General features: G+C 51.1%; 3 protein-coding genes across 7 annotated transcripts; all 3 read right to left on the minus strand.

Moving 5' to 3' along the window:
- Positions 1–10325: 10325 nt before the first annotated feature.
- Positions 10326–44549, minus strand: NOTCH3 (notch receptor 3). 2 transcript variants are annotated; one of them, XM_079918842.1, is made up of 33 exons: positions 44392–44549; positions 41675–41753; positions 38222–38364; positions 37803–38141; positions 37588–37710; positions 37277–37510; positions 36269–36424; positions 35995–36180; positions 35254–35367; positions 34897–35010; positions 34101–34334; positions 33870–33980; positions 33190–33382; positions 32963–33114; positions 32628–32741; positions 32022–32177; positions 30898–31123; positions 30290–30491; positions 29930–30083; positions 29366–29550; positions 28667–28799; positions 28324–28581; positions 28124–28242; positions 27111–27676; positions 25359–25691; positions 23278–23432; positions 22958–23180; positions 21951–22035; positions 19112–19274; positions 17684–17988; positions 17271–17418; positions 14075–14172; positions 10326–13267 (listed from the first exon to the last, which is right to left on the minus strand). In XM_079918842.1, exons 1-33 carry the CDS (start codon positions 44504–44506, stop codon positions 12221–12223), a joined length of 6963 nt encoding a protein of 2320 aa, XP_079774968.1. In that variant the 5' UTR covers positions 44507–44549; the 3' UTR covers positions 10326–12220. The 2 variants fall into 2 exon arrangements, with proteins under 2 accessions (XP_079774968.1, XP_079774967.1); XM_079918841.1 differs by having other exon boundaries at positions 17684–18036.
- Positions 44550–53281: 8732 nt separating this feature from the next.
- Positions 53282–56564, minus strand: EPHX3 (epoxide hydrolase 3). Its single transcript, XM_079918877.1, has 7 exons — positions 56290–56564; positions 56028–56113; positions 55500–55657; positions 55265–55393; positions 54248–54351; positions 54034–54170; positions 53282–53940 (listed from the first exon to the last, which is right to left on the minus strand). Exons 1-7 carry the CDS (start codon positions 56530–56532, stop codon positions 53715–53717), a joined length of 1083 nt encoding a protein of 360 aa, XP_079775003.1. The 5' UTR covers positions 56533–56564; the 3' UTR covers positions 53282–53714.
- Positions 56565–58817: 2253 nt separating this feature from the next.
- BRD4 (bromodomain containing 4) lies at positions 58818–113103 on the minus strand. 4 transcript variants are annotated; one of them, XM_079918852.1, is made up of 20 exons: positions 103109–113101; positions 94091–94409; positions 90226–90363; positions 88955–89090; positions 87039–87328; positions 85994–86359; positions 84981–85109; positions 79184–79393; positions 78235–78434; positions 77594–77928; positions 76373–76483; positions 67108–67160; positions 66610–66973; positions 65392–65985; positions 63181–63293; positions 62919–63081; positions 62655–62785; positions 62305–62510; positions 61982–62222; positions 58818–61642 (listed from the first exon to the last, which is right to left on the minus strand). In XM_079918852.1, the coding sequence occupies exons 1-20, from the start codon at positions 103216–103218 to the stop codon at positions 61574–61576; spliced, it is 4278 nt and encodes a 1425-aa protein (XP_079774978.1). In that variant the 5' UTR covers positions 103219–113101; the 3' UTR covers positions 58818–61573. The 4 variants fall into 4 exon arrangements, with proteins under 4 accessions (XP_079774978.1, XP_079774979.1, XP_079774977.1 ...); XM_079918853.1 differs by having other exon boundaries at positions 77594–77889; positions 103109–113095; XM_079918851.1 differs by having other exon boundaries at positions 62919–63293; positions 103109–113103.
- Positions 113104–142126: the final 29023 nt, after the last annotated feature.

The raw sequence follows: 142126 nt of genomic DNA on the forward strand, positions 1-142126 counted from the left end.
GTACATATATACAGTATTATTAACTATAATACCATGATGTACATTAAATCCCCAGACCTTAACCTTAAAATGGGAAGTTTGTACCCTTTGACCAATATCTCCCCCATTTTCCCCTCCCTCAACCCCTGGTAACCACTACTCTACTCTATGTTCTCTGAGTTCAGCTTTCTTAGATTCCACATATAAGTGAGATGATGCAGTATTTGTCTTTCTATGTCTGATTTATTTCACTTAGCATAAATGACCTCAAGGTCCATACCTGTTGTTACACATAGCAAGATTTCCTTCTTTCTCATGACTCAATAATATTCCAATATGTATATATACCATATTATATATATATATATAATACACACATGTATATAATATTATATATATTTCTTCTTTGTCCATTGCCTGACACTTAAGTTGTTTCCAGACCCTGGCTATTGTGAACAGTGCTGCAATGAACATGGGAGTCTGAGCTGAGCACTTTAACATCATGAGTTAAATTTCATGACTATACATGAGTACAGTCTCATGATTTTGCACGCCCACCTACTCTACACCAACAACCCCTGTCATAGTTGAAGTTCCCCCAGAAGCAGACAAGGATTTGATAGGACGTAAGCTTCTCTGAGGGGAGGTGATCTCAGAACACACAAGTAGGAGAGTGGAGAAATGAGGAAGGAAAGGAAAGGAAGCTCATGAAGCACGAGTCATCAAGCAAGTTACCCCTGTGTCAACTGGGGTTCATTCCCACTGGAAACCACTGGGGGCAGCAGAGAGCATTCACCACAGAGGGGAGAGGGAGCTGATGTATGTATACACCCACTCCAGTCAGTCAGTGTTCAGGGAGGACCCTGGGGGCATTCATTCCCCAGTGCTCCCAGCCTGCTGAACAAGTGAATAGAGTAAGCTTTTGTGGCCAGAGAAAGCCTTCAGGCAAATAGATGTTGGCTGGCTGTTGGAATGAGACTGGCTGTTCCACTGACTGTTGGAATTGAGACTGAAGTGGTCAGAGCAAGGAGATATGGACAGAAGGCTGACAATATCTGCTACACCTGGTTTCTCCCCTTCGTCTCTGACTACTCCTCAATCTCTTTCTTCTCTCCAACTCTAACACTGGAACGGGAGTCCAGGACCCCAATCTTTTTTTTTTTTTTTTTTTGCGGTATGCAGGCCTCTCACTGTTGTGGCCTCTCCCGCTGTGGAGCACAGGCTCCGGATGCGCAGGCTCAGCAGCCATGGCTCACGGGCCCAGCTGCTCCGCGGCATGTGGGATCCTCCCGGACCGGAGCATGAACCCACGTCCCCTGCATCGCCAGGCGGACTCCCAACCACTGCGCAACAAGGGAAGCCCTCCAGGACCCCACTCTTGACTCTCTTCTCTCTCCCTAGGTGATTAGTATAATCATATGGTGTTAAATGCCATTCCTGTGCCAATGCTCCCTGAAGATATATCCCAGATCAGTCATTCCCTCTGAACTCCAAACCCATAAATCCAACAACCAAAATCAATCCATGTCAGGGAAGCAGACTAAATGTCCGTTGACAGAGGCATGGATAAAGAAGATGTGGTACATATATACAATGGAATATTACTCAGCCATTGAAAAGAATGAAATAATGCCATTTGCAGCAACATGGATGGACCAAGAGATTGTCATACTGAGTGAAGTAAGTCAGACAGAGAAAGACAAATATCATATGATATTGCTTATATGTAGAACCTAAAAAGAAACAATACAAATGAACTTATTTACAAAACAGAAACAGACTCACAGACTTAGAAAACGAATTTACGATTACCAAGGGGGAAGGGTGGGGGGGAAGGGATAGTTAGGGAGTGTGGGATTATGTACACACTGTTATATTTAAAATGGATAACCAATAAGGACCTCCTGTATAGCACAGGGAACTCTACTCAATATTCTGTAACAACCTAAATGGGAAAAGAATTTAAAAAAGAATAGATACAAGTATATGTATAACTGAATCTCTTTGCTGTACACCTGAAACTATCACAACATTGTTAATCAACTATACTCCAAGTGGTGGGAGGGATAGATGAAAAGAGAATGACAAAATATTGATAATTATTACAGCTGAATAATGGGAAAATAATTCTTTCTCCTTCTGTGTACATTTGAAAATTTTTTCCCAATAAAAAGTTTTAAAAGAAAAAAAAACTATACTCCAATATAAAATAAAAAGTTTGAAAAAAAATCAATCCATGTCAGAGTGATGACCTCCAAAAATTCTCTCCTCCATAAAGCAATGAGAAAACTGGAAATGGATAGTGGTAGTGATGGCATAATCTTGTGAATAGACTACAATCCACTGAATGGTACACTTTAAATTTGTGAATTTTATAGTATGTGAATTATATGTCAATTCAAAAATCAATCAATGTGGGGAATTTCCTGGCGGACCAGCGGTTACAACTCCGTGCTTCCACTGCAGGGGGTCACGGGTTCAATCCCTGATCGGGATGCTAAGATCCTACATGCTGCACGGTGCGGCCAAAAAAAAAAAAAAATCAATCAATGTAATCCACCGTATTACCAAACTAAAGAAGAAAAAATATATATTGACACGGAAAACCACTTGACAAAATGCAGCACTGTTAACACACTAGAAATAGGAGAGGACTTCCACAACTTGATACACTTCTTCTACCCAAAACCTACAGCTAACGCTTTACTGAATGGTGAAAGATTAAATGTTTTTCCCCAAAGATGAAAAACAAGACAACGATGTCTCCTTTCACCACTTCTGTTCAATATCGTATTAAGGTTGTGCCTCATACAATAAGACAAGTTCCCAGGTATGATACAAAAGCACAGTCCATAAAAGAAAAAACACTTTGATTGGACTACTAAAACTAGAAACTTCTGCTCTGTGAAAGATATGGTTAAAAGAGTGAAAAGTTAAGCCATGGAGTGGGATAAAATATCTGCAAATATCTGACAAAGGATTTCTATCTAGAACATGTAAAGAACTCCCAAAAATCAACGGTAAGAAAACAAAGCAATTTTTTTGAAGTATAGTTGATTTACAATGCTGTGGCAATCTCTGCTGTACAGCAAAGTGACTGAGTTATACACATATGGACATTCTTTTTTTATATTCTTTTCCATTATGGTTTATCACAGGATATTGAATATAGTTCCCTGTGCTATACAGTAGGACCTGGCTGTTTATCCATCCTATATATAATAGTTTGCATCTGCTAATCCCACACTCCCAGTCCTTCCCTCCCCCATCCTCCACCTGCTTGGCAACCACAAGTCTGTTCCCTATGTCTGTCGATGGACATTTAGGTTGTTTTCATGTTTTGGCTATTGTGAATACTGCTGCCATGAACAGAGGGGTGCATGTATCTTTTTTAATTATAGCAAAACAACTTTTAAAAATGGACAAAACACACTGGAACGGACATTTCACCAAAGAGGATATACAGATGGCAAATAAACACATGAAAATATGATTAAATCATTAGCCATTAGGGAAATGCATAGAAAACCCACAATGACATATCTCTGTGCATCTAGTAGAATGTCAAAAGATAAAAACAAACAACAGTAACAACAACAAAAATAACCTGACAATACCAGTGCCAGTGAGGATGTGAACAACTGGAAGTTTCAGACATTGCTGGGGGAAATGCAAAACTGTATAGCCTCTCCTGAAAACCATTTGTCAGCTTCTTATAAAGTTAAAATATCTTCACCATATGACCCAGCAGTTCCACTCCTAGATATTTTTCCTAGGAAATGAAACACATGTCCACACATGCACACAAAATGTTTATGACAGCTCTATTCATCCAAAACCCAGAAACGATGCAGACGTCCTTCAATAAGTAAATGGTTAAACAAACTGTGATATATCCTTATGGTGGAATACGACTCAGCTATGAAAAGGAGAAACTACTAGAACATGAATCCCAAAGATTATTAAAGATTATTCAGCTGAGTGAAAGAAGCAAATCTCAAAAGATTACATAGTGTATGACTCAATTTATATGACTTTTTTTGGGAAAAGGCAAAACTAAAGTGATGGAGAATAATAGATCAATGGTTGCCAGGGGGTAGAACTGATGAGAAGGTGTGACTACAAAAGGGCAGCATGAAGACGTTTCTTTTTATTTTATATTGGAGCATAGTTGATTAACAATGTTCTGTTAGTTTCAGGTGTACAGCAAAGTTATACATATACATGTATCTATTCTTTTTCAAATTCTTTTCCCATTTAGGTTATTACAGAATATTGAGCAGCGTTCCCTGTGCTATACAGTAGGTCCTTGTTGGTTATCTATTTTATTTTATTTTATTATTTTTTTTAGGTCACATCGCAGTTATGCACAGGAGGACTTTATATTTTTAAATTACTTTATTTATTTATTTTTGGCTGCATTGCATCTTCGTTGCTGCGCATGGGCTTTCTCTAGTTGCGGTGAGCGGGGGCTACTCTTCATTGTGGTGCACAGGCTTCTCATTGCTGTGGCTTCTCTTTGTTGCGAAGCACGGGCTCTAGGTGTGTGGGCTTCAGTAGTTGTGGCACGTCGGCTCAGTAGTTGTGGCACATGGGCTTAGTTGCTCCACGGCATGTGGGATCTTCCTGAACCAAGGCTCGAACCCATGTCCCCTGCATTGGCAGGCAGATTCTTAGCCACTGTGCCAGCAGGGAAGTCCCTGTTTATCTATTTTAAATATAGCAGTGTGTACATGTCAATCCCAAACTCCCAGTCTATCCCTACTCCCAAACTTTTCCTCCGGTAACCATAAGTTCATTCTCTAAATCTGTGAGTCTGTTTCTGTTTTGTAAATAAGTTCATTTGTATCATTTTTTTAGATTCTGCATATAAGCAATATCATATGATTTTTGTCTTTCTCTGTCTTACTTACTTTACTCAGTATGATAATCTCCAGATCCATCCATGTTGCTGCAAGTGACATTTTTCATTCTTTTTAATGGCTGAGTAATATTCCACTGCATATATGTACCACATCTTCTTTTACCATTCATCTGTCGATGGACATTTAGCTTGTTTCCATGTCTTGGCTATTGTAAACAGCACTGCAGTGAACATTGGGGTGCATGTATCCTTTTGAACCATGTTTGTCTCCAGATATATGCCCAGGAGTGGAATTACTGGATCATATGGTAGCTCTATTTTTAGTTTTTTAAGGAACCTCCATACTGCTCTCCATTGTGACTTTACCAATTTACATTTCCACCAACAGTGTAGAAGGGTTTCCTTTTCTCCACACCTCCACCAGAATTTATTGTTTGTGGATTTTTTGATGATGGCCATTCTGACTGATGTGAGGTGATACTTCATTGTAGTTTTGATTTGCATTTCTCTAATAATTAGAGTTGTTGAGCATCTTTTCATGTGCCTCTTGGCCATCTGTATGTCATGAAGATGTTTCTTGGATTGATGAAAGCTATTCTATTCTCTATCCTGGGTGTGATGGTGGTTACACAAACCTATACATGTGTTAAAACTCACAGATCTGTACACACTCACACAAAGTCAATGGTACAATATTTTTAATTTGAAAAATTAAAAAATTTTAAATGGGCAAAATATTTGAACAGATACTTCACCAAAGAAGATGTGAATCGCAAATGAGCACATGAAGAGACATATTCATTTGCAAATTAAATGCAAATTAAAAGCACAGTGAGATACCACTATATCACTAGAATTAAATTAAGCTAAAAGGACTGACAATACCAAGTACTAACAAAGATGTGGAACAACTGGAATTCTCATACATTGCCAGTAGGTATGCAAAATCATGCAGCCACTTGGCAAAAAACTTTAAAAGTTAACAAACACTTACCATGAAACTTAGCCATCTCACTCCTAAAAAAACCTGAGAAAAATGAAAACGTGTGTCCACACAACTTGTATGAATGTTCATTGCAACGTTATTTAAACACCGAAAACTAAAAATTACCAAAATGTCCCTAAACTGACAAATAGATAAACAAACTGTGGCATATCTATAACACACGACAGGCATACCATCGTCAGCAGTAAAAACGACTACACATAATAAATGATATGCCTAGGGCTTCCCTGGTGGCGCAGTGGTTAAGAATCTGCCTACCAATGCAGGGGACACGGGTTCGAGCCCTGGTCCGGGAAGATCCCACATGCCACGGAGCAACTAAGCCCGTGTGCTACAACTACTGAGCCCGTGTGCCACAACTACTGAAGCCCGTGTACCTAGAGCTCCATAAAAAGAGAAGCCACCACAATGAGAAGTCCGCGCACCACAACGAAGAGTAGCCCCCACTCGCCACAACTAGAGAAAAGCCCATGCGCAACAACGAAGATCCAATGCAGCCAATAATTAATTAATTTAACAAAATGATTGATATGCCTAATAATGTGAGTCAATCTCAAAAGCACAATGCTAACTTAAAAAACAGAAAAAGCCTGACTCAAAAGCCTACACGCTGCACAATTCCATTTATATGAAACTCTAGAAAAGGAAAGACTGTAGTTACAGTGACAGACAGCAGATCCACAACTGCCAGAGCCAGAGGTGCAGAAGGGCACTGACTACAAAGGGGAATGATGAAACATGATTGTGTAGTGGTTATATGACTGTGTGCACTTGTCAAGACCCATCAAACTTTACACTTAAAGTGGGTTCACTTTATTATATGTGAGTTATTCCTCATAAAGCTGAACAAAAAATGAACAAATAGATAGCTAAAAGATGATAGATAGATAAATTGATATATGACAGCTAAAAGATGATAGATGATAGATAGATAGATACACAGATACATAGATACATGGATAACTGATAGATGATAGATACATACATACATACATAGATAATTGATAGATGGTAGATAGGAAGATAGATAGATAGATACATATGTAGATACACAGATACACAGATAATTGTTAGGTGATGGATAGCTAAAAGATAGATAGATATATACATAGATAGATAGATAGATAACTGATAGATGATAGATACATAGATAATTGATAGATGATAGATAGCTAAAAGATAGTTGGATACATAGATATACAGATACATAGATAATTGATAGATGATAGGTAGGAAGATAGATAGATAGATAGACAGATAGATAACAGATAGATGAAGCTTGGGCAGGGTGTAGACGAGTCATACTGCAGTACATTGGGACTTGCAATGGTGGAGAGCCTTTACCCCCCTAGGCCAAAAGGGCCAAGGAGAGGGAACAATTATTCAGATTAACAGAGGGCAGCTGGATGGAGAGCACCAAAGCCACCCTGCAGGCAAGGAACCAGGGAAATAAATACATTCTACCCTCTAATCTCCCACCTGTGCCTCTCACTGGCCAAACCCAAGTGGAAGCAAGAGGATGCTTGAGTCCACTGATGCTCTCCACTCAGGTCATCCTCCCAGTGCACAGAGCAGAGTGGAGAAGTGTGAGGATATATCTGGAGGGGCAAACAGCAGACACACAGCTGTATTATCATTGTCTTCTTGGTCAAGAAGTCACCTAGGGGCTTCCCTGGTGGTGCAGTGTTTGAGAGTCCGCCTGCCGATGCAGGGGACACGGGTTCGTGTCCCGGTCCGGGAAGATCCCACATGCCGCGGAGCGGCTGGGCCCGTGAGCCATGGCCGCTGAGCCTGCGCGTCTGGAGCCTGTGCTCCGCAACAGGAGAGGCCAAAACAGTGAGAGGCCCGCGTACCGCAAAAAAAAAAAAAAAAAGAAGTCACCTAGGATGTGAATCCAAATGTCCCCAAATCTTGTGGGTCAATGAAGTCACATGCACATGAATCTGAATCCCACTAGTACATTTTTCTCAACCACTGATGCAGGCTTCCTGTTCCCCCACCTGACACCCCTCCCCCAACCATTCCAGGGAGCCTCCAGAGTGGAAGAGTCTCACATGTGCTTACAAAAAAGTTGGCTCCACCAGGTATGAAAGTGGGTTCACCCCGTGAGACACACATCTCCAACGCCCTGCTTCCATAGAGCCAGGGTCGCAGGATAAAGTGGACAAAGTGGGTGGGAAGAACGACTTTCTCCTCTTTTGTGTAGCACTCAGGAAGAAGGATCTCCAAACTTGCTTGCACCCCCAACAAATATCTCCGGTTTTCCTCCAAGAGTCTACTCATGCACGCAGCTAAGATGAACTTCTCTTGGGCCAAGGATTCAAGTGCAAAGAACTTATCTGAGAGATCATTCCAGAAATATCCAATAGGATCATTCCAAAAAGGAATATTCCAGAAAGTTCCCATGAGGAAGAGTAAGTTGCTACCATGGGCAACTGGGGCTCAATCCTGACGGACACCCGCTGAGAGTCTGTGGAACACACCTCAGAATTGCCCCCACAGAGGGGTGAGGGAGCTGGGGTATTTATCCACCAACTCCCATCCATCCCTCATTTTTTTTTTTTTTTTTTTGGCCACGCTGCACAGCATGCGGGATCTTAGTTCCCCGACCAGGGATTGAACCAGTGCCCCTTGCAGTGGAAGCACGGAGTCTTAACCACTGGACCACCAGGGAAGCCCCCATCCCTCATTTTTGAGGGTTGTTCCTGGCCCACACAAGAGAAGTTCTGGTGTTTGCAGTCAGATGCTATCAAGCATGTACTGCAATGGTAAGACCCAAAGGGACAAGGGGGGCACCCCTAACATCCCCTAACTAGCCTGAAATTCCATAAGAGCAAGGAGTGAGCTCATATAATTCACCATTCTACTCCCAACAGTTTGTCCAGGATTTGGCATGCAGTAAGTGCCCAATAAGCATATAGAGGATAAATGAATGAACATAAAATGAACTTGAGACGATAAAAGAGACTGTCCCAGGAGTTTGGGATTAAATATACACACTCACTACTATATATAAATAGAGGGAATTCTCTGGTGGTCGGTGGTTAGGACGCGCCACTCTCACTGCCGAGGGTGTGGGTTCAATCTCCGGTCGGGAAACTAAGATCCCGCAAGCCGCATGGCACGGCCAAAAAAAATTAAAAATAAAAATAAAATAAATAAAATAGATAATAAACAAGGACCTACTGTATAGCACAGGGACTTATTATACTCAATATCTTGTAATAACCTATAATGAAAGAGAATGTAAAAAAAAGAATATATATGTATACATATGTATATAAAATAACTGAATCACTTTATTGAAACTAACACAACATTGTAAGTCAATTATATTTCAATAAATTTTTTTTTAAAAAGAGATTGTTCCATCTCCGAAGACTTGGCCAAAAGAGAGGAGGTGGAGTGAATATTTATTAGTTGTTTCCACAGAATTCCTGCTTCTGCAAACCTGACATTTACCCCACGCCCCAGTTCCAGAGCAGAAACTCATTGCTTTAAGAAATCAGCACATTCTATAACCCATTGCCATAGTGATTGGTTAGAGCAGTAGTGCTCAAAAGCAATTGTTCATTGCTTGGCAACTGGCAATATCTGGAAATATTTTTGGTTGTCACACTGGAGAAGGGGGCGCTACTGGCATCTAGTGGGTGGAGGCCAGGGATGCTGTTAAACATCCTACAAAGCACAGGACAGCCTTCCAGAGCAAAGAATGATCTGGCCCCCAATGTCAACAGTACCAACGTTGAGGAACACTAGGTTAGAGGATAAATATGCGACCCATTTGAAGCCAATACAAGATCAACCCCAAGACTAGAAGCTTCTCAGTTCTCTGGAATGTGCAAGATGGTCTATGATCCTTGCACCTATTTTGCTAATACAGAAGGAGGGCTGAAGCTGTGGGAGTGGGAAGAGAAGTTGGGTTGAGTACCACATGCAGCCTGAGAATGAAACTGATGCCCAGAGAAAAATCTGTAGAGATGAGGAACTCAGCCCTTGTTGACCTCATTTGAGCCACTAGCTCAAATATCCCCTGAAGCTGGTCTTTTTTAGTTATATGAATTTATAAATTGGTTTTTGTTTGTTTAAGCCAGCTGGGTAGATTTTTTGTGTCGCTTGCAACCAAGAGCAGTCCAACTGATGGGGTGAACCAGTGAACATTAAATTCCTCCTTTCCTGGAGGACCTCAGTGTAAACACAACCTTGTCTTGGGGCACAATTATTTGCAAGACATAGAAACTCATTCAAGCTGGTATACAGAAAGGAGTATTTATTATACAGTGCAGCATTGTCTCCAAACCCCAAGGGAGCATGAAGTAGAGGTGAGATCCATGCAGAACCAGCATTAGGCACTTAGAAAGCGGTTAATAAATACCTATCGATGTCAGTGGAATAAAGGCTCAATTAACTGGAATTGATACTCCATTTGGAAATGAGGTACTCCCTCCAACCCTCTGGAGCCATTTGAACGCTCATCTCTGATTCTCCCTGCATAGCTCCCGTCTTCTGCTGTTTTATCATCAGTACCCACCACCCCAAACTGGCCATCGATATTTCTCCATCTGCCTTGGCCGCAGAAGCTCCACCAACTGATAGCTTTCTTAGCATCCGCATTTTAAAAACAGTCTCAAGCAAAGGAATCCGGTTCAAATTAAGACAGGTGGCCACCCCTAGTCCAATCAGTGGAATCATCCAACAAAAGAGGAAGCAAAAGTGGCTGGCAAGCAAGCCAAAGGGCTTGACCCCAAGATGAGAGCCCAGCTTTTTACCAACCACGGCTCTTGGCCTCCTTAGTCAATAGAAATTGATCAGAGGCCAGACAAGAAATTCAGGCAAGGCTTTATTGGGACCCCTGCTGCAGCAGCCGGGAGCGAGAACGAACAGATTCCTCCAGTGCTTGCTTGCTCCCCAAGGGTGGAGGTATGGGGTGAGGGCGGGTCCAAGGGTGGAGCCAGAAGGGTGGCTTTGGTGGTCTGCCCACCCCTTTGGTGGTGGTGTGTGCAGGGGGCATGCGCAGGACCCTGCTTTTGCTCCCGACACCCTGCTTTTGCTCCCAGCTCTTCAGAAGTGGCAGTTGGGTGTTTTTTTTTTGGTCTTTTGGTATCTTGTTGGCCATAATTTGCCCCAACTGCACATGCCCATAGTTATTTTTAGTCCCTTAGAGTTCCTTTGTCTTTTGTTGCTCCAGTAGATGTTCGTCCAGGTGCAAGCACTGCAGCAAAGGGTCCCAGGTCCCAGCCTGTCTCAAAAGTTAGCGCTGAAGAGACAGAAACCCCACACTACCACCCCCCGCCCCCGAAACTTACCTAGACACAGACAATGACATTGAGTGCTAACTATTCCTTTATTAGGTGGTGAGGGGAAAGGGGGCTGTACAATGCAAGGCCTGGGAATTTAGCTACACAAGGACTGTGACCAGAAGCTATATTACAAAAATAGCCTACAAATACTTCTATTCTGCCCTGGGGCTGGGCCAGGGGAGTACCAGGAGGAGGTACCACGCAGGCAGCTCCTTTCCTCCCTGCAGGCCCATATTTACAGGGAGACAAAGTAAAATGCACATGTCTCCCCTGGTCCTCATATTCCCACCGGCCACCCCACCCCCCAGTTCCCAAAGGGAGGCGGCCCACACTCTGTGAGGGGGGGCTTGGGGACAGGCTCTCCAGGCCAGAAGGGCACTTCCCCCAGCAAAGCTATAGAATAAGTTGCATCTGGAATGCAGTGAAGTGAGGGAGGTGGGGTGGGGAGAAGGCTCCCAAGTCTCACCCGACCCCTAGCCCCAGAGGGTTCGCCCAAGGGTGCCTACTTGGTACACACCAGGGTCGTGTACTTGGTACACAGGATCCCGGTCATGCCTGTGTACTTGGTACACAGAATCCAGCTTGGCCGAATGGGCCCACAGACTCAGCCCCACGGGGGCACTGGGGGGTTTGCAGGGGGCAGGGAGCGTCTCCATATATATATTTTGTAAAAAATAATAATAATAATGTTTGTTTAAATGAATTTGTTTCTATACAAAATGTAAAAAAAAATAATAATAATAATCCACCTGTGTCAGAACATGAGTGAGAGAGGCCAGAGGAGGCAAGAAAGCAGGAGAGAATTGGAGGGGCGGTGGCCCCAGGAAGAGGGGAGAGGCAGGAGCATGTCCCAGACTCACCACAAGACCCAAAGGGTGGGGGTCAGCCTGCACCCCTTATAAATAAAGGAAGACTGAAGCCCTAGGCTTGTGACCTGTCTTGGTCACGCTGCAAGGAGGGTGGGGTGCAGGAGAAGAGATTAGAGAGAATGAAATGACTAAAAGGGGAGACAGAGAGGAAGCAGGATGGGGTGTCTCTACAGCCTCCCCAAATCTAGGAACTGTGCAGCCCTCAGGCCAACACTTGCCTCTTGGGGGTGACTTCAGGCTGGGACCCTAGCTGGGTCTGGGACTGAGCAAGAGGGCCAGGGACCGACAGGGGGAGCGGCTGGGCAGACAGTGTCCCAGCGGCCGTGGCCCCGGTGGCAGTGGCCGGGCTGGGCGTGGAGTCGGACCAGTCCGAGAGTGAGGGAGGTGAGGGGCTGGCCCAGTGCTCGGGGGACTCTGGGGATGGGGTCAGGTAAGGGTGCTCGCTGGGGACCCGCAGGAAGCGGGCCTTTGGGGGGCTGCTGTGGGCCCCGGCCGCGGGGAACTCATCGCCATGTCCTGGGGCTGCCAGGTACGGTGGGGGCCGCTCCTGGGGGGACACGGGGTTCCCGGGGTTCAGCAGCTGGGGTCCCGGGGCCAGCGGCAGCAGGAAAGAGGGACCTGGGGGGGCAGGTGGGGGCAGCCGGGCCCAGTCGAGGGGGACGGCCACGGGGTTCAGCAGGCCCAGGCTGAGCACACAGCCCCCGGGGGGCTGGCGCCCGAGACCTGCCCGGCCTGCGCCACCGAGCTGTGCCAGAGACACGGCTGTGGCCGCGGCAGCCGCGTAGGGCCCCTCGAGGGGGAAGCCGCCAGGGGACGCGGGGGGGCCACCAAAGGGCCGTGGGGAGTCCAGCGAGTCCACCGGCGAGAGCGTGACCGAGCTCTCGGCCAAGGGCCCCGGGCAGGCCAGGGTCAGCTTCTTGCCCCGCCCCCGGGTGCCCTGAGGCCCCAGCCCCGCCTTCCCAGGAGGCCTCCGGCTCTTCTTGCCCCCGGACTGTGCCACCTTGAGGCCTGGGAGGAAGGCCCCGGGCGGACAGAGCAAGGGCCCCAGGCCGTGGGGGCCAGGGGGGCTACGGGGCCCACTGGGCTGGTCTAGCAAGCGCACGATGTCCTGGTGCAGCCGCTCCTGGGCCACATCCCGGGGCAGCCTGTCCAGGTGGTCTGTGATCTCACGGTTGGCAAAGTGGTCCAGCAGCAGCTTGGCAGCCTCAAAGCTGCCCTCCCTGGCGGCCAGGAACAGCGGAGTCTCCTCCTGTGGCGGCCCAGAACCCACAAGATGTCAGGGTCACAAGAGTCAGGATTAACTGCTGGCTAACATCACAGAGGCCTCCTCTCTCTGGGGGAACCTGAGTTCTAAGAGTTCATACTCTCCAGCCAGATTCGGTCGGAATCTCAGCTCTGCTGGGGAAAATTGGGCAAGTTCTTTCCTTTAAGCCACATTCATCCAGCACCCACTAAGCTTCAGGCCGCAAAAGCCAGGACCGGGGTGAGGAGAGTGAAGCACTCGCCTTAGACATAAAATTTAAGGGGGCATCAAAATAAATGATATTTTAATGAAAAATTTTTAAATTAAGATTAATGCAAAAAGAATCCATAATGAATATAATTTTGGAAATTTTAAATAAGGATGGAATCCAACCCCGCACCCCTTTGAGCCTCACTCTTTCATCTGTAAAATGAGACTAATACCACCTTGCAAGGGTTTTTAAACAACAATCATAACATCTACCTTTTATTGAGGATGTGCTAAGGCACTTTCTAAAAGCTTTAGCTCACTGAATCCTCGAAAGACGCAATGAGGTGGCTACCGTTGCTTCCCCATTTCGAGGATGAGAACAGAGGTTCAAAAGAGTTAAGCAACTTGCCCAAGGTCACCCAGCAACTGCTATACACTTCCTCCTCTGATCCACTATTGAAACCCCTTGGGCCCAAATCCCACACCTGAAAGCTGGCTGCCGGCAGGGTGAATGCCCCCACTAGCCTACCCCAACCTGCTCTCTGCCACCTGTGGAAGCTGTGCCGGGGCTGACTCCCAGGTGGGCCAAGGGCTGGGGCTCACCTTGCTATCTTGCATGTCTTTGTTAGCTCCATTTTTGAGCAGGGCCAAGGTGGCCTCGACGTTGTTGACAGCTGCAGCCCAGTGTAAGGCTGATTTTCCTGCGGGGGGAAGTGAGGGAAGGTCAGGGTCAGGACCAGGCTCATTTGCTGGCCCCCCCAACAGCAGGGGGACAGAAAATGTCTAGAATATGGCCTGGGATGGGGGGAGGGTAGGCCTGCCACGAGTATCTGAGTAACTGTGTTTGGGTCCATGTGCGTGCACACCTGTAGATGTAACTCTCCGTATACGGGGGGTACTACGTGGACCTCACTCAGTGGTACCTAGAGCTGTGCTGTCCAGTGCAATAGCCACCAGTCACATGCGGTTCTTTCATTTATGTAAATTAAAATTACAAAAAAAAAAAAAAAAAATGGAGTTCCCTGGTGGTCTAGTGGTTAGGATTCCGGGCTTTCACTGCTGTGGCCTGGGTTCAGTCCCTGGTCGGGAAACAGATCCCACATGCTGCACAGGGCAGCCAAAAGGAAAAAAACAGTAAAATAAGTTAAATTAAATTGGTACCAAGACCATTTAACGGGGAAAGGATAGCTTTCTCAACAAATGGTACTGGTACAACTGTTATCTCCACGTGCAAAACAATAAAGTTGGACCCCTACTGCACACCATATACAAAAAAATAATTCAAAATGAGTCAAAGACTTAAATGTAAAAGCTTAAACTATAAAACATTTAGAAAAAAACATAGGAGTAAATCTTCATGACCTTGAATTAGGTAAGAGATTCTTAGATATGACACCCAAAACACAAGCAACAATAACAAAAACGACAAAAATAGATAAATTGGACATCATCAAGATGAAAACTTTTGTGCTTGTAAGGACACCATCTAGAAAGTAAAAAGAAAACCTACAAATATATTAAACCTACCCTATGTTTGATAAGAGACATACCTAGACTATATGAAGAACTTCTACAACTCAATAATAAAAACACGAGTAACCCAATTTAAAAATGGGCAAAGAATCTGAATAGACATTTCTCCAAAGAAGATACACAAATGGACAATAAGCATGTGAAGAGATGCTCAACATCATTAGCCATCAGGGAAATGCAAATCAAACCACAATGAGATACTAAATCACATCCACTAGGAAGACTAGAACAAAAAGACAGATAATAGCAAGTGTTGGTGAGGATGTGGAAATACTGGAACCTTCATACACTGTTGGTAGGAATGTAAAACAGGGCAGCCACTGTGGAAAACAGTCTGGCAGTTCCTTAAAAGGTTAAACAGAGTTACCATGTGACCCAGCAATTCTGCTCCTACGGATATACCCAAGAGAGATGAAAACATATGTCCACACAAAAAATGATACAGGACTGTCCATAGCAGCATTATTCATAACAGCCAAAAATCAGAAACAACCCAAATGTCCATCGGTGGATGAATGGATAAACAAAATGTGGTATATCCATATAACAGAATATTATTTATTCATTAAAAAACAAAAAAGAAATAATACGGATACACGCTACAACATTTGTAAACCTCAAAAACATCGTGCTAAGTGAAAGAAGCCAGTCAAAAGAGACCACATATTGTATGATTCCATTTATATGAAATAACCAATCCATATAGAGAGAAAGTACATTAGCGGTTGCCTAAGGGCCGGGAAGATGAGGGGGATTGAGGGGTGATGGCTAAGAGGTGAGGGCTTCTTTTTCAGGTGATGAAAACATTTTAAATTTTATTATGATGATATTTGTACAACTATGTGGTTATACTAAAAATTATTGGATTTTGTACTTGAAATGGATGAATTGCATGGCATCTGAATTATATGTCAGTACAGCTGGGGTTTTTTTAAGTAGGCAAAACAAAGGTTAAAACATTAAATGAAATAAAACATTTAGTTCTTTGCTCACTCCAGCCACATTTCAAGTGCTTGACAGCACATGCCAGTGGCTACCATATTGAACAGAACAGACAAAGAATATTTCCATCATCACAGAAAGTTCTATTGGACAGTGCTCTTCTAAAGCCGTATTTCCCGACCAGGGGTGATTTTCCTGTAAGGGGCATTTGGCAATGTCTGGAGATATTTTTGGTTGTCACAACTGAGAGGTGGGGTGCTATTGGCATCAGTGGGTGGAAGCCAGGGATGCTACTGAACATCCTACACTGGATAAAGAAGATGTGGTCCATATATACAGTGGAATATTACTCAGCCACAAAAAAAGAACGAAATAATGCCATCTGTAGCAACATGGATGGACCTAGAGATTGTCATACCGAGTGAAGTAAGTCAGGCAGAGAAAGACAAATATCATATGATGTCGCTTATAGGTGGGATCTTAAAAAATGGTACAAATGAACTTATATACAAAACAGGAATAGAGCCACAGATGTAGAAAACAAACTTATGGTTACCAGGGGGACAAGGGGGGAGGGATAAGTTAGGAGATTGGGATTGACACATACATACTATCATAATAAAATAGATAACTAATAAGGACCTCCTGTAGAGCACAGGGAACTCTACTCAATGCTCTGTAATGGCCTAGATGGGAAAGAATCTAAAACAGAGTGGATATACATATATGTATAACTGATTCAGTTTGCTGTACACCTGAAACTAACACAACATTGTAAATCGACTATCCTCCAATAAAAATTTTAAAATAAAAAAAAATTTTTTAATAAATAAATTTAAAAAAACATCCTTCACTACACAGGACGGCCCCCACCACAAAGAATGATCCAACCCCACATGTCAAGGTTGCTGAGATTGAGAACACCTGCTCCAAAGGATGTTTCTAAGAGTCCAAGGGCAGGTCACTGTTGGGCAAGCAAGCCACCTCCAGGGACGGAGCGGCCCTCACCTATAGATCTGGCTGATTTGCAAATTTATTACACCAGTTGTCCAGCAGATGGCACCAGAGTAAGTTCTTCTAACAAAGCAGATGGAAGGGAAGGGTCTTGGGAAGGGCACCTTTCCCTGAACCACTGCCACACAGTATGGGCTAATGGGCGCCATTTTTTTTTTTTAATGCATGAGTGTAGGTCCATGTTGAAACCCTGTTATGAGTACACGAGTTTCATTGACTGGGTGTCAGTGTGGGTGTGCGTTCACACCAACAGTCAGGGCCCAGATGACACCCTCTCAGCCCCCACCCACCACTACCCCCCACAGCCTACCGAGTTCATCCACAGCATTGACATCAGCATGGCTGGCGATGAGCTCTTCCACCATGCCCTCCACTGCCAGGCGGGCCGCCAGGATCAGTGCTGTGGAGCCATCTGCCATGCGGGCATCCAGGTCTGTGGAGCGGTTCCGGATGAGAATCTAAGGGAGATGGGGCACAGCAGGAGGAGTCATGGCAAGAACAAAGGGACGAGAAGCACCTCTAAGCCCTCTGAGGACCCCAACCAATACACCCCATGGAACTGATGAGGTGCAGGGAATAGCTTCTTGCCAGAAACTGTACTCCCGTATATCCCCATCTTACAAATGAGAAAGATGAGCTCTGAAAGGCAGAACCAGGGCTTGAACCCAAGTCGGTCTGATGCCTGTCCCAGCTCTGAAGTCCAAAGAGGCGAGCCCATCTCACCTGGAAAACGCCCTGGGCATCAGCAGTGACGGCTGTGTGCAGGGGGGTGCGGCCTGAGTGGTCCTGGGCATTGGTGTCTGCCCCCGCATCCAGCAGCCGCTTGGCCGCGTCAGCCCGGGCATAGCGGGCAGCCAGGTGCAGGGCCGTCTCACCCGTGCGGTCGGTCCGAGCCCCAAGCTGTGCCCCCTGGCAGATAAGGTCTGAGATGATGCTGGCTGATGTGTCTTCTGCCTCGTCCTCATCAGCTGGAATTGCTTCCAGGGCCCCCCCGCAGAAGGAGGCCAGCATTAGTGGGGTGAAGCCATCTGCAGGGACCAGGAGTGTGTCACAAGGGAGGTGGGCACAGGGCCTTTCTGGGGAATACGATTGAGGGCACTGCATTAGGAGGAAGTGGGACATGTGGAAACACAAGAGGGAATGGCAAATCCTCCCATCACACACACACACCTGTGTCAGGTGCCCCAGAAGCCAACCCAGGATGAGGATTCATGGGCATGTGATTTGTCCCAGAAGGGCTCCTAGGTAGTAGGGGACACAGAACGAAGGAGGGAGGCAGTCAAACAAGTGTGCAACCTTGGGCAAATGCCTGGAGAGTTATTTCAGCCTGATCCCAAAGGGGGACTGTGGAAGCTGAGCTGTACCCCAGAGTTGTAATCCAGCTTGAGTCAAAGGAGCTGAGCCTTTCATACTCCTGCAACCACTGGTCAGGAGCTGCCCCCAGGGACATAAAATACCAAGCACCTCAGGCCCCGGTAGCCTGAAGGGCTTCAAAAGAGAGCCATAGGTCCTGGTCATTGGGAGCAAAAGCAAAACAGAGCTGGGGAAGGCATATCCCAAAATGCGGCAAAGACAAATCCAAGAGGATCTAGATAACATGGTCTGCTATACGCTTCATGAGCATTTGCTCTTGTTTCCCTTAGGAGGCTACTTGCATCCCATTCTCCGTCCTCAAGCCCTAGATAAAGCCAAATCCTTCCTTCAAGGACAGGAATAGAACTCAGGCCTGTCAATCTGCATATTCCAGGCCCCAGGCCACACTGATTGGTTCAGGAATTGGTATGTCCATCCAATCAGAACTCATCCTGGGACTTTCGCTGGTACATATGGGAAAAAGATTTTGTAAGGCCTGTCCCACCTGTAGCTATCAGTGCCTGCAGGAAAAAGCCTACTTGGGCTGTGGAGCCAAGAGGTGTTGAGTCCTGGATCCAAATGTGCCTGAAGCTTCCATTTACAAGAGCCGGTAAATCCCTTGTTTTACTTAAGTTAGCTTGAGTTGGGCTATTAAAAGTTACAACCGAAAGTCCTGATTAACACACGCCCCCACAGACGGACACCCAGACACACCCAGCTTTCCCCAGAAACAGACCCAGATGCAACCTCTCACGAGTAGGATGGATAAAGGGCATCCTGGAGGGAGGGATGCCTGACCTGGACCACGCACGTTGACATCCATGCCATCAGCATCTGCATCGCCCTGTGGTGGCGTCAATGCCATGGCTGGTGCCACGCGGATGTCGGCGGCAACCAGGTGGTGTTGAGTCCACTGGCGGCAATCCACGGCATCCTCAGCTCCCACACCAGGCTCCTCTACCTGGAGGCACAAGGACCCAGGTTCTCACAAGGGGTTGGGAGACACAGTTAGAGGGACAGTCTGGGCATTCCCACAGGCTTCTCTCACGGAGATGCACATATGGCCCCAAGAAACCATTAACATCCCGCTTCTTTTATAGATAAGGAAATGGAAAATTGATGTACTGGAGCTCAGAGAACTCATAAGAGGAAGAACTGGGATTTTAATCCGGGTTAGAAGGGTAGAGGGTCTGGGAACCCACGGAAGTGATCAAGGAAGAGACACAGAGGGGACTTCCCTGGCGGTCCGGTGGTTAAGACTCCGCACTTCCAATGCAGGGGACGTGGGTTCGATCCCTGGTCAGGGTACTAAGATCCCACATGCCGTGCAGTGCGGCCGAAAAATTAAAAATAAAATAAATAAAAAATTTTTTTTAATTTTGAAAAACGGAAGAGACACAGAGCATAACACCTGTCAGCACACACCTGTCTATACACTAGATAGGAACACACCAAAAATGAAATTAAGAGAACAATTCTATTGACAACAGTATCAAAAAGAACAAAAAACTTTAAAATTAAATTCAACAGAAGAAATGCAAAACTTGTACTCTGGAAATTCCAAATCACTGGTTAAAGAAATGTGGGATTGGGGGATCCTGCAATAATAATAATTCCCAGTATTGGGATTTCCCTGGTGATCCAGTGGTGAAGAATCCGCCTTACAATGCAGGGGACACGGGTTCGATCCCTGGCTGGGGAACTAAGATCCCACACGTCTTGGAGAAACTAAGCCCGCACGCCACAACTACTGAGCTCTCACGCCTCAACTAGAGCCCACCTGCCACAAACTACAGAGCCCACACGCCGCAACTACAGAGCCCACGTGCCCTGGAGCCTGAGCACTACAACTAGAGAAGGGAAAAATCCACATGCCACAACTAGAGAGAAACCCACGCACCAAAACAAAACAGCCTGCGCACCGCAGTGAAAAATCCCGCGTGCCTCAACGAAGATCCCGAGCGCCACAACTAAGACCTGACGCAGCCAAAACAATATATAAATAAATAAATAATAAAGAAATCTTTAAGCAAAATAATAATTCCCAGTATTAATCTGGGAAAGGAGTGAAAGGTGAGAAGCAGGGAGTTGCCCTGGATACCACGTAGGCTCCCACGTGGTACCACAGATATGAACGTGAGGTATCAGGACCCAATAATCACACACAAATGTATTGATTTACCCTCAGGAGTCTAGCACCTGGGCCCCTCAGAGGAGCTCAATACGTTTCAGACTCATGGTCCAGACGGGAAGAATGAAGTTATGAAAACAGGACAGAATACCCCTAACTAGCCTGCCTGGGCATTTAACAGCCTGCACCAAACACAGAGCCTGATCAAGCCAGACCTGAGCTTAAGGACCCAGGTGGGGAGTTGAATTTCATGAAAGGGGAGAGCCAGGTGATGGACAGCTAACCAGAAAGGGCCAAGGAGGATGGGACAGCCTTCAATGTGGATTCAATGTCTGACACTGTCACTTAGTAGGCTCGTGACCCTAGGCAAATCACATGAGAGCTCTGAGCTTCTCATTGGTAAAATAAGGATGATGTAATCATTCCGCAATGCTAAAATGCCATCATAAACATTCTGTACCATATACTTAACACCCACTTTTGGATGAGAAAGAAAAAAAAAGCCTGGGGCAAGCAGATTTCTTTAGCTGTCAATTGTAATAGATGTCTTCATTTCAACAAATATTAAAACATAGGCAGGGCAGGGAATTCCCTGGTGGTCCAGTGGTTGGGGCTCCACGCTTTTACTGCCGAGGGCTGGGGTTCAATCCCTGGTTGGGGAACTAAGATCCTGTAAGCCGCACAGTGCGGCCAAAAAAAAAGAAAAAGAAAACATAGGCAGGGGAGAGGCAGCTAAGAATGGAGGTGTGTATCAGTAGCTACTTTATAGCATCCTCATAAAGATGAAATAAGATGCCTTGTATACATTCAAGGCATTCACCAAGTGTCAGAGTAATGCTAGCAGGAGGCTGTTATGAACTGTGCTCCCCAAAAATCATATGTTGAAGGCCTAATCCCCCAACATGACTATATTTGGAGACAGGGCCTTTAAGGAAGTAATTAAGGTTAAATAAGATCATGAGTGTGGAGCCCTAATTCAATAGGACCAATGTCCTAATAAGAAGAGGAAGAGACGCCAGAGTTCTCTCTCTATGCACACACAGAGGAAAGGTCACACGAGGACACAGTGAGAAAGCACATTCTACCTGCCAGGAAGAGAGCCCTCACCAAGAAGCAACCCTGCCAGCACCTTGATCGTAGACTTCCACCCTCCAGAGCTGTGAGAAGATAAGCGTCTGCTGTTTGAGCCACCAGTCTGTGGTATTTCATTATGGCAGCCCTAGCTGACTAAGACAGGGCCCGTAGCTGTGGCCCCAGGACAGGAAAAGCCCAGCTGGGAGTGCTCTCAGGCTGGGCACGCTGGACTAAGTTGGATGCCGCAGAGAGAAAGCAGAGTCACTGTCTGGGCCAGGGGATCCCCTCTGGAACGATGCCAGGACCAGGATGGGGTGCGTGCTGTGACTCTTCTCCAGAGCCAGGGACAGCAGAGATTTTCCCGGCTCTCCCACTGACCATCAAGCCCCAACCCAGGATCCTGAGGGCAGGGGTCAGAGGAGGGGACACAACCTTCAGTCGCTTGGCCTCCGGGCACTCTGTGTCCATCCAGTCTGTGGCCACCTCCCCCATCAAACTCTCACCCTTGGCCATGTTCCTGTGGGGGGGAGGAGGGAGGGGACAATGGGTCAGTAGGGGCAGGGTGCAGGGTCAAGAGACATGGTCCATTGAGGGGATGCAGGATGTGGTCAAGGTTGCAGGGGGTACCATCAGGGGTTGTGATGGGTGACGGCCAGGGTCTTAAGGTGGAACTGGGGAAGCACAGGAGTGGGGTCAGAGGTCAGAGCAGTCAGCCGTGGGACAGGTGAGGGTCCCAGGCACATAGCAGGGGTTATAGAAGATGACGTCAGGGGTCATGGAGGATAGAGTTATCCTCATAACAGGCGAGAGATGTAGCCAGAATCGAGGAGGTTGTGGAGAGAGGCCGGGGGTCACGGGGTGACAGGAGAGGGGTAAATACAGGGATTAGTTCAGGGTGGGGTTGGAGTCTCGAGGGACAGGCCAGGGAGTCGGAGGTGAAGCCCACGGCCAAGGCCAAGATTGAGGATCATGGGGAACGAGCACTGAGTTGGGGTGGAAAGGGGGTCAGAGGTGAGGTCAAAAGTCAGGGTGTGTTAGAGTCAGAGGTGATATTGGGGGTCATAGAGGATACGGTCACGGAGCCAGCAAGGGATTGGGATGCAGACAGGGATCACGAGATCAGTAGTCATGTGGGAACAAATTTTGACTATCAGGGTGAAATCTGAGAAGCTGTGGTCAGGGAGGGTTCAGGGTAGAGTCAGAGTAGGATCTGAGTGAGGGAACTGGATCATAGGAAATGGGGCCAAGGGTCACGCATCAGGGGTGATTCCCAGGGATCATCGAGTCAGTGGTCAAGGGGATGAACACTGGGTTTCCAGGCTGGAGTCTGAAGTTAGGGTCAGGTAGGGGTCAGAGGTCAAAGTCAGGTCAAGGTGGGCTCAAGGGCTCACAAAGCCCCACAGTCAGGGACAGGGAATGGGCTGAGTCAGGGTCCTCACTTCATGCCCAGAGCGTCTTGGCCCACGGGTTCCCGCCGGCCCTTGTGGCCAGCTGCAGCATCCTTGTGCAGCGCGAAGCCCTCGGGGAACCAGAGGGTGCTGTGCTCACGCTTGCGGCGGGCCACCATGACGCCCAGGACGAGAATGACCAGCAGGAAGACGGCGCTCGCAGCCAGCAGGGGCAGTAGCGGCACGCTCGGCTCCGGCAGCTCCAGCGGTTCCCCTGCGGGCAGGAAGCAGGGGTCTCAACCAGGGGCCGAGGCCCACCCCACCATGGGAACCCCGGTTCCACCCTCATCACCCGCCAGGCTGGCCCTCACCCCGTGCCGCCCGCAGTGGGTACGGGAAGTCAAGGCGCTCCACCGCTGACAGCGCTCCCAGATAGTCTGCCGCACTCTGGGCGTCGGGAAAACAGTGGTCATTCTCAGGCGACTGCAGGCACAGACGGTTGTCAATCTCCAGCATCACCACAGAGCTGCGGGGACACAATAGAGGGACAGGGAGATTCAGCAGGCACTCCTACAAGCCCTGCACCCTGCCCCACTCCCCTGCACCAGGCCCCACTCCCCTGCACCAGGCTCCAGCATCTCTACTCACCATGTCACCACTGCCCCCTATCTAGCATCCAACTCCACCACAACCCCAAAACCAGTCTTTTTTTAAATACACTTACTATATATTCGGTGATATTAAGGATATTTATTTTTTTAACTGTGATCATGGTATTATCGTGTTTTAAAGAAAGAGCTTATGTTTTACAGAAACATACTGACATGTCTACGTACGAAATGACATGCTATCTAGAAATTATTTCAACATAACATGGGAACTAGAACAAACTGAAGGGACTATGCATGAAATAATAACGGCCATATGTGTTCATTGTCAATGCTAGGTCCTAGGTATCTCGACGTTCATTACCCTGCTCTGTTTTTGTATATGTTTAAAATTCTTTATCAATTCCCCAAACGAGTCTTGCTGTGGCCACCAGTGTCCTCTGAGCCATGAATCCAATGGTCATTGTTTTCATGTCGACTTCTCCTTTATCAGGTTGGTGTGTCCATCTCCTGCCTGCTATGAGCATTGGCTTCTAACAGTTGACAGCTGCCTCTCTGGCCTCAGAGAAGTGGGGATCCCTTCACTTGGGAGGTGACACCCCTTAGGGAAGCCTTCAGCCAGGGATTGGCTCATGTGGGGTGTACAAAAGCTGGCCCTCCTGTCTCAAGGTGGGACCAACTTTGAGGTGCTATTCACCCTCCAGAGCCCTCCAAGGGATCAGGCTGAGGCCGGACCCTGGCTGAGGCTACCTCCTGCCTCAGTTCCTCCCCTGCCCCATCCTACTTCCCTCATTCCCTGTCTACTGAGAGCACGCTTCCAATACGTCACATGTATCTGAATCTCCCTCTCAGGCTCTGCTTCCAGGAACCCAACCCTCCAAACATTTTCATTCTTTGGGATACCCAGTGCCCTGGGCCCTGGCTCTCCTCCTTCTCTTTTCTGAGCTAATTTCCTTCAACCAATCCTCAGGACTCAGTGTCCCCAGATGATCCTTCTGTCCCCACATCTCTCCCCACTTCTTTGTGTCCCTCCCATGGATGCAATGATTGCCAAACCCTTTTTTCTTTCTTCTCTCAATCTTCTGACCCCAACTGCCTCCTGAGCGTCTCTCCGAGACCCCCAGATCCCTCTGGAAGCCCCAAAGTAACCCCTGGTTTTCACTCTGTGTCTTCATCTTGATGAGACCACTTCCAGCAACTCGGTCACCCCAGCCAGGGACTGGCGCACCCATCAACTATCCTCTCCGTCTCCCCCATCCCAGCCATACCCAGGCAGAGGCCCTGCCCCTCATCTCTAGCCTCCAGCCCTCCTCCCTGTGGCACGTCTCACTCTGCTCAGAAGCCACATCGCCCTTCTGGCCCCTCTGCCAGGCCCCCAGCAGGAGAGTTCTATATTTTCCATTTCTAAAACAAACAAAAAACGACACATGCCCTTAAACACTCTGCTATACCCCTGCCTCTCCAGAAGGAAATAGTGCTAGACCAGGGGCTATTCTGTTCCCCCAGAGGACCCTTGCCCATGTCTGGAGGCATTTTGGGTTGTCACATCTTAAGGGAGGGCAGGTGCGTTGCCTGCATCTAGTGGATAGAGGCCAGGGATGCTGCTAAACATCCTACAGCGCACAAGACAGGACAGCCCCTCACAGCAAAGCATGATCCGGCCCCAAATGTCAACGGTGCCAAGACTGAGATGCATGTATTGTGTGACGCTGTATGTATTGCCAAGAAGGCTCTCCCAGATGTTAAGGGAAATAAATGCACAAGACCTGAGGAATGGTGCCCCTTCCCACGCCCGGCCTAGCGTCTGCGTGGGCACCATGGCTCCCCCGGGGGGAGTCACTCACCCGATCACCTCAGGGGCCAGCTCCCGCCGATTCCGGGATTCGGAGCCAGGGCCAGGCCGGTGGTAAGGGAAGACCATAGCCTGGCCGTTCTCATCCAGACGGAAGCGCAGAGAGGTGCGCAGGATGCCACTGAGCCGCTGCAGGAAGTCGGCACTGGAGCGCAGCAGCTCCTCCGGCGGCAGCAGCACAGTGAGCACCAGGACACCTCGGGCCAGCAGAGCTGGCACCTCACCCGCACAGTCCAGTCCATCCCAACCGCACTCCTCTGTGTTGCAGCCCTGGTCGCAGCGGCCGTCGGCAAAGTGGTCCGCGCAGTACTTCTCATACACCGGGCTGGGGACAGAGAGGGGCGGGGTCAAGGGAGCCTCCAGCTCCGCGGCACGCAAACACCACAGAGCACCCAGACCCTGGAGACAGCGCAAGCGCAGAGAACTGGAATGTATCCACGTGCTTGTGGAATGTATCAGGCTTTCTGCAAACACAGCCATTGCTTTGTAACTATTAATAAGTCAATAACTACTGAGAGCCACCTGTTAGGTGCTGGGCGCTACTGTAGGCTCTAAGGATATGGCCCCAACATAAATCCCTACCCACGTGGAGCTGGCATTACAGTGGGCGGAGACGGATATTAAAGGAGATGAATGAGCAGAATATACAGCATTTCGATCACACACCAATAAAGGCTAAATTTAGGTTAAATTTAAACACACACACACACACACACACACACATCTATATGGAATTAAATGCTAAGGAAAAAAATAAGGCTGGGGGTGGGTGGCCAGGGAGGAGCTCACTGAGAAGGTCATTGCTTGAGCAAAAACTTGAAGGAGGTGAGGAAGGAGCCATGTGGCTTCCTGAAGGAAAGCATTCCAGGCAGAGGGAACAGCCAGTGCAAAGGCCCTGAGGTGGGGCCAAGCCTGGGGAATCTGAAGAATGGAAGAAAGGCCAGGGTGGCTGGAGCAGAATGAGCAAGGGGGAGAGTGAGGGTGGGAATGAGGACAGGAAGATAAAAGTAAGGAAAGGGTTCCAGGCGGAGGAACACACAGAGGGTCACACAGAGCGCAGCACAGGGATGGACAGATGGAATGCATAGGACAAATAGGGCTCATGAACGGACATAGAGAATGGCAGAAGAGGGGCAGGAATAGACATGCAGGAGCATGGACAGATGGATGGGCATATAGAGGGGCAAAAAGGGTGTGTGAAGGGACAGAAGGACAGAGAGAAGAGGCACATGGATGCACAGGTGGTGCACAAAGATGGACAGATGGGGCATACAGATGGACAGACTGGCATAGAGACAGACAGATGGACAGATGAGGTCCAAGGATGGACAAGCAGGTGTGCAGACAGACAGTTGGGTGTATAGAGGGACAAAAGGAATTCATGGATGGACAGAAAGACAAACAAACAGGCCATAGGGAGGGACAGATGGAGTGCAGAAGCAGACAGAAAAACAGACAAAAGGAGCACATGGATGAACAGACAGGTGGGCACACTGACAGACAGGCAGGGAACAAGGATGGACAGACAGGGCACAGGAATGGGAAGACAGACAGACAAGTGACACATGGATGGGCAGACGGTACACCAAGAAACAGACGGGTCAAGTGAAGGCACAACCCAACAGACAGATTAAGGATTGACTGACAGACCAAGGCAAACGGATGGGCCGATAGAGAGGCAGGGCCCATGGATGGTCAGATGTGACACATGGACAGACAAGACACAGAGTGAGGACCGGCTCACTTGCAGGTGCGCTCCCGGCCGCCTGCGCGGCAGTCGAAGTTGTCATAGAGGCAGGCGGGCGAGCTGCAGGCGGGGTCGCAGCGGCTGTTGTTGAAGAGGAGCCAGCACTGCAACGCCGCACACTGCCGCCAGGGGTCGCTCACGCTCAGCGAGCAGTCGCCGCCATCCCAGCCGCAGCCTGGGCTGTTGCACTCCCGGTCACAGCGCTTGTCGCCGCTTTTGGCCTCGCAGGCGGCTCTCGGGCAAGACGGCTCCTCGGGGGCCTCGGGCACCGCTGCAGGTATCTCACAGCGCGGCCCAGCCCAGCCTGACGCGCACGCGCAGCGGAAGAAGGGCGCCAGCGTCTCCGGGCGGCAGGAGCCCCCGTGGAGGCAGGGGGAGGTCACGCAGCTGGCATTGGCGGCTCCCAGTGTCGACCCCCGGGAACCCCGGCAGGCGGGACCCGACAGCCCCGGGGGACAGGCGCAGCGCGGTCCACGGACCGTCTGCTGGCACGGGACGCCCACGGGGCACTGCAACTCCCAGCAGGAACGTGCCACCCGCTCGCAGCGCGGGCCGGAGAACGGCTGTGGGTTGGGTGGGGGGAAAGGAGAGAAAAAAAAAGTGCGGGGGCAGGGGATGGAGGGAGAGAAGGAGAGGAGACAGGGAGGAAGGAGGGAAAGAGAAATGGAAGGGTGGAGAAGAGGATTGAGGGTTGAAGGGGGAGAGAGAGGGGAATATGGGGGATCAGGACTTGGGAAAGGTTGGACCTCCAGTCTCCCCAGGTCTGGCTCAACCTCTCCCTCTTGCACTGGAGCCCCACCTTGCAGGTAAGCCCAGCCTTCCCCAAGAGGCCACAACTCCAAATTCCAGAGGGACACACACACACAAACACACAACCTCCAGGTAATTTCAACATTTCCCAGAAACCCCTTCCATCTTACACCTCTTCCCTGCTAAAGCCACACCCTACCATGAGGGCATGATCCCACTCCTCTCCCCGAGACGTTGACGTGAGTGTCCACCCCACCTACCGGGACACAGTGGCAAGAGAAAGTCAGAGCTCCCCCAGCGCCGGGGTTGGGGTGGCACTGGCCTCCATGCTGGCATGGCTGCGACTCACAGGGAGACAAGACGGTCTGACAGTGGGGACCTGGGCAAGCAGAAGCACGTGCATCAGCCACAATGCGGAACACAGGCAGGATCGCAGGCCAGCCCCCTCTCCCATGCTTACCTGTGAAGCCGGCATGACAAAGGCAGTGGAAGCCCCCACCTGGGTCCTGCAAGCAGTCCCGGGTATGTGCCGCATGGCAGGCACCTGGACGACACTCATTGATGTCCGCCTCACAGCGCAGGCCGGTGTATCCCGGGGGGCAGGTGCAGCGGAAGCCACCCACCAGGTCCACACAGGTACCATTGTGCAGGCACCGGGGGCCCGGGTCCAGGGGTGGGCCTGGGCCACAGTCATCCTCATTAATCTCGCAGAGCACGCCTAGGGGAAGGGGGGATGGGGAGCAGTCAGGAGCGGTCAGAAACCCAGCCTCCCGTCCTGTCCCCCAACCCTGACACTGGCCTACCCAGCGTTCCTGGAGGACACGAGCAGAGATAGCGGGCCACAAGGTCAATGCAGACGCCCCCATGCTGGCAGGGCTGGGAGGCACACTCGTCCATGTCATCCTCACAGTTGTCACTAGTGTAGCCAGCTGGACACTGCGGTGGGGGTGAGGCAGGGACCCACTCAGCCCAGAGAGACACAGATACTCGCCATGAAGATACAGAGACTCCCAGTGCAAAAGGACATGCCCAGTGTGCAGAAACACACACACACCCAGTACATGGAAACACACCCAGACATGGAAGGACACGCAGGCACAAGGGCTACAGATACACTCAGTGCAAAGGGACACACACAATACAAATGCACAAGACAGACCCACAGGAGAAACACCCAGATACCCAGATACACACAAGACACACACAACCAGAGATGCACATTCAGACACTGGTACATGCATTCATACCCAAAGAGACACCATGCACAGAGACACACATAGAGATGTCCAAGAAACAACCAAAGACAGAAGTACACCCAGACAGAGACACCCTAAGATCTACCCAGAATGACACCCACAAAGATATACCCAGAGTCACAAAAGCAAAAACGCAGACATGCCTAGAGAGAGACACCACACCAGGCTATAGACACACAGAGATGTGTAGCCAGACCCACCCAGGAGTGACTAGCTCCCCTGTCCCCTCCACTGGGCACTCCTTACCTCGCACACATAACCTCCCATGTAGCCTCGGCAGGTGCCCCCATGCTGGCAGGGCTGAGCCAAGCAGGGGTCCACCTCCTGCTCACAGTGACTGCCTGTGTGGCCCTCTGGGCACACGCAGTAGTGGGAGCTGTCCTTGTCCACGCACTGCCCACCAGCCTGACACAGCTGCTCCAGAGGCACCCCTGGACAGAGGAGAGCAGCATCAGGCAGGCTCCCTCCTCCCGGCCCACATCACACACAGCACCACCCAACACCCCCAACTAGCTTCAGTCACCAAGGTCTCACCCACACTCTGTCAGGTTGTCACACATCCCCTGAAACTGACATGCACACACCTTCGAAGCTCACGCCAGCTCGGTCACACACAGCGTTGCAGACATCCTGGTTGTCTCATGGTGATACACATACGCACCGTCCTTGTCCTGGCCAGCTGTCACAGAGTCACATATCCCCACCATGTCTACGTGCTCTGTCGCACTCTCATTCGGCTCACACTAGCAGGAAGTATGTGCATACACACCCTCCCAAGCCCCCCAAACCCAGTCACGCGCACCCCCTCACCGATTTGGGCTGCAGCCTCTCTGCAGGGTAGACTCTGGATGTCGCAGAGGCGGCCGCTCCATCCCGAGGGGCAAAGGCAGTAGAAAGAGGCCCCGGTCCGGGCACAGTGGCCCCCATTCTGACAAGGTGTGCGGCTGCACCAGTCTACCAGCGTCTGGAAAGGAAGGCCGCGGTGTCTGCTCTTGGGGACCCTTGAAAACGGACCCAGCTTCTCCTCCAGAGTCCTGGGCAGGCTCCAGAATACCTCTCCAGATTCCTCCCCCAGGATCCAGGCAGGCTTCCCAATCAGAGTACCCAGCAGGCCCCTCCCTCAGACTATCCTTCTAGACTCTCCCCCAAGACTCCAGTGACCCCGCCCACCTGGCACTGCGTGCCGGTGAAGCCTTCAGGGCAGGCACAGCGGAAGCCGGGGTGAGCGGCAGTGCAGACGCCCCCGTGCAAGCAGGGTCGCGAGAGGCAAGGGTCGGCCTCGTGTTGGCAGTGTGTGCCAGTGTAGCCCAGGCGGCACAGGCAGCTGAACGAGTTCACACCATCCACGCAGGTCCCACCATTGAAGCAGGAGCTGGAGGGAAAGGAGGGGCGCGTCGGGCCCCGCCCCCTCAAAGGCCCCACCCTCCCCCATGGGCCCCTTCTAGCTTTGAGTGGGTGAAACCCCTACCCCAAGGAGAAGCTGCAGTCCCAGCAGAGGCCCCTCCCCGTCCTGTCCCTTAGCCCCGATATACCAGGTACTTCTGGGCTACGTGGAAGCCACGTGGAGACCCCACCCTGGTCTGGCCTGGCTCCCTCAGGGACCAGGGTACCTAAGGTGACCTCCCAACAGAGGGCCTGCCCCTTCCCGGACACGAACCCATCAGGCATCAGAGTCCTGAGGTGGGTGCCAAGCCGAGGACTCCCCTTGTCCCCACTCCTCAGGTCCCACTCCCCATCCGATGCCAGGGCCCCTGACTCCCAGGACAGGCCCCACCCACCTGGGGCTGCAGTCAGGTAGGTCCTGCTCGCAGAGGAAGCCTCCATAACCCGGCGGGCAGGTGCAGGTGAAGGAGGCCACGTGGTCTGTGCAGGTGCCTGGGCCGCAGGGGCTGCTCAGACACTCATCCACATCTCGGGCGCAGCGGGGCCCAGCAAAGCCAGGTAGGCAGGAGCAGGAAAAGGAGCCCACTCCATCCTGACATGAGCCACCATTCAGGCAGGGGTCTACGATCAGAAAGGAGGAGGTCTGGTCACACAGCTCGCCCCCTGTCAGTCCAGCCTGACCTGGCCATGTCTTGTGCAGAGGGGAATTAGGAGAAGACCAGGCTTAATTGGGAGGGGCACATTTGGCCAGGGGGATCAAACTCCGTCCCCTCTGTGGCCTCACCCCCTCCCTTATCTGGAAACCTCGCCTATGTGGCAGGGGAGAGGGGTTGGAGAAGCCAAAAAAAGGTCCCTTTGAGCTGCCAAGTACTAGTTGTGTCTGCTTAAGTCCCGGGCTCAGCACAGGAGGTGTCCTCCAGGCCTGGGCTAGCCAGTAAAGTGGCCACTGACCACATGTGGCTCTTGAGCCCTTGACATGTGGCTGGTCCAATTTGAGACGTACTGTAAGCATAAAACAGACACCAGATTTCAGATTGTGAAGACTCAGTATGAAAAACAAAAGAATGTAAAATATCTCAATAATTTTAAATTGATTATACTGAAGTGATAATATTTTTATGTTATTAGGTTAAATAAACCTGTTTTTGTTTGTTTTGTTTACTTTTTAATGTGGCTATTAGAAAAAATTTAATTCATATGTGGCTTGCGTTATTTGTCCATTGAACAGTGCTCCTGGAGACTCACTAGGGGCCTGTTATCTCATACTTCACACACAATCCTAACTTGCTTGCTGCCAGAGGCAATCTATATAGGCTTCAGAGTCCTCTCCCAGCTCATCCCTCTACTTGCTGCATGACCTTGGGCAAGTCACTTAACCTCTCTCAGTTTTCATGAGCAAAATGGGGAAAGTAAGATAACTGTGGAGATGAAATGAAAACACAGTGCTAGGCACATGCAGGGGCTTGATGAACCTGTTCCCTAGGTCAGCACCCCCCACCAAGAGCTCCCCTGAACTCACTGGGGTCACAGTCATCGATGTCCTGATCACAGGAAGAGCCACTATAGCCCTCGTGGCAGGTACAGCTGAAACTCCCTGCCAGGTTGGCGCAGGTACCATGGGGACCACAGGGTGAGGGGCCAGCACATTCATCCACGTCCTGCTGACATCGTGAGCCTGGGGGTGGGGAGTAAAATAACACAGCGGGTTAGAAGGCGCAGGGTAGGGTCTGAGGGTACCTGGCTCTCAGGAAGAACCTGAAGCCTGAGCTGGACAAAGGCAAGAACAGTTTGCCTCTGGGCATTTTGCACACACTGTTCCAGAACTGCCTTCTCCTTGTTTCAGAGGGTGGTGAATGCATTCTGTGACTGAGGTCTGCTCCTCCAGGCTGTCCCCAAAACTCTCAGCCTGATTCCTAGCTTCCCCAACCCCGTAGCCCTTCCTCTTCTTCTGAACTGACCACATCGGCTGCAAGTGTCTGTGTCTAGCTCTGTTTCTTCTCAGAAGGAAGCTCCCGTAAAAGGCAGGACCAGGAGTGACTCCCTCTCTGGGTCCCCAGCATCACCCCGTATGGGGCAGGTTGCAAAGGAGATGAGGGAGAGGAAGAGGAAGAAGCAGCTGATATACCTTGCCAACCAGGGGGGCAGGAGCAGACAGCCGGCTGGCCAGGGGCAGACTCACAGTAGCCCCCATGTTCACAGGGATTTGGGGTGCAGGGGGACAGCAGCTCACACTGACGGCCTGTAGTGGGCAGGCAGAGTGAGACAGTCTTGAGAGATTCCATTTTCCCATCTCCCCCCAAGGTCCCCACCTTGATACCCACTTCCCAAGCTCCTGGGTAGGGATGGGAGAGGAAAAAAAGTGGGGGGGGGGTATTAATGCAGAGAAGGAAGGAAGAATGGAACAGAAGGGAAATGAGAAGGAAAAAGGCAGCCCTGGGGAGGGAAAGTGGGGACACGCACCCTGGACACCAGGGGGACAGGTACAGCGGAAGCCCGTTCCATCACTGGTGCAGGTGCCGCCTGCCCAGCAGGGATGGGATTCACAGGCATCTCGAGCGAGGCTCTGACTGCACTGAGGGCCACTCCAGCCAAGCTCACACACGCAGCGGAACCTGAAGGGCGAGGCAGTCAGGGCTGGCAGGAGGGCAGGGAAGCAGTGGGGATCAAGGGTTGGGGAGAGGCCTCACCCTCCAGGCGCGTCGTGGCAGACGCCATGACTGCAGGGTTCTTGGGCGCAGGGATGGCTTGGGGGAAGACAGAGCGGGGGCAGGGAGCCAGGTGGGCAGAGGCATTGGAAGCCATTTTCACCATCCACGCAGGAGCCCCCCTCACCGCATGGGCTGGACGCACACTCGTTGATCTCCACGTTGCAGAGAGGCCCTGGGGAGCAGGCAGACAACCTCGTCCCAGAACGAGGATAGCCGAGCCTACCGGGGAGGGACAACCTTGCCCCATTTAGCAGAGCCACACCCTTGAACAAGGACAATCTCATTTGCTTCACAACACATCATCTCTTGTGCAAATTAGGATACCCACCTCCTCAACCCAGAGATACCTTGCTCCAAATCATCCTTGCCTTGTCCCCAAACTTATATGAAATCACTTTCATTTCCACCAAGGGTTACCCTGGCCCCACTCAGAAACACCTCAATCCCTGAGTCTGAACACCTTCCTGTATGTTCCAGGATAATCTTGAGCTAATATGGGGACAACACGCCAATGAGAGAAAGCACTGTCTCAGGGCAAAGCGTGGACAACCTCGTTGGACCAGAGTGTGCAAAGAGAGGGGCGAAACCTGGCCAAGAAAGATGGGTGATTTCACCCTCACCCTATAAAGACCTCCATTCCGCGTCAGCCACTTGCCCACCTGTGAAGCCAGGCTGGCAGACACAGTCATAGCGGTTGATGCTGTCCCGGCAGATTCCAAAGGTGCAGGGGTTGCTAGCGCAGTCATCAATGTTCACCTCGCAGTTCACACCTGGGGAAGGGCAACATGACAGGGATTGCCACCACTGTGCCCTACCAGGAGCACCATTCCCGAACCCTCTGTGTCCTACCAGATGTACCGTTTCTGCCCCAGCCCAGCCCCCGGCCCCACCTGTGGTGCCGGGAGGGCAGCGGCAGAGGTATTTGTCCACCAGGTCTAGGCATTTGCCACCGTGGCGGCAGGGTTGGCTTCGGCACTCGTCCACCTGGCTTTCACAGCGCGTGCCGGTGTAGCCCGGGGCACAGGCGCACGAGAAACTGGCGATGCCATCCACACAGCGCCCATGGTGGCAAGGGTCTGGCGAGCAGTCATCCACGTTGTGCTCACACACCGTGCCCTCGAAGCCTGCGGGGACAGAGGGTCAGGCTCCGCCCACTGGCCAAGGTCCTGCCCACAGCCGTGGCTTCTGCCCAACTCTGGCTCAGCTCTACCTCAGGCCCGGCCCATCGAGCCAACAGGAGGCGGGCTCAGTTCAGGCCCTGCCCCTGAATGTAGCTCCATTCCATCCAGCTACACGCTCCAAGCCTCGTCCCTGCCCAGGACCCTACCGCAGTTAAATCCCACCCCTAGCGTGATCCTGCTTCCAATCCTTACACTATCAGCCCTGATTTGCCTCGCCCTCCCCTGGAAATGGGGACACATGGGAGGTGCCTGGGGATGTAGGGGGTCGGACCCCACCCCTCCAGTTAAGTGCACACCTATCCTGCTAGACCCTTTGGCCTCACCCCCAGCCTTACCTCTGCTTGTGTCCATCATTGGCTCCGCCTCCTGGCTCTTTCATTGGCCCTGCTGAGGTCCTGCCTTGCTGCAGCCCTGCCCCCAACTTTTCCCCAAGGTAATTATTGGCCCTTTCCCCCACTAGCCCCGCCTCCAGACTCTTGCCAACTCGTCACTGGCCCTCCCTCACCCTCTGCGCAGCGGCACTCATAGCCATCCGGCTGGTCCACGCACTTGGCTCCATTCCGGCAGGGTGTGCTGGCGCATTCATCCACGTCCAGCTGACACATAGCCCCGCTGAAGCCTGGAGTGGGGGGTGTGGGAGGAACAGAGGGCCAGACAGGGTCAGAGCAGTCACCCCTCACCAGAGCTGCCTTGTTTGGGTGGGGAGTCCATTTACTTAGTTTTAAATTAATTCCAATGTTTTTCATAAGGTGGTTTCTGTTATGATAGGTAACCACTAACATGGTCTTATAAGCTCCCATCCTGGAGCCTTTGCCCCTTCAGAGACTCGTCTTTTTCAGGTTCCCTGGCCCAGAGTCCTCACCCGAGGGGCAGGTGCAGCTGAAGCCATTGACTCTGTCCTTGCAGACTCCGCCGTTGACACACGGGCTGCTCTGACACTCGTCCATGTCCACCTCACAATAAGTGCCTGTGAAGCCTGGGGGTAGAGGGAAGGGGATTAGGGCAATGGGGGTTAGCTTCCGGTCTGAAGGGAGAGCAACGGGGGACGTACCCCCTTCCCACTTAACACACAGTTCCCCTGAGCCTTGGCCTTGCTGCCTCCCAACCCTAGATTCAGTTTTTAGACTCAGGCTGGACCTTCATTCAGCTGTGGCCCCAACTGGTTCAAGGCTTATGAGACTCCGTATGGGCCTTGCCTTCAGACCAGCCCTTGCCCTCTCCAGTCCTCAGACTCTGTCTTGTCCCTAGGTCCCAGCCTCAGGGCCCACCACAGCCTTGTGCCCAGCCTCAATCCCATCCCCGGCATCAGTGCATTTCTGTCTGCAGGCTCCGCCTTGATCACTCCAGACCGTGGTCCTGCCCTCATGTCATTGCCACCCCATAGTGTCCAGACTCCACTCCCAGCCCATCTGAGGTTCCACCGACTCCACTTGACCATGCCTGCAACCTTGCACAAGATCCTGCTCTGGCTCCGCCTCCACCTCATCCCAGGCTTCAGCCTCACAGTCCCAGCTCCCTCCCCTCACCGCCCCCCCCCAGCCTGAGGCTTTTCTCACCCCGCCTCCCCACCTCAGGCCCCGCACCAGCCCCGCCCACCACACACCTGCCATGCAGATGCAGGTAAACTGGCCTATACGGTCAAGGCACGTGGCCTGGTTGCGGCAGGGGCCGGAGAGGCACTCGTTGACATCGGTCTCGCAACGCGGACCAGTGTAGCCACGGCCGCACTGGCACAGGAATGAGCCCTGTGTGTTCACGCACCGGCCCAGGTGCTCACAAGGGTTGGCACCTGCAGGAGGAGTCACAGAGGGTGTAGGTGTGGCCAGCTGACCACTGCCTCTCCCCTCCTTCCCTACTCTCAGACAGCGCCCCCTCACCAATGGAACACTCATCCACATCCTGGTCACACGCCCCGCCTGTGAAGCCAGGTGGACAGGTGCAGATGGCCCTGCCGTTCACCGGGTTCGTGTCGCAGATAGCATCCTCGTGACAGGGGTTGCTGACGCAGGCGTCATCCAGATGACACAGAAGTCCTGGGAAGAAGTAGGTAGAGGTCAAGGGCAGATATGCCCCCCAGCTCTGCCCAAAGCTCCCACACCCCCAAATATGGTTTTGTGTTTTGTTTTTACTAACCAGCATTGTATTTAGTAGCTATTTCTCCCCAATCATTTATTGTGAAAAGTTCAAACATACAGAAAGTTTATTCATATACCCACCACCTAGATTCAACTATTGTAAGCTTTATCTATCTTTTGTTCTGAACCATTTGAAGTTGGAAGCAACCACATATTGTTTGTTTGTTTGTTTGTTTGCGGTATGCAGGCCTCTCACTGTTGTGGCCTCTCCCATTGCGGAGCACAGGCTCCAGACGCACAGGCTCAGCGGCCATGGCTCACGGGCCCAGCCGCTCCGCGGCATGTGGGATCTTCCCGGACCGGGGCACGAACCCGCGTCCCCTGCATCGGCAGGCGGACTCTCAACCACTGCGCCACCGGGGAAGCCCCACATATTGTTTTTAAATCTACTGATTCTTTTTCTGATTATAAAAGGGTCCTACCATCAAGTCTTTGCTTCTGCAGTACCCTCTGTCTGACATACCCTTCCCTCCATTTCCAAGTCCCCCTCCCAAACACCTCCTCTGACCTTTGCCACTTCCCTTTGGACTTTTTCCCCTCTCTTTCTCAGTCACAGTTTAGCTCTAAATTCCCATGGTTTTTGCCCTGGACTGTTTGCCAGCCTCCTCCCAGGCCTCTCCCAGGCTTATCCTTCACCCCAAATCTAGCTTCCAGCATAATCATTCTAATACTCAAGTCAGACTCCATCCTTGCCTCTACTCAAGAACCATCAATGGCTCCCTGCTGCCTACAGGGAAAACAGCCACTCACCAGTTTTGCCCATGGGGCAGGCACAGTAGAAGGAGGCCACACGGTCATGGCAGGTGGCCCCATGGAAGCACACGGCCGTGGCACAGTCATCAATATTCTGACTGCAGCTCTCGCCTGTCCAGCCATTGACACACACACAGCTGTGGCCACCCAGCGTGTTGAAGCAAGTACCCCCATTGTGGCAAGCGTTGGGCTGGAGCTGACACTCGTCCACGTCCTCCGTACAGAATTGGCCTGTGGCACACAGATGCACCAGTCTAGTCACCTGGTGCATGCCGACCCAAGGTCTTCCCTCTAGTCCCACTGCTCACCTGTCCACTCAGGAGGGCACTGGCAGTTGTAGGTGTTGACACCGTCCACACACGTCCCCCCATTTAGACATCGGTGCCCTGGACAGTCGTCCACATTCACTTCACAGTTCTGGCCCTCGAACCCTAGCATGGGAGGAGGGAGCAAGGATGGTCATTGCCAGGCTGGCCTGCTGTCCCCCCACCTCTGCTGCCTCCCTTAGGTACAGCTCCCTCACCAGGAAGGCAGGCACAGTCATAGGTGAGGTCGCCACTCTGTCTACAGGTGCCCCCGTTACGGCACGGCGAGGGGGCACAGGCCACCAAGGGGCTCTCACACAGTGGCCCTGTGTAGCCAGCTGGGCACTGGCAGCGGAAGGAGCCAGGTGTGTTGAGACAGGTGCCACCATGGCGGCAGGGTCCGCCCATCCGGCACTCATCCACGTCGCTTCGGCAGCTGCGGCCCTGGTAGCCAGGTGGGCAGGAGCAGACGTAGCGGCCATCGGACCCCACGGAGCAGCGGGCACCATGGGCACAGGGGCTGCTGAGGCAGGGGTCTGGTAGGGAGCAGTCTGGGCCTGGACGGAACCAGAAAGGGTGAGCCTGGGGCTGACCACACCCTTGCCTGCCCCGGGCTCCCTTCCAGACCCTCCCTTACCTCGGAAGCCACGGGGGCAGCGGCAGGAGAACCGGGCGGTGCCTGCCACCACCGAGCTCTGGCAGACACCATGGCCAGCACAGGGGCCGGAATGGCAGGGGTCTTCCAGCTGACACCGTTCACCCACCCAGCCTGGTGGGCACCTGTGGGCAGAAATGACCTGGTGGGGAAAGTGAGGACAGGACGGCCCCAAACACAGAGATATGCACAAGAAAGACAAGAAACACACAAGCAAACACACACGCATACTCATTCATCCATGCAACAAATATTCCCTGAGCACCTACTAAGTTCTTAGCAAGAGGAATACAGCAGCAAACACAATTAAAGTGGTCCCTACCTTCCTGATGTTCACAGCCAGGTCCGGCAAAGAGAAGATATACAAATAATGAATTAATAAACAACATGCCGGGGTGGGGCGGTGGTGAGGGCCATGAGGGCCATGAAAGATGTAGTGGGTTGAGTGGTGGCCCCAGAAAAGTTATGTCCATGTCCCAGTACCTGTGACTGTGACCTTATTTGGAAAAAGAGATGTAATTAGTGATGTAATTATATGATGGACGTCAAGATGAGGTCACCCTGGGTGATCCAGGTGGGCCCAAAATTGAGTGACAACTGTCCTTACTTACAAGTGAAAGGCAAAGGGAGATTTGAGAGAAAGAGAAGGCCGTGTGAAGAGACTGGAGGAACACCTGGAGGTTCTAGAAGCTGGAAGAGGGAGGGAAGGAAGGACTCTCCGCTAAAGCCGTTGGAGAGGCTGTGACTGCCAATACCTTGATTTCAGACTTCTGGCCTCCAGAACTGCGAGAATAAATTTCTGTTGGTTTCAACCAGTTTGTGGTAACTTGTTACAGTAGCCACAGGAAACTAAGACACAGGATAAGGAGGATAGTGATGGGGGTGGGGAAAAGGCAAATACATTTTCACAGTGAGGGAGGGAGTCATGGGGCTGTGTGGGGAAGAGTAGAGGAAACGGGAAATGCAAAGTCTCAGATTCCCAGGCACACACAGACAGACCCCAAAATATACACAGATACACAGAAGGACACACCAACACGATGTGTTGCCCTGGCAAATACTCAGATACCAACCCATAGCCTCATTCACGAATATGGACTCTCACATGGCTAGGCAGGAGAACCCCCACCAATCCTCAACTCCTTTCCTGGGGGCACATAACTACCCTTCCTTCCGTTGCGAGGAGGAGGTGGCCACCAACGCGGGTGCCCTCTTGTTGGAGGAAAGTCCTTCAGCCTGCAGCCCCCTCCAAACCCACCAAGGCAACCTTGAACGTGCGGGTAAATATGGGGGTTGGTCTTAAGACCAGAAACTTCCAGACGGTGGGGTCAGAGGGAGGGGCTTGGAGAGACAAGAGGGTCCAGGCCCGTCCCCCGACGCTACCCACCCCTCGCGCCGGTTCCTCCTCTGGCTTGTGCAGGTCGCTCGGGGCTAAACTTAAGTAGCTGACTCAGCCTTTAGCGTCACCCACAAGATCCCCTCACCCCAGCCCCCACTGAAACAAGTCGGGGCACGGCCGGGTGCAGATGGTGTAAGAAGGGGAGAACCCAGCTCCCAAGCGCCCTCTCCCAAGGCCCTCAGGCCAAGGACGGCAGCCAAGACTGCTCGCCGGGAGAGGAAGTGCTGCTCTGGGCGCCGAGAACTGCGCACCGCCCCCCGCCCACGTCAGGCAGGGCGTGGCCGCGCGGCCCCCTCCCGGCGCCCCGGGCGGGTTCCCACGCTCTGCGCCCCGCGCCCCTGCCGACCGGTCTGGCTGGTTCCAGCTTCGCCCGCGCCCCACCCAACCGCCTGTGCTTTGCGGGAGACGGGCGGGGGCAGGGGTGTGTGTGTGGCGGGGGGAGCACGGACTTGACGGGGTGGACTGGCTGGGGAGGCGAGCACTAAGAGATAGAGACAAGGGTTTGAGAGCCTACTTTGAAGGGGAGAGTTGGGGGATCCATGGAGGGGTGACAGATTGGGGCGACCCCGAAAGGACACGAGAATTTGGAACCTTGAAGGAGACTGGGGGTGGGGGGCGTGGGGAGTGCTTCCCACGGCCCAGGTCTGGGGACTGAGCTCTCTCCACTCCGGGCGATCCGGGCTCCGGGCCGCCGCGTGGGCCGGTGATTCACCTGTCGAGGGGCGGGGCAGCCGCGGGCGCATTCACCTGTCGGCAGCATTCCAGGCGCGGAGCTCCAAACGCAGGCGCCCGGCCACGCGGCTCCGCCTCCCAGATGAGTAGCTCTGGGTAAGGTCCCACTTTACCCCCGACTCCCACCGTCCCAACCCGAGGAACCCGCTCAACCAGGCTAAGACCCCCACCCAGGTGAGCCACAGTTGTGCTCCAAAGTGCGTGTGTAACTTCAAAGGGGCTCTAACGTCAACCCAGACCACCCAGCTTGGACCTGGCACACATGTTGCTGAATAAATGGATACATTAATGAATCGATCAACAGCTAGTGGGTGAGCTGCTTTTACTAATGATAATATTATAGAAAGGAACCAAGCATTTCCCCATAACCTTGAGAGGTTCCACCTTATGGCACCTATTTCCTGTGTCCCTACCATTATTAATAATGATAATCCCATTTATTAAGCATTTACTGAATGCCCAACACTATGCTGATTGCACCATAGGAAGGGTCTCAATCTTTACAGTCAGCCCCATAAAGGAGGGAACTATTATTGCCCCATTTTCCAGATGCAAAAACTAAGGCACAGAGAGCTCAAAGCACTTGCTTTGAGGCCAGAATTCAAACTGAGTTCCGTCTGCCTCTGCTCAGCAATATCCCAGGCCCGGCCCTGCCCTGCTCCCGCAATCCTCTGTCTTTCCTTGCATTATCCAACATTGCATTTTGGGGGCCCCTTCTGGTCACAAGCCAAGGAGAAGCACCCTGTGTCACAGATCAGTGAGGTTGAGGGAGGGGAAGTGACTCACTCAAGGTCACACAGCAAGAAAGTGGCAGATCAGGGCTCTTGTGTCCCCACCACTAAATCTTGAGATGTGGGAATGTGCAGATGCTGTACCCACTACTACCAAGCCACTGTCACTAGTGCCTGAAAATTTGTTGATTGAGTAACTACCTGTCCATCAGGGGATTTACACAAGACCTCAGGCAGCAGAGAATTCTGTGAAGTTGGCGTTGATGGGCCCTTTTTTTTTTTTTTTTTTTTTTTTTTTCTAGATGGGCCCATTTTTAAGACTGGGACACTGGGGCTTAAAGAGTTTTAAGTCTCAGGCCATCGGCAACATGATATGGGATTTGAACCCAGGCCAGGCAGACTCCAGAGCCTCTGCTCCTAACTCTGCTGCATTCAGTGGGGAAACAAGGGGTTGCCCAAGCCATACACATGTAGGAAGTGGTAGAAGCCTCTGTGATGAACACAGAGGCAGGGGGAGAAGACAGACCGCCTCCCCGGACAGGGCCCACTCATGGCTCAGAGCCAGGCACTCACAGGCAGGCAGCCTCCCGGGAGGGCAGCTGGGTGCAGCGACCTCCATTCGCACACGGGCTTCCATCCAGGCAAGAGGGCGCTGGGTAGGGGTGAAGGAAGGTGGGGGTGTCAGGAAGGCACCCAGGAACCCCAGCCCAGAGTGAGACTCCCTCCTTTCCTCCCCCAGGCAACAGCTGCGCCAGGCTGGGGGCGTCTCTGCGAGTGCTGGGAGCCCCCCATCCACAGTTCCCACGGCCCCCCACCCTGGCCCCAGCTGTTAGGGCTGCAGCTGTCCCTGCCAGCTCGAGCCCTGGGAACCACAAGGCAGGGGTGGGCAGGAGGAGGGGCCGACTTATGCCAGATGTGGGCGCTCAGAAGCTGCCAGAATGCGGGGGGGGGGGGGTGCTAAGGCAGGAAGTGAGGGTGCTGCTGAGTGTTGAAGGGAGGTCTGGGACTGTGTGCCCAGATCCTGGGGTTGTGGAGGGGGCAGTGGCGGGGAGTCCTAGGGGCATATGGGTCTTCCTTCCGCTGATGTTGGGCATCTACTCCAGCTGGGCAGGCCTGTGTGCTAGGTCTGGGGAGAGATGCCAAGGCATGTACTCCATGTGCCTCCAGCATTGGGTGTTGCAGGGATAGGGTTTGTATTGAAGGGAGGGGCAGCCGGCACAAGATGTGGGCTGCCCTGTCCAGTGTCGCCATCCCTGAGGGCTGTGTCCCTCTGGGGTGTGGCACAGTCGAACTGTCCTGTCAGATGGGTCAGGGGCGTGGCGGGGTGTGAGCTAGTGGAGAATTGTGTGTGCCAGCAGGTGTGGGGCTGCTGTGTGCATGTGTGCCTGTGTGTGCATGTATGAGAGAGAGAGAGAGAAAGGGAGAGGAAGAGGAAAATTAGAAAAACAGAGACAGACATAAAAGAGGAAACTAGGAGCAGGCAGGCAGAGAGAAGGAGATAGAGATGGACAGAGACAGATTAAAAAGGGAGATAGAGATGGACAGAGACAGATAAAAAGGGAGAGATAGAACAAATTAAGCTGGACATGGGAATGCACCAAACAGGGCTTCTGTCCCCTTCCTCAAGGGACAAGCAGACAGGACACTATTACCCGGACAGGAGCCCGTGGGTGTTTGCGAACTCACACTGGGGGCCACATGACACAAGCCGTGGGCCCTGCTGAGCTGTGGGCCCTGTGAGCCACATGTGTGTTTGCGTGACCTGCATGGATGTAGAGGATTATAGACTGAAACTTTTTGTGTGTCCATGTATGTGAACTATGTATCTGGGTATATAGCTGTGTGTCTGTGTGTGACCTCTGTGTGCCTGGGTGTGTCTGTGTATGGGTTGGATGTGCCCGTCTGTCTGCATGTGTGAGCTGGGTGTAGGCATGTCCTTCCATCTATGTGCATCTGAGTGTGTGCAGGCAGTGTGTGTGAGGTCTTGGGCTGGTGGTGCAGGGTATGTGTGAACATGTGTCACTGTATGTGCATGCGAGTGTGAACCCATGTGAGCTGTGTATGTCTGTGCCTTGTGTGAGCTGGGTGTATTCCTCTGCAGGTGTACTCTGTGCGTGTGTGCGCACGCGCACGTCCGCATCTCTGCATGTGCGACCCAAGACTGTGTGTCCTGTGAATGTGTGACAGGCCATGTGGGTGTGCGCTGGCCTCGCGGGGGCGGCTGCTCCTGCCTGGTCCTGCCCCATCGACCCCGGGGCTGAGCTGGGGAGGCCCATTTCCTCCCGCAGCCCCCACCCCTCCCAGTGCTGAGCCCCACGTCAGGGTCCAGAGACCCAGGGCCAGGGCTACTCGGCCCGCATCCCTTCCCTGCCGGCCAGGCCTCCCTTTACGGGGTGCACCCCTGCAGCCCCGGCCCGGGCCCCGCCGCTGTCCCGCTTTGTCTGGCAAAGAAAGCGCGAGGCTGGCCGGGGGGAGGGGGTGTCTAGACGGCGCGGCCATTGTCCCGGGCGGGGGAGGGGAGAGTGGGGAGGGGGAGGGGCGGGGTCCCCCGGCAGGCTGGGTAGGGGCTCGGGCTGCGGGAAGGGGGCGCCCCCTGCCCTCCCCTCCCTTCCCAAGGCGGGGACGGGGTCCCGGGGCCGTCTGGTCCTGGCAGCCAGGGGCGGGAGCGGGGCCGCGGGCGGGGGAAGGGGCGCGGGCGCAGCTCTGGCTCCAGCTCCAGCTCTGGGTCCGGGTCCGGGTCTTGCCGCGCTCCGGCCTGGGAAGTTTTCTCCGAGTTTAGAGCTCCGAGAACTTCGCGCCACCTCCCCGCCCCCCGCCCGGCCAGCCCTGCTCGGAGTAGGGTGGGGGGCTTTTGTGTGAGGGGTCCCCGACGTGGGGGTACTTGGGTTCCAATCGTGACCTTCCCAGGACTCCAGACGGGCGTAGGTTGTGAGAGAGCCCCAGATTCTTGGTTACCCACGCCCCCGCACCACCACCCCCCGCGCCAATCTTGATCCCCGCACCTCGAGCTCCCAGTCCTGGGCTCCTGTGTCCCTTCATTCCCAGCTCAGATCTCCCCTGGGCCCCAGTTCCTCGGGCTTCTGGGGTCCTGCCTCGCCCCCACTCCCAATTCTGGGTCCCTGACCCCCGGGACTGCCACACAGTCCCCGGGCTCCTGCGCTCCCTGTCTCTGCTCTCTGGTCCTTGGTTCCCAGGCCCGCCAGCCCCAGTCTCGGGGAGGCCTGGCACTCCGTTCTTACCCTTCCCCCACCCACTCACCCCATCCCGCCCGCCAGGTCCCGGCCCCTCACCTGCAGCCCCCGGCCCCGCTAGCAGTAGCAATAAGGGCAGCGTCCGCACGGACGGCAGGGGTGGCGGCGGCGACATCAGGCGACGGCGGCGGCGGCCCCGGGGCCCCGGCCCCATGGCGGCCGGCCGCGACCCTTCCTCCTCCCTCCTCCCTCCTCCCTCCTTCCCTGGGCTCCTGGCGCGTCCGGGGCCAGCCTCCGCGCCGCCAACTTCGCTGAAGTGAGACTGCCGGACAGCCCCGCCCCCAGCCCTGGGCGGCTCGCTCCGCCCCGGGGCCAGCCCTGAGCTCCCCCGCCCCCGGCCTGGCCTCCCGGGGTCCCTGCCCACCCTCCACCCACACAGCCTGGGACCCGAAGACCCTCTTGGAAACTGAGGCCAGCTCTGCGGTGAGACGCGGGCCCAAACAGCGTGACAGACACACCCAGCCTCCTGAACATCACCCCTGCTCCCCAACACCCATCCAGAGCGGGAGACACACACAGAGCCAAGACGCAAACACAGATACTCCCCCACCCCCGACACCCCGAAACTGAAGCCAGGCACGTCCTGCAAGGCTCATGAACACACAGCCAGGATGCACAAATGCAGAGGCATGCACAGAGCTTCCTGGGGACTTAAAATCTGAAACACTCACAAACTCTAAACTCAGGCCCCGCCAGACCTTGAGCCTTAGGCGATTTTTGCAGCCTCGGACCTCAGACACAGGCTAGGAGTCACGTGTGCTACCAAACACCCACAACCCTTCTTACTCTCAGCCCTCCCTGAAAGCAACCCCTTCCTCCTCACTACCCTGTGTGAACCCCAAATGTCCAACCCACCCCCCAGCCCCACCCCATACCCTACACAACTTTGCCAATCAGCCAGTCTTGCTCAATTTGATCAAACTGTCTTCTCCAAAATCAGTCATACTGCAAAGCCACTCTGCAGTGGGCTCTGTCCCTGTGGCAAGAATGGGGGCCCCAGAAAGGCCCAATGCCCAGCCCTAGAGAAGCTCTCAGTCTGGGGAAGAAAAAACCAGACACAGACACCCCCAGCACTGTGGGCTTAAGGGCTGGGCCAGAGGGAGGGACGAATCTGGGGAGGGCATGCAGAGGGGTCGGTGAGGGCTCTGCTGGGGGGGGGGGCGTTACTTATTCATTCATTCATTTATTCAACAAATAAATATAAAGCTCCAGCTCTATGTCCGGCTTTGTCCCAGAGGCTGGGGATACAGTGTCCTCCCCCAGGGAGGGCGTCACTGAGAAGGGTTCAGAGGGGCTCAGCCCAGAACTGGAAGAAAGACATCCCAGCAGAGACAGGTCTGCACCCAGAGGAGGGGGCAGAGTCAAGTCGGGAGGGAGGGGAGAGTGGGCATCTCAGGGCTCGGGCTGGCCCTGAGGAGGAGGAGGAGGAGAAAGAGGCCAGGCTGACCTGTAAGTATTTGGCTCGGTGATGAGGCTGCAGGGAGGAATGGGTTGGGGGTGAGGTGCTGAAACCGAGGAGCCTGAGCGTCGCCCATGAGGCAGCTAAACACTGGGCCTAAGCATGGGGCACCAAGGTGGGAGACAGTCACAACTGACCGGGCCCAGTATGGGAGATGACCCCCAGCCCTGCTGAGGCTAGCAGATAGCCCAGCCACAGGGGACAGGAACTGAGGATGTCCTGCCACTCTCAACTTATGAGTGCAACCTCCATCTGGGAGGAGAGCTATCCACCCATCTTATGGGTCAGCCCCCATGGGGGTGGGTGTCTGCCCATCTTATGGTGACTTGCTGAAGGCTTTCTAGAGGAAGAGCTAAGATTTGAACCCAAGTCTGAGTGACTCCAGGCCACGTGGAGTGAGAGGGGTGGGAATGGGGGTGGGGACTGGGCAGAGAAAAGGACAAGAGTTGCACAATAAGAAGGGCTTACTCACTGTGAGTGTGCTGAGTCAACAGGCCCATGGGGCAGGTGCCGCCTAAGTCCTTCCCATGCCCATCACCCCAGGAGGAAATCCAAGCCCCCCAGCCCTGCTTTCAGAGCCTTCAGCCCCTCTCCAGCCCCTCCTGTCCCCTTCATCATCACACTGAGGCAAACTCCATCTTCACCCAGCAGGCTTTGCACTCTCATGGCCTTTGCTCAGGTTTCTGCCTGGGACACCCAGCTAGTTAGAAGGACCCTTTTGCATTGCTTCCTCCCCAAGCAGGAACTCACAGCAGATGTATTCTCTTTAAAAATGCATTTCATAGGAGTTCCCCTGTGTCCTAGTGGTTAGGATTCCAGCCTTTCTTTCTTCCTTTTTAAAAAATATTTATTTATTTGGCTGCGCCGGGTCTTCGTTGCAGCACGCAGGATCTTCGTTGCCGCATGCTAGATCTTCGCTGTGGCATGCAGACTCTTAGTTGTGGCATGTGGGATCTAGTTCCCAGACCAGGGATCGAACCTGGGCCCCCTGCATTGGGAGCCTGGAGTCTTAGCCACTGGACCACCAGGGAAGTCCCAGATTCCAGGCTTTCACTGCCGTGGCCCGGGTTCAATCCCTGGTCAGGGAACTGAGATCCTACATGCCACGCAGCGTGGCCAAAAATAAATAAATAAATAAAAATGCATTTCCTTCTAGTTATAGGGAATGCTCTACTACTTCCTGCACATGCCACTGTTTTCTCCATGCTGGTCCCTCTTTCTAGCATGCCTATCCGTCCTCCATTCCTGTACCTGATGAACTCCTATTCTTCAAGATTCCAGTTCCAGGAAGCCCTCTCTGCTCCCCACCACCAGCTCTCCTAGTGCCCTCTTGCCCTACCGCTCGGCCTTGTCCACAGGGGGCTGGGGGTGTCTGTATCCTGCTCTTTCTTTGCTCCTCTATACTGGGGGCTCCCGAGGCGCCAGGCATCACCCAGCATGAGGTGGGCACTAAGGGGGCAACACGGGAGAGTTTGGTGACTCTGGAAGTGGCTGAAGGAGTTGGGATGCTTAGCCCAGAAGAGCCACCACTGGGGGCTCAGACCACTCTCTTCAGTACCATTCTAGGGATCTGGGGGTCCAGAGACTAGGGGTCCAGGGGGCAAAGATAGGGTCTTCAGCAGTGGGGGCTAGCTCCTCCCCTGACCCATCTGAGAAAGGACTTTCTGCTGGAAGAGATGCTCTAATAGGTGCTGATCTCCCTGTCACAAGGAGCAACCAAGAACCTGGACACACATTTTGCTAGGCAGGAAGTCCAAAGTCTGCTACCCTGTTGATCCAATGGCCCCTGGTCTGTGGCAGACAGAGACAGAGAGGGAGCAGTAATGGTGAGTACAGCATGGGGGGAGTGGGGACAAAAGGAAGATACCCTACTGGTGTCAGTCCCTTTCTGAAGCCTCCAAACTCTGAGGGCACCCACTCAGCAAGGCAGAAGGTGAGCGTCCCCTCTCCAGGTTTCTGCTGCCCTCCAGCCACGGTGGCCGGAATAGCCCAAGGTGTCTGGATCCTTGAGGGACAGGACAGTCGGAGCAATTATTCCCACGGCTTTGCAGCAGACAGCTGCCCAGTTCCCAACGTGGTGGGGGTAGGGGTGGGCTTGAGCCGTCTCCCCTGCCCCTGCCGGCTGCCTTGGCCAGGGACTGCATTTCTCCTCAATGAGCTCAGTCCCCAGGGATGCGGGTCCTGGGGCCAAGCCAAGACACAGCTGCTGGGCCCAGGCCCACTGACCGGGAACCTGAGAACGTGCCCTTGCCTTATCCTCTTGGGACCACAGTCCTGTCCTCTACACATGGAAGCTGGGGCCAGGCTGTCACACCCAGGCAGTGGGCCATGGGAGCCCAACAAGAACCAGCAGGGGAGAGAGCTGGTGGGTATGGGGCCTGGGCAACAGTGGGAAGGCTGGATCCCAGGGGTTGTGGGCTGCAGACCCAGCCAGCTATCCTGGCCACTGCCTCCCTGGGGCTCTCTCATGCTCAAGTGGCTCAAGGCCACTGCCTCCCTGGCTCCCCGCTGCCCAGAGTGACACCCTCCTCACCTTGCCAGTTCCCCTTCCCTGTCTCCCAGGCTTCCCGGTTTTTGCACAGGCTGTGCCCACTGCCAGGAACACCTTTCTCATATTCGGGAGACTCCATTCACCTGACGGCTCACTCTGACCCTCCAGCTCTTCTCACCTTCATTCAGTCATTTGACAAACGTATACTGAGTAGTTAACTACTTGGTGCCAGGCCCTATGATAGGTAGAGGTGACAAAGACAGAGGTTTTTGCCCTGATAGGGGAGACAAACAAGTAACAAGAAGACAAACAAATAAGAACTATAGAATGTGCATGAGAAATGAAGAGATTTCAGCTCTAGGGGGTCAGGATAGGCCTCGCTGATGAGGGGACATTAGAACTAAGATCTGAAGGAGGAGAACAAGCCAGCGAGGCAAACAGCCTGGAAGCGTGTTCCAGGCAGAGGGAACAGCAAGTGCAAAGGCCCAGAGGAGAAAGGGGTGGGTAGAAAAGAAGAACAGCAACGAGGCCAGGATGCTGGGTGCAGAGTGAGCAAGGGGAGGGAGCTCAGGGAAGCTGATGGGGGCCAAGTTCCAAGGGGCCAAAGGGTCTGGGGTTGTATGAAAAGTACAGTGGACACCACTGAAGGGTTTTAGCAGGGGGAAGCTGATGTGATCGAGGCTGGAAAAAATAACACTGCCATTTCTTCTCCCAGGGAACCTTCCCTGCAGTTTCCCATGGTCTCCTCTGGCTCCTACGGCCTCTTCCGTTTCAACTCCGACCACTCCATGTGACCCTACCTGCCTCCCACGTCATTCTGAGCTCTGTGGGCCTCTGTCTTGCTGACTACTGAATCCCCAATGTCTAGCACAGAGCCTGGCACATAGTAGGTAAAATAATTGTCAGTTGAATGAATGAATATACCCAGCACATCTCGGGGGAAGAGCAGGACCCAGGAGCTGGGACCCGAACCTGCTCAGAGCCAGCCTTTGAGATGTCCCTGTCTGGACACAGACATGTCTGGCCTCCGTTAGATCAGAGCTCAGTCAGAGGAAGGGATGGGGGCTGGTGGGGCTTCCTAGAGGAGGAGTGGATGTGAGGGCTGAATGTGGAAGAAAGGGGAATGAAAAGAAGGGAACTTAACTGTTATCAAGCACCTACTGGTTCTGCCGCTCTGGGCAGGGGAAGCAGGGAGGCCGTACCCCACCCCTTCTGGGGTGGAGGCAGTGGTTTCCCTGCCTTAAGACCCTCCACTGGGCAGGACATCCAATGGAGGTCTTGGCCTCATGGGCTTTGGGCTCAGACCACTCCAGCCTTCCTCATCCATGGCCTCACCCAGGACCCCACCTCCTCCAGCTCACCTCTGAACTATGACACTCCAATGTCCTTTAACTGCCTCCTTGCCTCCCTGGCTGCTGAAACTTGTCTTCCTTCCTTCCTGCAGGTGTGGCACTTGTCCTCCCACCTTTCCTCCTGCTTCAGAGAAGGGGAGCACCTTCCTAGGGCTTTTCATTACCTCCTCCTGTGGCCAGAGGTTGAGGTCTCTTCTGTGACAAAGTGAAATCTGCAGCAAACGCTCATCTCACACACACACAGCCCTTCCCCAAGCTCCTGTCTCTCTCCCCTGCATCTCCCCCCCGCACTGCTCCCTCTGTTCTTCCCCTTCTCCACTCTGCTCTATGCCCCAAGAGGCTGACCTCTACAGACTGTATCAACGGACATCCTTGTCCTCGGGCTTCCAGGTGGGTTTGGCCAATAGGAGGCACTGGCAGAGATGAAGTGGGGGTGGGGGGGAGGAGAGAACAAGATATTAATTCTCCTGTATCTTTCCCTGTAGGGTCACCACCTCGGCTGACTGTGTTGCTTGACCAAAGGCCCTGTCCACATAGTCCACACAAACCTCTCCCTGAGTTCTGCTAACATCCTTCCTTCCCCTTTCCCCGTCAGGTCAGGGGGATCTGGAGATGGTAATGGCTCTCCAGGGGTGCTCGCTGGGGGTGCTGCACGAACCCCTGTTGGTTTCCCCAAACCCTGCCTGCTGTATATGGTCCCTGAAGCAAACCTGCCTCAAATTGTCCCATTTGAATGTGCCAGTTGTTCCCTCCAGGATCCTGACTGGGGTCCCCACTCTTCCCTCCCATCCCTGCTTAACCACATTCAGAGCATCCAAGCCCTCTGTCCTCAGCCCCCACTCTCAGGTTTCCGCCCTCATGATCTGCATGGCTCAATCTCTCAGCAGCTTTTGACACCATGGGCTATGCCCCTCCTCCTGACCTCCCCCCCCCCCCCCCCCCCCACTGCTGAGGCATCATGCTTACCTGCTTCCCCTCCTACCTCTTTGGTTTCTCTCCTCTGCCTGTCCCTTAGATGTTGGGGGCCTCCAGGGCTCAGTCTCCAGTCTTGTTCTCCACTTTCTTCTGGGGAGACTTCATTCTCTCTCCCAGCTTCAGTGCCCTTCTACCCCACGGTACATGGATGCTTGCTCGGTCATCTTTGTCTTTAACCCATTAAAGACAAAGGTGCTTCTAGGTCCCTGCCTCAGGGGTCCAGCCCCCTCAGGCTGAACATGCCCCAAAACCTGCTTCTGGCTTTCCCTGCATATCTGCTCCTCCCCCAAGTGCCTGGACTTAGACCTCATCCTCTACTGCCTGGACCATGCCCATCCTCCTTCCAGGCCTCCCCACCCTCAATCTTCCGTCCCTGGTCCTGCCCCCTCACCAACCCCGAAGTAATATTCCAGACACACAGATCTGTCCGGGACCCTCCCCTGCGGTCCCCACCACACTGGGAGCAAGTTCCTGGCCTGGCATTCGAAGCCCTTTGTAATCCCATGTCTTCCTATCCCAAACATTCCTCCCAGTCTCACAGAAACGCTAAATCACCCGTGCATGGGAGGCTTCTGTGGATTGGAGCACATTCTTGCAGGAGTCAGCTCTAAGGCCTTCCCTGCCCTCCTCCAGGTAGGTGCCCCACCCCTCACCCCCCGGCCCGCATTCCACCTAGGGCTGGGAGAGTCTGCCCGGCTTTGTCTCCCCCGTCCCTCCTCTGGTGCGGGGCCACGGATTACAGCTGGTAGCGAGGACAGGTGAATGAGTGGGTGAGCGGATGAATGAATGATGAGTGAGTAAAGGATGTAAGGTGATCTGGAGGCGGGAGCTCAGAGAAGGAAGAGGGAGAGGGAGAGGCTGAGCCTGGAAGGGGCCTCAGACAGAGTCCAAACCCTCCGGGGGCCAGCTCCCTCATGAAGTGATGAGGTCCCTGAGCCCCTGGCTCTAAGAAAGACGCTCCCGGATTGGCTCAGGCTGGGAGAGGCGGGTTTCGGCCGAGCCACTAGTCGCTATTGGCTCACTTTCCAGGACCCTGCCCAATCAACGCGATCGCTTTTCTCCCCTCCCCACCACACCGCCTTTCTCCCGCCAGCAGCAGCGGAGGAAGACGGCGCCTTCTCGTTACCCTGGCAACCGTCAGCGGACCCTGTCACCCCGGCAACTGTCCGAGGCCTCCCGTCAGCCCTCTCCTGGGCCTCTTCGGTCACCCAGACAACTGCTACCCATTCCGGTTAACCATCAGCCCTTTCCCCGTCACCCTGGCAACGGTCACCAGACCCACCGCCCCCGCTGGACGCACGGTCCTCATCCTGCACGCAGGCCTCCTCGCCCCAAACCTTCGCCCCAAGCTGAGGTCCCGGGTTCCCGCCTCCTCTCGCCCATTTCCCCGGCCCCAGAGGGGCACTGCTCCCACCCTGGCGGGGGGCGGGATGGGTAGGGCCCTGGGGGTTCCGGCTCTTGTCAGGGCTGTTGGACCGTCCGGTCCTGAAGCTGTGCGCAGCCCTGAGCCTGTCTCCTCACTCTCGCTCTTGCGTGGGACTGTTCAGCCGCTACAGGGAGCTTCTCAAAATGCAAACCATGTCCCTCCCCTGCTGAAAACCCTCCCTGGCTTCCCTTGAGAATCAAATCCAAACTCTTCGAAGCCCCTGGCGGTCTGGCTGTGGCCTCTTCTTCCACACGCCTCCCCCTCTCGCTCTGCTGCAGCAGGCACTAATCTCCACGCTGTTACTCCAGTAGCCCAAGCTTATTCCAGCCTCTGACCTTCCTATTTACTGCTTCCCACTCCCTGAAAGGTCTGTACCCCAGGTAGGGAAGCCTTTCCTGAGCCCTGTCACACACCTGCATAGCTCTCTCTGCCTCTTCTCAGTTAATTCCAGAATGGGGGCTTTGCCCTTGTTCGCACCCTATCCCTAGGGCCTAGAACAGCTCCTGACACATACGATGAGTGAAAGGATGTTACGTTGGGGACAAGGGAGGACAGAGCGGGTGACCAGCAGGCAGGCTTTGGCCAGGCAGGCCCATCCCAGAGATAAGAGAATGTATTTCTGAGGTCTGCTGGGTCCCCAGACTGATTTATCACACTGCTGCAAGTCATGACAGTGTTCCCAGAGGCCAGGAAAACGCTAGGGAGATAGAAGTTACTGCTGTGACCAGCCTGGGGCTGGGTGGTTCATCTTCAGCTTGTATGGCCCTCACTTGGAGGCTGGAGCCAGGAGTCCCCAGAAAGAATCAGCAGCAACTATGGTTAATTTGGAACAGAAGATTCCGGGAACTGGAGAGACAGGGCTCAGACCCCAGATGGCTATTCAGGGAGCTGGTCCCTTCCTGTGCCGAGTCCAGAATCTCACATATCCTAACAGCCAAGAGCTGTTTTTCCAGGGATCTTTCCCAGGCAGTGGCGAGAGAACTTGACCTCATAAGGCCTGGAGTCATGACCAGGAGGGAGATCATGGGAGCTGCCCAGGGCCTGGCTGGAGAGGAGTCTGGACATCCACCTGCCTGCCCATGATGGTCCTCCCTTGGTGAGCTGTCAGGAGCCAGCCCCCTACTCTTAAGCTAGGAATACCCTCATCAGCACTGTCCAACAGAACTTTCTACTCTGATTCAATTCAGCCCTTGAAATATGGCTAGTGTGACTGAGGAACTGAATTTTTCATCGTATTTAATTTTAATTAATTGGCATTTAAATTGACATAACCAGTCGTGGCTACCAGTACTATACTGGACAGAGCAGTATTTAGCTGAAGACTCAGACTGGAGGTGGAAGCCAGGTCAGAGTTCATGGTCTATGCAACTCTGGGCACTGCCTTTGGTGAGAAGAGTGGGGCCTCATGGAGGGGAGAGATGGGACACTCAGCATCCAGCTCCACACAGAGGCATACCTGGTTCCTGGGGTCAAAGTGCTTGCTCACACATGCATACACTCATGACTGTGCGTGAGCATATGGGGATGGTGTGCCTGAGGGCACCCACAGATGCACTTGTGTGCAATCTAGGAGCTCCACACCTGTGTGCATCAGAAGTTCACCTGTGTAGATACACTGTGAGAACGCCCGGGTGCGTGCAAGCCAGTGAGCGAGCGCCACTAGTCCAGCAGGTCTTGCAAGAAGGGCCACATGTACTGGTGCATTTCCTCAGGGTTGCTCTGGGGGATCCAGTGCCCCATGCCTGGCAGGATGTGGGCTTCCAGCCGGCCTGGCACAAAACGGCTGCTGATGGCCCCCACCAACCCCTGCTCAAAATAGGGGTCCTTCTCCCCCCACAGCAGCAGGGTGGGTGTGGCCAGCTCCTGGGGCTCCAGGGGGAAGGTCCTGTGATCAAGACAGACAGGCAGGCAGAAGGACGACTGCCCCCACCCGCACCCCCAGAACTCTCCTGAGCTTCTGCCCTGGGTCTGGCCTTACCTGAAGAGGTTTCGGTAGTAGTTGAGGGGCCCAGTGAGGCCACCAGGCTGTGAGAAGCCATAAAGGAAGGCCTCGAGCTCGTTGGGGGTCAAATGTGGGATGCCCCTCTTGTGGTGGGTGAGGGTGGTCTTCAGGATCTGGGCACACAGCAGGACGCTGCCTTCAGTCCCACCCACGACCCTCCACCCAGCCCTGCGCCTTCACCCTACTGCACCTGGAAGTCAGACATGGACAGCAACTTCTCGGGAAGCCAGGGAAGCTGGAACAGGAACATGTAGTTGGAACGGAAGAACTGGCCCATGTGGCGCAAAGAGTAGTCTGGGGGGAAGGGAAGGCAGGCATGAGGCCTGGCTCTGGGGTGGCCCCACACCTCTGCACTCTACCCATACCCAGGTCATGCACACAGATATGCCAACACTCAGGAATGCCACTGCTACCGGCCTGAGCCTGTGAGGACACTGGACGCTCCTCTTGGCCCAGGCACCAGCTTGCCTCTCTGACAAGTGGTCACTGTACCCACAGAATGGGGGCACTTTCCTCCACAGCTCCCGGGAGCCCCCACAGCCACTGGCGTGCTTCCCCCGCCCAGGCCTGGATGCATTTCCCCTGCTTCATTCAGCAAACACTTATTGAGCACCTACTGTGTACCAGGCCCTGTTCTAGACTCTGGAGACACAGCAGTGAATGGAACAGACAAAACTCCCTTGCCCTCAGGAAGCTGGAGACGGGGACAGAAAAGAACACCAGCAAAAAAAAAAAAAAAAGAAAGAAAAAGAAAGAAAGAGAAAGAGATCATACAGCTATGACTACAACTCTGGGAATTCAAATCAGGTGATGTGATGGACAGTGGGTAGCCAGAGATGGCATCTCATGCTATTGTAGTTGCTTAGCTATCTATGTCTTCCCTGCCAGAAGAAAGCAAATTAACCTCTCTCTCCTCTGCTTCCCCATCTGGACCATGGGGATAATAACACTTTCATAGCTGAGGATGCTTGTGTAGGTTACTCTATGCAGGCTCCTTGTCAAAGCAATTGTAACCTGTAAGTGCTCACAAAAATATGAGCACTGTATTGTCACTGATTGTAGATTGGGAGCACCACGGGGGAAGAGACCCAGGTTCACCGCTGTGTCCCCAGCCCCTGCAGTGTTGACTGGTGGACAAAGAAGTGAGGGCACAGACACACACCCCTTCACACAGGCACATCCCAGCATCCCGGACTCCCCTACACACCTTGGTACACCGACATGGGGGCAGCGCTGACCACTGCCATCCGCTCCACCAGGGATGGGTAGTAGATGGAGAAATTCCAGGCTAGGAGTGCACCCCAGTCATGGGCCACAAGGATGCACTTGGAATAACCTGGGCGGGGGGGGGGGGTCAGAGGAACTAGTGTAAGTGAGATGCCAGGAAGAGGTGAGGCAGGGGTGACAGACACCAGGGCTGGGATGGGGGGGCACATCCCCACCCAGGCCCAGAATGACATCCTGGATGTCTGCCATCAGCAGGTCGATGGTGTAACAGTCCACATCCCTTGGTGCATCAGAGGAGCCGTATCCCCGCAGGTCCACAGCCACCACATGGAAGCGGCTCTGGAACTCCCGGAGCTGGTAGCGCCAGGAGAACCTGTCAAGCGGTCCAGGGAGGGAGGTTGAGTCAGGGTCCCCAGAATACACCTCTGCCCTACGCCCAGCAGGGGCCCTGGGCCACCCCACCTTCCTGCCCTGAACTTCCCAGAAGGGAACCGCAGCAGGTGGGCTGCGCCATGGATCCAGGGCAGCCTCAACATGGATACTTCTTCATCCCATCCCTTCAGGGCCTCCTGTCCCCATCTGTCTTCATGTAGACCCCTGTCCCCGAGTGCCCTATCTAGACCCTATATACTTTGCACCCCCAGTCTGCCCAGCCCTTGTCCCTGCCTCCTTGGTGCCCTGGTGGTCCGGGCTTCACCTCCCCCTAGCCCTGTGGGTCCCTGGCCTCTGGGCCTCAGACATACCAGTTCTCCGGGAAGCCATGCAGAAACAGCATGAGGGGCCCGTTGCCCTGTCCAGCGGAGACATAGTGCAGACGCAGGCCCGAACTCTGGGGGAAGGCACAGTCTGAGACTTGGGAACCTCCTCTTCCCCGGGCTTGAACACCCCTCTTCCGCCAGGCCACGTGCACACCAAGACTTGTATTCAACCGTTTGCCACCCCCGCACCGTCCCCACAACAGGCTCTTCGATCCTCGAAACCTCGGCGGCGCCCCCGCATGCTCACCCTGAGAGTCAGGAAGCAGTGCTCGCCCAGCGTGGGGTCGCTCAAGCAGGCGGGTGGGGTACGCCGGGGGCGCCCGCAGCAGCCGCGTCGGGGCCGGCACAGCACGTGGGTGAGGGCGATGCAGCCATAGACAGCTGCGGCCACCAGCGCCGCCGAGAACACGAGGCTCCACATGAAGGCACGAAGCAGCTTCAGAGTGAGGCGCGACGGCGCCAGCAGCGCCGTCACCACCAGCTCGGGCATGTCGTCGCGTCCTGGGACGACCGCGATGCCGTCTGGGGTGTATGGGCGGGGGACGCGGGCAGCAGCAGCGAGGCGGGATCCGGGCTGGGGACCCCGCCGCCTTTGGTCTGGGGCTCCCCGGTGCTGTCGGGGTTTGAGGAACACACCGAAAGAGGCGGGCGGCTCAGACCGAAACCGCCACCGCGAACGACTCACCTAAGGGCTAGGTAAACAGCCAGGCGCGACAGTGACAGGGAGCAAGGCTTGAGGTGCGGGGGTGGAGCCTGCGAGGACCAGGCTCGTGTGGTTGGGGTGGAGCCTTGGGGAGAAGGGATGCTAGGGGCTAGGGCTGTGGGCGGGACCTAGAAAGGCTTGGGCGGGACTTAAGAAAGGGACGGGGCCTAGTAGGACTCCCGAGTTGGGTGTGTGGGTGGGGTCTAAAGTCTAGAGGGAGCTCAGGTCCTGCAAGAACGGGAGACAGGAGGTGCAGTGGGTGAAATGGGCGGAGCCTAGAGCAAAGGGGCGGGGCAATGCAGGGTAGGTGCGGCCTACCAGCTGGAAAGGTGGGCCCAACTAGGCCTAGGAGCGAGGTATGGGTTAGGGGCGTGGCTTAGGAGGGTGGTAATGAGGGTGGAGCCTAGAGAAGGCGGGCCTAACGTTGGGCGAAGAAAGCCCGAGGCTGGGCCTGGATGACTTCGATGCGAGAGCTGGGCCATTGAGCCGCCAGTCGGCCTGGGTACGGGCCAATGAGACGGAGGGGCGGAGTCAGAACTAATATGGCGGGTCAGGTGGGCCCGGAAACGGAAGTGGGGGACAGGCAGTGCCGTGCCTGGGGTTAGGAGGGAGGCGCGGGCGGTCGCCGCGGCCCAACGAAGCCTCGGGAGCCCCTGTCGCCAGCCCCCCTCTGGTGGCTCCCCGCCCTGGAGCGCGCGACCCTCCCCTCGGTCTGGCTCCGAGAGACCTGGCACCACCTTCACCAAGCCCTGGTTCCAACGGTGGTCCAGCTGCCTCTACCCCACGCTGGCCTCCAGTTGGTCCAGCGGACGCGTCGGCCCGCCCCTGCACAGCTGTGATTGGACAATGGCGGTCATTGATGTGCAGGCGACATGTCCCGCCCGGGACCCAATCCGCAGTTGGTGAGGTCGAGGCTCAGCCAATGGCGACCAAAGAAGGCGGGGAGACCAACCCTAGAGGGCAGGGCCCGCCCCGGCCGCCGGAGAACGGGGCTGGTCGCATCACTGGTGCTCTGGGCGAAAGAGGAAGCAGAGCAGGGCTGGGCGAGCAGGGCAGCTTCTTCCTCCTCCAGTTTCGCAACCTTCCTCCCAAGATGCTGAACATTTCAAGGTCGCTCATCATTTAACCCTTATAACAACCCTATTAAGTGTAGGTACTATTATTACCTTCCCGTATTATAGACCAAGAGCCTGAAATTCGGCAAATGACTTAATGTCATTTGCCTAAAGCCTAACAGCTGGCTCAACAGCAATCCAGGAGTTGAGAAAAGCAGCAGTCTTCGGCTCCATCTTTCCTTCCGACCGGAGGCAGCCACTGGAACGATTTTCGCTTTCTTCTTTCGCACACTTAGCTATCTCTACATGTGCTTATGTGGCTATTTCTTGATTACCAATTTGGGGCATTGACTATCTCATTGTCACCACCACTGCAGGAGCTGTATCCATGGTTAGTTTTCCTATTGGTTTCCTCTAACTTTACCCCCTTTTTATCACCTCCCATCTTCCCTTACACCTACCACTGTTAACCTTACCTTTGTAGTTTCAAAGCTGCTAAACATTATACTCGTCCTGGGACCATAAGTAAGTCCATAGGTCCCTATTTAAAGGGAAATAGTGGTTTATGTGGTTCTGCTTCATTAACAATGCATCTCAGAGCGGAAGAGACGTCTATATTGCACAAACGTTTGTTTGCCTTGCATTTATCACCCACCTTTTCTTGCATGATTAGCCTGTATCATGGCTTTGATTTCATTTATGTTTTCCATCAAATCAGTTCTCCAACCACTTGATGATCCCGGTATCCCTCCTGAGTCCTCTAACCTGGCTGCATTTACCAGCCATGGCTGGTGGGTGTCTGTGGACCTCCCTTCTGCTGCTGCTACAGAACACTGACTCCTACATTCCTGCTACCGCCCCCCCCCACCCCGCCCAATCTCTACCCTTAAGCAAAAAGACAGCAGTAGTCACAGGATGATAATTTTATATTCAGTACAAATGTTTATTTTTGCAATGAGAACTGCACAAAAAAAAAAAAACTTTAGTATATAAGTGAAAAGTCTACGAATTCCCTTCTACAAATGTCTAAGGTGTTTAATACAAGTCTCAGATTCACTGACATAATTATTGGCCAAGCGATCCGTGCATACAGTACAGTATGGGCTTGTACACACCTCTAACTCTTGTATTGAACTAAGATTTCTAGTACTGTGGGAGAGACTGGGAAATGGCCAAAGAAATTAAATAGTAGATCCAAGTTCTAATTACAACCCAGTTAAGAGAAACACCCATCAGGGAGGTGTGGAAAGGGCCATAGCAGAATTAAATCTTTAGAAGGAAGGTGCAGACAAAACCATTTCTCCAGCTGAACAGTCAGACTTGGCCTGGGGAAGTTTCTGAACAAAACACAGAACAAAAATGAGGAGGTGGGATGAGATGGAAAAAACCCCAAGGAACCAAAATATAAGTCACACTTGAACCAGCACAGTGGCTTATGAGGAAGTGCTGTGGGAGGGAAAGGGGGCAGGATTGCGTAGCAGGAGTGGGGCAGGTCTCTGGCTGAATGCCTGAACTACATACACCATTAGCTGAGGTTTGGCAGATTCCAAACACAAGATACAGGGTCTTTCTGGTTGAAAAACAGAAAGTGGGATGTGGGTTAATAGTGCTGGAAATGTTTCAATCACTTTGTGTCTTTGCATACGTATAAATCACATACTTTCATCCTACATCCTGGGGGCCGCTGTTGGGTACTGCCTTTGCCCTGTGGCTGGGGCATGTGTGTACAGATGGGTACACGGGCAGACTGCAGGGTGTCCACCTGGCAGGCTTTCTCAGGGAGGAATGGGTGCGTGTGTGTGCTTGGGGGGGTGGGGGGCGAGGATCCTATTTTGGGGGATGTACACTTATCTAAGAATAACTGGTTAACCCTGAGCTTAAACGAAAGGAGTAGTTCAGTAGAGGCAGGCAAGGTAGGAGAAGTGGCTCAAGTCCTCTGGCCGAGTGGGGGACCAAGATGGAGGAAGGGCAAAGGGGAAGAACACTGTCTGGAGTTTGACCAGGTTCTGCTGGAAGAAGCCAACCTAGGCCAGGGTCCACAGGAAGAATGGGTACTTGGGCTCCCTGACACAGCTTCAGCTTATAGGGGTCAGCTCCTGCCCAGGGACAGTAGGGACAGGACACGTGGTCCCCTGTCGGTAGATCTTGTACAGAGGTGGTGTGGGGGGCCCCTGGGCCTAGCCTAGGCCAACAGGTGGTTCACAAAGAAATGTCAGGGAGACGCCAGCATTAAAAAAGAGAGATGTGTTTATTCCATGATCAGTACAGACCAAATGCATATTCACCGTATGAAAGTCAAACCAGTCAGTGACTCCAGAGTTTGGCCAACACTGAGGCACCAGCGTCATGGTGTAGAGTGGGTTCTCATGGCACACGTAACCTCACCAAGGGCTCCAATTATAAAATTAAAAAAAAGCGGGGGAAGGGGCAGCCGGTCGGTAGGGCCAAGCGCCAGGCGGGGAGCTTCTGCCTCAGTCTGTGGCCTGTGGCCCCTTGTGCCCACCACGTCCCCTGGCCCTTCCTCTCCTGGTAAAAAAAAAAACAAAAACAAAAAAAAACCACAACAACAACTCAGAAACAGATTTGACGTTAAAAAACAAAGAAGCAGCCAACGAATGGCGGGGAGAAAAAAAAAGGAAAAGAAAACGTGGCTTTCTGGTTTTATAATTAAAAATAGACTAGTAAAGTTTGAAACTGAGTAAAATATAGGCAGTTTTTTTGTGTGTTTTGTATGTTTTGTTTTGTTTTTTTTTGTGGGGTTTTTTTTTTTTTTGAGTTTTTTTACACCAGTTTGGTGGAGTCACCAACAAACTTCAAACAAAGATATGCCAACTATGTTTCACTACACAGTACAGCCACGGTCACACACTACCCACAGCGCGGTGGCAGCCGCCGCTCAATGAGGAGACAATCACACCATTTCAGAGATAAGCAGTGCCATTGTGTCTGGAGGAGAAGAGAGAATTAAAAATAAAATAGAATCCAACAAAAAATATATATATAGAAAAAAAAAAAGAACAGAAACACAGGTGGGAAGGAACTGACTTTGGTTGGTGGCCTCACTCGCCGGGCGAGGCCGGCCCACACACGCGCGTGTGACAGTCACCTCGCTCCAGATTGCCATGGACACACACACACCTCCACGGCACTATTCCCTTTTGCACAAGCGAACACTTACAGAGAGCGGCTCTCGATTAAAGGCTTGTGGGGGGAGAGGAAGGGAGGGGTGGGGTCTGTTCAAGGCAAAGTCAGTGCCAGCAAGGGGGTGGGCCAGCGCTCTCGCCACCTCCAGCTCTTGCAGGCCTGCCCTGGTCTCCTGGGTGAGGGCAGGGGCAGCTGGGGTGTGGAGGACTCCCGGCGGGCAGGACGTCACAAACGTCACGTTCTTGGGGACAGTAAACCAGTCACGGTGGCGGCAGCAACGATGTCCTGTGTATACTGTGTAGACATTTGGCAGAGAGAAGGGCCTCTGCCCCACACATGGGGACTTGGGGCTTGGGTCTGGCCGGCACTTGCTCGTGGCGAGGCGTGCTCTGAGCCGACGTCCTGTGGGGCGGGGTGGGGGTGGGGGTGGCGGGACGTCCGGCTGGCTGTAAGGCAGATAGGCTCTGCAGTCCTCAGCTGCCCATCAGGCCTGCCCCAGGCATAGCATGCAGGAGAGCCAGGCCCGGAGTTACCCCCTTGCCACTGCTACTGCCTCCACTGCTGCCCCTAACACTATGGAGAGTCAACGTTTTGCCAGGAAATCAAAGTCAGAAGTCACCTAGGTGCTCTCAGAAAAGATTTTCTTCAAATATTGACAATAGATCACTCTGGAAATTCATGTCAATGGTAGCTGCCATCTGGAGGAGAGAGGAGAGCAGGAGGGAGTGAAACTCAGTGTCCTGCCCTTGCTGTGGTTCCCAAACCCTCACCCCTGACCTCCAGCATGGGCTATTCCCTCAGGGCCCACACCCCAGAACCTCCCCTGCACTGGGCCAGAGCACCTCTGAGGCCCAGAGGCCAGCATGGCGCACATAAGAAGGAGCTCTGCCCTGAGTACCCACCCAATGGCTCTCTGCTTGCACCCCACTTCTTGGGGAGAGAGCCTCCCTGCCCACTCCAGGTTCAGGGTCCCCTTTCTCAACTCCTCCAGGGGTAGATCTCTGCCCAGCAGTGCCCACCAGAGTCCCCCAGCTCACCGCTTCCCGGCGCCTTCGCTCTTGCTCCTGCTTTCGGGCCAACTCCCTCTGCTGGTCCAGCATGGACTGGGGCTGGGAGCTCCGGGCCTGGGGAGTGGCGGCAGCGGCTACAGCAGCTGCCTGTTGCTGCTGCTGCTGCTGCTGCTCCTGTCGCTGCTGCTGCTGCTGCTGCTCCTGGCGCCGGCGTGCCTCCTCGTGGGCTCGCCGGGCCTGCTCTAGCGCATCTTCATCCTCTCGGCTCCTGAGCAGAGCAGGGCTCCGTGTCACGTGGGGATGAGTGCAAGCCCTGGGAGCCCCACAACCTGCCCAGAGCCCGCGCCCACCTCATGCGCTCCTGCCGGAGCCGCTCCTTCTCCTTCTCTGCGTGCTCAGCCTGCGCCTTCAGGGCCTTCTCGCGTTCCTCCTTCTCCCGGGCCGCCCGGCGGAACTGCTCGAAGCTGTCACTTGATGACTTGGCTGTGGAGGACGGGGTGGTGGGATGCTTCTGCACCAGGCTAGCCCAGGAGCCCATATTCTTGATTTTTAGGTCCTGCGAGGCAGAGAGACCAGAGGGCCAGTGAGGGACCCTGCTGCAACTGGACTCCTCCAGAGAGGCCCAAAGTCTGAGGACACAGCTACCAAGGCATCTCCTTGGGGTGGGGGTCAGGGGCACTCACGGGTCCACTGTTCCTACCTTTTTGGGTGCAACTGGCGTCTTCGGCTCCTGTTTCTGTTTGTCCTTGTCAGCGGCCCCCGGTGGGGGTGCATTCTGCTCAGGGGGCCGAATCACAGGCCTCCCGACATCCACAGGCTTCATCTCAGGCCCTGGAACACAAATAGCCCATGGGCCTGGGCCCAACCCACCTCAGTGGGGCACGGCTGACCGGCCCACAGGAAGCTCACATCCAGTGCAGGCCTGGGGGCCTCAACCTCAGCTGGGATTGGAGAGGGCACTCACGCTGGGGCAGGTGGACGGGGGCCTTGATGCTCTCTGGGTGCTTGGGGGGTTCTGGCCGCAGCGAGGGGCTGAAGGGCTCACTGCGGATGATGGGTGAGTGGATCTTCTCCTCCTTCACCACCACCAGGGGCTGGGGCTGGACCACGGAGGCTGCACGTAGCTCCTGGGACGGCACAGGCATGGCAGCTGGTGAGGTGGATGGGCGCCCCTGGCCCCAGCCTACGCCCATCCCTGGGGGCTGTGGCCCAGCCCTGCCCTTTACCTGCTTCTTAGGCTGGACGTTTTGCTGGGGTGGTGACTGGTGGGTCAGACTCTGGAACTGTGGCATCTGGGGGGAATGTATCATAAGCGGGGAGGGGGCTTCACGGAGGTGACCTAGGAGAAGGGACAAGGAGCTTATCAGCATGTCTGGTATGGAGGCCGCCGGCCCTGGGCCCAGCCAGGCCCTCCCAACCCAAGGGAAGCCCCACAACGGCTCAGTCCCTTGCATGTCAGGCCCTGTGCTCAGAGTGCAGCAGGGCTTTGTGGAGCCATGAGCGCAATCCTGGTGTTTGATACCACTATGTGTCAGAAAAAAACTTTCCATTAGGAAACTTTAGGAAGCGCAGATACATCTGATCCCAGGTGGGATCTGAGCTTGATTATCTTTTAAAAGCTCTCCAGGTGGTCCTATGGTATGGCCTGGGTCAAATACAAGGGATGTCAATAACCCCACAGAGCAGGCAGCCTGGGCTCCCGGCTGTCCCCATGTGGCTAGGCCGGTCTGCCTGGACAGCTGCTTCGGGCCTAAGGCTAGATCCCCAGGAACCTCCCCAATACAACTCAACCTGCAAGGCTCACACAATGGGGAGAAGCCTGGACCTGGCCTACACCACAACAGAACTGGCAGAACAGGTGTTGGGCTCATGGTTCTTGGAGAAAGTGGGCCAGCCCACCCACCTTCATCCAGCCAAAGGCTGGGGGGACCCAGGCAGCCTTGGCCTGGGCCTGCCAGCAATCTGCAAACACACAACTGCAACAGCCTCCTGTCTGGGTGGTTCCCTTGGGAGCACCTGCTGAGGCCGACCTGGCCAATGGCAGGCTCTCAGGCCTATGACTTGCAGAAATCTCCTGCCTGCTAGAAGCTTCATCCAGCAGCACCTAGAGGGGAGCCCAGTAGCTCAGGGGCGGTGCCTCCAAGTTGGCCTGGTGCCCAGGGATGCTTGCCAAACCTCCCTGGACTCCAACAACTTGGTCTTTGGCCCAAAGCCCCCAGCTATGCTCCAACACATGTCACTCCCTGTGACTCATTCCAGGCCACAGAGACTCGGGGAGAGATGGGCCCAGAGACTCTAAGCAAAGGTAGCCAGAGGGGACCTGCCCTGCCCCACCACAAGTGTTGACTCCTCCGAAGGCATCTCATCACCTGCCCACTACTGGTTTCCACAAGGAAACCCTGTCTTGCTTGAGGGTGGAAAACAGGCACATTTGCAGAGCTGCTGGGACCACCACTGGTCTTTCCCAGGGAGGACAGCCAGCTGTTCTCAGCTCAGGGTACACAGTGATCCACTTGGCACCTGGCAGCTTTTGCTGGGTTTAGGAGCAGTCACAGCCTAGAGTCAACAGCTTTATTCAATTTGTAGGCGGCACTCACGGGATACCACCCCCCACCCCCAAGCCAGGCTGCATGATCTACATGCCAAGTCCAGGAACGTCAATGTGTCACCACACCATGAGGCATCTACTAGAACACTGCCCCACCGTGGTCAGCCAAAACATTTTGGTCAGAGACACCTAGAAAACAAGTGCCCAGGAAAAGCAAGAGGACATGGCCTGCCCAATGCTGTTGACTGGAAAATGGCAGCCTAGATCAGGCTGGAGACTGGGAGCAGGAGATAGCAATGATTCCTGGGTGAGTCGTGAGCTACCTGTGAGCTTCAGCCTAATTCTCCCTCCCAGCTCCACCAGGGGGGCCTCCTAACACCAAAAGCCGAGCACCTGTTTCCATAGGTTCCCAAACAGACCACACTGCCCCGACCTGCTCATGGCTCTGCCTGGACCTCACACCCCACTGTTTGTTAAGCTAACTCCTGCTCATCCTCCGGTCACCTCCTCCAAGAAGCCTGCCCCAATCCCCAGAGGCGGAGCAGGTGCCTCCCCTGGGCTTCTGGCCTCCTCACCTAGCAGGTATCACAATGCACTGTTAATGCACTTGACTGTGAGTTCCAAGAAAATGGCCCACTGGGGCCTTAATCTGTCATCTCGGCTTGCACGCAAGATGGACACCTGATTAAAACACTGCATCAAGTATCATCGCCCCCTTTCAGCTGCCTCTCTCCAACCAACCCAGAGCCTTCGAGGCTCAGCTTTGAGCCCATCTCAGCCTGCAGCACAAACTGACCCTTCTGGCTTCTTGAGGACCAAACTCTAGACCTAGCGCCAGCCTCCCCAGAACCCAGGGGCAGGACGGTAGTGCTGGTGGGGGGACACTTACCAGTTGAGTAGGGGTCTGACTTGTGGTGCCGGGGTGAAGGGTGATGCTGGATGACTTGTTGAGGCTTGGCGGGCTGCGGCGGGGGTGGCTGCTGGCCCGTGGGTGGGTGGGGGGGCTGCTGGCCTGGGGGCGGTGGGGGCTGCTGGATATGGGTGGGGAACTGCATGGGCTGCATATGCACGGGCCGTGGCGGGGGCTGGTGCTGCTGCTGGGGTGGCGGCTGTGGCTGGGGCGGTGGCGGAGGTGGCTGCTGCTGCTGTTGTAGCTGCTGCTGCACTGAGGGGTGGGGAGGTGGGGGCAGAGGGGGCGGGGGCTGGGACTGCACCTTCACGGAAGGGAGTAGTGGTGTGGGGGGCTGCACCTTCTGCAGCTGCTGCAAATAGAGCTGCATCTGCATGGAGGTGAGGGGTGGGGCAGGCGGATCTTCATCCTCCTGCAGCAGCACTTGGGGGGGCTGAGCCATGGGGGGCTGCGGGAGTAGGGGCGGCTGGGCCAGGGCGGGTGATACGGCCGGGGGACGGGCAGCCTTGGGGGGGAGGGCGGCAGCTCGGTTACTGGGCCGTGATGGCTGTTGAGGCAGTGCGTTGTGCAAAGCTGGAAGGACACAGTAGCAGGGTGGTGAGGCTCACACACCCCGTGGCCCCCGGGGTCTCCTCCATCCTGACCTCCTACTTGTCTCCCTCCAACTGGCAACCTCTCCACCATCCTTGGTTTCCCAAAAGCTCCAGAATAAGGACAGCATCCAGGGAGGTCTACAGGATCCGGCCCCTCACCATCTTGCCCCGTGCTCCACGCCCCCAACTCTCCTCCCTTCCCTTCCCTCCAACTGCTGCACTTGCCCTTCAGGTCTCAGAGCAAGTCTTTCCTGATTCCCACAGGTGTGTCCGCTCTCGGCTGAGGCTGTGCGCCCTCTCAAACCCCTATCCCTGACTGGGAGCTACAGACGATCACATATTTTTCCATCTCACACCACGCCTGGCCCAGCAGAAGATCTGAATCAGTGTCTTCTGTACCCAAAGCACTCTCTCTCTGTGCAAGGCCTGTTCTGGGGCCTCTCGTGTAATTTCCATAATGGCCCCGGGAAGCTGCTAACCTCCCCTTAGAGATAACTGAGGTTAAGAGGGGTTCTGCAGGTCGCCCAGAGTGCCCTGTCACTGTGGTAAGACCAGGGTGGGAAGGGAACCTCCCCACACTGTTGCGGGTGTGGTTGCAGCTCACCTGGAGGAGAGACCACCGAGTGCTGGTTGAGATGAGGCGGAGTGCTGTGCTCGGGAGGCTGGGGCAGGTGAGGGGGCAGCTCGGGCTGCGGCAGGTGCAGGATGGGCTGGGTGAAGTGGCCAATGGGGTCGAAGACACTGCCTGGGAGTTGGGGTTCCAGGACGGGCACCTGGGTGGCGATGAAGGGTGGAGGCGAGGACTTCATCGCAGGGGCTGCCTGCTGTGGCATGGAGGGCGGAGGGGGCGGGGGCGGGGGCTGCTGCTGTGGAGGTGGAGGCGGTGGGGGCTGCTGGGGAGGCGGTGGGGGCTGCTGGGGCACAGGGGCCGGGGCCTGCTGCATCTGCTGATGGTGGTGGTGATGGTGCTGCAGACAGACAGACAGACAGGCTGACGTCAGGCAGGCCAAACCCGTCTGGGTCAGACACAGGGTCCCTCCAGGGCCCCAAAAGACAGGTGGCCACTGCTCACCTGCTAAAGGACACCCCCGAAACCACATACCTTCTTCTGCTCCCTCCCGGGGTGCCCCTTCTTTTTTGACTTCGGAGCCATCTCTGTGGAGGAAAAGAGAAGGTGGTGAGCCTACGGGGGAGAAGACTGGGAGCTGGCCTTGAACGCAGAGCAAGGAGAAAACAGAGGATGAGTTCAGGAGAAGGACCGGTGACAGTGAGAGGGAGGGTGGCTGGGTTCTGTCTGGGATGGAAGTTGGTCACAGGGGAGGGAAAGACATGTGGGGTGCCACCTACCCAGTTGCCTGCTGCTTTTTCCTAGCAGGGACCATGCCTGAAAAGCTGCCTGCCAATCTCCGGACCACCAGCTCCGTTAAAAGATGACACCCAAATGCACTGGGAACTGAGCTACGAGAAACCTCCTTGCCCAACTTCTCCTCCAATTTGCTGGTCAGAAGCCTCTACAGTGACCTGAGCATCTGCACCCCAACCTGCTTTGCCTTGCAACAATCATGGTGTTTGAAATGACCTTGTCCATTTTACAGATTAGCAAAGTGAGGCTCAGAGAAGTTAAGGGACTTGCTCTGGTCACACAGCTAAAAAGTAACAACTCGGTGGCCTCCAACTGCATTGCCCTCTGAGGCTCGCTCCTTCCCACCCTCCCAGACGAAACAGAGATGCGTGAGTTGGGCTGAGAAAGACCACTGGTGCCAGCATGGGCCAAGGCCTGGCCACAGAGCCATGGGACAGGTGAAGAGAGTGCTGACAAGCATGAGCGCTTTGTGGAGGAAGAGAGAAGCCAGCCAGCCAGCCAGCCTCCCTGGACGACGCAGGAGCCAATGGGGGAGGTACTCAATGCCATTGCCAGCAGAGGAGGACGACACTGGCCAGACTCCCCTTCCTCTCAGGAGACCAGCCTCAGAGAAGTTCCTGTGTTGGGATACAGTCAATGTGCTGCAGGGAGAAAGCAGTATGTGTCCCGGTTTCTCAGGAGCCAATGGCTTGTTGCCACCACTGTGTGGATAAATCTGGGGTGTGCCTGTCTCTGTGAGGAGTGTGCAAGAGCCAGCATGACTCCCTCTGCCCCCACTCTAGAAGCTTATGCTAAGGAACTTTTGCCAGCTGGATGCCCCTTGCCAAACACTGCTGGGTGTAAACCTCAGAGGAGAGAAAGCCCAGCCAGTGCTCAAGGGCTAGGAAATGAAGTCACCAACCACCAGGTGGGAGGTAGGACCCATGGTGCCTTTCAGATTCCTGTCACTGAGAGGCACCTCATGGCTTTGCCTGGCATTCCCTGAGCTCCTTGCCAGGGTGTTGGCTCTTGCTGCTGGTGTTGGAGGACACATGCTTTTGCCCAAAGCAGGGCTAGCTCCACTGCTAGCTCCAAAGCTGCTTCATGGAGGGCTGTGCTAAACTTCTGTGAGGTGCACAGCCTTGGTGCGACGTGTCACCAAAAGGGATGAGAAGGGACTTTGTGCCCTGCAAAAGCTCACCATTCCATGCAAGTGATAAGACAGTGACACAAAACTCAGCAGCTACAGACATGTCTCATACAAATGGCAGCGACTAGGGACACCTGGGACACAGGAACTGTAGGCCCAGCCCCAAACCCAGACTTGAGAGATGCCAGGATACAGGGCGCAGAACTCTTTGGGTCACATACAAAAGCTGGTGAGGACACTCTTGAGGGTCACACATACAAAAGGGAGCCATCTGGGTGATTTGCAGGATCAGGCCACAGGGTGTCTGGCAGCCGCAGGATGGAAAAGGAGAGGCTGGAGGCCCAGGACCAAGCGGACCCTACACACACAGGGATAAAGCATGGTACACAGAGGCTGCTGACCCAAGGGAGTGGGAGAGAGAGGCCAGAGCATTCCTCCAGGCTGGGCTCCTCTCCCAGCATGGATTCCAGTAACAGAAACTGCAGCTGGGGAGGCTGGGGGCGGCTGCTTGCATGCTGGCATGCCTTTGGAGGGAGGGGACCAATGGGTCAAGTCTGACCAGGAGAGGCCACTGTGTCATGGGGAGAAGGCTGGGCAGGGTAGGGGTGGCCTGTCATCTCATGGCCTTGGGAGGAAACACTTTTTTTCATCACAAAAGAGGGACAGTGGCTCTGAACCCACACCATCTCCCTGCAGCCATGAGCAGAGAGGCCCATCTGGGAACCAGAGGGGAAAAAGTGCAATGGGGCCCTTAAGGATCCAGGGAGTGGCTTTCAGCTGCCTTAGAAAGGTCCCTGGGAGTACCATCCCAGGGCTCCACATAAGTGCTGGGAGGGGCAGGCCTAGAGTGGGAGAGAAGGTGGGAGGTGCACAGCAGACCACCAGGACAAGAGGACTAAAGGGGCCAGCAGTGGGGACCAAGGGGTGCTGGAGCCTCTTTGGGACAGCCACATCTGGCTCACGTGTCCTGGGCCTCATGCTGGAGTTACTGGTAGGAAGACAAGACAGGAAGTGCACAACTTCACAACACACCAGCCCCAAGACACCCCCACACAAAACTCTCTAGAAAGGGTTACATGAAGATGGCCTCAAGTACTGTGTGATCTTTATTCCATAAAAATCTTGAACTCAACACAAGTTTCATCTTTACATAGGATGGTAATTGTACAAAGAATTAAAACGTTTTTGTAAAATCTGATTAAAACACTGATTTCTCCCCACTCCCCCACAACTCAAGGGAAGGAGACAGGATAGAAGGTAAGGGCAGAGGTGCATAGCCCCTCAACTGAACCGGCTGGGAGCCTCAGCACCAGCAGATGCCCAGGCCTCCCACCCCTCCTACAGCGACTCCTCAGGCCCGGCTGGCACCTCCCACTGTCCGCATGCTGGAGGCTGCCGACAAGGCGTGAGTGGGCTTCTGCTCTCTCTGCTCTGTTCCTGGGGCACTGGGCATAGGTGACAGCTTGAATCTAAAGATCAGGTTCTCTGCCAGACGGAAGCCCCACGGGCAAGAAGGACGGGATCCCTGGACAGCGAGGCTGCAAGGACCACGCAGGACAGCTGGCCCGTGGCTACAGCCCATGTGCACACGAGTGGGAAGGAGGGGTGGGGAGGCAAACAGGCCGACACTGTGGGAATCTAGCCTGACTTTTGTTCTAAGACAGAAGAATCTTCCCAGAATGACAATACCAGCAGCTTCCCAACTGTCCTGTGGGAATCTCCGGGCATGAAGCTCCCTGACCCCAGCCAGGCTGAGTTGTACTGGGAACACATCAGGAACAGGCCAAAGGGCAGCTCAAAATAGTCTGTTTGGCGAATGAGTTCGACTGGAAGCTGACCGGCTACAGGATCAGGGAGCAGCCTAGGAACTCCCAAGTATCACTGCAGGGGCCCTGGAGGCTCTGGGGAGGCTGAACCGGGAACCCAAGGCCAAGGCCAGTCTGGGGCAGTTAGAGCTGCTTGGGCCCAAGGCCCCAAGGAGCTGGGGAGGAGTGCCAGGGTTTCCACACAGGCGGTGGCCAACTGCACCTCCTCAAGCCTGCTTCCAGCTCCAGCAGAAGGCAGACTCCAAGATGCCAGGAGATGGTTAGGCCTTGAAGAAGTACACACAAACTATATATAAAACAAAAAAAGCTCTCTGAAATGCAGATGCTATTCCTTAGGGAACTTTTCACGTCAGGCAGTTTTCTGTTGAGATGCTGGATTCATGACCAAAAAAGGGCCGACATTTATTTTTAGAGCGAAAAAAAAGCCTATTTAGTGCCTCTCAGAGGGCTTGGATTATGTGGCCACCCTGACCTGCCCCATCCCCAGCAGCTGTCATCACTCTAGGGGACTGAAGACTAGGAGACTACTTGCATGTGCATGGAACAGGGCCCGAAGGCTCTGATGCCCTCACGATTGACTGGTCCAGTGCTCTGGGTTTCAAGAACCCTTTCTTGCCACTAGCCCAGATCCCAACCCCCACCAAAGGAAAGGATGATGGGCTAGAGGAGCCAGGTCAACTGGCTACACGGCCACTCCTCCCCAGACGCCCCTCACTAATGGCCTGCCTGGCAGCTCCTGGAGCCTGCTTCTAAGTACCTGGGAAGGGAGGGATTGGGAGGCAGCTTAGGAAGTACTTTCCCTATGTGACTTTAGGAGAAGAGGCCAAAGAAGTTGGGAAAATGCCCAACAGAAACAGTGGGAACAATGAAAACAGAAAGGAGGACTCCAGGGGGCTGTGAATCAGCTGTGGCTGGTGACAGCCTCTGGCTAATGGAGCCTTATAGGTCACCAGAGAGAAGGCATGCTGAGGGACAGCCCCAGTGAGCCTTTGGGCCCAGCTGGCCTCGCCTCTAAAGCCCCATTCCTCACTTGGGGAAGCTCTAGATGTTACAGTGTTCTTCCTTAGGGTGAATGAGATCCTCCCTGGGCTAACGTCATTGCAAGGTCCAGGAGGGAACCAGTTAGGATCCAGAGTCCCCAAAAAAGAGGGAGGGATGAGGAGAGAAAACATATTTGTGTTGGGGTCTTGCACACGGAGCAGCACCACATGTATGCGTGTGCAGGGGGGACTGTCATCACCCTCTGGGAGATGCCACCCACCCAGAGGACCCCAGACGACCAGGGAGGCGGGGCAGGACAGCCAGGCAGTCTTTACACAGGAGGCCCGGGCGGGCAGCCAGGCAGGCAGCCTTCCCGGAGGCGGGACTAGGCGTGAGCTGCTGGACATGACTAATCCACCCCAGGGGACAGGCCCAGGGCTCTGAGGAATTCCATAACTTGATGGAGTCCTGTCCCTTTCACGGAAGAAAATGGACTTAAGCTATAGCTTGCTGGGAAGGAATCTGGAACTGAAGACCGTTTTATTAAGAGTCCGTGTCCAATGATTAGGCAGGACCTACATAGAGGGAGAGAGAAACCAGTGTGAGAGAAATGGTGTGGAATGTACCGTTCAAGTCATAAGAACAGAAGAACCGCAGACCAAGCCAGCCTCCTGTGCCCTGCTTGCTGTCAGGGCACGAGAGAATAGCCGCAGACTAGGAGTTCCACCCCCTGCCTGGCCAGCTGCAGGTGGGGACAGACCCACCTTTCCCTTAGAAGGGCCTCGGATCTGGCACACATGGATGTCTCCAGAACCGCCTGAGTCTGTTTATGCTGTTTATGCTTCTAGACAGAACTGCTTCCAGTAACAAGTTCCATATGTGCCGAGTGCATGCTGGTGTTTCCTTTACTGGTCTTTGCATCTGAGAGGCTACCCTGCCTGTCCTCCTTGCCATCACTTCTGAAGACCAGCCTGGTATGCCATGCGCATTAGGCGCCCACTGATTCTGATCTTATCCCCCAGGGTCTGCTTTTCTGCACCTGTCTATTTCAAGGAGGTGATGCTGACCCTTCCTCAGGGCTTGGGTGGAGGTAGGAAAAGACCCTAAGAAAGATACGGAGTGCAGGACCTCTAGCTAACAGCCTCACCTCTGCATTCCTATAAACCGCAAGAAACAAACCAAAAAAAATTATAAAAAGAGGAGCCAGTTACATACACTGTTAAGGAAAAAAAAAACAAAAAATAAAAACAGGTTGAGAAAGAAAGTTGTCCCTTCTTTGTCCCAGGCATCGAATGCAGCTCCCCTTGATGGGGGAGGGGGTGTGGGGCTCGTTCCCACCCATATAGCAGAGCAGATGCTTCTGTTAGAGTCACAGATGCAACCAACACTGCACTCCCATGGTCCCCAAGTGCGCATGTGGGAAAAACCCGCCCACCGGCCGGTCTCTCATTCAAGGCACATTCCACAAGGCTCACCTTCGCCCATGAAGCCCTAAAATCCGTCCCTGCGTGTGTGTGGGAGTGTGAGGGTCACCTGGCAGTGCGGGCAGACTGGCTATAGCCCCGTCCTCCAGATCTCTTCCTACCCCCACCCCCACCAGGGGACTTACCCCCTCCCCAAGAGCGTGCGTCACACCCTTGGAGTGGGCAGCAGCAGGCCCCAAGATGGGACTGGAACCGAGTCCTTCCAGGACCCCAGGGGGTCGGAAGCTGAGGCTGGTTGTCTGGGAAGAATGCCCCATGGCCTCTGTCTGCACTTTCCAGCTCAAATCTTTCCAAAACATCAAGCATTCCTTTTCCCCTTGGAGCTATTAAGAAACACCCACATGCTCCGATCCTGGGAAAAGGAAACCAGGAGACTAAAATAGCTGAAGTGTGCTCCCTCCGCAACTAAAAGACCAAAATCAAGTCCAAGAGAATTCCCTGAACTCCTGTCCCAGCCCAGGCCAGGGGTGCTCTTGAGAGTGACAGGAACTGTGTGGCCACCCCTGCCCATAAAGATCTGTGGGTGGCATTTGGGAAGAGCCAGACATCAGCAATGTGATGGGGTGAAAGCTTAAGATGGCTCAGGGGCAGTGGGAGGGTGGCACTTGTACCACCACCTTCTGTCCCTCAAGCTGATTCAGAGTTTAACCAGAATCAAAGCTCAGTGGAAGACCACGACTCAAGTAACAGCTGGGTTCAAAAGATGTCGTGGGACTGGCCAGCAGTGCTGCATGCTCCTGAACAGGAGGAGGAACACACAGTGGCCTGGGACAGAGCTGGAAAAGAAACACCCCCTCCGCCCCAGTCTGTGGACGCACTGCTTCCCTAAAGCGGCCTTGCCCCAAGGACCAGCCCCCATGTCCTGAGCAGCTAGCAGCATCCTTGTCTATGGACAGTGGCCAGAGAGGAGTCCACGTACCACTGCCCTAGCCCCAACTTAGTGCCTCTGGTTCAATTTCTTTTGGTGATTCATGTCTCAGGGCTGTGTCGGCAGAACTGACAAATATAGGCCCTTAGGAATTTCAGCACTAATCCAAATGGAAACACAAGAACAAGAAGGGCAAAACAATTAAGCCCCCAAACACCAAGAGAAATACCTTCAATGCCCCCCACCAGGCCCCATTCCCCGCAAGGCAGAACCACCTGTAACTGGTCAGAGAAATCTACCCAGCTCCATGGACCCAGCACGAGCAGCTGCTGGAGGAGCTGCCCGGAGAGCAAGTGCAGGTTCCTGTGCAGGATGGGGGTGGCAGATGGCCACATTCAGTGGTGCCAGGGCACAGGCTCCCACTTTGGAACCTGTAGCATCTGAGCTGCAGGGCACAAATCTATAGGGTGGGTCCCTCCCAAGAGTAAAAGCTCTCAGCTGGCCTCCAACAGAGCTCTCCAGCGCACACAGAAGGCAAAGGAAAAGTCAGGACCACGAAGACAAAAGAGAGGCTCGTAAAACTCAAGGTGGGGAGGGTGCCTGGGAAGAGGAAGGAGCTGGAGGCAGCCGAGGGAGCCGCCAGGGCTGGACTGCCGGAGCCTGGGAGCCTGAAGGCTGGCGGCTCTGAGACTGTAAATCTCGCCCTCCTTCCTGCCAGGACAGCTGTTCCCAGGACTCTCAGATTACTTGTTGCACAATCCTTCCAGCTTCTTTAAAAGGGGGAAAAATGTGGAGGAAAAAAAAAAAAATCTCGGCAGCAGCAGGGAGCTGCTAGAAATACCGTCATGGTCACTCCACAGCAGGCGGCAGCAGGCGGGCTGTAGGACGCTCAGAAGCTCAGGAGTCAGGGACAAAGGCCACAGTCACAGATTCGCAACGGGGACATCAGGTGTGATGGTCATGGCCCCCTAAGGTGCCACAGTGGGTGGGGCCAAACCATGCTGTTTTAGCTATCAGGTCCGCTGCCAATTTCAACCTCTGGGGTATTCTTTGGTTGTTCAGATCCTTAGGAGAAAAGGCTATGAAACCCCTAGTAGAAACAGCCTGCTAGAAAATGCAGGAGGTACAAAACCCCAGAGGGAAAGACAAACCTGAGGCTTGGCTGGCACTGAAAGTGAGAAGTCAGCAGCCACCAGGAATGCTAATTGAGCCCAAGAATATGGCCATTCACCCTGTTAAGGGCACTGGGCCCTGGCCTGGGGCCAGCTCTGCCTGAGCAAGCACCAGATGCGGCGCCCCCTGCTGGTAGACAGGTTTAAAAAAAGCAATGGAAGGGGGAGCTGGTTAGGAAGAAAGAAAAAATGGTTAAGGATGGAGAAAGAGGCAGCCAGCAAACTACTCACAGCAATCTTTGCATACAATAGGAGCTCAATAAATACAGAATATACTTAATGACTTTCATGTCACTTTGGTCCACTGAAAATGAGGTAGTCCTGAGCCCTCCCCCAACACTTGGGAAACCTGGTGTCCTTACTATAAAAGGGAAGAGGAGCAGTGACAAGACCCAGAGGCCCCCTTGTCCCCAGCTTCCCTGGACAGAGGCAGGCTGAGCCCACAGGAGGACCTGTGGACCCACACACCTCAGGGCAGCTTCACTCTTTCCAACTGCTGCAAATGATCCTCAAACTTCCTTGGCACCACCAGGTCACATTATTTATGTGACCAAAGTGGAGCTTATCATTTATTTCCAGTTAAAATAAAATATCAGGGATAAAATAGGTACATGAAAGAATATGCCAGGAGTCTTCGTTGCCCAAACACACGTTTCCCACTGTGGATGTGCACATTGCAGCCTGCCTGGAGGGGCACACCCAGGGTCCCAGGGCAGGCTCGCGGGTGGTCCACAGACTGTCTGCTCAGCTGATAGAGTTAGACCTGCCCAGGGACAACTCTGCTCACCCAGAGAAGGCCAGCTCCACCTCACAGAACAGGCTAGTCACCAGGCTTCTTCCCTAGCCTCTCCTCTGGGCCAGTCTGAGCATCTGCTCCCCCTGAGAATAACCAGGAGGGCTTATATCTGGAGGAAAGGTCCCCTTCCCCACCACTGGCACAGCTCTCAGCATCTCCACCTGCCCCCACCTCCCGTGTCAAAGCTGCTGCTCAGGCGCACCAGTGGATACAAATGCACGCCCATGGAGCATGGAGAGAAGGAACTGTTAGAGGTACAGGACACGCATGTCCAAGTGCGTGCAGTTAGGAGTAGCCAATGCAGCAGTGAGCACACTATGGGGGGGATGGCAGTGCCCTAAGCCCCAGGAACAGCAGGGCCAAAAGCAGGCTGCTCCACACCTGCCAAATCACATCACCTGAAAGGGCTGTGTTGCATGCAACTGTGACACACGGAAGACTGTGAGGCTGGGCAGGCTCACGCTAAGATCAATTCCATCATCTGCTCCCACCCCTTCTTTCTCAGGTCTCTGCAGTGTCAATACCCCTGGCTACCTGTCTTCCCTGCCCCAGCCCAGGTCGAGGGTAGTGTGGGGGCAGGTGCAGGGTTACCCCCGCCCCCAGTTAGAGATTAACATGGTGACCAAGTAGATGGACAGATGGGAGGGCCCAGCAAGTTCTTATGACTGCCATCTCTGGTCTCTGGTAGCCTGGACACAGGATGGAGCACAGGCAGGATTCCGACAAGACTCTAAGTTAGACACCTAACCTGTTTCAGAGTCTTCGCTGTCAGAGGAGCTGGACTCGCTGGTGCTCTCCGACTCTGAGGATGAGAAGCCCTTCATCTTGGAGGAGCCAGCAATCACATCAACTTTCTCAGCTGCAATAAAGCAACAGGGACAGAGTCAGGCAGGGCCCTGAGTCCCATAAGCCCGAAGGCTGCTCCTAACGGCCGGCTGCAATCCTTCCGAACCCTGGCCAGACCCACATTTCCCAATGGTAAGCAGCTAGCCTACCATGCATGCCAGCCAAACACTTGGCTTACACTGGACTTTCAAGGTCCCTCCAATCTCTCAAAGTACCCTTTTACAGGGTTCATCAAGGATTAAGAGACCAGGGCAGGAGGGAATTCTCTAACACAAGGGACTGCTGTGATTATGCTCCCTCAGCTACTTTTCTGACAGTGGGTAAAGAGGACCTAAAGGGGACATGACAGTCAAAGACAGAACAAGACAAGGAAAGAGCCCCAAGGGATCTCCCAGCACCTCAGTGTGCAGACTGAGGCAAGTGTCACTGTGTGGCACCCTGGGCGGAGGATGGGGTGTGTGTGTGTGCCAAGGACCCCAGGAGTCAGTCCGGGCTGGAATGAAGGCTGTGTGCAAAGTCCTGATGTGGATCCTAAGTCCTACTGGTTCTAACGCAAAAGCTGTGAGCCAAGACAAGGCACTGATAACACAAAAGAGCTGCTTGGAAGACCTGGGGGTGGGGGAGGGGGGGTGTCACACCAAGCTAGAGAAGACAGCAGGCAGGCACAGTGCCAACTTAATGCCTTTCCTCCTAGCCACACCCCCCATGCCCAGAGACCCCAAAGACGCAGGGGGGTGGCTTCTGGGGAAGACTCAGAGGCAGGAAGCTAAGGACGAAAGCTGCTGCTGCTCAGAGCAAGGCTTAGGACACCTAGGTGCAGGTGGACCGCAGATGGCCAGCAGCCAGAGAGATCAACAAAGGCACCAATAAGCCTAGGGCTGAGTCTGATGTCACAAACCTTCAGAGGTTTCTATGTCAAGAATGCAGATTTTATAATCGGAAGGAAAGCAAGCCTGCAGAGAATGAGGGCCGAGACTGGAAGGCAAAGTTACCTGAAGGTGCCAACAGGGGCCTCACTACTAGAGGTGCAAGGGTAGCAGCCTGGCCCATCTGCCCAGCCCTCTCCCTCACCCAGGACTGGGAACACCACCCCCCGCCACCGCCCCAGGGTGCCCAAGGGCACCTTGAGGTTTCCTTTTCTTCCGCAAACAGGAGGTGACATAGCGCTCCAGTTCACGCAGGGTGGATGGCTTCAGGGTCTCGAAGTCAATCTCGATCTCGTCGGGGTTGGAGTTCTTGAGTGAGGGCTCCCGCGACTGAATGATGTGCACCACGCGGCCCAGCTTCTCACCAGGAAGCTTGTTGATGTCCAGGCTAAGCTGCCGCTTCTCTTCATACGACATGGGCTTGCACTTGTCTTCTTCCTCCGACTCATATGTGGGAGGGGGCTTGCTCTTCATGGGTGCTGGCTCCTTCTTGCTACGATGGGGTGATGCAGACACCATTAAGAATGGGTCCCTGGGGGAAGGTGGGCACATATCTCTCCATTTAGGGCTTGGGGAGGCTTCCACACCCCCACCCAGTGGTCTTCACAGGAAACAGGGGGCACTGGCAGCACCTTCCTGGGAGCACATGGCTGCAGTTGAGACCACAAATGGTGAACTGGGGGGCTGCTCTGGTTTGTCTTGCCGCCTGCACCATGCTACCTGCTATCCTCTCTCCCTCAAAGGCCCATCCCAGAAAAAAGAGCAGAGAGGCAGCCTCCCTCCCCACTGTCCCCATCTGGACTAGGGGCACTGGTGGGGGTAGGGGTGACCCACAGACCTTGTGTTGTTGTTACTGGTATTATTTTTCTTGGTCTTTTTGGGAGGAAGTTCCTTGGCTTTGCTTTTCTTATTCTCCTCCACTTCCTCTTTCTTTTTGTGCTTTTCTTTTTTCTTCTCCTTTTTGTCTTTCTCCTTTTTCTTTGGTTTGTTCTGCTGGGGCTGTGAAAGGGCTGCAAGCTGCTCGTGCACGGCTTTGAGCTGTGGAGCAGACAAGCAAGACACACAATCCCGTCACCCTGGTCTCTGGCCCTCAGCTCCACGACCTGCCGTCTCACTAGATATCCAAAGTGCCCATGCCCACCCAGACCCTGAACTCCCAGGGTGGCCCAGTGTCCTCCTTGTCAGAGGAGCCACTCAAGCCCCATGACCATGCTGGTTCCAAGAAGAGGATCCCTAAAGAGGCTGGGCAAGGGTGCATAGACAGGGACTTCCCTGGTGGTCCAGTGGTTAAGACTCTGCGCTCCCAATGCAGGGGGCACAGGTTCATTCCCAGGTCAGGGAACTAGAGCCTGCACGTGGCAACTAAAAGAACCCACATGCCGCAACAAAGAACCCGCACTCAGCAACTAGACCCAGCGTAGCCAAATAAATAAATATTAAAAAAAAAAAAAAAAAGCGCATAGACACATGTGGGCACTAATGGCCTAATGGTCAGCTTGTAGAGAGAGGAACATCCTGGAAGCCCCAGAAGAGACGCACCATATGCTGACTCGGCCTCCTTCTTCCAGATACCAGAAGGATACAAAAGCCTCACCTCTGCCCAGGGAACAGCCACGTCACCCCATCTCCATACCCACAGTGTACATTTAAGTATGAACAATATGCACCTGACCTGGCACAAGGGGACCAGTGGGAATTCTGCTCATGCTGGAACTCATGCTGGGGCGGGGGGAGGTAGGGGGTGGCGGGGGGTTGTGGTTTGAAAATGGGGCTGCCTGTGTCCTCACCTGCTCCTGGAGCTCAGCCAGTCGTTGGGCTCGCTCCTCCTCGGAGTCATCAGTGGAGCTGTCACTGTCTGAGGAGCTATCGCTGCTGCTGTCACTGGATGAGGGCGGGGCCACAACCTTGGTGGGCGGTGGCACCGCTGGGGAGGACACAGCCACCACAGGCTCCTCGGGCTCATCTGGCATCTTGGCAAAGCGCATCTCGAACACATCCTGGAGGTGAGGGGTAGGGGGAAGCTGTGCCCATGAGGGCTGCTGGGTGCCCTGGGGGTGCCTGGACTGTGGCCCAGCGTCACACTATCCCTGGCTGCTGGGGGTGACTCAACAGGAAACAAAGAGGGCTGAGTCAATGGTGACCCCCTTCCTTATCACTAAGGCGAGGGGCTGGCAAGGGCCCCCTGATAACCCTTTCAACACTCCTCTTTCAAATCTCACTTTGGGGAGAAAGGTGCTCCCGACATGGCCTGGCACCGACTCCCTGGGAGACACAGCTGAGGTAAGGACAGGTGACTCACATCACAGGAGATAGCCAGCCCAATGAGGACATCAGTCTGGGGATCCTTGACAGATGGCAGGCCCGGACAGGACCCACAGAAAGAGTGCTCTGAGACTCCCATCAGGTTGATGCTCATTCAGTCAGCACATCTCAAGGGAGCCTTCCGGACGGTGGGCCGGGCACCAGGACACAACAGTGAACAGAACAGGGGTCTTACGGTTCACATTCCCATAGGGAGCGGGTGGGGTCTGCAGTTTTAGAGTTCCAGAGGGAACAAAGGTCCCAAGGTGGGAGTGTGCCCAGCACAGAGCCCACAGCCAGTGAGGAGATCAAGTCCTCGCTGTAGTGGGCACAACACTGAGCAGGGCCATGCCCCTGCCTAAGGCATCTCCAGGGTACACCAGAAATGTGAGAAAGTTATAGACGAGATATGGGATGCTGAGAATAGGCTATGGGAGACAGCCAGCCTTGTGAGGTGCAAGCAACGTGAGCAGAGACCCTGGGCTTACTGAGCATAGGATCCCACCCCAGGAGCTCCTGAGACCTGGTTTTCCAGTAGGATTTTGAAACCTGCTTTAAGCCTGGAATAAGTCAGTTAACACAGCAACTCACATAACAGAAGGGGGGCCTTCCTCAAGTGTGAATCCATGTTGGAGAGAGCAGCATGGCCCAGAAGGGCTGTGGGGTAGAGCTCCAAGGCTGGTATTTCAAACTTGAGTGTATCTGACAGAGCCCACCCTACAAGACTCTCCTGATGTCTCTGGAATGCAGCTTCAGGTTTCCCCGCCCCCAGGAAACTGGAAATGAGTGACCTGGGCAGCAGGGCAGGCATTCCACACAACTGTGGTACTGTCCCCTCCCCTCCAGACTACTCAGGTTCGGCCTCCTCCAAGGCAGGTTCTCCTCTCAGCAAGGTGCTGCCTGAACTCTGCTATCTGAGTGGTTTTCAGTTTAAGTACTAGAAAGGCAAAAACTTTCTAATTTAATCAGAAATAAATCATGGAGCAGATCTGAGAGCAACAGAGAAGACAAACAGGAGGGATGACCAGATACCATTATCACTCAAGCTGCCAGGGAGAGGGGGCCTTCAGACCAGGTGAGCAAGACCCTCTCTGCTCACAGTGCCCTGGATGTGGGCAGGCTCAGGTCCATGACTGACCCACATGAGCATCTGAAAGAGCCAGGCCTGCTCTTAGAGAAATGTGTCTAAGAAGGTGGTAGGGCATCAGGACCCCAAGAAGGGAGAAGGGTGGCAAGCAGGGCCAAGCACTTGGCGCTGCTGAGAGGTGACACTTTACCAAGTGGAAGCTATCTCGTGCCACTGGTCTGTGAACATAGCCCCCAACACCAGCTGCCAGACAGCTCTACCCTTACCACAAGGACATCCCTGTTCCTGACCCACAGGCTGTGACTGTTGTAGAAATGGGGGTGGCACCTGCCCTAAGCCCTCCTTCCCCTCCCTAGCTGCTTCTGGTCCCTGCCCTCCCAAAGCCCCAAGACCAAACAGCAAGGAGCATGAGACAAAAGCCAGGTGGGTTGCCTGCCTCCTGGCTGTGCCCAGCTGAATGACCCATCATCCTCCCACCTGCATCAGCCCAAGTGGGGGACATACTGGGAAACACACTCGGGCCTGTGTGCCAATGAGCTAAGGGCTGCTGCAGAAAACCTTCCCAAGTGGCTGAGACTTGCACCTGTTCTGTGGCAAACAAGAATGATGTACTCCCTGTCCTGAAGGGGTGAACACAAACAGTTGTACAGTGCCGTAAGTGCTAAGGTAGAAACAGCAAGGGGTGGCAAAGAGCCTTTGGGGAACTTGAGACCTAAGAATGAGAGGAGGACAATAGCTGTAGACACCCAGGAGGATGGTACAAAAGAAAGATCAAAGGGGCGTGGGGGCAGATAAGAGGATGGTAAAACCCGATGAGATGCACCCAGGGCAAGTATGTCATGAGGGAGGACGGTGACAGAAAGGAGCAGTGAACACCAACAACCAGCACCCACCAGGGGAGCAGGGGCTCAGGGCTCCTGCACCAGAGCTGGCAGTATATTCAGATGAACCCATCTACTCCGCCTGGTGTGACATTACCTCCACCCCACTCCAAGAATCTGAGCCATGTCGCAATTCTCAATATCAGAAAGAACACTGGTTTCAGAGAGTAAGTATCTCCTCTCGCTGGAATGTTGACCAGGGCCATCTACTCTGGGCTACATCAGATTCATGGAGGGAGCTCCCGCCTTCCCCTTTAGTGAAACAGAGATGCTCAGGTGCTGGGAGGTTGCAGTGTCCGAAGACTCCCAGGCAAATCAGCCTGCAGCTGAGCACAGGTGGAGACCCAAGGAGAAGGTGTTGCCCAGTCGGCCCCTCTTTGGCCATGCCTGGATACTGCTGTGAGGCTTAGCCATACCTGGGCAAAACGAGGGCACAGAGGTGGGGAGTACAATGTAGGCCATGGAGGCACACGAGGTGCCAGGTGGTGGGGATGCGGCCGTGAGTGAACACTCAGATACACAAACACACTCACACACACGCTTCACAAGCTTCCTACCTCTGGGATCTAATGCAGGACCCCAACACACTTTTCTCAGTTTAATTTTTTTCCTTGCCGTAAAAACAATTGCGTACCACCATGAATTTGCACTTTCTCTCAAAATAAAACTCTGGTAATCCACATAGGTGCAAAACTTCCTAAATTACTCCTCACTTCACAATAGAACAGAGGGTAGAGGACAGTACCACCAGCAGCTCTGGGCCCAGCAGCTAGGCTAGCAGCCCTCAGCTCAAGCCACACTCAGGCTCCCAAGGAAACCCTGAGCCCAGGGGCTCCTGACTATCTTTGTGACCACAGCTGCCAGGTGGCGGGATGTGGGTTTTCTAAAGGCCCAGAATTTACAGGCTGAAAGAGGAATATAAAGTGGATCATTTCCCGTAAAACTTTCTGGGTAAATCCCAGTCTTTTCGCACAGCCTAATTAAGAGACAGTAGATCCCAACACCTCTTACTGAGGCAAACAAGGGCTGGGATTTTGTTACTCCTCCCCAGTGGGTAATCTTGCCACCTAAACCATGCTGATCCTAGAAAGCTTCGAAAGAAAGAAGAAAACACAGCTCAAGATGCTACAAAATACAGGAACTGCCTTCTAGAGGAAAAGTCCACACAGGGGGCCTGCCACGTCAACTGGGCTGAATCAGGCACCCCCACCTGCCTCCTGGCATGTTACTTTCAACAGCGTGGAGACCCAACCTGCAAGGGACAAAGCAAGCTGGGGGCAGAGGCAGCCTCGTGCTGAGTGGCCCACTGCGCACTGCCCCCTCCCCCCACCTGAAGTGGACCCTCCTCGAGAGCAAGGACCTTGTCCCATCGTCATCCAGCCTGGTGTCTGGAGTCAATGTTTAGAAAAGAGGCTGCTTTGTGGCAAATATCTCAGTGCCCTTGCTATGAGCAAATCCCGTGTCTGGGCATGCTCATGCCACTCCCAGAAGGAAAAAAAAGCAAAAGAAACAAAAAAAAGCCTTAAAACAGGCACAAAAATTAGGAAGACGAAGAGCTAAAATATATCAGAGAATATCTTCTTTCTTCTTTTTAAATAAAGTCGCTCAAAATAGTGATCTTTGGTGCTGACAGAGAACTTGTTTTGGTTTAGCTGTTTGCATGAGGGCAAATAAAGGGCATGGGTATTAATCTGGGCAAATGCTATCCAAGTCCTCAGGGAGGAGAAGGGGAGAGAGAATGGGGAAAGGGGGTGGGTGTGCCTCCCTCCCTCTCTCCTCTCTCCTCTCTCCCTCCCTCCCCCCTCTCTCTGGGCACCACTGCCACCTAGTGGCTACATATGAGAATTGCAGAAAAGTTATAAACCCTGATCTGCTTCAAGGATGGGAAATGCAAAAGTAAATACTGAAAAAGGAAGCTTTGTGAAGAAAGCAGACAACATAGCACTGAATTAAAGAGAGTCCCCCTTCCAAAAACATAAAACAGAACTAAACAAAAAACCTCAGATAAAATAAAAAACTAATAAACAGCCAGTAGAAATACAAACCTTCAAGTCTGAGTGTGTGTTTAACGATAGCCAGATCCATGCTAGTAAGTTTTTTTTTTTTTTTAAACACCTAGAGTTTCAGAGCACTAAAGGCTAACCCAGACAGGCTGCAGTGAAAGAACAAAGAGGACCATGCCTTGGCTCCAACATGATGACATAGGAGACACTATGCTGGTGAATGCATGACAACGTGTGGAGTTAACAGAGCTGGAAGGCAGGTGGGCAAGCAGGGCTCAGGTGACCTCTGATAGACACCAACCCACAGGTCACTAAAGGCCTTTTGCAAGCCTTGCTTCTGGAAGCATTTCACAGATGGCTGAGAAAGCCTGGTTTGAGAAAGGCCCACCCAGGTGCCAGGAGAGGACCTGGTGCAGGATGTGCAGACTGGACCTGTACCTTGTGACAGCAGGTGGCTCAGCCCACAGTCTGCTTTGACCCTGAAAGCAAAAGTGCAACGTGGGACCTTGGGGAGAAGAGGCTGGGAATTTTTATTATGTGTAATTTCAAATAATAATAAAACAGATTATAACAGTACTAAATATCGACTTTTTTCTCCATAATTTTTAACTCCTCATTGTTCTACCCAAATATATGTCTCTGTTTAAATTTGGGTATATGCTTTTCCTTTTTTTTTTAAATAGAAAAAAGTGGAGTTAGTTCACATATTTATGCTGTAATCTGCCCCTCCCTTCCACCCATGTGTGCACTCCACAGCGTACATCACCCAGAATCAACTTGAAGGGGTTACGAATCCCACCCATTAGTGCATCATGGCCACACAGAACATCTAGAAGCAGCCGCCCTGGAGCGGGAAGGCAAACAAAGGCTTTCAAGGCTCTGGTGAAGAAATGCCCACAGTTGGGCAGTTACTTCAGCTCAGAACTGTGACAAACTGTCTACCTGGCAAGAGTGTCCCTCGCCGACTTGAGACAGGTCTGTTTTGGAGAAGAGGTTGGGCCATGCACAGGACACGCACTCTTCCAGCCAAGGGCAACCGAATGCAGGGGGGTGGGGGGTTTTCAGTGGAACACCCCAAAATCCAAAATGCCCAAGACCATAACCAACCACCCTGCTTTAATTATAAGGAAATAATCCTAATGTAAAATTTATGTGTTATCCTGACTTTAGTCCACTCTTCCAAAGCAACATGGCATTATACCAAAGCAAGTGACAAAATCTGCCAAGGCCCATAGTGGCCTGGCCCACCCAGGACCCCAGCCAGCCTGCTCCTCTGCAGGATCCCACACCCAGAGCTCCCCCAGAGCCTCACCTGGAGCTTGCGGGCCATGGCCACCACCTCATGGTCAGGAGGGTTGTATTTGTAGCAGTTGGAGAACATCAATCGGACATCGGCACCAAATTCCTGAGCATCACGGTACTCACGGGCCTCCAGTTTAGACTAGAAAGACAGGACGGGTCCTGGTTAGCCATGGCTGCCCCTACTCCAATGGGGAGGTGGCAGCAAGGAGGGCTGCCTGTAGGAAGGAGCAAGTCAACTTCTCAATGGCTCTGGGTTTAACCCAGACCATAGTGGGGAGAGGTTATCACCCCAGTTCTCAGCACCAGGTGGACAAGGAGATACTCCAACACCAAGTCTCAGGGCGAGGAACTGCCCTGCTAGCATCCAAACCCACCCACTGTGCCTGGCTAAAAGGCAAGTGGACAGAGAAGCCACAGAGGTACTGCTTAAGCCAGAACTGCAAAGGGAGGGCTGGGCCCAGTTCTGACTTGGCCTGTACTTGTCCTGGTGACATCGGACAGGGCTGGTCAAAAGGAACACAGCAATGTCCCCTGCTCTGCCCATCCCACGTTTGGGCAGGCTTACTCCACTCTCAGAAGGAAAAAAGTGCCAAAAGGCTTAAAATAAACAAAACCAAAAAGGCCTCAGAATACTACAGTGAAAATGCCAGCACTTGTGTGCCCTTTACTAAGAGACACCAAGGCCTTCTTCAAGACATAGAGCCTGGCAAAGTCACCACTCCCCAAACTCTCCAGGAGCATCTACCGAGTGAAGGTATCTATGGGCACTGGGCCTCAAGGCCACAAAAGGGCTCATCTCCAGATGAGGGAAAGGGCAGCATTGCTGTCTGTGACCAAAATGACCACATGATCTCAGATGATGTCCCCATAATCTCCAGCAGGGGGCACTGGGCTTCCCTGGGCTGGTGAGAAGAGCCTAGACAGCTAGTAAGACTGGGCCCTCCTCTTGGACAGGCCTCAGAGGTGCTGGCCTTCCTTGTCCCGGGGAGCCCGTTCCCCAGCTCCAGGGGCACACCCACTAACCTTGATCGTGCTCATGTCCATGGGGTGCTTGATGATGTCACAGTAGTCATGCAGGCCCAGCGCCTCCACGTCCACGGGCTTGTAGAAAGGCCAGGCGTAAGCTGCGTGCTTCTTGGCAAACATCTCCTTGAGAATGCCACTACAGCACTTGAGCTGCTCTGAGACCTTGCTGCTTTTATCTGGCGCTGGGTGCTGCTGCGAGTCGGGAACATCCTTCTTCGGAGGCTTAACAGGCCGGCTGCTCTCCCGCCGGGGGCCCACCAGCTTGGTGGTCTTGGGCTCCGGGGGCAGTGAGGGTGGCTCGTGAATGGGGTCGATGGTGGTGGGGGTGGTGGTGTCCGCTTTCCTCTTAACCCCCTTCTTTGTCTGCCGAGAGCACAGGCGCGATAGGCACGGTCAGAGGCAGCGGCCGGCACAGCGGGCCCTCAGGGTCACTCCTGAAGCCAGGTCCTTTCTAGGGTCTCAACACTCACAGGGAACAGGGCCCAAAGGTAAATTCCACAGGTGAAGGACTGAAGACAGGGAAACCCTGTCCCACCACTCTGTTCTGCAGCTGGGACAGGACCCTGCCAGTGGCAGGAGAAAGCACACAACTAAGTGTGGGATCTGCTCACCAGAGGCCAAAGAGACTTTTGAAAGCAGTTTCCTACATGCCAGGGACCTCTCCCACAGCCAACCTCTGTCACTCTGGCCACCCATGGGAGGCACATTTCAGAGACTATTTAGACAGCATCTGCAAATATGCAGTCTAAATTAGAAATGGGAAGGGGGGCAGCAACCCCCTGGGAGGTGTTACACAATTATGGGATCTGTGGGTCAGCAAGACAACAGCTTTTAGGCTGTGCTGATTTAAACACAGCTTGATCCCCCCAGGTCCTAACTACCCACAAGTGCCCTGGGAGCCAGAAGCATCAGCAAGGATAGGTGACTGTCTTCTGTAAGCCTCACTATAATGGAGTGGAAGGGGAGGCAAGGGTCATCTAGCTGAGGTGACCGGAGTCAGCCAGTGGTCAGGCTAGGCCACACACACGCACAGGACGCTCACCTTCACAGGCTGTGGGGTGGCCGCGATGATGGGCGGGTGGCTCTGCACAGGCTGGGGGGCTGGTGCGGGCGGGGGCAGTGGCTGGGGGGGCACCGGTGGGGGCGTCTGCAGTGGCTGGGGAGGTACCACTGTCATGACAGGGGTCTGGACGATGAGGTCTGGGGTGACAGCGGGGAAGGGGTGAGGTGTGGCCTGCACGGGTGGAGGATTCTGCTGAGGGGTCTGGGTCTGCGGAGGAGTCGATGCTTGCGTTGTGTTTGGTACCGTAGAGACGCCAGGTTTTGCTGTCCCTACCAATCATAAAAGGGACAGGTGGTTAGATGCCATGTCTGCATGCCGGCTGACCTTGTGGGGACACTGCCACACGTGGCAAGCACACATCGGCGTGGGCATGGCACACAGTGTCTCTGTAACTATTTGTCTAAGAGACCAGCCTAAATACCTTGGACCTCAGCCAAATCTGTCCACCTGTCCCAGGGGGCTCTGAGAGCAGTGGCACACCACATTCCACACTTCCTGGGGTGTCCTGGCTCCAAGTCCTGACTTGGGGACTCAGGCACAGAGACCCCTTCACGAGCATGAAGGCTTGAGCCAAAGGCACAGGAAACACACGCTGAGAGTCAGCACCAGGACAGTGACAACAAAAAAATGCTCCTTGGTGCTTTCAGGCAGAGCTGTCCTCATTCCCAGAAACACTGCCTTCTGAGTAAGCATTTCTGGCAGGGGGACGGAATCGGCAGCGCTGGCCAAGGTTTCTGGAAATTGGCTACCCCCACCTCTCTGAATCACAGGGGGAGGCTGGACGGCTGCTGCCCTTCATGACCGGCTCAGACTGCCTCCCTGCAGTTGTGTGGGTGAGCCGAAACACACGAGGCCCTACATCCACCCCATGTAAAGACCAAACCCCTTGTCCCAGGAAGGGAGGATGGGGCTCCTTGGTCGTAAGGATACTGGACGCCTCTGGGCAGGTTCCATGGCTAAGGGGTGACCCTCAAGACCAGCTCTCCTTGGCTACCCCTCAGCACTACAGGGGATCTAGCCAACCCCCTCTGCTCCCATGAAGCCACCACTTCCACGTGGGATAGGAAGTCACGTGAAAGCCCACTCCTTAGAGAAGCAAACAACTCACAGCACAGGCTACCTTGCAAACATCACCTTTCTGCAGCAAGGAGCTGCGGATGGCAAGATGCAGAAGGCAGCTGTTTAAACTTTTCCTAGACAGAAACATTTCATGAGTAGGCTACTCCCTACCAGCTGGCCTTCGGAATCCCGTGTCAGGCTTGGGGGCAGGGGTAGGTGCTAAGATAGACAAAGAGGGCTTGACTTCAGAAGACTATCAAATAGCAGACATGGCTCCAACACAAGTGTATTAATAAATAATTCAAATAACAAACCTTAAGGCTCTAGGACTGGAATATTAATTAAAACTGCCCTTGATCAGGTTAATTTATCTAAAATGAAAAACAAAGACTGACTATAGCACTGGTGGGATGAAGAATTCAAATAATTTAAAAATGCTTTGAAAAAGTTGTACTTTCTTTTTAACTGAAGTCCATCAAAAAAGGCTAGGCTCAATTTTTCCTACTTTGCTGGAGGGTCACATGGTCATATGACCCTCTGGGCTGGTTCCCCTGATGAACCTGGCCTCACCATACCCAAACAGCAACAAGGCAGGGAGTGTATAATATAGTTGTCTTCCCACCACTCCCAGTCTCCCAGTGAAATTGGAGAAGGCTGGCAAAGACTAGGGAGAAATAAAGCCAATTTCCCTGCTTTACTGTTCCCCAGTATAGCCCCAAAGCAGCTCACTGGGGCTTGTGGAAATGCCCATTTCACACTGCTTTATGGGTCCCCACTTTGCCACAGGCTATTTCAGTGTGAAGCTAATAGTGCTGGGGACACGGAAGGTACCCTACCTGCTTCTTTCCTCCCACGTCCTCTTCCTTTTGCCTGGACTATCATGATCTCAGTTTCTTCAGTGGGCAGTTCGTTGATTTTTTGCAAGAAGAGCTTCTCCAGAGCTTCTGCCATTAAGACTATGTCATCTCCAGGCTAAAAGAGGAGACACATGTGGTGAGGGTTGGAAAGCCCTCCCCACCTTTCTAGACAGAACAAGAGCTCCCCACCCTATGCCCCAAAGTGTGGAGCATCATATTCAGGGTCCTTCCCCAATCTAAACCCTAAAGGGTCAAAACATAGCTATCCTAACTGGCATCATGGAAGCTTCATATGCCTGCAGGTCTGCTGCCTCTCTAGTCTTTTAACCTCTGGCTTGAGAAACCATCCCAATGCCTTAAGTATCTATCAAGCACTGCCAATCACACACAGGGGCCCTCCTTGCACTAGAGCCTAATTATGTCCTTCGACATAATGCAACTTCACTAGAATTATTTGAATTACACAGGATTTCTTGCCATAGATACATGAACAGGGCTCCAATAATGTTCCCTAGTATATCGCCAAAGCAGCTCACTGGGGCTTGGGGAAATGTCTACTTCACACTGCCTTATGGGTCCCCACTCTGCCACATGCTGTTCCCACTCAGCTCTAAATGGAGAACCTCATCTGTCCACATTTCCCTTAAACCTAGTGGTGAGAGCTGAGACTTTAAACAAATGATCTGGCTTCAAGGCACAATCGAGCTGAATGGTTTGGCTACTGGGTTAAGTGATATTTATGTCTACATGTAAGACCCTGTAAGGGAACACTTGATTCTATGGCCATTAGCTATCAATGGTCATGTCCACAGTTCCAGATGCGGCGGGTGGGCCCCACTGTACCCTCTCTCATATTTAGGTTTCTGTTTGAGCACACCTTTGTACAACTATATCTTGGTAGGTTCCTTCCTGACAATTTGTGTCATCCAAACAGACTTTTTAATGCGTCGTCACTGTCCTTTTCACACCTTCTCTACTAGACATGCTCAAGAACCAAAGTCCCAAGGGTATCAGAAGCACACGCTTCCAGCTAACAAGGACAGCTTAGAAACATGACCAAAATGTTTTTGGCCTCAAAAGAAACACACCCAGTCACAGGCAAAACCAGCGGTCCCATTTACCTCTGTCGCCAATGGTCTCCTCTCGTTGGACTCTGATCCCACCTGCACCCAGCACCCCTGCCCAATGGGTTCCAGACATGCCCACCTCCTCCTTTACCTTCTCCTTCTCTATCAGCCCCCACATCTCACCTTGTTGTAGATGTAACAATTTGTAAACATAGTGTTGAAGTCCTGGATACATTCCTGAGCATTCCAGTAATAGTTGTTTTCCAAGCGCTTCTTTATTGTTCCCATATCCATAGGTGTTTTAATGATCTTATAGTAATCCTGGAGAGCAGAGAGAGCAAAAGGCCAATGTCACCTCTGCAGCCATGCAGTACTCACAGGTGGGCCTGCAGATGTCACTCCAGGTCACTCTACAGACATGCAGACCTAAGCTCTTCCATGGTATCAGTGAGCCATCTCATGGGGACCCCAAGATAAAGTGGATCAGGGAAGGATTACTAAAAGCTGGGTGGCAATTTAGAGAAAAAATGTGCAAGTTTGCCAACTGTCCTGTCTGGGAACAGGCTACTCTGTCTTAACTGAGATCTATGTTTTCCTCTATTTTTTTTGATGTTAAAATATCCTTTCATTTTTAGTAAGTAATGCGGAAAGCATACAACCTTTAAAAAAAAGTGGTTCTTATCTGGTAAAATAACCCATGGTAATTTCTACTTTCTCCCTGCTTCAAATTTTCCACATCAATAAAATGCAAAATCCTACAGAACCAGCATTCAAGCCCACCCATAACAACTGGATCCCTTGCTTCCTGTCACACTAAAGAACCAAGGAGCAAAAGCCTCTACCTTCAGTTCATCGCACTTCCATTTCTTTTACCTGCAGTCTACCACTAAGGATCCACTAGTATCTGGATACAGTTCAACAACTAACCAGGTTAAGTGCCAGATGAGGAATCAAATGGACTGCCCTCACAATCCTTAGTAAAAACAAAACAAAAAACACCACACAATCCTCCCTGCCCCCTGCCCCCCGACCCCCCACCCGGCAGCAGACCCACTCCTCAAACCTTCAGATCTTACTCTACAAGTGCTAAACAGAAGAAGCCAGACGTCAGGTGTAGATGTCCTAAAGCCCTTCAAATCAAACTCTCTTCTACCATCATAACTTTTTCTAAATCTAAACCTACTCTAAAACCAAACGCTTATTTTTAAAATCAACCACAGGAAGAATTTGGGGACAGATCAGGCAGTGCTCAGGTTTCCAGGTGGAAGGACCACAGAGAGCCAGGCAAGAAGAGGGACCTGCATACAGCCAGTCGGCCCCACTGAGAACCACATTCTCTGAAGCTCCCACAATTAGACTCAGGTGAAGTTATCAGAACCAAGTCCAAGGGGAAGCCTGACAGCAGAGGGGCAGGCCTATGCTTTAGCAAGCACCAAGGTCCTGCCCAGGAACAGTGGTGGACAATACTGAAAAGGTGAGCAAGCGGTGTGAGGTTCTGAGTTGCTCTGACAATCATGAGAAAGGAACAGAAGCCACTGGCATACACATAGGGCTGGCGAAGATCACAGCCCTGCCCAGCCGCAAGGGGCGACTGAACCAGACTTTCTACGTTACATTTGCTCTGACCACCTTTCCCAAGAGAACCAAGTCCAAATATATCTGCCCCAGGGAAAATTTAGATTTTATTCCACGGCCAAAGGTCTACTTAGAATGGTGTCAGGTGCTTGAATTGGCCTCAGTGTGTCAAAAGTGGTTCAAGGCCCAACAGGATAGCGGTTGAGGACAAAGTAGGAAGGAGGAGGTGAGACGATGACAAAAGAGGATGGGGGCTGGGAAGACTGAAAGGGAGACAGGGGTTTAGGGGCATGACAATCCAATTGTACATGTGTTCTGAATGAAAGAGGCACAAGCATTCTAATAAGAAGCCCAGCAAGGAACAGGGGCCAAAACACAGGTAAAGATCTGGAAGGCATCAGAAAACAGAAAAAGAATGAACCCTTTTTTGAAGTGGCCCTATTAATATTTCCTGGAGAAGGGGGTGTCCCTGGAAAACTGGGCATTAGTATGACATTGCTCCCAGCCAAACAGCCCTGCCCCACCCCTCAGGGTTAGCCCCTAGCTCTCCCTCTCTTCTTCCTACATCAGAGCTGCTGAGGGTGACATCTAGTCACACTGTGGCCCCTGGGGAGCCTGGCCTCCACTTCAGAGAATGACCTCAAACTCCCAAACCCCTTGGCCTAACAGACTACCCACCCGTGTCTGTCCTGCTGGCTGGGATGCTGTCTTCTCAGGATCTCAAGCCCCCCAGTTCCCCTTAGTTTTCACCCTCTCAGCTCTCCTTGCCTCTGCACCCTCTGCATCTTCCTGTAACAAACCAACCCCTCCTCCATCTGGCCCTGCCGCGCTTTCCCTTCAAAGCCAAGTTTCTTGAAATGATGGCTTCACATCCTCACCTTCTTATTCACACCGTCGCGAATCTGGTTTCTACTTCTGCGTCACATCTTCCTAAGGTCACCAATGCCCTCCTAAAGGCCAACAGTAGGGTCAGGTCGGAATCCTCATCTGTTTGACCTCCCTGTAGTCTCTGACGTAGAAACTTGGGGGTCTGCTCTCTGCGGTTTATTCTCCTGGCCTCCCGCCTCCCTCCAGTGCTATAAGAGCTGTGGGCCCCCCTTGGATTCCAACCCCCAGCTCCTTCTCTCCCCATTCTTTGCATTTGCTCTGGGAAGGTCACCTCACCTGTGGACCCTGCAGGGCCCAGCCCATTAGCCCAGCTAGAAACTGGTACAGCAAGCTCTCCCAAGAGACTCCCCGCAGTGACGGGCTCGCTGCCTCTACTCCTGATTGTGGTCAATGATGAGAGTGACCTCTGAAGTGCAGATTTGGTGAGGACCCTTCTTTTGTTCCCATACCCTTTCCTCAGTTGGTTCGTGACCCAGACCTGCAGCTCCCCCTCCTGACTCTCTTCCCCTGAGTGCATATGATGGGTATTCAATGGACAGAGAGTACCGGCCAGCTGTTACAGACATAGCAACTTTCAAGCAAGGAGAAGGTCACACTGGTGTGTCCCTCCTTCTTGAAACCGGACGCCTGGCAGAGGCTGAGGATCCTATACCCATGCAGCTCTAACTCGTAAACCCACGTCTGGGTCAACTGTAACAATCATCTGATTCCAATTCCCTCGCCCAGGTCAGTGTGTGGGATTTGGCAAACAGCAGAGGGCAATTTAAAGACAATTAGTCATTGATGCTTTGAAGAAAGGAAAAAATTAACACATTTATCCTGTTTGCTCCCGAGGTTCAGTTAAAGGTACAAGCTGAGTTTCCAGAAACATTTGCTAGGAATGTGGGCAAATGGAAAGCTCTCAAAGGAAAAAGGAGAGGAACAGGGGTACAAAAGAACAAAGGCAAGTGCAGCATGGCCACAACAAGGCGGGCAGGTGTGAGGGGGTGTGCAGAGGCAGCCAGAGGCAAAGCTGCACCCATACTCCCTCTCTCCATCCAGGCCACCTCCATGTACTTGGCTCCCTGGGAGTTATTCTACTACCTTTCCCTGCCCTGTGCTCTGGGTGATGACGACAGCACCAGTACCAGAAGAGGTACTGCAGCAAGCCAGTCCCTCTCACAATCTGACCAACCACGTCTGCTGAACCTACTGGGCCAAGCGAGCTGACCACATCTGAGGAGGGAGGGCCCGGACCACCAAGTGACCCCACTTTAGCTCCCTATGGAATTGAAAGGCAAGCTGCAAGCAGCCCTCTACCCGTTTCAACATCTCTACAGAATATTTCCCAGAATGCTAGTATCAAAGAAACCAGTTATTATTTAGGCCAATGAGCACGTTTTCTCTCCTTCCCCACTTCCATTCATCAGGACTGCTGAAAGCACTCAGTCAAGGGCCTCGTGCGTGCTGGAGTTCAGAGCTGGACCTCGCGCTTTTCACAATGACTCCAAAGGCATCTCCACCCTCCCGTAAGTCCACCCTCACCAGGAGCAACACAGGAGGAGACCTGAGGACGGCAGCCCCGGACCCTGCCCAAGTTACTCACAGGGAGGTTTAGCTTGACGGCATCCACAGGCTGCTGGAAAGGCCACGCAAACTGGTGTTTCCATAGTGTCTTGAGCACCACTTTGAGCAGATATTGCAGTTGGTTGGTCTGCCTCTTGGGCTTGTTGGGGTTGGAAGTCTCCGGGGGAGGGGGGTTGGTGCTGGCTGTGTTGGCTTGCTGGGGTTGGGCCTGGGCCTGCGTTGTAGACATTTGGGTAGTTTCTAGTCCATCCCCCATTACTGGCAGATTTCTCAATCTCGTCCCAGGGCCGCTCTCCGCAGACATGCTACTGATCCCATCACATTCTTCACTGGGCACTCTACAAGGGAAGAGAAAAGCTACCATCAGAGACCAGGCAGCAGATGGGTGCCACTCACAATGACACATCCCCCAGGGCTGTGGCCTCCAAAGGCTGAGCTCCTCTGGTGAAGACTGATCAGGTTGGCTGGGGAGACACTCCATGCACTGACTAAAAGGGCCCCAGTGAGTGTGCTCCTCAAAGATTCATCATCCAGTAGGGAAGAGAGATCAGGTACCAACTCCGAGGGCCGGGACATGGAGTCTAGAATCAACCAGGAGCTGGAAGGGTCTGTGGGAGCTATGGAGTTCACAGGGAAGTGGGTACAATATGCGACAAACCAAGTTTTCACATCTGAGAGCTTTTACGGGACACTGTGTATGAGAGAGGATGATTTGCAAGCCCCAAATCATGTCGTTTTCATTAAAATTCTTATTTGTATTTGTGGTTCATGAAGCATCTAGCCAAGTGAGTAATTCCACTTGGTGAGTGGGGGCCAGGCAGGACGGAGCAGGAAGGCCAGGCTGCCCACTCCTGACTAGCCCACGCAGTCCACTGCTGAGTGCTCACGCTTATGAAGAACGTTTTCTTGGTAACTTAAATAATATGTTTGCTGATTACAGAAATACCACAAGGTAACTGTGGTAACATAAAAATGAATCCATACTTGACCTACTGTTCTATTAACCAGCTTTTCAAAGCTTATTTATAAAGGTGTAGAGGGGCACCTCCTGTGATCCGCTAGGGGCTTGGGGGTGGCACATGAGCGTCCCCCCTCCATCAGTGCCTCATTAGCACTCTGTCCTGTGCACTGCCCTCAACAACACCTGCTTCAAGACACACCATGATCATCACTGCAAGGGCGACTTTGTGCACCTGTCCAGTTATTCTAACAGGACAACCACAGGGCAGTGGGTTCATGTTTTTAATGTCAAACTGTCCCTCAGAAACACATTAACCCAGTGGTCCCCAACCTTTTTGGCACCAGGGACTGGTTTCGTGGAAGACAATTTTTCCACGGAAGGCGGGGTGGGGGTGGGGGCTGGGGATATGGTTCAGGTGGTAATGTGAGAGATGGGGAGAAACAGATGAAGCTTCACTTGCTGGCCCGCCGCTCACCTCTTGCTGTGCAACCCGGTTCCTAACAGCCCGCGGACTGATGCTGGGGGTTGGGGACCCCTGCACTAACTCACCCCTTACTCAGAATGTCGAGTTTCTTCACTCTATTAATGAGAAGAAACATCTGCTCAAAAGTACTGATCATCTGCACTTTTTGTGCACTATTTTTCCGACACCTTTCTGAGGGCAAGAAAAAGGAATGATCAGTCCCTGCAGGAAGAAAGACTGAAAGTAAGCTAGGAGCTGCCTGCATGTAATGAGCAACTCCAGTAATAAACCTAGGAGTTCAGTGAGGGTAAGAAAACCTCTGTGGCTGACGAAGTCAGGCAAGGGCTTAGGAAAAGAGGGAAGATTTTTAGGACCACAGGAGCTGGTAGGCAGAGGGCACAAGAAAAAACACAGCAAGCTGGCTGTCTCTGTCACAGCTTTCTTTCTGGAACACACTTAGCACATACTAGGCACTCTAGTTGCTGATGAATTACTTTACAATTCAGTCCAAGTGTAATTTGAAACAAGGTTCTCACAGTGGTTTCTGTAAATGCAGTTCCAGCAAATTACCGAATTTTAAAGCACAAGGGAGAACTTGCTATGTAAAAGCAACTCAGTGGTGAGTTCATCATGGGGGGCTGTGGAGAGCTGGACCTCTTGGCCCGAGGCCTGACAAAACTGACATGGCCAAGGAGATCGCTTTCCTTCCAGGGTGCTCTGGTTGATTACAGGTCTAGCTATCAAATGGCCAGAGAGCACACATGAAGAGAGTGCTGCCCTAAGGAAAACGCTGCCGCAGGGCGGGAACCTGTGCAGGAGCAGCCCATGGCCACTGCATGCAAAAGACTCTGGATCTCAGCAATTGTCCAGTGCTGGAGGAAGGGCGTGTTACAGCAGTGTGAGTTAGGTGTCTAGATGTGGTCTTGCATCTGATGCTAAACTTAACTATTTAATGATGTCCAACTGCTTTCAAGATGCCAGCAAGAATTTAGAGTTTACGCCCTCCCAGGTAACTCCCAAGACCCAAGAGGGAAGGGACAGCTCCTATGACAACTTCTAAGTTTTCTACACGGAGAACACCAGCCCAGGAAGAACACTTACAGGAAGGAGGGTTTGTAGGTGCAAAGCCGATCCCTGGTACCTCTCTTGCACACACGGTGCTAGAGATGGGGAAGGGACACCCAAAGCTAAAACCAAATGGGCATCTGGCATAAGAATGTGATGGGGACTGGAGGTGGAGACTGGCTGGCCAGCAGCCTGTGAAAGCATCCCTGAAGCCAAGAGAGCAGTGTGCTAGGAGTTCAGGACCACGAAGGGACATTTCCCGAAGCAACTTAATTTGATGATGGGTTGATGAAACTTTGCAATAGCACAACAACCTCGAAGGAGCACTGTGGACTACAATAGTTTCCAAAGGCAGACATGACTGGATAGGCCTGCTTCAGGCTCTGGGGATACAAGGCACTTTCCTTTTCCCATCAGGGGTACTTCTGGTATAAGTATGGCCAGAACTAAGCACCATGTGGTCCTGGGAAGAAGTGTCATGCAATGAATCAAGGTGGGACAGAGGGGATGGAGGTGCTACTGGTGGAAGGGAGGTACATGAAGTGCACCTGGCTGGGAGCTTGGAAAGGACAGGGTGGATCCTGGAGCCCTGACTTGAGTAAACATACCCCAAAGAAAGCAGGATGAGGCCACATACAGATCCAGGGAGAGGGAGCATCCAAAGGCTGGGATAAGGTGTAGAATCATCAGAAAGGGCTTGCTCAGAGAAGAGAACAGAGGGAAGAGAGAACAAGGGGCTAGGCTGAATCACTCGACACTGAGTGTAATGTGGGAGGAAGGGAGGAATCTGGCTGAGAGCATGTCACTGCTGACCTAAGGCAGGATGTGAGGGTAGCCTAAGGAGGCGACAGAAGGAGGCAGTACCTGGAAGCTGCGTTTGGCTGTGCATGGAGCTTTGCAGACAAAAATCATGCCTTCATTCCTAAAGTGACTGGGCAAGGAAAAGAGAAAAGATTTCTCCAAGTTATGAGGTTTAGTTGATAAAGAGTGGGACCTCAATCTCAGAGAAGCAGTGTCTACAGCCACCTGCAGAGTGACATGCTAGGGCTCAGGTGGGGCCATAGGAGGGTTCACAGAACCGTGTCCCTGAAGCCACCAGGGAAGCACAGACTGCCTTTAGGTAGATGGCATTTAATTACTTACTCCCCTCTTTTCATTTCTTTTTATTCTCCTTCCAGCATTGACAAGGAAAGTCCCTGTTTGTGCCAGTGTGAAAGGTTGGGCTCAGAGGTGTCAGCAGACGATACTATTATTTGGATGGAATTTAACATCACTGTTTTGTTCTCGTGGTTTTGTTTTGTTTTTTTTTTTTTTGCAGTACGTGGGCCTCTCACTGTTGTGGCCTCTCCCGCTGCGGAGCACAGGCTCCAGACACGCAGGCCCAGTGGCCATGGCTCACGGGCCCACACACTCCGCGGCATGTGGGATCCTCCCGGACCGGGGCATGAACCCGTGTCCCCTGCATCGGCAGGCGGACTCTCAACCACTGCGCCACCCAGGAAGCCCTGTTCTCGTGGTTTTAATTTTACTGATATCTATGTGTGGCTCCTGATTTAGCTTCCTTTCAAAATAAAGGTACTATAAACAAAACAGTAAACTCATTTAAAAAAAAAGAAAAAAATCCCCACAGTTAAGGATGCAAGTATCAAGACAGGGAAGGACAAGGATAAAGTGGGAGTGGTGAGGGCAGCCTGGCCTGTGGCCTCACTCTGTGACCCTCTCCAGAGGAGAGCCAGCCAAGACTTACTGCAGATTCCAGGTGGGGAAGCCAGTGGGCTAGAAGAATTTGTAGAAAACTGCTGGAAGGAGGGAGGATGGAGAGGCATCCACAAGATGGCAGAGACTCTCCCTCACAAACCCTCCATAGGTAAGTGGATGGGGACGATCATTTATTGGGCAACAACAGAAACTGGGGTTTGGGGCTAGTAAGACAGAAGGGGGAGACGGTGGCCACAAATCAGATACAGAAAGATACAGGATATGCTGAGTGCTTGGACACAAGTATTGACAGAGGGGCAGCACCACAGAGAAGGAAATATGTCACTGGGGTTTAAGGACACCTGGAGTCGTTTGGGAGAGGGGTTTTCATGCAGCAGGATCAACATGTCCAAAGGAGCAAAAGGGGATGAATGTAACTCTGGCTCCATCAGGAAGGGAGTCTTGGATGTGCTGGAGAAGCAAGCATGGGAGGGAGGGTGGCATTAAGTGAGGATCTCATTAAGTGAGGAACAAGAATGATGTGCAGTTTGGTTTCCACTACTAGAGGTCTCCTAGAAAGCAGCTCAGGAATTACACAGCCAAGCATGTGCCAGGTGAGCTATGGCACACAAAGGACAGGAGCAGCCCCACCCTGAAGGAGACGCTCTGGCCCTAGGACAGTGGAGCTCTGTCAGCCACAAGGACGCAGGTTGCTGGGGGGAGGGAGGGGAGCGAGACAAGCCCATCCCACCAGGAGGAAGCAGCCCCATAAATTTCCTATTAAGTAATGACATTCTGGAACCCTTCAAGCAGTGTCCCCGAGGCAAGCTGAAATCAAGGTAAATGACTTCTGGAGCTTCCGGGCTGGGCTGTGCCTGTTCTCTCTCCAAATGGACTCTCAGCAAAGCCAAAGGATGGAGGACTCTGGACACAATCACTTTCCTTCACCTTCAAGCCAGGCCCACATGGGCCCTTGAGCCAAGGAAGCTGAACTTTCTGCTCAGAAAATGAACAGACCTTTTTCTACAGAAAATCTGACCCTTTAACTTTGTCTTATCTCTGCTTTAAATCACTACCTCTACCACAGAGGCTAAAACACCCTTTTTAGCCTGCCAGCTCACATCTGACAGTGACATTTAAATCCTCACAACTCTGAGATTGCTTCTAGCCTCATCCTCACTTTAAAGATAAGGAAACCAGGGCACAGAGAAGTAACTTACCCAGGAAGTGGAAAGATAGGCCACTTCTATTATGGGCTGCTGTGGCCCATAATTTGACATGATTCCTGGGAAGTTTCAGTTGAGCTTTGAGAAATCCCCATTTGTGAGCTGAACATGCACCCCCAGGAGCGTCCAATGCAAACATCCAGGATGGGCTGGCCCATCTTAAGTAACATGAAAAACTAAGCACAAGACCCACATACTTGTAACAACTGAGGTCAATTTATAAGGAAAAAAATTGCTGGAGGTTGCCAGCTCAAATGAGAAGGCATGATAACGTGGTTTTGACAGATGAGATGGGATCCATAAATATATCAGTTTGTCTTACGATGCTCTGAGGACAACCAATGACAGGTGACACCCATGGCCCCGATGTGAGGGATCATGAAATACGAAAACTGAGCCATGGGGATAATCATGGGATGCTTTGGACTTCTGTTCTGTACCCACTTGGGGCCCAGGCAGGACTCGCACCTCAAGAAACCACACCCAGACAGTCTGTAGCTTGCAGCTCAGCCCTCCCAGGACTGTGGGCAAGTAAACTCCTTGGGAAACTTTAAGAAGCCATTCATGCATATTGCAGCAAAACACCAGAATCTCTAGTCTGTTGTGGGCCAAGAAAGAGAGGCACTGGTGAGCAGCGCTATGTGAAAGCCACACAGGACGACTCTTCTAAGGCACAGATCCAACTGGGTTGACACCTTGGGTAAATTCTTCCCACAGTGGTCGCCTCTACCCTGCACTGTCCCAGCCCCTGACATCAACACTCCGAACAACATGGTGGCCACAATGGGCACCTTCTCTGTCACCTTCATGCCTTTCATTTGCTGTACCTGGTGCTTCCCTGATCTCTGTCTAGTGACTCTGATGGTCAGCCCCCCCCACACACACCTGGGAGCCCAAGGGCAGGGCCATCTTTACTTTTCTCTTGTCCTTTCAGTACACAGCAAGTACTCAGTGAACAACTCAGGGGCTACAGTGACCACACACGATTGTCACCCTGGGGCTTCTAGCTCAATTTCAAAGCTCTGGAAAAGGAAATCAGCTCACAGTCTCACACGGAAAATTGCTCAGCCAATGCATCTCATCAGAGCTACATGCCAGGCTTAGGGACTCTGCAGTCGACATGATGTTCTTTGAGTGATTAAGCAATACCTGGGTGAGTATTGTGAAAAAGAATGGCAGAGTTGCTGTGGCCATGGACAGAGAGGGTGTGCACTCCTGTGGTGGGTAAGGTAGAGAGGGACAAGGCTTGTGATGGACAGGGGAAGGCACAACTGATGCAATAACACAGGCACAGGTCTGTAAGCAGGAGAGATACCAGTGCATATGAAGAGCTTAAAGGAGGACAGGCAGGATGGGACAGTGCAAGGGCCATGTGACCATGTTGGGCTTTTGTTCTTCACAAGTCCCAGACTGTGGGGTAGGGAATAGTAAGTTCATCCTCAACTATACCTGCACACAGCAGCACGCTGTTTACAGGTGCAAAAGATGGGATGCGTGGGGACAGAGTTAATCAATGAGGGTGCACGCAGGGTGCTCTCTGTGTGCTCTCAGTCCTACAGGAAATGAATGGCTCTCAGCACCATGGCTCAATGGGGAAAGGAGGCTGAAAACTGAAACTTATAAATCTATCTGCAGATATGGAGGAATTAATTGGATTCTCACGACAAAGTATACTGTCTTCAAAAGTTTTACATCTGAAAGATCCAAATATGCTTTTCCCTCTCTGTTTTCACACTGATCTGTGGTCGAGGTGGGAGCCAGCAGGTACTGTGTTGAGATAGTTGAACGTCAAGGGACAGGAAGAGAATTTCACCTATTGTTTCCAACCCAAAGAAGGCTGCATGACCCAACTGTGTGTCTAATTTCTGGATCTACTCCAAACAGGTATCTTACAACATATTCCCAGTTTACAGGAATAAGAAGAAAAAGATGAAGAGACATTAGATGGTCAGTGTCCTGGTTCCCAAACTGAGTGTTGAAGGACCACAGGGTGTTACAGTAACTCAGAGAGGCACTGTGGGAACCAGCAGCACAAGGTAATTCATAATGTTAGACTGCACCATATTCCTTTCGACAGTATCATATCTTACAAAGCCTGAATTTAGGTTGCTGTGATAAAAAGCAAACAGTTGGCCCTTGGTGTCTGCAGATTCAACCAACAGCAGATCAAAAATATTTGGGGGGAAACATTCTAGAAAGTTCCAAAAAGCAAAACTTGAATTTGCTGTGCACTGGCAACTATTTACAAAGAGTTTACACAGTGTTTACAATTATTTATATAGTGCTTACATTGTATTAGGTATAAGTAACCTAGAGATGATTTAAAGTACAGGACAGAGGACATGCAAACACTATGCCATTTAAAAAAATATTTTTTTTACTGGAGTATAGCTGATTTACAATGTTGTGTTAGTTTCTGCTGTACAGCAAAGTGAATCAGTTATACGTATACATACATCCACTCTTTTTAAGATTCTTTTCCCATATAGGCCATTACAGAGTACTGAGTAGAATTCCCTGTGCTATACAGTAGGTCCTTATTAGCTATCTATATTATACATAGTAGTGTGTATATGTCAATCCCAATCTCCCAATTTATCCCTCCCCTCCCCTTTCGCCACTGGTAACCGTAAGTTTGTTTTCTACACCTGTGACTCTTTCTGTTTTGTAAGTTCATTTGTATCATTTTTTTAGAGTCCACATATAAGCAACATGTGTCTTTCTCTGTCTGACTTACTTCCCTTAATATAAATCTCTAGGTCCATCCATGTTGCTGCAATATAAGGGACTTGAGAACCTGCGGATTTGGGTGCCTAGCAGTGTGTGTCTGTTATGTGTGTCCTAGAATGAATCCCCCACTGATACCAAGGGACAACTGTACCATGTAAAAACTAACGTGGGATAGGAAATGTGGATGGCAGGTGTCTAAGGTTCTGGTTCTAAGGTTTGAGGAGTTGTGCGGTACCCAACAGGCACACACATTCCATAAGGAACTGGCTGTAGTAATCCAAGAATATCATATTTTTCCCTTCAATTTATGTGCCCTCCCCTCCAAAACAGCTATACCATTGTTGGGACATTAGTATTTATTCAGTTGTTTGTATCTAACTACCTAATAAACAAAATTGTTAGGTATTTCCTTTGGCCTAAGATCATGATGAAAAAATTGAGATGCTAATGATGCTGTGAACCAAGAAAGTTTGGGAACCTCTGGGTGCGCTAATGAAAATAAAAATGTCAGTTCTTTTCCTATGTTTATAGACCCCTGATTAAGCACTCCTGCTTTCAAGGATATTGTTTGCTATCATTCCAACTCATCTAAGGACAGATAGTATTTAGCAGCCAACACAATTGCAATGTTTTTCAAATTTCAACAGAAACACTTTCTTTCCTGGAGATTAGGAGGCGAGACAGACATGGGGTAGGCTTGGGTCTAGGCTTCTGAAAGCAAGCAACAGAGGAAAAGAGAAAGGCTGATTCCTGGAGATTCAGTTCCAGTTCTGTCCATTGTGAGAGGCTGACAGTTACACTCTGTACTTGTAGTTCCACCTTAACTCCTGGTGTCCCAGAGGGCCCACGAAGCCCAGTGACCCCACCTTGACTCTGTCCTGTCCATTCACTCACCTCCATCCTAAAGTGATACAGCACGCCGGGAGCAAGATGCAAGGGAAGGCAGGAACAGTGCAGATTAACTGGAAAGCTTCATGAACTCTCCCATGAAATACAGTGACCATACTCAGCAGAGCTTTATGCGAGCTACCAACACACACATCTCTGCTAGGGCCTAGATAAGCTCGCCAGTAGGTAACTGCTGCTTCCTGGGCTGACGCGCTGTACTGAACACTTATTTAATCCTCACAGCAAGCCTACATGGGAGGTGGTGGCCTCATCACCTTCATCTTCATCCTCCTGGCAACAAAGAAACAGAGTGGGTGGTGGTCTGGTCAGCGGAAGGTCACCTAGGGCTGTCTGTCTCTTGAGTGCTCTGCTCCACAGCTGCCTCTGCTCACCAAGCCCAGGGGCAAAGGCCTAGCCAACTGCTGGGCCCAGAGGGTCTGTTGTTTGGCTGAGGGCACCCCACATCCATGTCCTGGCATGTATTAATCAACAGACTTTCCCTTTCTGCAGAAGCAGCTGAATGTCACATGACCCTCAAGCAAGTTCCAAAGAATTTCACCCCCGCACACAAATCAAAGTCAAGATAATTCTCGCAGCACCTGGCTATCTGTGAATTGGCCCACATCATGGGTGAAATCAGCGGTACACTTCCCTGCTGATGCCATGGAGGGGAGGTGGTCAAGGAGTAGAGACCTAATTATTTATGCTTCCCAAGCAGTAAATGGTCAGAGTGGCTATGGCTTGAATTTGTTTCATGTCAAGAAAAATGCTGGCCAATGCCAGCTGACCCCAGTCTCTCAAGAAATTACAAGTTCACAGTAGCATTCACCCTTCAGACAAAGGAAGACCCTTCCCCATCACTGCAAGGTTCTCTTATAAAGAATCACTTGGGAGGCAAGAGAAAGAGTCTAACCACAGACAGAGAAGGGGATGGGGGACCCTGACTTTGGTAAAAACCTGGCAATTTCTCAATACTAGTCAATCTGCAGTAAATCTTATCCTGTGCTAGGAACATCTTCCTTGAAATGTTAGTTACACTGACTATGGAACACTAATATCAGAAGGTATGTTTTCCTCCTGGTCCCAGAGCAGAAGCTACTTCCCCCATTCACAGTGAAGGCCCGTTCCACAGTGTGATCTGTGTCAGAAGGGAAGCACAAACAGGATTACTTTTCCATCTGACCGGCTCAGGCGGCTGCTAAGAACAGTGCTCGTGTCATCAGCCAGACTGACGTTTCTGGAGTCTGGCCAGTGGCTGTGTGCTGAGGCAGCTCTTAGAAGCCTTAATCCTCCTTCATGCAGCTTGTACATGCCCCGTCCCCCTGCCCCATGGACTTGCCAAGCAGGGCCCCATCACCTCAGACTCAAGCTGGCAGCTGCCTTGAACCAGGCGACCCAAAGCGGAGATGAGCTAGCCTTCCTGCTAAGGGTGTGTAGACACACTCTAGCTCTCTGTCCCCCACTGGAGGGAACCAGGCCCACAAGGACCTTGCAGCCAGGAAGACCAGGAGCCAGACCCCAGCAGGCCACAAACCCCGCCCCGTCAATGAGAATTCCAGTCCCTTTGCTTTAGAAACCAATCAGCAGGCACATTAAATTAGGGGCAGTGAAAGTTTTGCACCATCTTTTCCCTATGAAAGTTGCCAGCAGCTGGAGGTACAGTAAAAGGTTCCACCGTGACACACGGCTTACATCATGGTGTTGATGGTTAAATCTGGGCAGACAATGTGTGAATTTAAAATGTTCCTGAGAGGGGCATGCAGTTAAAAAGAAAGCAAAACTTTGATATGGGGAAGATCAAAACTACTAAAACAGCAGGGGGAGGCTAATTTTTCCTACAAAGCGCCAGACAGTAAATATACTCAGCTGTGCAAGACATACAGTCTTTACAATTCCTCATTCTACCGTTGCCGTATCATGAACGCAGCCTGCTAACAATCTTTAGACAAATAGCTATGGCCATGTGCCGATAAAATTCAGACTGGCCCACAGGCCTCAGTTTGCAACCCGTTCCATAGATTTCTAGACTTTGCATCAAGGTGAGGGAAATGTAGGTGACAAAATGCTATGTTAGAAAAGTAAAATGCACAATACAGATGAAATTAGGTAAAGATATACAAGTGGGTGAGTACGTGAAACCATAAAATGAAGTGTATGGTGGTGGGTCTGTGGACCACTACACCTATTTACATTTAAAAACCAACGAACTGAGGCTTCCCTGATGGCGCAGTGGTAGAGAATCTGCCTGACAATGCAGGGGACACGGGTTTGACCCCTGCTCTGGGAAGATCCCACATGCCACAGAGCAACTAAGCCCGTGCGCCACAACTACTGAGCCTGTGCTCCAGAGCCCATGAGCCACACCTACTGAGCCTGTGTGCCGCAACTACTGAAGCCCACGTGCCTAGAGCCCATGATCCACAACGAGAGAATCCACCGCAATGAGAAGCCTGTGCACTGCAACAAAGAGTAGCCCCTGCTCGCCGCAACTAGCAGGCTTGACCTGGCCAAGTCTCCAAGTTAGAGGCTGGAAGACTGACAGAAATACAGTGCCATTAATTCAAACTCTGCATTCCCACTGACCTAGGTCTCAGGTTGTGCCCTTCATAGGTAAGGTAAGACTGACATTTTCTTCTGGTTGCCTCTTGTAAAGTTATTACTCCTACTTCTCTGTCTGCCATTACTTTTAAACCTTTTATTTTTAAGTGATTTTGTTTTCCAAAAGAGCTGTTCTGGTGTATGCAACACTGAGATTAACCGACACTACAATATGAAATGCCAACAAAACAGGCTATTATTTCATGTAGAAAAATCCTGCTTTGAGAGGTGGACTCCAATATAGCCACAGAGTCATGCAGATTGCAAAGCCAAGGCAGGCAGTGACGCCAGGCACTTCCTCTGCCTAGATGAGAGTTCCCCAGTAGGAAGGAAGCATAGGTAACGATGGAGAACAGAAGAATCTGCAAGGAAGCAAGAATGGGAGATGGTGTTCACTTCGCTAAAGATAAAGTACTGAAGTGAAGAAAATGTCTAAGAGTGAGAAACTAGGATTAACCAAACAAGGCTCAAAGTACAGTCTTGGGTGGCCTGGGTGTAGATCAGAAAGCTTTTGAGAGTGACATCACATTGGTTCTCTGGAACCCTCCCATTTCCAACAAAAGGATAAAATCCAAGCTCATGGTCCTCATGAATGAAATTTAAAACTAGTACAGAAAAAACAACTATGGTGTTTTCTAGCACGCCAAACACCAGGGAAACATGTTAGTGCTGACCTCCAAGCAAGTGGTCAAAGTCAAGCTGTTTGGGAATTTGGGAGGCAAAGAGGAAGGTAAATGAAGTGCAGACGATGAACAACCTCCAAGACCCGATGGGTAGCAGCACATGGGCGAGAGGTAGTTTACTGTCTGTGGCTGAAATGTTCCAGAACATGCCAGCTCACAGGCACACAGTTAGTCCTGCTATGTTTAAGTGGAAACAACATAAAACTGATGAATAGACCCATGAGTGGGAAAGGTGACATTCCAACCAACTTTCCTACAATTTCATTCCCTGGGAAGCAACCTCCATGAGTATGCAAGGCTAACAGGGTGAGAGATATCCCCACAAGAGCACATCATGTCTCTAAGCTTCTCTTCAAAGCAGCAGAATGGTAGCTGAGAGGCAGACTCAAGACTACACTTACTGGGGAAAAAAGGGGCCCAGGAAGATGGCTAACACAAGAGCTTCCAGAGACACCATTATCCTGACATCCAAGTGACACTTCAGCCTTGACCACCAAGACTCCTCACTGAGAGGGAAGGCCTAATCAGCCCCTCAAAGGCCAAGAGGAGACATGGAGACACACCAAGGAGCCAGGAACAGACACATCTATCAAGGACAAGGGCACACACTGACTCAGAGTTTAGAGATGCAGGAGAGCCTAGTTACCTTGATGAAGAGCTAAGGCTTATGGGTGACCTCTTCTTTAATGATATTACCCTCTGACCTTCACTGTGAAGCTGCATTTTAAAAGAAAGATCTGAGAAAAAGAAGGATACATCTGTCATTATCAGGCACTCTCAAGAGGTGGCTCCAGCTAAGATGACTTTTCCTCTTACCTTGCCTCACCTTTCATCAGGTACAGAACCCAAATAACAATGAGAGCTGACAGTGTCTAAACTAGACATGCACTGCCAAGGTTACAGCAAAGGCTGGTGCTCTAACAGTCAAGCAGCCCCAGGGAAACAAGCCGAGTGGCCCTGGCTTCCACACACCATTGACTTCCAGACAGGTGCTTCTCCTCTCAGGTAAGGGCAAGCCACCTCCATGCACTGCAAGGAGGTCCCTGCCCTCAGCAAACATTCAATGTTTACTTTTGCCCTCAGGATCTAACCATGTCAGTTTCAGATGGATGTGTGGATTTAAATAACCAACCTCCTCTAGATCTCAGCAACTTTCAGAGTGCAAAGAAGACAATCAGGGACAAAACTCACACTATTTCAGATGAGAACAGCTAGGGAAGCAAAGAACTTGACAGGGATCTGTTTCTTTGTGAAAACTAATGTTTCTGCTTGCCATTAATTCCACCTAACTCCCACTGAAGTAAAGGATCCACAGAGGTCAAGTGCCCCAACTCTGACACAGACAGAAAAGTGGATACAGGTGCTGAAGAGAAAAGGTCAAACACCACAAAGCATGTTTGATCTCTAAGGTGGGGGGTGGGGGTGGGGTGCCCCCCATCCTCCCATCCCAAGCCTCCAGCCACTCTGCTCTGGGCAGCTGGGCCTTGCCACAGGCAGTGGCCACTGGCAAAGTCAGCCCTGTGTGCTGTGCCCCAGGGGACCTCAGCTGCAGCAAAATTTCACAGACTCATATTCTGCTGCACAGCCCAAGTTTACTCCTTGGCAGACATGGTCAGGTCAGCTTGTCCTTAGCATCCACTTAAGAAAATAAGAGTTGCTCACTGGTGAGGAGCTCTCAGCCCATCAGAAACCAAAACCCCTGCCCCAGTACACAGACTATCACACTCCCAATGAACCTGCAGCATTTCCTGGAACTCCTTGTCACTTTTTTATTAAAATCAGGAATAACATTTAAGGGTGTGGAACTAACGTTCATCACACATGAAGCTTCAAACCAAGATCTAGTGCACAGAATGACTGAATAAAAAAATGAAAATGTGTGCACACGCACATCTCAGTGAAAACGCCACCTGCACTCACTGGGTTTAGTTAACTGGTTTGCAAGCCGTGCACGGGGAAAGCTGGAGACCCACAATGCTAAGCAGCTTGAGGTCCATGGCCCTTCCCTACCTCTCCACATAACTCTCTGGCATTCTATGAGTTCTTCTAGACTCAATGCCCGGCGTGTCTCACCCAGCAGAGAGCAGAGCTGAACTGGGCTGGTGCCCCCACTACCCTCTCTGGGGTCTCAATGTCCTCCCACCAATGATTCCCATCTCTCTGTGCTGCTTGGGACCTGGGACAAAGAGCTACACAGAAGAGGAGCAGAGAAGTGTTCTCCTCCCATGTAACCAGTAACGTAGATGGGTTGCCACGTTCCTCCCACCCCCTAGAAGCCTTACGCAGATGAGAGATTCATCTGGGCCCCTTCCCTCCACCAGTCTAACACTTAGTGGAGAAGCAAAGGCTTCAAGAGGTGTGCCCAGTGTCAAGGGCTCAGAGGCCCCTAGGCCTTATTAGGACAGGACAGAAATGAGAAAGAGAATCCAGCTGAGAATTCACCAAAAAACAACAGGGCCCAAAGTCTTTAGGAGCCTAGAAAAGGAAGTCAGAGGAGGACCTGGTGGAGGGTGGCAATGCAGGCTGCTGCACAGAGGAAGAGATCCTTCACACTTGTACTATATCTACATGTGCCTGATAGAAATAAATGTGATCAGTCAAGTGAGTTAACAGTATATTTCACTGAACCCAATATACCCAAAATATCATTTCAATGTGTAACCACTATAAGAAACAGACATTTTACTTTTTCATACTAAATGTCTAAAATCCATGCGTACTCCACACTTTCAGCACATCTCAATTCAGGAGCTAACTTTTCATTCAAAATATTTGCTCTGTATGTAGATTTTATAAAGTTTAAAGTTAAAAAAGTAGATTCACGGACTTCCCTGGCAGTCCAGTGGTTAGGGCTCTGCACTTCCACTGCAGGGGGCATGGGTTCGATCCCTGGTCAGGGAACTAAGATCCCACATGCCACACGGCGTGGCCAAAAAAAAAAAAGAAAAAGTAGATTCACATACCCAAGATGTTCCAAACATACTTCAATGTTCTCCAAAACTAAATGGGCATGCGTTTTAAAATCTTAATTAGAATTCAATAAAATTTAAAAATTCAATTCCTCAGTTCCAGTTGCAACTCATCATTTTTTTTTGGTTTTTTTTTGGCAGTACGCAGGCCACTCACTGTTGTGGCCTCTGCCGTTGCGGAGCACAGGCTCCGGACGAGCAGGCTCAGCGGCCATGGCTCACAGGCCCAGCCACTCTGCAGCATGTGGGATCCTCCCGGACTGGGGCACAAACCTGTGTCCCCTGCATCGGCAGGCGAACTCTCAACCACTGCGCCACCAGGGAAGCCCGCAACTCATCATTTTGATGATGTTCAAGAGCCCCAAGAGATTAGGGCTGATCTTACTGTAAAGATGTAGAAGGTTCCTCCTGCAGAAGCTAGGAGGGCTGGGGCATACATATTAGGAACTCAGCTCCAGTGCCAAAGGGACCCAGACCATTACACATTCAGGGTTGGTGTGACCCTAGTCAGTCCACACCCACCACCTTCATCACATACAGATCCACCTGTGCTTTACACCAACTTGCTATTTATAAACAAATATACTTATTTAAAAGAAAACATTAACATATCACATGCAATGTGTGAACCTGTCTGAATGGGAGACAGACATTTTGGGAGACAACATGGGAATTCTTAATATGGGACGCAATTATTGTTGATTTTCCACTACGTTTATTGTGGTTTTATAGGACAATGCCATTAAAAAATAAAAATAAAAACTTACACCTTTTATATTACTTATCCTTTTACTGTGGCAAAATACACATAATATGAAATTTACCATTTTAACCCTTTCTAAGCATATAAGTGACATTAAGTACAATCACACTGTTGGGCAACTATCACCCCTGTCCAGCTCCAGAACTACTTTCATCTTGCAAAACTGAAACTCCATACCCATTAAACACTGACTCCCCATTTCCTCCTCCCTCCAGCCCCTAGTAACCACCATTCTACTTTCTGTCTCTATGAATCTGACTACTCTAAGTACCTGATATAAGTGTAATCACACAGGATTTGTCCTTTTGTGTCTGGCTTCTTTTACTTAACAAAATGTCCTCAAGGTTCATCCATGTGTAGCATGTATCAGAAGTTCCTTCCTTTTTCACGGCTGAATAACATTCCATCGTATAGATACAACATATTTGTTCACTCATCCCTCCACGGACACTTGGGTTGCTTCCACTTTTTCACCATCATGATATACTGCTATGAACATGGGTATACAAATATCTGTTGGAGTCCCTGCTTTCAAGAAAATGCCTTTATTCTCAAAGAGATGTTTGCTGAAGTACACAAGGTAAGATACCACATTTGCGACATACTTTCAAAGGACTGAGGGGAAAAAAAACAAACCTGTGCATCGATAAATAAAACAAGTGTGGCAAAATGTTAATTGGTGAATCTACTTTTTGTAGCTATGAAAAATTTCAAAATTAAAAGAAAAAAGTCATTAACTTAAAAACCAGCACCAACTGCTATAAAGAGAAAGTCAGTGTAAAAATAAGGACAATGAAAACAATGTTGGCATGGCTTCTAGGCCAAGATTCTTAGCACTCAATGTATATACAAAGGGAGATTAGCAACTGATGAGACTTCTTCCTCAAAGTGACAGAAGGACTGTGGGAAACTGAAAAGGTAAATGTGCCCTTCTCCCATGGGGATTGCTAGTCCTAGTACTAGCTGAAGTCATGCCACTTAGGGGTTAGGCATCACACAATCTGGTAACATTGTTGGGCAGTTGGAGAGCAAATTTATCATGGAGGCTACCGCAGGAACAAATCAAGACCAAACTCGGGGGGAGGCATGTGGAAAATGGGGTCAGACCCAAAGATAATTTAAGAGGAGAAGTCCCAGTTGTTGAGGCCAAAAGGGAGCCCAGGATTAACTGTTGAGCCACCACAAGACAAACCTGGATCCAGGTATAGGAGCGAAGAACACCTGAGCTGAGTAACAGGGCCGAGTGAGACCATTCGGGACATTGTGTGTCCAGAGAGGAGAGTGCCCAAATTGAAATCCCTGCCAGGGGAGTAGGCAGAGTCATGGGAATCAGCAGCCTCCTGGATGGTGAAACCACAGGGCAGGTTAGAAGTGGTAGGTGGGGGCCCGTGGTCTCAGGCACCACAGCTGCTCCTGGGATTTTCAATGAGGCTGTTGGCAACCTGCGGGGTTGGGGGGGGGAACCAACCACAGAAGTTTGTCCTCCAAGAGTTGAATAGTTGATGTGAAAGTGGAGGAAGCGGAAACCAGGAAATGTTTAATGTGAGGTACACAAAGGCTTTTAAAGCATCAAGACATTGAAGGAGAGTTTTGGATCAAGGCGAACACACCAAAGACAGAAACAAGATGAGAAAATAACTTCCAAAGAAGGTTCCAGAGCATGGGCTAAGATACTGCAGGGCCCCTGGGTTCCTCATAACTAGAGGAAGGGGACTGGAACACAGGTTCCAGTTATAAACTTAGCTGCTTCCCAGAGGCTGTTTTGTGAGGCACACGCAGAATTCAGCCAGGACTACTGACACTACCCTGAGCCCTCCACAAACTTGGATGGTGCCTCCCACTAGCATTAAGGAGAACTGAGCCATTTTGCACTTTCCTTGTTCTGGCCTCAGCAGCCAGTGCTACCCAGGATCGTGTGCTGCACTAGGCCAATGTGAGGAAGTCAGCACATAAGGGTGACTTCAGAATAGGGTGGGGGTGCCGACCCGGGCAGATGAAGGAAGGCAGAGCTCTGAGTCCACCCTCAATGAATGGCATGAATGAGCTCTTTCTATGGCAAAGGAGAATGTGCAACAGTACCATCTGCTATGGAGAAAGAAAAGTCAGAGAACAGGCACGGAGTCCTCAGCCCTCCACAGCCTGGGGAAAACAACCACCTGGGTCCCCACCATGCCAATGCAGCTGGAACAGGCAAGCCCTGAACATGAGAAGCCAAACAATGTGAGCTATACAGTCTCTGTAACAACTGGGGGAAACCAAAGTACAGAACCACCTCAGAATTGCCTCATCTCCTCCACCTCTGGCTGCCCTATTCAACCTCGTCACGTCCCCAACTCAGCCCCCCACGTTTCCAGGCTCAGATATTAGTTCCCAGAGCCAGTGAGGGTTGAGATGCTTTACCAAGATGCCTCCAAATTACTCCAGCAGAAAATTAGGCTTCTTATCAACTTAAAATCAGAAAATAGGTGGGCATCATTTCCCCAACCCTAAACGGCTAACAGGATAGCTCAATCTGATGAAACCAGGAGAATGGAAGCTGGGAAAGGTGTGGCTTTCGGGGGCACTGCCCTCTCCCCATGGGGGCCACCACCCACAGCCAAGACCCTGCTCCGACGGGCAGGAAGGCATAAGGCACTACCTCCCAGAGTGCCACCGTCACCTCAGCAAGAGGCTCAGGTGAAGGAAAGCTTCCTGAGGAAGGAATTCACATTTCTGTTTTATTTTGTCTCTTAGAGAGGTTTGGTTTAAAGGCAGGATAGACAAGTTAAAATCACCTGACCTCCAAGCTCTGGTTGGGGTAGAGTGTCACACACCTGAACACAAGAATCCCCAATGATAGGGAGTTCCCTGGTGGTGCAGTGGCTGAGAATCCACCTGACAACGCAGGGTACATGGGTTCAATCCTTGGTCGGGGAAGATCCCACATGCCGCAGAGCAACTAAGCCCATGTGCCACAACTACTGAAGCCCTCGTGCCCTAGAGCCCGCACACCGCAACTACTGAAGCCCGCATGCTGCAACTACTGAAGCCTGCACACCTACAGGCTGTGCTCCGCAACAAGAGAAGCCACTGCAATGAGAAGCCCGCGCACCGCAATGAAGAGTAGCCCCCCTCTCGCCACAAGTAGAGAAAGCCTGCGCGCAGCAAACCCAAACGCAGCCAAAAAACAGAAACCAAAGACCCCAATGATAGAGACCTGTGAACAAGGTTTTGAAACCCAGAAAATGGAGTCCCTGAAGATTTTACTGAGGACCCACTTTGGATTAAAAATAAGCCCCCATCAAGCACCCCCTCCCCACAATGATATTTAAAACCAGACTAAGTTGAGTGCCATGCAGATTATCAGAAGTGTACTCAAACGGAGTCAATGTTGAAAATTTAATACTGGACCATTTAAATTCTCTTCAAACTGCAGCAGACTTATAATGGTGTTTTCAATGTGCCTTCACTAATCCTGTTACCATGTTAGAGCACAAAATAGAATCTGTTCCCTTGGAGTTCACTGGTTGCCATAGGAATAGCATCAAAATGCATTATACTTTCAGGTACAGAAATGCACCATGGGTGCTTAGGAAGAAAAACCGTTATCAAATCCAGTTCAAACTCAAATCCCTTTAATAATAAATGGGTGGAAGTATACCTAGAACGCAACTTAAACAGATGTGCTCCAGGCCCGGGGAAGAAAAGGAAATTTCACTCAACACAAACACAGAACACCAGCCCTGTGGAAGACCCTCTAGGGAAACAGAGCCAACCTGGCCAGGCTACCCTCCTGACCAGGACCCACCATACTCTGCCCCCAGCCTGGGCAGAAACCAGAGGCAACAGAGCTCGCAGCACACACACCTTCCAACTCCAAGTCCACAGTTTTCATATTTCTGATTTATTCAATTTTTATACTGACCCATACTTATGAAAACATAAGCTTTCACCCCCAGTAGATGTAAGTTCCCTAGTAAGTTAGGCTCACTATCTCTAGTGAGTAAATACAAGAGATATAGTCTATTATAGATCTGATTTCAACCCAAAGTATCGTTTGAGACCTTTTTTTTTTTTTTTTTGGACATGGACCAATTTTAAAGTCTTTACTGAATTTGTTACACCATTGCTTCTGTTTTATGTTTTGGTGGGGTTTTTTTCTTTTTCGGCCGTGAGGCATGTGGGATCCTAGCTCCCCGACCAGGGATTGAACCCGCACCCCGTGTTGGAAGTCTTAACCACTGGACCACCAGGGAAGTCCCTGATTTGAGACGTTTTAAAATGCGTTCTTTATAAAGAAAAAAGTCTATTGCATTACAGAGGTAAAGGTCCCAGCAAGACCTAGATGGAAAGAGCTATGCATGCTGGCACTTTAGACCCCGAAGAACCCCAAATCATGGGGTTCTGATAAGGGCTGAGCTTGCTCCTTTTGCTAACTTTGCTCTTGTGATCCAACTACTGCTCTTCTCACCATTATCTGGCCTGCCCCGCTTCTTACCTTTGCTGCCCCACTTCACAGACACGTGCTAACATGCATCTGTCTTGTGTGGGTCTATAAGGAGATGGTGTTGAGATTAAGAACAAGCTGAAAACCAACTGGTCCAGGCTGGCCAAGCGGCAGAGGCCTAGGGATGACTGGGTATACCCCTGTCGTTTGAGGTGTTCCTGGTTTAGGTGAAAACTTTGGATTTCTGATTCAGCTACTTAACAAACACCTTACTGTGTATCTTTTAATACTACAGGCTCTTGGGATTCAGCACAAAGACACTTGCCGTCATGTGCTCACATTCTGGCCCAGAGGTGGGGGAACAGGGACAGCCAGACAACAAAGAATGAAAATAACAACTAAAATTATGTGATGTACTATGTAAAAAAGAAAGGATGGGGGCACATAGAATTGGAGCTTTTCCAAGTCCCTACTCCTTGGGACTTTCACAAAAGCAAGACTGTGGTTCCTGATCTCATCCCATTTCATCCATATTATGCATTGAAAAGGAAAAACAGTCCACCTGGCTCACAAATTTTCTCCACTGAAACCTCTCATTCATGTGTAAATTACTCTAAAGATGGTTCCCTAGATATGTATCTATTTTGAACACAGGGGCTTGTGGCTTACTTAAAACCACAGCTTCGGGCTTCCCTGGTGGCGCAGTGGTTGAGAGTCCGCCTGTCGATGCAGGGGACACGGTTTCGTGCCCCGGTCCGGGGAAGATCCCACATGCCGCGGAGCGGCTGGGCCCGTGAGCCATGGCCACTAAGCCTGCGCGTCCGGAGCCTGTGCTCCACAACGGGAGAGGCCACAACAGTGAGAGGCCCGCATACCGCAAAAACAAAACAAAACAAAAAAAAAACAAAACAAAAAAACCCCATAGCTTCCATTCAGTGACAGAATGTTTACACTCTCACCTTTAACAATAATGAAAAAGGACAGAATTTATTTACCTCTGAGAATTTACATATAAGACAAAAGAATTCATTAAGCCAGTTCCATACTACAGTTTTACTTTTTGCCTACACATTTACAATACAAGCGTATTTTCCTGCAGAGAGTCGTGTCTGAGAGACAAGTCATCCTTGACTCCACCCCTCAGGCAGGATACAACAAGAGCAAATCCTAGGTTTACCTTCTGGTACACCAGTTATTTTGCTGGTAGTAAAAAAAATGATTCCCTAAATATTTATTTATTTGTTTTTATTTTTGGCTGTATTGGGTCTTTGTTGCTGTGCGCAGGCTTTCTCTAATTGTGGTGAGTGGGGGCTACTCTTCGTTGCGGTGTGCGGGCTTCTCATTGTGGTGGCTTCTCTTGTTGCGGAGCACGGGCTCTAGGTGAACAGGCTTCAGTAGTTGCAGCACGCGGGCTCTAGAGCACAGGCTCAGTAGTTGTGCCTCACAGACTTAGCTGCTCCGCGGTATGTGGGATCTTCCCAGGCCAGAGATCGAACCCGTGTCCCCTACATTGGCAGGTGGATTCTTAACCACTGTGCCACAAGGGAAGCCCCTGATTCCCTAAATAAATGTCACAATTTTAAGCCCTGCTGAATGACAGCTTCTCAGTTGACCAAAGCCTGATTTTTCATTTCGCAAATATGCTCCACCTTTAATTAGAAAAACAGGCCAAAAAGAGTACCCTAGTTATAACAAGCCACTGTACTTACACCATTTCCTACCCTGATCTTCTCTCTATGTCAGAATTCCCAGAAGTTTCACAGCTCCTATGTGCCAAAGGCAAAAGTGTGCCTTAATCTGGGAGGTGCCTTCACGACCCTCTACCCGTGACTGCAGACTCGGGTGACTTATCTACACCCCAAGGGTCTCCTCTACTGCTGGAAACTGTGGCCCCCAAAATCCTTGCCATTATTTGGACTAAGCAACAGGCTATGGAGAAAGCGGCTTACCTAATAAAACACTGTAAGCACGTGGAAAGTATCTACAGATGTTTCTTTGAAAATCCCAAACACCCCAAACTGAAAGCATCCTAGGTTTTGTGTTTCACAATTTCGGGCCCTAGAGGATTCCAGCAAAGGAAGGAGAGCACATCTGTGCTCCTTTTGGATTTCAGTACCCTTGGAAGGGTTGACTCATGCAAGACCACCATGCTCAGTTCACACCCGGGCGTCCTCACAACAGCCATCTACCATCAATGCCAACAGCTCAAGGGGACCAATGGAAGCACCACTCAAAACAGTGACATCCAAATGGAAAAAGCCAATCAATAATAAACTCACCTTCAACTCAAAACAAGATTAACCTCAGATGCCAATGTAAAAACTGAAGCTGAAAAAACCGTGAAACCCAACAACCAGAGTGGCTGTTTGCCGGTGGGGGGGGGGGGGTGCGGGGGGGATGGGGGTTCTGGCCACTTGAAAGCCCAGAAGGGTGGCACCGGATCTACCACAAAGCCCAAGACCACTGAGCAGGCAGGCTTATCTCCGTCCCCAGGACACCAGATTAGAAGCAGCCCATAGAAAGGGGAGAGGAGCAGTTGAAGGCGCAGGAGGAAGCAACAGCTGGCAATTCGATAGCAGGCAAGGAGACAATTATGCCATTTTATCAAAAGGAAAAACAGCTAACAAGTTAACCTGCCATGGAAGAGAACAACAGCCTTAGGCGACCTGTGCAGGCACAACCTGTTAGTCTGTGGTGAATATGATCAATATCCAGCTAGCTACCCAGAAGTAAGGCACACCCATTAAAAAAATTGTTTTAAATTGTGGTAAAATATACTTAAGGTTTACCACTTTAACCATTTTTAAGTGTACAGTTCCGTAGTATGAAGTACATTCACACTGTCGTTCAACCATCACTACCATCCACCTCCAGAACTTTTTCATCTTCCCAGACAGAAACTCTGCCCCTATTAAACACAAACTCCCACTCCCCTCCCTCCCCCAACTCCTGGTAACCACTATTCTATTTTCTGTCACTACAAATTCGACTATTTTAGGTATCTCATATAAGTGGAATCACATAATATTTGTCCTTTTGTCTCTGGCTTCTTTCACTTAGCAGTGTCTTTAAGGTTCATCCATGCTGTTAAGCACAAGTCAGAACTTCCTTCCTTTTGAAGCTGAATATTGTTCCATTATATAGATATGCCACACTTTGTTTAACCATTCATCAAGTGGACATTTGGATTGTTTCTACCTTTTTGCTATTGTGAGTAGTGGCAGTATGAAGTTGGTGAGGGCACACCCCTCTTTACCTCAGGGCAAAGCTTCTGGTAATTCATTTCAGGAAGTTTTCCATCTCAAATGACTAGCAGAAATAGCTTCAGCACTTAAGTCAGTCAGAGGCCCATATCCCAAATTTCAACAGTCAAAATAGTTAATTAGGCTTTAATAATAAACCAGACCACCATTCCCTCTGTCCTCAGACTAAGGTGCTCTGCCATGAAGTTAGTTAGCAAAGGAAAAATCCAGTAGCCAGATTTAAATAAAAGCCTTCAAGCCAAACATGCCCAGAAGAGTCTGTGACTTGCCCAGTGTTATGTCTCTCCTCACGAGACTGTGCAGCTTCCAGATTCTCAACGCTCAGCACTGACTCAAGAGTGAAATCTGGCTAAACAACGGTTTACAGAACTGTACAGTTGGCAGCATCTGAGAAACCCCGAAAGAAAAAAAAAAGGGATGCCTGGGCCCCTACTCACAGAGATTCCAGTGAAAAGCGTCCCGGGTAAGGGCCAAGTATTAGGATTTTCAAAGCTACCGAGGTTATTCTTAACATTCAAGCCAAGACTGTGATCCACTGCACAAATCAAGAACTGGGGTGCCAATGCCAGGACATACCAGGAGTCTGCGAGTTTTCACAAATGTAATTCATAACAATTTTCTCAAAATCTGTGTTGAGTAAAACATAAGTGAAAACACCAAAGCCTAAGGTTCTCCTTCCCCTTAATCTCTTCAGCTGTAACTGATAAAATAAAAGTCTGGATATGCGGTTCACAGTGGAAGAGAAAGACACGCTGGCCTCTACATACACATCTGGCAGAGAGTCCGTGATCTCCACCAACTAGGTGGAAAACAACCTCATGCAGAGATTTTCTGGGTCCACTTGTTTCCTCTCCAGTCCAGAAGCCAAGGGGACAGGAAGAGGAATATGATTCTGCCGCCAGCACGGAACACAACTGAAACTTGGCTATAATTCCAGGGCTAATTTCTGGGTGTGGAATTTCCCTCTTTCCCACTACTTTTCTCCAGAAAAGTTTTCTCAACATACCACAGCAACCAGCAACCTAGGGCAGGCTCATGTTCCAAAGGTTCATCAAGCCAGTTCTTGGGATGTCTCTGCCGGGTTCCCAGGGAAGAATGTTGTAAATGATGGCTGGATGCCAGGACTAATCCAAAATGAACAGAAATGCTGATCTCCTTGGAGCCTGGGGCTCTAGGGTCTGGCTGACATCCAAGATTCCCAGGATGCAGACAGTGTGGGGTGAGGCCTGGAGTTTGGGCCCTGTGTGGTGAAGTGGCAAAGCAGTCAAGGATAGTGAATAGTGGGGCAGGCTGTCCCAGACCCATTCAGAGAACAAAGAACTAACACATCTACTTTCAAAAAGAGAAAAGATAAAACCATTCTTCGACTATGATTGTTTCCCCCATTGCCTCAGCACTCAACACCATAATACTTCATCTTCCTTAGAATTTCCGAATCAGGTACCAATTGGAGGTGCCACGAACAGGGACAGTGGCCCAGGGAACAAGCCATACCGTTGAAGCTGAACCTTGGTAGAGCCTGCCCATTCCAGAGAACCAGCTTGCTAAAGGAAGCTGCACCGCATCCAAACTCCTACTGCAGCCTGGGGGTGCCATATTCTGGTGTCTACATAGAATGTGTCCCTGGCACCTCAGAGCACTGGGCACATGATAGGAGTCCAAGGATTCTAGCCAGGTTTCCCATCTTTCTCAAAAAGATGCTTGTTGTTGCTCACACATGTACCATTCTGACACACCTGATTTCTTCCTTTGAATATACTAGGCCTTCCCTGTCTGAAATACCCTGTTCTCCACAGTTCCCCAGCCTGGCAAACCACTCTCCTTCAAGAAGCCTTCATTGAGTCCCCATCCCCTTCCCACACCAAGTGTGCCATAGGTGGCCTTCCCAAGAGTTCTTGTGGCCAGTTTTTGTCTTATCATAATCACAGGATCTACTTAATACTGAGAAACTAGACACTTTCTCCTTAAGATCTGGACCAAGGCAAGGATGTCCTTTCTCACCACTCCTCTAACATCGTGCTGGAAGTCCTAACTAATACATTAAAAAAAGGAAAAGAATACAGATTGGGAAGAAATAAGACTGTCTTTATTGGCAGATTACATGACTGTCTATATAAAGAACCCCAGAGAATCAACCAAAAAAACCACCTGGAACTAAGAAGCAATTACAGCAAGGTTGTAGGATACAGAATTAATATATAAAAGTCAACTGCTTTCCTATATACCAGTAATGAACAGCTGGAAATTACAACCACAGCATACACTGAACTGTGATCATGTTTGTTCCCCTTCAAGTTCGTACTGCTATGGACAGCATCAAGTCAGTGCTTGGCAGGCTGAAAGGTCTCAATAAACGTTTGAATAAAGCCAGAAACAAACCATGGATACCAGCCATGCAAAGTCCAAAGCCTGGGACAGAGGCCTCCCAACCCCAGAGAGAGATGGCAGGATGCCTGCAGACGAGCCAGTGTGTCTTCAGACAGTAGTAATGCTGTCAGAGAGTATGACATGGCTGCTAAAGTGAACAGGGAACCAAGAGGATCCGTGTAGGGGGTGGATCATTGAGGTGGCACCACAATGTGCAGTGTATTGATCTCCTAAACCACACTGAGCTTCTGAAGCAGCACTCAACCCAAGGGCAGAGCTCTAAATTTGAGTTTGGGAAATCCAGAGGCCTAAAGGGAGACAAACCAACTTACTCTCAATCCTCTGAAAATCCCCTTAACAAAGGAGATGTGTTGACAGAGGCCCCTCTAATCTGGTTATCTAAGCACATAACCCCCTTTGCCTCCCCTTCCTGGGGGAGTGGTCTCTGATGGGGAGTGACCCCTCAGGTGAAAGACTGACTTCAGAGTCATTAAGACCTTGGTTCAGATCCTGCTCATGTGACCTTGGGCAGGCACTTTAGCCTGACGCCCTTCTTCTATTGGGATTTTGTCATATCTGCTTGTGTTTTTTTGAGAACTAAAAAGAAAGAAGAAAAAAGCAGTCAGCACAGCTTCAAGCAAACCATTAAAAACAAAAGTTCCTTCCCCTCCCACAAATAGGTAATCACAAGTTGTGAAACAGGAGCAGCCCTCAGTTACAGTCTCACAATCTTCACAAAAGACACAACATGGCAACCAGGACTGGCATCATTGCTATTATGGCACCTTCAAATGTCAGGCCAGGGAGTCCTGCCACCCTCCTGCTGACCAAGCCACACAAACTGCAAGGTCTTCCCAAGCTGTTCCTTCACAGATCTAAATTTACTGAGCGCTTTTCTCTTTTCTGTCTCTAAGAAAACATCAAGTGGAATATGTTACTCCCTCATCTTCACAAACAAGCAATACACAAACAAGACACACAAGCATTTAGAGTCTCCAGACCTATCTTCACAAAGTTGGTAAATCGCCTTGGGTGGCTTCAGTTGCTTCTCAAGTCTTCTACTCATCAAAGCCTGACACACTCCCACACCTTCCTTTGTTTTGTTTACTGGACAAGTACAAGGAACATTCAGTTTGCATAATTAAGAGGTCTCTTTCAGAATTTGTTGACATTTCATCTGCTTTTGGATCCACCTTTGTAAGGGGCTCAGGTCTGGTGGGAGATGCCCCACTTGCTGACAAAGGGAATACAGATGTAGGCTCCAACTAGAAGAGTCCTCATTTCCTCTTGTCTGAGGCTGGCCCTCAGGGGTTACAGGGGATGTAAGAGGCAGAAAGCAGGGACGTCCCTGGTGGTCCAGTGGTTAGGACTTTGCCTTCCAATACAGGGGGTACTGGTTCGATCCCTGGTCAGGAAGCTAAGATCCCACATGCCTTGCAGCCAAAACACCAAAACAAAACAGAAGCAATATTGTAACAAATTCAATACTTCAAAAAAATGGTCCACATCAAAAAAAAAAAAAAAAAAAAAGCAGAAAGCAACTGGTTCACTTGGAAATCGAAAATGGAAACAGCAGCATATAAGGGCCCAGCCCATAAAGCAAACACCCTGGGCTCCCAGCAGCAGAGAGGAAGAGGTGATGACTGCATGTCCTCATTCCCAATCTCAGGCATTTTTGCAATCTCATCTTCGAGGTGAAGGTGAAGCATAACAGGATGTTGTTACAACCAGCAATGTCCCCAACTGGGAGAACCACTACGAGCCACAACGCAACAGGCGGCCAGACACCAGGTCAAGCAGCCGCTAACAACTGTGATAAAGGTTCCTGTGTGCCTGTTCTATGCAGGCAATGGAGCACAGGGCAGGCCCAAAGACTCACAACCCAATTGGGACTTCATTATTAAGCAGTAGTTTATTGGTGGGCTCTGCAAAACACACAAACATGGGTAAAATTCCACAAACGGAAATATTTACTCTAAGCACTGCTGGAATACTTGGTTTCTTTTTGCCTGAATCTTGCCTAAGGTTGTGGTTAACTTGAATGGCTGTCAAGAGAAGAATCAAAAAATGCTTCCCTTGCATATTTTTTTTTTTTTTTTTTTTGACTGTGCTGGGCGGCATGTGGGATCTTAGTTTCCTGACCAGGGACTGAACCCACGCACCCTGCATTGGAAGCGCGAAGTCTTAACCACTGCACCACCAGGGAAGTCCCTTTCCTTGAATTCTTAATGTAAAAAGCTTGTGGTCACATTGATGATTCCTCTCTTCACTCCACCCTTGAAAAAGGGAGGAAACTGTACTTCTCTACAGCTTCCCTAACACTTGTGAACTAAACCAAAATTATAACAATCTACTTCCTACAACCAGAAAATCGGCTTAATAGAAAGAACACCAAATCATTTATCCCTAGTAAAATATGCAATCAATCCAACTCCACCCGAGGCCTAGAGAAAGAAAATAGGCCCGGGCTTCCCTGGTGGTGCAGTGGTTGAGAGTCCGCCTGCCGATGCAGAGGACACAGGTTCGTGCCCCGGTATGGGAAGATCCCACATGCCGCGGAGTGGCTGGGCCCGTGAGCCATGGCTGCTGAGCCTGCGCGTCCGGAGCCTGTGCTCCGCAACGGAAGAGGCCACAACAGTGAGAGGCCCGCGTACCGCTAAAAAAAAAGAAAAAGAAAATAGGCCCTTGGGCTTCCCTGGTGGCGCGGTGGTTGGGAGTCCGCCTGCTGATGCGGGGGACATGGGTTCGTGCCCTGGTCTGGGGGGATCCCACGTGCCGCGGAGCGGTTGGCCCCGTGGACCATGGTCGCTGGGCCTGCGCATCCGGAGCCTGTGCTCCGCAGCGGGAGAGGCCACAACAGTGAGAGGCCTGCATACCACAAAAAAAAAAGAAAAGAAAAGAAAAGAAAATAGGCCCCACACTGAGAGATCCTTAAGCAGTTCAGGCTATTTCCTGGGATTCCAGCATTTGGGAACTAAACTAAACTGCAGACACATCATGCTGTCACTTTTATGGGTCATGCCTCAGGCACATCGCAAGAGCCCTCTTCTGTTGGCACAGAGCCGTTCCTTACTCTCAGGGCACTACAAACACTTGTAGACACAGACATTTGGGACGCAAACATGTTCAGCTACCACTGTTGCCCACCTGAATGCCCGAGGCTCTGGCCGGGCACTGCTTACACTTGTGACCCATGTGACTATCTCACAGCAGAAGGACCCAGAATTTTATAAGGTGATTATTATGCATGAATGGGCAGAGCACCTCTCCTCCCCACTGAAAAAAGAATCCTCCCCTTAGAGAACTCTGCAATTTTCACACAATTCTTTCACAATGATCTACTTGCTCCGTAGGCACAGTAACTAACTCAACAGTCCCCTGGTGGAAGTAGGGAACAGGATGAAGGGACATGGGGATGGGGCATCCAAGCTATGGCCAATCCCAGCTAAGAAGCGGTTTACTTTGATTCCCCAGCAATAGATGCCCTAGCCTCAGGCAGAACTCCCAATATGGACAGATATAGAGGCACACAGAACAGGGACATATTTCCATGGCTCCCAGCATGACTGTACTCTGTGGCATAACGTTCGTGCTTCCTCCTTCCTCCCCAGAGCAAGGCTGCAGCAACAGGCTGCCACCAAGCAACTACCACTCAGGAGCAAGGCCCAACATTCCAGTGCTATCTGTCCTTACAGCAGTGGCCACCTGCTTCTGCGTCTTACCCACCAAGGCTCACAAGCAAAAAACATGACACAATTGCTGCTCTGGAGAGAGCTCATAAAGTGGTGGCTCTCATCTCTGGCTGCACAGAGAATTGCTTGGGGATCTTATTTTAAACACTCATGTGTAGAGCTGGGCATAGGAGGAGGGGCTGACTACAAAGAGGCACAAAACAATTTGGGGGATTGGAAATATTCTGTATCTTGACTGCCAGTGATGCATTTTTCAGAATGAATTTTATGGCATATAAACTTAAGAAAATGAATAAACAAATAAACCATGTCTGGGCCCCACTTACTTCAGACCTGCTGCTGTGCAGGGAAGGTGGAGACAGACCTACAGGTTAAGAACAAAAGCAGCCTGGTCTGAACCTCAACCTCCAGAACTAACCTGAGAGACTTTTAGCAACAGACATCGTCATTAGACTTGTGATTCCTCATCTGTGAACGGGAGTAGTTAACAGGTCCCATCCTCAGGATTGTCCCAAGGATCAGCAGGCTTACATATAGTGCCTGCCTTATGTGAAGTGCCTAATGTTGTTCAATCACAGCTTTTTGGGGGGTGGGGGTGGGGGGGGTGGGAGAGGTATTGAGAAAGACCCAAACTACTCTACTTTCTGGAATGATCCATCCACCTTGTGTAGACTGGAAACTCCTCCAAGATGAGAGCAGCTACTGGAGCACTGCTGAACAACTACATGTTTTAAATTGCTTTTCTGAAAGGAAAATTCAAGGTAAAGAATGGGTTCTGTGACTTGTGGTTTACATTTAAGACAGCAAAGCAGCAAAACTAACAATCTTAAAGGAGTAATAAAAAATCCTTGGGCTTCCCTGGTGACTCAGTGGTTAAGAATCCGCCTACCAATGCAAAGGACATGGGTTCGAGCCCTGGTCCGGGAAGATCCCACTTGCCAACGGGCAACTAAGCCAGTGTGCCACAACTACTGAGCCTGTGCTCTAGAGCCCGTGAGCCACAACTATTGAGCCCACGTGCCGCTACTGAAGCCCACGCGCCTAGAGCCCGTGCTCCGCAACAAGAAAAGCCACCGCAGTGAGAAGCCCGCGCCCCACAATGAAGAGTAGCCCCCACTCGCCGCAACTAGAGAAAGCCCGCGCACAGCAATGAAGACCCAACGCAGCCAAAAAAAAAACACGAAAAACCTTGTAGGCTGCACAACCGAAACATTTCCTGCGCTCAAATCAGTTAGGGAAGTGGGGCTACTCCTAGCTCAAAGTAGGGGGAAAGTTGATACCCAGCTATTGAAGAGTGTTTAAGACAGTTCATTAATCTTTTGAGAAAATTAACTTACCCTGATAGAACACTACTGTGTAGAATAATTTTTCATACTAAATGTTTCCTAGACGACCTTGGCCCAATTTTACAGTTTTGGTTAAATTTCAAAACTAGTAAAGATATTTGCTGCTGCAGGGCTGGGAGGGGGACTCCTAGGCAACAAGTGCTAGAGAACCAAACAACTCCCTACTGGCCCTGACAACAGAACACCTTTGGGTTCAGAGGGAACAAGCAGCAATAAGCAAACAAGCCAATTCTGCCTGTGGACTGAGATCTCTTGATTAAAACATTTAGCTGTCACTACAATAAAATGTAACAAAGCCACAAGTAGGGGAAAGGTCACCCTTCAGCACAACACCTATTTCCACATGTGTAAACTCACAGGGTTACTTACAATCAATATTCCCCTCATACTATGTTCTGGTGTTGATGGGACATGTGTATAGATCCTATCTGTCACCTCTAATTGTGACATGACAGCCACTACCCATCACAAAAGGCCAAAGCTTACCACTCCCCAGCTGTCTTACATTGGGACATTTCTGGTTTTTCCAAATGTGGACATTACAGGGTTGAGAGGGATCAACAAATGTTTGATGGCTGAATTAATACACGCCCAGCTCAGTGGTCCCCTCCATGAAAGGTGTATGACGAAGCCCCTGATCAAAATGGAAGCAAGAACATTGGAGAGTGAAATTGGAAAAGGCTCTAGAGGAATATACACCGCAACACACTCGATGAGCAATGCCTGAAGTCTATGCCCTTCAGTCTCCTCACTCTGACATCTGATCTCCTAGAGCACATGCAAAAATGTCCACCCATCCTTCATGGTCATTACTCTCCTCCAGAGGGAAATGCAAAGTGTCTCTGATCATGGAAATCCCTACTGTACCACACCACACAATCCCAGCCCATTCTATCTCTCCATGAATCAATCGGAAAATGCACACTGTGACACAAATGCCAAACATCACCAGATCCCCAGCCTTCTGTTTGTTTGCTCACAGGAATGCACACCGTGTGTCTGCACATGTGGTCACTGGTGGTCACTAAACAAGCTCCTTTCAAGGCCCAAAGCTCCTGGTTAGAAGAGTGTCCGGACTCAACTTTTTAACTGGAGTTAGGAAGCAGTCATTCGTTTCTACAATGCATCAGATTTGCACTAATCATCTCTAAGACTGAGCACCTGCCTGCACCAGGCAAGTTTGCACACAGCTGAACATTCTCCAAGCCGCCAGTGCCCTGCCAGAAGATTTGCTGAGCAGTCAAACCCAGCCTGGCCGCGATGGCTGTAGCAGTTGGCAGGCAATGTACTAGCAACAACTTTCTGGGTTAAGTGCCAACTTCCCCCGAGTGTCCACATGCTTAGGGAATGCAGTTGGACTCAGAACAAGGAGGAAATTACTGAATGCCTACTGAGGCTTGGGGCTCAGTGTGCTGGGATGCTGTATTCCGACCTCACAAGAACCTTGTACACAGCAGAGATCAGGATCTCATTTTGTAGCTGAGGACACTGATGCAGAAGAAATCAGTCATTTTATATGAGGTCACAAAGCCAGCAAGGGATTCAGAGGCTGCATGACTCCTCACCCTGTACCCAAAAATCATTTCCTGATGGATGAAGGGCATACATTTGAAAGGCAAAACTCTACAACTTTTAAAAGATAAAACAGAATATTTGATTTCAGGTAGTGTTCTCACAAACTGTAAAACAGAGTCATAAATTCATCTATGTTAAAATTAAGATTTTCTGTTTGTCAAAAGATAATACAGAAGTATGTGTGGTGGTGGTGGTGGTGGTGTTGACACCAAACTAGGGGGAAATATTTGTAAAATGTACCAGCCACAAAGATCTGGTGCTCAGACTTTATAAAGAACGGCTGCAGGGACTTCCCTGGTGGCGCAGTGGTTAAGAATCCGCCTGCCAGTGCAGGGGACACGGGTTGGACCCCTGGTCCGGGAAGATCCCACATGCCATGAAGCAACTAAGTCCGTGCGCCACAACTACTGAGCCTGTGCTCTAGAGCCCGTGAGCCACAACTACAAGCCTGTGCACCACAACTACTGAAGCCCGTGTGCCTAGAGCCCGTGCTCCGCAACAAGAGAAGTCACCACAATGAGAAGCCCACTCTCCGCAAGTAGAGAAAGCCTGCATGCAGCAATGAAGACCCAACGGAGCCAAAATAAATTTAAAAACCTTGAGGTTATTAAAAAAAAAAAAAACGGCTGCAAATCAATTTAAAAAGATAAACAAGCTAAAGGAAAATGACAAAAGTCAGAAACAGGTATTTCAAACAAGTACAACAAACACAAGAAGATGCTCAACCACGTTACTGTGCAAATATAAGAAGTCTGTTAATGTCAATTTTGGTGAAAATATGGCTCAACATTTTCAGATGTGGGAAGGTAAACAGATGCAACTGTTTTTTTTACAGCAATTTGGCATTAAGGCATCCTCAATGGCCTAGTAATCCCACTTCTGGGCACTTACTTAAGACACCTGCACACCTCTTGGATGCGTGCAAGCATGCAGAAGAATGCTATAGCAAGAAGATTTTCTCTTGACTGAATTCTTATCACAGCTACTCAGAACCAAACCCTTATTCAGTGAGATCATTTGTCATTTTATAAAGTCAAGAAAAGTTTTAAAAGTAAAATGAGGGGCTTCCCTGGTGGCGCAGTGGTTGAGAGTCTGCCTGCCGATGCAGGGGACACGGGTTCGTGCCCCGGTCCGGGAAGATCCCACGTGCTGCGGAGCGGCTAGGCCCGTGAGCCATGGCCGCTGAGCCTGCGCGACCGGAGCCTGTGCTCAGCAACAGGAGAGGCCACAACAGTGGGAGGCCCGCATACCGCAAAAAAAAAAAAAAGTAAAATGAAAACCTATTCCTTCAGGGCACACTTGTTAAATGAATTACCACCTTTCTACCACTGGGTTGCTGCTCACCACTGGAGATATTAAGGTCTCTAAAACACCTGTCACACCCCGCCCCCAGTCATTTTAATCATACATGGCACAGACATGGCGAACACCTTTACTCACCACTGAATCGTTACTGTGCACGCAGAATACAGCACAGCACCTGATTTCTTAAGAAGTCTCATGCACACACACTGATGGAATCATCCAATTCAGCATGTCTGCTTCAGGCAGGAAATTCCTTTTAAATAATGGTCCCTATGTGGGAAAATAAGCACCCAAGAGCTGGAACTCAATTTCACCCTACAATAAAGTAGCACTTAGAGACTGAGAGGCTCACCAAAATCCTAAGAGATCATCCAGTTCACATCCCTGAGTTAACAAGCCTGGGTGGGGCACCTGGGCTAAAGATGACACTCCAGCTTACTACTCCCCCAAACTTCCTCTCATATACTTTCACTGGAGTATCAAGGGGAAAATGGAGGTGAAACCAAATCAAGGCATTTTGGCGCTCTGGTGGAAACCTTTTAAAGGTGAGGTTTAATTCCACATGTGTGAATTTCTTCATGAGACTCTTCAGGAGAGTGGCACAGAATCCTGGATGAAAAGATCTGCCCAGCCAAAGTAACGACCCTCCTCTGACCATTCTCTGCCCTGGTGAGTTTTTTTTTTTTTTTTAATAACCTCCGATCTTTTGGACCAAGGACATGGCCTGCCTCCAAAGAACAGGTGTTTGCTTGCAGAACTATCCAGGTTTCTGTCCAGGCCTCGGCTGTCCTCACAGATGGATGAGCCTAAACATCAGTTCTTTTCCTATACTCACAACTGGATAGTCTCTTCCTTCTCTGACTGCCCGAACTGTACCTCTCAGAAAGCACTTCCTAGGTCTGCCTTGTTCTCATTATGTACCATCCCAACCATCTGCATGAGGTGGATTCCTTCCTCTCTTCTGCTGTAGAACAGAAATCATGAACACCTGGGCTCTAGAAACAGGCCTTGCCACTTACCAGCAACCCTACCCAAGTGACTGAGCTCTCTGGGTGTCAAATTCCTTATCTGCAAAACGCAGATGATACCAGTACCCATTTTCTGAGGATTTTAAGGAACACAGAGTCTTAGAAATCCAGCACCTGGCACACAGTAATCACTCAAATATTCACTAAAATGGACTGATCATAAATGGATGCACAAGCTCCCCAGTCTGCGGAGGGGAACACAGCGGAGAAAGAGAAGTGACCCACATTGCAGCTCCATACATTAAGGCTGACCCAAACCAAGCAGGGTGACTCCTGTTCAAATTTACCATTTCAGAATAGGCAAGCAAGAAGAAACAGAAAAAAAGGCCTATTCAGAAAAGGTAGTTCTACCCTTTGAAGGGAAGTCTATTCACAGGCAACTATTTGCTAAAAGCCCAGAACCTTTTCACAAAATCAATGATCAAAGATAACTATTGTCTCAAGATGAACAATTAGTGGGTGGGAGGGGTTTGAAAGAGCCATAGGACAGGGAGGGTACCCAGCGCTCACAAGTGCAAGGGAAGGGTACTCAAATGGGTTCCCAGAACAAAAAGGCCCATAGATGTCCTGAGAAATGACACAGAGGACAGGCAAGCTAAGCTATGGGCCTGTCAGCTCCAACTCTGGTAACTCCAAACTGCATTCCTGGGATTACAAATATATGTGAGTTATTATCTTGAAACAGACGAACATGAAGGTGGTGTTATCTCCAGACAACCAATCTGTGAGCTCAATTGTTTCCTGGCGTCAAAAGGAAAACAGAGACGCATATACACAAACTTCATTACTTAGCAGCTTTTTATAACTAAAAGCACTTCAGAGGTAAGAATTTTAAATGAAGATTATAAATGAAAACAACCTACACATGGATAGTACCACCTCTTACAAAACTCTTTCATATAGGCTATGTGTTTATTTAATTACAGAACACAAAGGGAAAACTGCTTAAGTAACAAAGCCATGGCTGTACAGTAAGACTGTAATTCAACTGAGCAGAGCAATGGGATTAATTAAAGCCAAGATCAACAGAAAATGAAAAGGGGAAATATCCATCAGCATATACAAGTCTATCTTCAAACTTCAGAAATTAGGGGAAAGCAAAGGGATTTTAATATTGTTAAAAAGAGAACAACAGGCCCAAAATGGTGTCTCCTATGCTAAGCCCCATGTCCACAAACCACAACTTAGTTTCGGCTCTCCCAAAATGGAATCTTAAACCAGTCAATCGGGAATCACCTGGTCAGCACTACTGAGGTAATCTGCCTGACAGACCCCTAACATCCCTAAAAAGAAAGTGACCTTGCCACAAGCAATCTGCTTTTTGATAGCATAATTTCCCTCATCCTGCTCTCTGTTACTAAGTCTTTCATTTGTGCAGCTCCTTGGGCGCTCCTTCCCATCTGCTAGATGGGATGCTGCCCCATTCATGAATCATTGAATAAAAACCAGTAAGATCTTTGAAGTTTACTCAGTTGAATTTTTCAAACAATATGCCCTATTCTTAGAAGTAATACAAGTTCTTTTCCATCCTTTGACAACTCTGCCCCAATTACAAAGTATGAATTATTCAAGTTTACGATACTGAATTTCCCATTCCTTCTACCAGACAAGGATTTGGGAAAGGAGAGCAGAGTGGCACCATGCACACCACCTGTGTAGCATGTTCATATCCCTAAGCATAAACATATCACACTAAAGAATGGTACTTTCTCATCCCACAAGCTCTATCTCCCTCAGTCTGCAGGTTCAAGTGCATGCATGGAATAAAGGGTGCTGCAGCTGACAGCAGGCGCTAAGCCACATAAGGGACCATAGCCATGAATCTTTCTAAGTCTACCCACATCCAACACCATGAAATCATCAGGCTGGCTAGCGACCCATTGGATTACCTTCTGCAGCAAAGGCTCCAGGCCAACACCAAATCCTGGAGATGGTTTTATGAACAGCACAAACAGCTTCAGTGAAGAGCCCCAGAACAAAAACCTTCCTTCATCTGCAGCCGCTGCAATAAGACCATTCTGGCACATTCTGACATTCATCTCCAAGAAAGAGAACAAGCTGAAAAAGAAGGGCGCAGAGGGCCCCTGGACAGATGTGTACCACAGCTGACACTGGTTACTCGACAGCTCTGTAAAAATCTCTGGAGGATTTTCACAAGGACAAACCAAAAGGGGTGCTCCACACAGTTTCCTACAGTCATAAATTTGCAAATGCCTGCAAAAGCAGGATGCATGCAAAAAAGAAAGTCTTCAAAACCATCAAGAGTCTTTTAATTAACATAATTACTCATTCTCAAAGTAAAATCCAAGAAATTCATTTTAGTACATGCTCCCTGAATGGGCTTTAGGGTTCTGAGAACTGCCCCTGCCCCCAAACTGTTCAACATTCGCACATATGCATTTTTCTGGAAGAAGGATCCACAGTGCTATCTGTCACATTCTCAAAGGGACCTCCAACCTCCCCTCAAGTTAAGAAATGATGCTCTAGGGACTTCCCTGGTGGTCCGTCCAGTGGTTAAGAATCCGCCTTCCAATGCAGGAGATGCGGGTTTGATCCCTGGTTGGGGAACTAAGATCCCACATGCTGCGGGGCAACTAAGCCCGCACACCGCAAGTACTGAGCCCGCGCACTCTGGAGCCTGCCGCCACAACTAGAGAGAAGCCTGCGCGCTGCAACAAAGAGCCCGCACACCACAACAAAGACCCAATGCTGCCAAATAAATAAATTAAAAACAAAAAAACTGATGCTCTAGTGAGAAGCAGGGCTGGTCTATCCTTGGCCACTGGACCCTCAATTATTTTGAGCCCCTTAAAGAACTGAATAAATCCAAGAGCAAGAACTGCAGGAAAATGATTACTCTAGCAATGTTTAACACTTGTTTTTGATTATGGAAATCTGAGTAAGCTTTCTGTAATACTAGAGGAATGCCAAGCAGCAGACTTTACAAGAACTTAAGTACAGAAACAGCTTAACAAATGGCAAAATTACAAATGACTTTTTGTGTGGATGAAGATGAATCCAGTCCACTGAAATGTTCTCCATAACAAGTTCATTCACGCAAGCGTTTGCCGATGTTTATCTACCTGGTCTCTTAACCCAGTCTTCCCCTGCGCTTCATTCCGAGATCTAAGCCCATCTCACCCCTGTGCTTCCTGAGGGCTGTTTTTCTGGCCAAACTGGGCTCTATCACCAGTGGCTGGAGTCCTCTTGCCCACTCAAGAGACTATTGAGACTTGGCTTGACTCCTCCCAGAGCCCCCACAGCAACTCCCACTGTACCTGGAACCTGGAATAAACCATGTCGTTCATTTAATCCTCTATCAAAGATTTGGAATACACACATCCTTGACCATCTTCACTTTATCCTTTTTCTTGAGTAACTCATTCTAAGCTGATTTCACCTAATTCTGGTTTATGACCAAGTATGGTAAATTAGCTTCCCTTTCAGCCATCCAAAACTTGCTTCAAGTTAGGGGATACACTCGACTTCTAGTGTAAACTATAGACAATTTGACAAAAATTATCCCATCTAGAATGACTCATAATGGTGAGCAAGATGCTGCTGGGGCTACCACTTGAGGTGAGCAAGTGGAGGGCAGAGATGGGATAAATGTGTCATGTTTGAGGCGAGGTGGTTCGGCATTCCCACTCTGCACGTGGTCAGGGATGGGCAATGACCCAAGCCAGAGTCTTCGGTCATTAGAGAGCACTACTGGGGAAGAATCACTCTTGACCTTGAGGTCAGGATATCAGAGATAAAGAACAGCTCTGATGTCCCTATTTGAGCCCCTGAATTCAGCTGTGCCCAAGGCCCACTCCAGACTTATCACATCAACCAACAAATTCCCTTTCATTTCAACCTGTTTTATGCCTGGTATTTTCACCGGAGAGACCTAACCAATACAGCCATTTCCTTTAAAACTGACATCTTCACTAAAAACTTGGGAAGACACTATCTGAGAGTAAATGACAAGTAACTTGCCTTACACATACACACACAAAATACTCTTCACATACTTCTTGTTTTGCTTGTTACGAACTACTGACAACCTTCACCACTACATGCTTCCTCAACTTCCCCATCCCACTCTACCCTCCAAACAGCTTCTAGCAAGCAGAGTACAAGAAAGAAAAGAAAGTGAAGATCAATGCAGGACTTCCCTGGTGGTGCAGTGGTTGAAAATCTGCCTGCCAATTCAGGGGACACGGGTTCGATCCCTGGTCCGGGAAGATGCCACAGAGCAACTAAGCCCGTGGGCCACAGCTACTGAGCCTGAGCTCTAGAGCCCGCAAGTCACAACTACTGAAGCCCGCGCACCCTAGAACCCATGCTCTGCAACGAGAGAAGCCACCACAATGAGAAGTCCACACACCGCCAACGAAGAGTAGCCCGCGCTCGCCGCAACTAGAGAAAGCCCACATGCAGCAACGAAGACCCAACTCGGCCAAAAAACAAGATCAATGCACTTCACTCGCTACTAGAAAGCATATCCAGGACAGTCACCCTTGCGCAAGTGATGAAGGAACAGATTGCAAAATGGCCACCAAAAAAATTTTACAAAAAGTTTTCAGGGTACCCACAGCTACCATTGAGAGGTATCTAAAATGAGGTTATTTCACACTAGGCTGACAAGATTCACAATAAGAAACAGATTTTGTCATGTACACAGTACATAAAATCACAGCAAAGGTTTTATGAAATACCCTTGAATGTGTAACACCCTTTGACATTTCCTTTTTCTCCCTCCTTAAACAATGACTGCAACCTACTAAATTCAGTTCATTACCCAGAGTATGAAAAACACAGATATAAAATAATAATTACTCTCTCTTAAAATCTAGATTGTGGTCAAAGTTCTCTGGAGCCCAAACCTATTCTCTCATTTTACACATGAGAAACTGAGACTTGAGAGGATATGAGACTTGAGAGGATATGAGGTCCAAGGAAGGTACACAGCAGATGCAATGTGTCCAGCCCAGTTCCTTCCTTCTCTCCCTCTTGTGTGCACACACACGCATGTGCACACACACAACATGCACTGGCAGGCTCCACACTCCATGCAGTCTGCCTGTTTCAACCCTCACAATAAGGATCTGCTCACCTGAAACGTATGCTTCCTCAAACACAGTGGAAAATGTTTCAAGTGTGAAATCCCCAAATTTATCTCACTTACACAAAACAATCTCAAAAGCCAATTCGCCGGCAAGCGTGTATGTTATTGCCTGGGATAGGACAACTGGGGACGTTAGTCACACACAAGGACACGGATATTACTAATTCCTGCTTCTAGAAATTACATAATACCAAGCCCAACACCTTTCCCTGGCACTGCTTCCACAGTGTACCAGTGTCTCTTGGCATAACAGCAACTAGGAACAAATAAGCAGTTTCAGCCTTAAGGGGACACCAAGACAAGAGAAGTGACCACAGGCAAAGTGAGGCCTGGACGGCTATTCTAGAAACCCTTTATGCAGAGCAAAAGAAGCACCCTCTCACCAATCGAATATAATACAGGTCAGATACTCCCCTACCTTCCCCCAATCTGAATACAACACAGAGGCCAGACACCCCCACCTGCTGTCTACTCAGTCAATGCTTATTCATACAAATCCCATTTTACACAGGAGGAAACTGAGGTTTAGGGAGATTATGTAACTTGCCTGAGGTCGAGGTCAAGGCCAGAAGGGAGTGGGCCTGGACTGATCCCTGACATGGACTCCACAGTTCTCAGTACACAGCTCCACCCAAGCCCAACCAACTCTGCTAGCCACAGCCCAGAATCCTGGAACTTCCTACATTGAGCAGAACAGGCCAACACTTGTCAAGGAAAAGATCACAGAATACCCTACACCTAGGGTGAGCTTAAAAAAGCCTTTATTTGTAAGTATGTCACAGATCAAAAAGAAGAAATGGCATATTCATTTAGGTACTCTTCATTTGCAGTTAAATGCTCAGATTTAACAGTTTAACACAAACTAAAGGCATTCCACACGGACCTGGATACTGATGGCCCCTAGTAATGGTGACTGGCATCGACTGGTTCTTCTGGTCAACAGGCCCAAAGTCCACCAGCAAGAACTCAGCCTCCCAGCCAGACACTCCACTTTCCTGGCCCATCATCCAACTGCCTGCCTCCCTTCCAGGGAGTCCCTGACTTGTGATACAAACCTTCCTGCAGACCAGAATCCTTTCAACAAATCCAGATGTCAACACAATTTAATTTAGGGCCAAAAGAGGCAGGGAAGGTATGGAGAGATGCTACGCTTGTGCTCCGCAAAAACTTCCTCCATCAGCAACTCCCAATGACTGCTGCCTTTGTTCAGACAACCAGGTTTTAATAAAATAGTTAAGTTACATCTTAGGCCTGAGGATATACTGGACCACCTTCCCCTGATGGATCATTTCTCCAAACTCTGCAGCCAACAACATCCCAGGGTGGGCACCCCCAAAGCTTGCTGAATTTCCATTAATCCCATTACCACCACTTTTTTTTTTTTTTTTGCGGTACGCGGGCCTCTCACCGTTGTGGCCTCTCACACCGCAGAGCACAGGCTCCAGATGCGCAGGCTCAGCGGCCATGGCTCACGGGCCCAGCCGCTCCGCGGCATGCGGGACCTTCCCGGACCGGGTCACGAACCTGCGTCCCCTGCATCGGCAGGCGGACTCTCAACCACTGCGCCACCAGGGAAGCCCACCACCACTTTTAATCTCATTATCAGATAAACAAATCCTCACCTAGAAAAACCAGCCCCTACTTTATATCACCTCCCCCATTGATCTCTACTCACAGCTCACTTGAAGGAAGACCAACACACAGGGGGATCTGAAAGGCACCTGGCTGATCTTGATATCACCCGGTGACATGGTTTCCAGGCATGTCAGCTGGTCCACCTTCCTACCCTCAGCTGCTCTACTTTGTAATACCTGGCTACCTCTTCCCACTTCTATTCTCCACCCTGGATAATGACAGCAAATAAGTAGCTAACCTTGAGAGAGCACTGCCTCATTTTATCCTCAACTTAAAGATGGAGAAATGAAGTCTGGGGAAGGCTGAGTGACAGGCGAAGGTCACACAGCAGGCAGGAGGGCCAGGATTCAAACTGGGGTCTAACTGTGCCACACTGGTTGTATCAGTCTTTGGAGCAGGGCAGCAAAAATGAGACAGGACTGGACTGCCAAGAGGCTGTTCAAGCCCTCCCCAGAGCATTCAAATAACACTGGACTTCTATCACAGAGTCAGGAATTCTGCGACTTGATTTCAGGAAACAAAGTCCAACTCTGGGCAGGAGAGTAGAAAGGTCAAAGAGCAAGATCTCAGAGACACTTCTGCTTCTCAGAAGGCTTCAGAACACACTCAAAACCACATTTTGTTTTTAAACAGTTACTATTTGTGTGGGGGGGGAACTGTTAAAAACCTCACCCTTATAAACAAGACACTGTCAAGCTTAGATTGGAGAAAGGGAAATTCATGGAACTTTTCTAGAAAACTAATTTGTATCAACTTTCCAAAAACGCACACCCTTTGGTCTGGTGATTCCATTTCTAGATATGAAAAAAAGAGAAAACTTGAAAATCATGTCCAAAAATAGCAGAATTAAATTATGGTACATTCACGTAATAGAATTTTAGGCAACCATTTAAAATAGAGTATTTTGGAAATGTTCACAGTGTAGTATTTTTTGAAAAATTAACAGCACAATCCAATTTTGTTACTCATGTAGAAAAAAACTGGCACAAAAATGGGGTTAGGTAACAATTTTTAACACTTAACATCACCTTAACACTGTATTTTCCAAATTTTAAAAAATGACCGTGCACTACTTTTGTTTAAAAAGAAAATCCCATAAAACCTCTTTTGCAAATGATGTGGATCAACCAGTGCTATTCCCCCTCAGGATTTGGTCAAGAACAGGACAGATGGCTGCTCTGCCCTATCTTTGACACTGGACTCACTCTCCATCTATTTCTTTAGAATGGAATACATCCCATGATTTATGCTGGGACATGTGGATGCAGTTTAATCAAGTTTAATCAGTTGTAGCCTGCTTGGACTGGAAAAAAAAAACCTAAGTGTTTTTAAAATTAACTTTTATAACAATGGTATGAGTTTGGGTTGCATCTTCCAGACTGTTTTCTGTGCCTCACCAGCATTTCAAACTGTTCTCTAACAATGTACAATTTAAAAAACCAAATGGGGATCAAACCGTGCAGACTGTACTACATGTCAACATGCTGACATCCTTGCACTTCCATTTCCTCATTCTTTTAAATGGCTACACCACATTCCATTAAGCTTTTTTTTTAACCCCTCCATCAAAGTACTAGAAAAATCACTGCAGTTAAAAAGTCATTGTGCATTCTCAAAAAGTTAAGTACCATGACCTAGCAATTCCACTCCTAGATATCCAAGAGAAATTAATACAAATGTCCACACAAAAATGTGTACATGAATGTTCGTAGCAGCACCATTCACAATACCCAAAAAAGTGGAAATGCAAATATCCATCAACTGAATAAATAAAATGTGACATATCCATCCACACAATGGAACAGTACTTAGTTATAAGAGAAATGAAGTACTGATTCATGCTACAGCACAAACCTTAAAAACATTATACCAAGTAAAAGGAGCCAGCCACAAAAGGTTATGTATCATATGATCCCTGAAATATCCAGAATAGGCAAATTTATAGAGACAGAGTGTAAATCAGTGGTTGCCAGGGATTGGGGGGATGGAACGTGACTGCTAATGAATAGGGATTTCTTTTTGGAGGGATGAAAATGTTCTAAAACTGGTTGTGGTGGTGGCTGCACCACTCTGAACATACTAAAAACCACTGATTTGTACGCTTTAAATTGGTGAACTATCATTTGTGAATTATATCTCAATAAGCCTGTTATAAAAACACTAAAAACAAAAAGATAAGATTTTACAATGTTAGTATAATACTCTATAATTTATATTCAATAAATATTTGGAGAGAATGAATACGTTAAGTAAGAATATATGTACCACAGAAAATCACTGTGCAAATATCTTTTTGTCTTCTCTTATACATAGTAGAAGCTCAGGAACTAATTGTTACAATGGATTGGCCAATCACATGAAATCAGAATATCAGAAAGGGCTCAATGTTTTTAAACAAAAAAACAAAACCTTTTTACTGACAAAATGAGATCCACATTAAGAAATGCTACGCATACTTGTTTATCACCCACTTCAACTTCCTCTTAAAATACTTTTCCCAGGTCAGGACTGACCCACAGCCCAAACCCACTCACCACATTTCAAACTGCTAAGTGGGAGACGCACAGTAGACAGTGCACAGAAGCAACTGCATGCCACGCTGCTTGGACTATTAGTAAGTTTACTGCAATTAGGGACCTTAACGTTACCTTAGTTAAAATTCACGTCTCCCGGGCTTCCTTGGTGGCACAGTGGTTAAGAATCCGCCTGCCAATGCAGGCGACAAGGGTTCGAGCCCTGGTCCGGGAAGATCCCACATGCCACGGAGCAACTAAGCCCGTGCACCACAACTACTGAGCCTGTGCTCTAGAGCCCACGAGCCACAACTACTGAGCATGCATGCCTAGAGCCCGTGCTCCGTGCTCCGCAAGAGAAGCCACCGCAATGAGAAGCCCGCGCACCACAATGAAGAGTAGCCCCCGCTCACCGCAACTAGAGAATACCCACGCACAGCAACCAGTGCAGCCAAAAATAAATAAATAAATAAATAAAACAAAAACAAAAATTCACGTCTCTTGTAAGTCACTACTGACCAATTATGCCCACTGTTAATATTTTACTGATTTAAAAGGAATTACTTGCTCTTGGTATTATGGGCATGTCAAATTCTTCCTAAATTATCTCTCCAGTTTATTCACTCAAGGAATATTTTAGCTGCTCTTCTAAGGTGCTGAGGATACACTAGAGAATAAAATAGACAAAGCCAAGCAAACAAAACCCTGCCCTCACAGAACTTACAGTCTAGTAAAAATAAAAATAATAATTTAAGGAAATCTTATTTTTTACAAACTCATGTCTTATGAATTAAATAAAATGCCAGCACCAGCAAAGAATCCCCACAATTCTCACCTTGCAAATGTTCTTTTCAAAACACTAAAAATCACAAAGATTTATTAAACATTAATAGAAACACTGAAACTGTTCTCAATAACAAGCTTTTCTCTCCTTTTTATAGATCTGCCAGGAACATAAAGACAAACGTGTCAACTTTACGATTTTATTCAAAATCAGAATTTGAAACATTTCACATCCACACAATCGTTACAGATGACGACAGCGGGTTGTCAGAGCAGATTTAACAGCCCAGGCTCTTCAAATCATTGATACGAAATGGTTTTTACTATAAGTTAAAAAAAATATATCCCTCAATCTCCTTCCAGAATTCATAAATCTCAAGTCATTCAATAACCTGAATTGTGTAACATGAAAATACTGCATCCCCTCCACCTCCAAAAGAAAAAGTGCAACTTAGTACAAAGATCACAACAACTGGCTCAAAAAGGTAACTTTTGGAAACAAAGTCTAAATTCCTCTAAACAATTCAATAATTTAGTGGAAATTTTACAAAGTGGCCAATGATTCTCTTGCAATTCTTAGGTAATTTTTTTTCTCATCTCTATCCCAGGAAGGGAAGGTAACCATATAGACACCTGAGAACAGCCAACCCATCCTTAAAACGCAGCCACTTTCATGTTCTAACTTTCACGTGTAGGCAAAATTCCTTATCTTCAGCAATTGGCTGGGGCTGAATTCTAGCAAGATTCACACATGTGGGCTCATCTCCTCAGGTTAAGACCAACTAAAACCATCTTAAGAGACTAACTCACTCCACAGCTTGAGCCCTTAGATACTTTGTTTCCTACTAAGGTTATGGGGTAGGGCAGGTAACAGGGGAGCAATGCACTGTTTTAGATCAGGCTTTTCTCGATTTGGTCGAGGGAAATCATCGGAGAGGTTTATTTTCCCCAGGCTGAAAATTTGGGGGATTAGGGGTTAGTTATCTACAATGCCTTGGGGGAAAGATAAATCCTATCCAAATTAAACCGAAAATAATGTTTTATCATATTACTGGCTAAGTCATAAAATAGACTGTGCCATCCAAAAACTTCTCGAAACTGGTAACATATTCATAAATCCTACTGGGTATCGCTTTCTTTACAACCTCCAAGGACTAAATTCCAAGAACTAACAACTTAAGGAAACTGACAGCCCCATTCATAAAAATCTCCCAAACATTATTACAGCACCAAAGAGCCACTGGCTTAGAGGTACACTGAGACGGTTTCTGTAAACACGAACAGGTAGAGCCCTCTCGAAGGTAAGCAAAGACACTTCAATTCTCATTCACTTCTCCAAGAGGTCACTTCTTGCATCCAGCACACACACAGAAAGTAACCCAAGGGCCAAGACCATACACCGCACGAGGCTGCACAAAACACTGAGTAAACAAACAAAAACAACACTTCAGAAAACAATGCGTGATCTTGACTAAAAGAGAGGTCAGTCACTCCGCAAAAGAACATGACTCATCCACGGGCCTGACCAGAAGTATTTATACTGCCCACTACACCGAAGTGGGATTTCCCATCTTCATCCAAGGCTGGGCCTTAGGAGTATCTCAGTCGGGTGAAGTTGTGTTATTTCCGTTTTGGAGGGAGGGGGGTCATTTTATTTCGCTGAATCACAACTCCCCCACATCCCCACCCCATACCACCACCACGCACAAGACTGCAAATAGACGAGACCCTGGCAAGGACGCCAGCAAGCACCGACCGAGCAAAACAAAGCGCCCAGTGAGGGGCTGCCAAGCCGGGAGTGGGTGGGTAAAGGGGGCCAAGCTCGCCCCTCAGTGCACCGCTCCCGCCCCCAAGAGCCTGTCTCCGGGCAGGTGTGCAGCGGCAGCCTTCTCCCTCCACCGGGGGACCAGCCCCGTTCTCTGCAGAGCTCCGGGGACAGCCCGGAAGATGAGGAAATGAGGGCGGGGGCGCGCTGCCCCAGCCTGGACAAGAGGACCAAAGCACCAGGGAGCGCATTGGGCCCGCCCCACGTGAGCGTCCGGGCCGGGGCCAAACCGCCCCGGGGACTGCGGCCGGGGACAGTGGCGCCTGTGACCACTACGCCGGGCCCGGACTTACCGGGGCCAGGCGCGCCGCGGAGTCCGCGGCGGCCGCTTCCTCCTCCTCCTCCTCCTCACTTGACAAAATGGCGGCGACAGGAAGTGCCGGGCGCCTCGGCCCGCCCCCCGCCCGCCCCCGGCCACCCGCCCCGCCGCTGCGCCCGCGCCCCCCGCCCGCGCCCCTGCCCTGCAGCCCTGCCGGAGCCGGGGGGCGGCGGCGCCAACGGCGGGGAGCCCGCGAACCGCCCTGCCGCCAACGGCGCAGGCGGCCCTGGCCCGGCGCGAACGGCGCGGGGACGCGGGAGGCCCGCAGGCCCGAGCCCGCGTCGCCCCGGCCTCCCCGCCCCCGCGCCGCGCCGATGGCGTAGGTGCTGGCGCACCGGCCCCATTACGCAATGCAGGTTACGCGGGCCGCGCCGCGGAGCTCCGCCGGCTGCCCCGCGCCGTCCGCCGCCCCGAAGGGCACCAGTCCTCACCTGAGACGCTAGGCCGCACGCCGCCCCCGCCGGCCGCCGGCCGCCAGCCGCCGCCGCCCCCTCCTCTTCGGGCTGCCTGCGCGGCGCCGGGGCCCGCCCGCCGTTCCGCCGCGCTCACAGGCCCCGCTTGCCCGCGGGCACTGCCGGCAGCCGCCGCTGCCGCAGCCACCGCTTCGGCTCTTCGGTTGCGGGAGAGCAGAACAAACAGCCCTACCGCCGCCGCCGCCGCCGCCGCCGCCGCCGCCAGCGCACTGACGTCACCGCGCACGCTGCGCGCGCGGTCACCCGCTGTCGCCGCCCGGCGTGCGCGCCCGAGACCGTGCCCGGCGAGAGCGAGCTCAAGAGAGCTGGCGGCCGGGAGGTGAGTGGAGAAAGCCGGTGCTCAAGGCC

The sequence above is a fragment of the Stenella coeruleoalba genome (genome assembly GCF_951394435.1).
Source record: "Stenella coeruleoalba genome assembly, chromosome: 3".
Taxonomy (NCBI): Eukaryota; Metazoa; Chordata; class Mammalia; order Artiodactyla; family Delphinidae; genus Stenella; species Stenella coeruleoalba.

Excerpts from the sequence above, each read along its gene's own strand:
- BRD4 (XM_079918851.1), bottom strand. The coding sequence starts at position 103,218 with ATGGTCACTGTATTTCATGGGAGAGTTCATGAAGCTTTCCAGTTAATC. Across the intron at positions 78,435-79,183 it reads TGGCTGAGCTCCAGGAGCAG|CTCAAAGCCGTGCACGAGCA; the intron begins GTGAGGACACAG and ends TCTGCTCCACAG. Across the intron at positions 67,161-76,372 it reads CAGCGAAGACTCTGAAACAG|AGATGGCTCCGAAGTCAAAA; the intron begins GTTAGGTGTCTA and ends TTTCCTCCACAG.
- EPHX3 (XM_079918877.1), bottom strand. The coding sequence starts at position 56,532 with ATGCCCGAGCTGGTGGTGACGGCGCTGCTGGCGCCGTCGCGCCTCACT. Across the intron at positions 54,352-55,264 it reads CCCCATGTCGGTGTACCAAG|ACTACTCTTTGCGCCACATG; the intron begins GTGTGTAGGGGA and ends CCTTCCCCCCAG. Across the intron at positions 54,171-54,247 it reads TGTCCATGTCTGACTTCCAG|ATCCTGAAGACCACCCTCAC; the intron begins GTGCAGTAGGGT and ends CTGTGTGCCCAG.
- NOTCH3 (XM_079918841.1), bottom strand. The coding sequence starts at position 44,506 with ATGGGGCCGGGGCCCCGGGGCCGCCGCCGCCGTCGCCTGATGTCGCCG. Across the intron at positions 37,511-37,587 it reads GTGCCCTCCTGAGTGGACAG|GCCAATTCTGTACGGAGGAC; the intron begins GTGAGCAGTGGG and ends TGTGTGCCACAG. Across the intron at positions 28,582-28,666 it reads GTGTCCTCCAGGAACGCTGG|GCGTGCTCTGCGAGATTAAT; the intron begins GTAGGCCAGTGT and ends CCCTTCCCCTAG.